The sequence below is a fragment of the Cyprinus carpio genome, chromosome A10 (genome assembly GCF_018340385.1).
Source record: "Cyprinus carpio isolate SPL01 chromosome A10, ASM1834038v1, whole genome shotgun sequence".
NCBI classification, from domain to species: domain Eukaryota; kingdom Metazoa; phylum Chordata; class Actinopteri; order Cypriniformes; family Cyprinidae; genus Cyprinus; species Cyprinus carpio.
In genome coordinates, this window is record NC_056581.1 from 2,836,336 (window position 1) to 2,959,203 (window position 122,868).

The 122,868-nt window shown below is 41.7% G+C and overlaps 3 protein-coding genes across 6 annotated transcripts; 2 read left to right on the forward strand and 1 right to left on the reverse strand.

Annotated features, from left to right (window-relative positions):
- Positions 1–48,830: 48,830 nt before the first annotated feature.
- LOC109066976 (lamin-B1-like) lies at positions 48,831–64,611 on the forward strand. Of its 3 annotated transcripts, none has more exons than XM_042764738.1 (12): positions 48,831–48,929; positions 49,166–49,527; positions 50,941–51,097; positions 54,031–54,156; positions 57,819–57,989; positions 58,118–58,243; positions 58,863–59,083; positions 59,158–59,383; positions 63,129–63,233; positions 63,369–63,488; positions 63,575–63,682; positions 63,756–64,611. In XM_042764738.1, the coding sequence occupies exons 2-12, from the start codon at positions 49,178–49,180 to the stop codon at positions 63,795–63,797; spliced, it is 1,752 nt and encodes a 583-aa protein (XP_042620672.1). In that variant the 5' UTR covers positions 48,831–48,929; positions 49,166–49,177; the 3' UTR covers positions 63,798–64,611. The 3 variants fall into 3 exon arrangements, with proteins under 3 accessions (XP_042620672.1, XP_042620671.1, XP_042620673.1); XM_042764737.1 differs by having other exon boundaries at positions 48,901–49,036; XM_042764739.1 differs by having other exon boundaries at positions 48,914–48,934.
- Positions 64,612–65,484: 873 nt separating this feature from the next.
- Positions 65,485–66,597, reverse strand: ca10h5orf63 (chromosome A10 C5orf63 homolog). The gene is made up of 4 exons (XM_042764742.1): positions 66,507–66,597; positions 66,105–66,175; positions 65,743–65,799; positions 65,485–65,655 (listed from the first exon to the last, which is right to left on the reverse strand). Exons 1-4 carry the CDS (start codon positions 66,592–66,594, stop codon positions 65,485–65,487), a joined length of 387 nt encoding a protein of 128 aa, XP_042620676.1. The 5' UTR covers positions 66,595–66,597.
- A 1,136-nt stretch (positions 66,598–67,733) lies between these two features.
- LOC109057367 (multiple epidermal growth factor-like domains protein 10) lies at positions 67,734–117,254 on the forward strand. 2 transcript variants are annotated; one of them, XM_042764729.1, is made up of 25 exons: positions 67,734–68,169; positions 72,499–72,623; positions 79,756–79,857; positions 79,990–80,090; positions 80,525–80,617; positions 92,829–93,075; positions 93,157–93,277; positions 93,413–93,549; positions 103,352–103,564; positions 105,712–105,886; positions 105,980–106,100; positions 106,222–106,385; positions 107,056–107,158; positions 109,779–109,925; positions 110,024–110,158; positions 110,364–110,492; positions 112,194–112,322; positions 112,420–112,548; positions 112,640–112,768; positions 112,945–113,172; positions 113,298–113,413; positions 113,756–113,879; positions 114,100–114,144; positions 114,411–114,617; positions 116,099–117,254. In XM_042764729.1, exons 2-25 carry the CDS (start codon positions 72,517–72,519, stop codon positions 116,278–116,280), a joined length of 3,384 nt encoding a protein of 1,127 aa, XP_042620663.1. In that variant the 5' UTR covers positions 67,734–68,169; positions 72,499–72,516; the 3' UTR covers positions 116,281–117,254. The 2 variants fall into 2 exon arrangements, with proteins under 2 accessions (XP_042620663.1, XP_042620662.1); XM_042764728.1 differs by having other exon boundaries at positions 72,505–72,623.
- Positions 117,255–122,868: the final 5,614 nt, after the last annotated feature.

Here is a 122,868-nt window from a genome sequence, read left to right on the forward strand (position 1 = left end):
CAGTCTTTCAGGATGTAAGCGATGAAATTCATAGATGAGATTGGGGTCTAGAATATCCTCAGAATTTACCAAAGAGCGCTCCTCTGGACCGTACCCCTCCCAGTCGACCAGATACTGTAGGATTCTTCCCCGACATCTGGAATCGAGTAACTCTTGGACTTGGTAAGCCTCCTCGCCCTCTATGGTGATGGGTTGAGGGGCCTGTGCACGGGACCCCCCCTCTCCCTCGTCTCTGGGACCAGCAGCGGGCTTGAGCAGGGATACATGAAGTGTGGGAGAAATACGGTATGTGTTAGGAAGTGCCAAACGGAAAGAAACTGGGGTTATTTGTCAAGTGATTTGGTGTAAGGGAAACAGGTCAATTTAGCTCAAAGGGAATCATTTAAGATTTTAAAGGGAATTTGAACAGAATCACTGTTTCACGGCTGATCACTGAAACGGCCAGCGATTCACTGAACCAGCCGTTTAACATCAAATCTGCGCTGGATATTAATATCCAAAGTATGAAAACACTATTAATTAGCACAGTAACAAGATCGGCAGTTTAAGACATTAACTTGTGACCACAAAACACAAGATACTTCTCTTTTCAATATGAATAAGGCTTTATTAGATAAATCTAAGACATATAAACTAATCTAACACATAAGCACACGCACATTCACACAAGTTGCAGGAAGATAGAAAGTTAGGAAAGAATGAGTTTAAGAGGATGAAAATGTGAAATCCAAAGTTTACAGCAATACGTGAAATTGCATAGACATGAACAACCATTAATCACTTAATTAACCCTTGCACTAAGTTTCTCAATGAGGTTAAAATTATATTAGATAACACCAGTACAGATGTGAGTCTGGAGGTTACTTACGTTGCCTGTTTAACGGGGTTCCCTTTGTTGTCGCTGAAAAGGGGGTTTCCCGAGGTTGCTAATTGGCTGGAAGTTCAGTAGTCGTTGAAGTGACGTCTTGGGAAGCCCGTGGTTGGGCGTAGACTGAAGATGCGGAGTTGTGGGCTGGCTGAAGTTGAACGGGCACTCGAGGTCAGACTCGGAGACACGGCGTTACAAAACTTAACTCAGAACACGAACTCTCAAACGGAAAAGAAAAGAAACTAAAGTAAAAGAACAGAAGTAAAGTTTGACGAGACTAGGTGGTGTTTCTTCTCATCGTGGCTAAGTAGCAGCAGGCGTGCAGGCCGAAGCACGCTGGAACGGCGCTCGAAGAACGCTAAAAGTGATGACAAAGCATGACTAAAAGCTAAAGCTAAAAGCAGGCTAAAAGCCGGCATGACTGATAGCAAAAGCTAAACGAAAGCTCAAAGCTAAAAGCAAAATTTGATGGTGTCATGAGTATTTAAACTGGCATTTTGGCCACACCTCAAATGTTGTCTTGACCAATTAGATATTGTCTCTTCTCGTGGTGTTGCATTGTTTGTCCCACCCATTCATAAATCATATGTTATCTTATCAAGCACGTGGTCCGAATTTTCCTCGCTCTTGCAGGGTATAATTTGGACATGATTCCTATAACAAGAATATGATACATTTGGCAAATAACTGATGGTCAGAAACCTTTCAAGCAAGAAGATTCGAACACACACATACTAAACATGAATATGATCCCTTAAGCTATTTTTTGAGTTATTTAAAAAGACATACACAATAAGTGATTAGAAACATTAAAATCAAATGTGTGGGTTCATGTATGATATGGATTTGAGCAATGGACTGATATCCATTTAGAAGTCTTTTTGGAGTTCATTTTGGTGCATATATGCATTGGAAGGCATTCTCTGTGCCATTCTGGGGAGTAAGGATACGTCCTGTGAAGACCAGAGGGGTTAACAGGTCTCCTTAGGAATTTCAGTCTGGTTCTACTAGGTGGGGGGAAGTCAATCCAACGATCTTGTTTACTCTCATGGCTTTACATGTGAGGGTCAGACTGTCCATCTCTTCGATTACTTGCCCCAAATAAGACAATCTCTTCTTCAAATTGAAATTGTCAATAATTGTTCTAATGGTGTTAATGTTGAAAGCTGTTCTGTGAAAGAGTTGGTTATCAGACTGTGGTGCTGGGAGTTGATTTACAACATCCTGCCTTTCTGTGGAATTCGGCTCATGTTTCAACCAGGCTCCCGATCAAATCTTTAATTTCTCTGGTTCACGCTACATTGGAATGGACCCACGTACCTTGGACTCAGTTTGCAGCAAGGAAGCCGGAGACGGAGATCCCGTGTTGATAGCCACACCCATTGACCCGGCTGGTAGTTGGGACCGGGGCGCCTTCGGCGGTCCGCTTGCTCCTTTTGCCTTCGAACAGCGTGTTGAAGGTGAACATGAGCCCGATTCCAAACCTCTTCACTTCGTGCCATCCAATCGTTCACAGCCGGTACGTCCGTTGGATCCCCTGACCATGGGAACATCGGTGGTTGGAACCCCAGTACACACTTAAAGGGAGTCAGACCAGTTGAGGGTTTGAGAAGGGAGTTTTGCGCATATTCTGCCCATAGTAAGTATCGAGCCCAATCGTCCTGATTCTGGTTGCAGTAGGTCCTGAGGAAGCGGTTCAGTTCTTGATTGAGCCTCTCTACTTGTCCGTTTGCCTGGGGATGATAACCAGAGGTGAGGCTGACATTGACATTCAGAGCTTTGAAGAAGGCTTACCATAATTGAGAGGTGAATTGAGGTCCTCGGTCTGACACAATGTCTTCGGGTAAGCCATACAATCGAAAGACCCAATTGCAGAGGTGTTCTGCAGTCTGAAGAGCTTTGGGTAGTTTGGGTGGTGGAATGAGTCTACAAGCCTTGGAGAATCGATCTATGATGGTAAGTATGGTAGTGTGGCCCTGGGAATTGGGAAGATCCGGAATAAAGTCTATTGCAATGTGAGACCATGGTCGTTGTGGAATGGGGAGTGGTTGAAGGAGACCGGCAGGAGATTGTTTGGACGATTTGTTAGTGATACAGTTATTGCATTGCTGTATGTAGTTGGTTGTGTCCTTGTGCAGTGATTCCCACCAGAAGCGGTTCTCCAGCTGATTAATGGTGGCTGTGATACCTGGGTGACCGGAAGATGGATGGCAGTGAACTTGACTGATGACCTGATCACGAAGATATTCAGGGACGAAGATTCTGTCGACTGGGCAGGCCACTGGGGTCTCGTTCTGCTCCCTGTATTGTTGGAGCAAAGTCATGATGTCCCATTGAATGGGGGCAACTACTACATGAAACGGCAGAATGGGTTCTGGATCTACTGGAATATCCTCCTCCTCAAATTGACGTGAAAGAGCATCCGCCTTGGTGTTCTTGGAGCCGGGTCGATAAGTTACTGAGAAGTCGAATCGAGTGAAGAACAGGGACCATCTAGCTTGACGAGGATTAAGGCGTTTGGCGGTGCGTAAGTATTCCAGATTCTTGTGATCCGTTAGTACTGTAAACGGGTGCATGGCTCCCTCTAGCCAGTGCCTCCACTCCTCGAATGCTGCCTTCATGGCAAGGAGTTCCCGGTCCCCGACACTGTAGTTGCGTTCCGCTGAGTTGAGCTTCCTAGAATAAAAGGCACAGGGATGAAGTTTCGCGGCGGGATCTGGACGTTGGGACAGGATAGCGCCGATACCTGTGTTAGATGCGTCAACCTCAACAAATGAAGGGTAATGAAGGGTCAGGGTGGCAGAGGATGGGCGCGTTGCTGAATCGTTGCTTCAGGGTCTGAAATGCTTGGTGAGTGGATTCTGACCATTGTAGTTGGTGAGCTCCTTTCTTGACCATTGAGGTAAGTGGGGCGACAACCGTACTGAAGTTCCTAATGAATATCCTGTAGAAGTTAGCGAATCCTAGAAATCGCTGTAATTCCTTGAGGGTTGTTGGTTCCGGCCAGTTAAGAACGGCGTTGACCTTCTTCTCGTCCATGGCCACCCCTCCAGGACTGATTATGTACCCTAGGAATGTGGTGGAGGTCGTGTGGAATTCACATTTCTCCGCCTTGGCGTATAACTGGTACTTAATGAGGCGTTGAAGAACTGCTCGGACGTGTTGTACATGTTCGGGAAGTGTGTTTGAGTAGATCAGTATATCATCAATGTACACGATCACAGATATGTTCAGCATGTCTCTGAAGACCTCGTTAATAAACGACTGAAACACAGATGGACTATTGACCAGTCCGAACAGCATCGCAAGATATTCATAGTGTCCAGTGGTGGTGGAGAAGGCGGTCTTCCATTCATATCCCTCCCTAATGCGAATGAGATTGTATGCGCACCTCAGATCCAGTTTGGTGTAGTACTGGGCAGTGCGAAGCTGTTCGAGGGCTGAAGGAACCAACGGAAGTGGGTATCTGAATTTCACCGTCATCTCGTTTAGTCCACGATAATCGATGCAAGGACGAAGACCACCATCCTTCTTTTTCACGAAGAAGAACCCGGATGAAGCAGGGGATGTGGATGGTCTGATGAAACCCTTCTGGAGTTCTTCCTTAATATAATCCTTCATGGCTTCGGACTCAGGTTGAGGACAATGGAAAGATGCGACCCTTTGGGGGAGAATGCCCTGGCAGAAGATCGATGGCACAGTCATATTTACGGTGAGGAGGTAAGATGTTGGCTTGTTCCTTACTGAAGGCCTCCATAAGATCAGCATATTCCTCTGGCAGATCAGGAATGGACTCTTGTGCTGGAGCGAGTGACACGGAACAGACAGGAATAGGTTTGACCAGAGAAAGACAGTTCTGTTGACAATAATTGCTCCACTTCACAACTTGACCCTCTCTCCAGGAAATCCGAGGGTTATGCAGACGTAGCCAGGGTAATCCAAGAATCACGGGTGTGTGAGATGTGGGGAGAATGTAGAATTGAATCCTCTCCTTGTGAAGTAAACCAGCCGCCATCAAGATTTTGCGAGTGAGGTGAGTAATGGATCCAGAACCCAGTGGTCGACCATCTATTGTCTCCACTGAGAGAGAGGTAGAGCATGGAATCAGTTGAATGTTATACCTCTTAGCGAACTCCTCAGAAATGAAATTGCCAGCATCCCCAGAATCGAGTAAAGCAGGGGTAATAACTTGTCTGTCATTTATCCATAATTCAACGGGAATGCTTACACACTGGGTATCACACATGGAAGTGAGAGGAGTACTCACCGAGGGTTGTGAGGACGTAGATGCACGAGTGGGGCAGTTGTTACGTTGATGGCCAGGTAATCCACAATACATGCATAGCCTGTTAGAGATACGTCGATCTCTCTCCTCCATAGACAGGTGGTACGTGTTGATCTGCATGGGCTCAGTAGGTTCATGAGATGGCAAGAAGACTGGGTGATCAGAGCGACAAGAACTGGATCGTCGGGCACGTTGCAGATTGTCAATGGAGATGGTCAGTTCGATGAAGCTATTAAGATCTCTGCCCTCGTCTCTGCATGCTAGCTCAGCTTGAAGATCATAATTCAGACCCTTGCGGAAGAGTACTTTTAATGTGTCGCTTACCCAGTTAGTTTGTGCCGCCAGACTGCGAAATCGTAGGGCATAATCAGCCGCCGTCATTCTGCCTTGCGATAACTCCAATAAGCGATCTCCAGCTCCCTTTCCCTCCTTAGGATGATCGAATACTGCCCTGAACTGTTGTAGGAAATCCTGAAAGGAGGTGAATGCAGATCCATCGGAGCCCCATACCGCAGTAATCCATTCCAGTGCTTTCTCAGTCAGCAGTGAACAAACAAAGGCGATCCTCCCAGTATCAGTTGTATACAGCGTGGGTTGCTGTTCAACAAACAGGGAGTATTGTAATAGAAATCCCTTACACTTGCTGGCGTCACCGTTGTATCTCTCCGGGAAAGCGAGACAGGGATTAACCTGGGACAGCCTCCCTGCAGCGTGGGTAATGGCGGACGCTTCCGGCGTTGGTGTGGCTGCATATGGATCCAACTCGACATGGGATCCATATGCAGGCTTTATTGCAGAGACTCGTAGTCGTACAGGCAATGGTCAATACCAGCAATATCAACAACATAGGAAGAACAGAGAATCAAAATCCAGTAACAAGCAAGGGTCGGTAGGTAGGCAGCAAAGGTACAGAAAGGATATCAAACGGGATCGGCAACAGGAAATCAAACACGGGTAATAGCGCTCAGAAATGACAGACACAGCAAATCAAGACTTCGCGTTGAGCTGTAGTGATAGTCCAGCTTATATACAAGTCCTGATGATGAGCACCTGTGACGGTGATCAGAGTCCAAGGACGGGGCTTGTGGGAAATGTAGTGTAGTCAGTGTAGATGAATGAGTGGATGCGTGTGTGTCAGTATTCAGGTGAGGGTGTCGTCTCCGTGACAATACTACTGGTTAGTTCATTCTTAATTGTCTTTTGGTATCTCCATACTAATATATGCATGACTCTGCATTTATGTATTTACCCCACTGGCAAGAGTTTGGCACCACCTGAATGACAATGTGTAGCACATTTGAAAGTGTGGCAAGCAGTAAACACACAATTTCTATTGCAGTTACTTTATGACCATATGAATGACTCAAACTATATGCTATGTGCTTACTGACTTCCTCTTTAACCAGGTCATCCATGACCCTGCACACTTTGTAGGTGAGATGATTTTATTTATTTATTTATTACCCTTTATTTTACCAGGTGATGTCCCATTGAGATATTCAAATCTCTTTTACAAGGGAGCCCTGGGGCAACAATTACACAAGTTACACAGAATCACAAAAACAGACTCAACAAACAAAATAGATTTACAATACATGTTAAACAATTTAAAATAACATAAAAGGGTTATTAAAAACATGTGCATTGTTCAAATTTGGAACATTTAAGTAATTGTTTAAAATGTTCAACTGGACTATAAAAACAGAAAGCTTCAAAACTTTTTGGAGCAAATTCCAACACCAAGGAGCAGCATAACTAAAAGCAGTCTTACCAAATTCAGTTGTTATACGTGAGGTATTTAGAAGCAGAATGTTAACGGAGCGGAGATTGTAAATGGAATGATTCCAGGTCAACAGATTGTTAAGATAGCTGGTGTCACGGAGACGAACCCCGTGATTCCCGCTACTGGCCAGCAGAGGGCTCCATCTCCTGAATATTGACTCTCACGCACCCACACTCACTTAAACTGATTCACAACTACAATACCCATCATCCCCGTGCCTCGGACTCTGATAATCACACAGGTGCAGCTTATTTGTACGGCTATTTAAGCTGCACAACTCCATCAGTCTAACGCGAAGTCTTGTTTTGCTCCGGCTGACATTTCCAAGCGTTATTTCCCGTGTTTGATTTCCTGTTTACCAGTTCTGTTTGTTTGCCGTCTCTTGAACCATTGCTGCCCGCCTCTTGACCTTGGATTGTTTATTGGACTCTGAATATTGCCTGCTACCCCGATCTATTGCCTATGTTTGACGACGATTCTGGTTACCTCTACTGTTGTGTTTGCTGGTACTGATCCCTGCCTGTACGACCACGAGTTGTTCAATAAAGCTTGCAAGATGGATTCCCCGTCTGGTGATGACTTATTACAGAAGACCTCGCCACAACCGGATCCAGCGGCTTACGATCATCTGTGTGCTACAGTGGCCGCCCAGGCAAGTCAAATCGCTGCTAACCAGCATCAATTGAATCATTTGACTTCAATCACTGAGGAACTGGTAAAGGCTGTTCAAAACCTCCACAGCACTGCCGTGCCGTCACCACCACCGGCAGCGGCCACCATTGCCCACGCGGCAGGAACGCCAGCGCAAGTTAATCCACGACTGGCTTACCCGGAGAAATTTGACGGGGACTCTACCAAGTGTAAGGGCTTCCTACTGCAATGCTCGCTGTTCATCGAGCAACAACCCACCCTTTACACCACTGATGCTGGTAAGATCGCCCTCGTTTGCTCATTATTAACGGGAAGAGCTTTGGAATGGATAACGGTTGTATGGCGCGAGGATGGAACAGCGTTCACCACTTTCACTGACTTTCTGGTGCGATTCCGTGAGGTGTTTGATCACCCCCGAGAGGGGAAAGGAGCAGGTGAGCGTCTGCTGGAATTATCGCAGGGAGGATTAACAGCAGCGGAATATGCCATGAACTTTCGTACACTGGCTGCTCAAACGTCATGGGTGAGTGACACGCTGAAAGTATTGTTTCGCAAGGGGCTTAATCACAAACTGCAAACCGAACTCGCTTGCCGTGATGAGGGGAGAACTCTGAGTGATCTCATTTCGCTAACCATCACCATTGATAACCTACAACGCTCTCGCCGTGTCAGCGCTCAACGCCTCTTCCCCGTTACGACAACCCGATCCGCAGAAACTACAGAACCCATGCAGATCAACTCCTATCATCTGACGGCTGAGGAACGTCACCGCCGCATGTCTAACCGACTCTGTCTCTACTGTGGCGCTCCGGGACATCAACGAATTACTTGCCCGTCACGTCGCTCTTCTTGTACTCCTAAATCGGTGAGTGCATCGTTTAACTGTGTCTCAGTCCCTCTGGTAATCAAGACTAACAACGTTCGTGTGGCTACCACTGCTCTACTTGACTCAGGAGCAGCTGGGAATTTTATCTCTGAAGAATTTGCCAAAAGGAATAACATTTCTCTAATTTCATGTACAAATTCTCTGTCTGTAACCACAATAGATGGACGCCCTTTGGGGTCTGGATTGATTACTCACCGCACTCAAGAACTGCAAATGTTAACCGGTCTGCTACATCAAGAAACCATTCAATTCTACGTGCTCCCTGTATCTAACACTCCTGTTATTTTGGGCTTGCCCTGGCTCCGACTGCATGACCCTCAGGTGTCGTGGAGAGAGGGACAAATTCTTAGATGGAGCACCCAGTGTCAGAAATCATGCCTTCCGACCATCTCTCCCATGACTGTGCAAGTCGGTCAAGTTAGACTCGGACTCCACCAGCATTCCCAATCTGCCCAAGGAGTATCACGATCTCGCCACCGCCTTCAGCAAGGTACAAGCAAACACATTACCACCAAACCGCAGTCACGATTGTGCCATTGATCTAATTCCAGGCTCATCACCACCCCGGGGACGAGTATTTCCATTATCATTACCCGAGTCAGAAGCTATGGCCAAGTACATCGAGGAGGAGTTGGAGAAGGGGTTCATACGTCCGTCCACCTCTCCTGCTTCAGCTGGCTTCTTCTTTGTCCGTAAGAAGGATGGAGGTTTGCGCCCTTGCATCGATTATCGTGGACTCAACGAGATAACAGTAAAGTTTCACTATCCACTTCCACTGGTGCCCTCTGCATTAGAACAGCTACGAACTGCACAATACTACACCAAATTGGATTTGCGCTGCGCATACAACCTCAAACGAACAATTCACTGGGACGAGTGGAAAACAGCTTTCTCAACCACCAATGGGCACTACGAATACCGGGTGATGCCGTTCGGACTGGTCAATAGTCCTTCGGTTTTCCAATCCTTTGTCAATGACATCTTCAGAGACATGCTAAATAGGACTGTTATCATATACATTGACGATATCTTGATCTATTCAGAGACCCTGGAGGAACATATCCAACATGTGAGAGCCGTGCTGCAGCGACTCATTGAACACCAACTCTATGCCAAGGCGGATAAGTGTGAATTCCATACCACCTCCACCACCTTCCTGGGGTACGTCATCAGTCCAGAGGGGGTCGCCATGGATGAGAGCAAAGTCAATGCCGTTCTCAAATGGTCCGAACCCAAAACACTAAAGGAACTCCAACGCTTTCTGGGGTTTGCTAATTTCTACCGCCGTTTCATCAGAAACTTCAGCTCTGTGGTCAGTCCCCTCACATCAATGGTCAAAAAAGGAACCCATCGGCTACACTGGTCAGAGGCTGCTCTCCAAGCATTCCAAGAACTAAAGAAACGGTTTGTGACTGCACCCATACTCCACCATCCTGACCCATCTCTTCAGTTTCTCGTCGAAGTGGACGCCTCCAACACTGGTATCGGGGCTATTCTCTCTCAACGCCAGAGTTCTACCGCTAAACTCCACCCATGTGCCTTTTACTCCCGCAAACTCAATGCTGCTGAAAGTAACTACGACGTAGGAGACCGTGAACTCCTCGCTATGAAGGCGGCCTTCGAGGAGTGGAGACACTGGCTGGAGGGGGCCAACTTTCCTTTCACTGTACTAACAGATCATAAGAACCTTGAGTATTTGCGCTCAGCCAAGCGCCTCAATCCACGGCAGGCAAGATGGTCATTGTTTTTCTCCCGATTCGACTTCTCAGTTACCTACCGTCCGGGCTCCAAGAACACAAAGGCAGATGCGCTATCCCGTATTCACGAAGATGAACAGATCTCCTCCGAACCTGAATCTATACTCCCCCTCAAGGTAATCATTGCACCCGTACAATGGGACATCATGACACTTATCCAACAACACAACTCTCAACATGCACCTCCAACAACTTGTCCTCCTGATAGGGTTTACGTACCACCCACTCTACGCGATCAAATACTCAACCACACGCACTGTTTGCCCGCATCCGGTCATCCAGGTATCACGGCTACCATTCATCTGCTTCAGAACCGGTTCTGGTGGGAATCATTACCCAAAGACACCATAGCCTTCATCCAACAATGCCAAACCTGTAATGTGCACAAGACTCCCCGCCAATTGCCAGCCGGATTACTCCAACCACTCCCCATCCCACAACGACCTTGGTCCCACCTGGCAATAGACTTTATCACTGATCTACCTGTCTCTCAAGGTAACACTGTTGTTCTTACTGTGATTGATCGATTCTCCAAAGCCTGTCGCCTTATTCCTCTACCCAAACTGCCTACTGCTCTGCAAACTGCCGAACTACTCTGTAACTGGATCTTCCGTCTCTACGGACTACCGGAAGATATAGTCTCCGATAGAGGTCCTCAATTCACATCCCGTCTCTGGAAAGCCTTCTTCCAAGCCCTCGATGTAAACGTAAGCCTGACCTCCGGTTACCACCCTCAATCCAACGGTCAGGTCGAAAGACTCAATCAGGAACTCACCCGGTTCCTGAGATCATATTGTAGTTCCAACCAAGAAGATTGGGCATGGTACCTCCTTTGGGCTGAGTACGCACAGAACTCTCTGGTCAAGCCAGCTACTGGTATAACTCCCTTTAAGTGCATCCTAGGCTATCAGCCTCCCATGTTTCCCTGGTCTGGGGAACCCACCGACGTACCCGCCGTCACGGACTGGTTGCAACGCAGTGAGGAGACTTGGAACCAAGCTCACGTACATCTTCAACGAGCCATCCGCCATCAAAGGGAACATGCTGACCACCGTCGGCGTCCTGGGCCTGTATACCAACCCGGACAATACGTGTGGCTCTCTACCCGAGATCTCCGTCTCCGACTACCCTGCAAGAAGTTAAGTCCAAGGTACGTGGGTCCATTCAAGATTACACATCAGATCACTCCTGTTTCATTCCATCTTGCATTACCTGACACCTATCGCATCTCTCCCACTTTTCATGTATCTCTGCTCAAGCCCGCTGTGGCCCCTGGAGAGGAGGGAGAGGGGAGGTCCCGTGAGCAGAGTCCCCAGCCCGTCCAGATTGAGACTGAGGAAACTTACCAGGTGCGAGAACTTCTTAACTCCAGGCGTCGTGGACGCATCCTGCAGTATCTGGTCGACTGGGAGGGGTACGGTCCGGAGGAACAATCCTGGGTCAATGCTGACAACATACTAGACCCCAACCTCATCACTGAGTTCCATCGGTTACATCCGGAGAGACCGGCCCCTCGACCACGCGGTAGACCCCAACGTCGTCTACCATCTCGCGCCAGGAGTAGCTCGCAGGGAGGGGGCTCTGTCACGGAGACGAACCCCGTGATTCCCGCTACTGGCCAGCAGAGGGCTCCATCTCCTGAATATTGACTCTCACGCACCCACACTCACTTAAACTGATTCACAACTACAATACCCATCATCCCCGTGCCTCGGACTCTGATCATCACACAGGTGCAGCTTATTTGTACGGCTATTTAAGCTGCACAACTCCATCAGTCTAACGCGAAGTCTTGTTTTGCTCCGGCTGACATTTCCAAGCGTTATTTCCCGTGTTTGATTTCCTGTTTACCAGTTCTGTTTGTTTGCCGTCTCTTGAACCATTGCTGCCCGCCTCTTGACCTTGGATTGTTTATTGGACTCTGAATATTGCCTGCTACCCCGATCTATTGCCTATGTTTGACGACGATTCTGGTTACCTCTACTGTTGTGTTTGTTGGTACTGATCCCTGCCTGTACGACCACGAGTTGTTCAATAAAGCTTGCAAGATGGATTCCCCATCTGGTGATGACTTATTACAGCTGGGTAGATCACCGCTAATAGCTTTGTAAATAAAAATATGCCAGTGGAACCATCTATGCAGACCTAAGGAGCTAAAACCAGTTACCTCATAAAGTTGACAGTGATGTGTGCGTGACTTGGCATTAATAATGAACCGTAATGCACCATGGTAAACTGTGTCAAGTGTATGCAGCGTAGTAGAGGCAGCATGCATATAAATAACATCCCCATAGTCAAAGACTGGTAAGAAAGTGGCACTGATCAATTTTCTCCTAGCTTGGAGAGTAAAACAGGATTTATTCCTAAAATAAAAGCCAAGCTTTACTCTCAGCTTTCTCACTAATTTATCAATATGAACTTTGAAGGTTAACTTTTCATCAATCCACAGACCAAGATATTTATAAGATGAAACATTTTCAACACACTTCCCATCCAGTGTGGAAATGGTGGTTGATGAGGGTACTGTGCGAGACTTTGTGAACTGCATCACCTTAGTTTTACCAGCGTTTAATACCAGTCTAAGTTCAATGAAGGTGGCCTGTAATAAATTAAAAGACTGCTATAATGCTGTAATTGATAAGCTTGAGCTAGGGTGGGGGCAGAACAATATAGTACTGTGTCGTCTGCATAGAGGTGTATTTTGCCATTATCTGCTACAGAGGCAATGGTGTTTATGTAGATGGTAAATAGGACCAGACCAAGGATAGACCCTTGAGGGACACCTCACCGGACCCCCAGTGAGGCAGAAATATGCCCATCGACAGCTACAGTTTGAGGTCTGTTGGCAAGATAGTTTCTGAACCAATCAACTGCCTTAGTGCCCAGGCCAATGTCCCGGAGCCTCTTAAACAAGATACAGTGATCGACTGTTTCGAAAGCCTTTGACAAGTCGATGAACAGGGCAGCAAAGCTCATCTTATTGTGAAGGTCACAAATGATGTCATCAAGCACCTTGACAACTGCAGCAATAGTGCAATGCTTAGCCCTAAATCCTGATTTTACCGGGCTAAGTATGTTATGGTTTTGCAAGAAGCCCTTAAGTTGGGTGTTTACTAGAGACTCTAGGACCTTTGCAAGTACAGACAATTTAGAAATAGGGCGGTAATTATCGAGAATGGAGGGGTCCCCCCCTTTCAGCAGGGGCAGCACATGTACTGATTTCCAAACATCTGGTAAGTCGTTTGAAGACCGGGACAAATTAAAAATGTATGTGATAGGTTCCACTATGATATGTGCAGATAGTTTCAGTAAAGCAGGGTCTAGGCCATCAGGACCATAGACATATAAATAGCTAGACGCCTCATTGGCCGCTCGACCGCACGTCAACGTCGCCGCCATATTGGAGCGGGCAACTCTCCATACTCTCATATTGGGACAGAGGAAAACATACCTGACTCGTCGGCAGCTTGGGCATCTACAAACCATCGCACAATAATAAAAACAGATCTCAGGGTATTATCTTTCACAGGTAAGACTCAACAGGTGTTTCTGGATGTTTTTTGGTCATTTTTAACTTTATGTTGACGGCTTAATTAGCCACCAATGTCAGACTATTAACAGCTAGCGATATCGCTATTAGCTGTGAAAGCTGAGACTTTATAAGAAATCAAAGTTTAAATGAACTCTTATTAAGTTTTAACTTATATTGTATTTTATATCATAAACTAAATTGTGTTATAAGCACAAGATGTACAGTGAGCACTTTGACAAATCTCAGACTGCCAGGATTAGTGAAGGAGCTAAAGCATGTCTCTTTAATTTCACTAACGTTATTTATTTATAATCACTTGATAATAATGATTTCATAGCTTATCATAAAACTGTGAACTGATTATATATATATTTTCTTTTCTTTTTTCTTTTCTTTTTGTTTATTATTATTATTATTTTTAGTCAATTGCAAACAGGACAAGGAAAGCTGAAGAAAGCTGTTCTCTGCATTTCCAAGAGACAAGGCTATACTTCCACAGCCCAAGGTTGTATTTGTAATAACCCAGAATACCCCTGAAGGAATGGCCAGAATGACCCTGGTCATATTCAAACCTCTTCTCTCTCGCTCTCCCCAGAATAGACTTCCAGGAGCATTTTTCTTTTTATCTTTGTAAGGGTAATTTTTATAACAATTATAATTATTTTTTTCAACTATTTAGAGGTGGATGTTGCACACTGGTGGAGGACGAGGAGATTCCCCCTTCTATGTAAAGCGCTATATAAATGTAAGGAATTATTAATTATTATTATTTAAATATAACCAGTTTCTTCAGTCAATCTCAATACTATAGACTGCATTTAAAATGATTCACACAGGCTGTTTAATGCTGATCATGTACTGTGTGTGTATTTACACAAAAACTACATCATGTAAATAGCCTGGAAATCAAAAATACAGGAACTCATTAGTGAGTCAAGCTGCAATATCATGACAAAATTATTGTTTATTATTGCCCTTGATGTTGTAATAATGATTATTAATTTTCTGGTCTGTGTTAAATATAACTATACTTTGATATTTTGTTGTACAATGTAAACTGCACACACTCACACCCCAAACATTCCTATGTATTAACATATATGGAAAAATGAACGACTGTTTCAAAATTTGTGTTTTTTGCATAGGTGTGTGTAATTTGCATTGTAGAGCAAAATGTCAAACATTGTCAAGCTGTTTACATTATTTTACTCATTAATTTAATAAAATATAGGAAAATCTTGAGGGAAGCAGTGTAGAATTAGTCTTTATGAGTCAGGTTTTGTCATCACAACTAAACCACCATTTTGTATTTTATATATATATATATATATATATATATATGTGTGTGTGTGTGTGTGTGTGTGTGTGTGTGTGTACATATTATACTTAAGGAGCTCATTAATTAAACACAATTTGGAATTCACGTCCACAATTTTTTGTGTTGTCTTAATTTGTTTTATAATTTTTACACAAATATTATTATACAACTACATTTCACGATTATTTATTTTACTTTATAATTTACTATTAATTTATTCAGTTTTGTCTATTCTGTATTATTCCACCCTTGATATTACATATTCTTCTTGCTATTATTCATCTATTGTAATTCATTTATTTATTATGGTATTATACATACATGTACATGTGCTATTATAAATCTATTATATCACTTATGTTATTGTACTGTTCTACTCGCCTTTTATATTATTCATTTTACTACGAGTTGTACAACATATATTTTTTATATTGCATATCACTTTTACTATATTTTTACTGTGTATAATATAATATATAATAATTTTCAGTGTATAATATTTTACCACTGTAACTAAGTTTTACTGGATCCATAAAGGCTTATCAGTTATATTTGTTATTGTTTGTTGTGGAGTTTATCTGTATAGAGTGCTATCAAAATAAAAAGCAAACTACCAGTGTATTACTTTTTGATTTGTTTTTGCAGGTTGTATTCAATTTTCTCAATGATGGTAAATTATTAGTTTTTAAAGATGTTGTGGCGAGGTGAGGAACTACACGACAACCGATGGACAGAGAAAATCCCCGAAGGGTGGATTTATTGATACTTTGTGCTCTGAGTGTAGACAGTGCTCTCCGTAGTGCTCCAACTCCCTCGTGCTCTCTGGGTCTTGAGTGGTGGATCCCGTGCGGTGCTCTCCTGGTGGGGGCTGACGGTCACACGCTGCTCTCTGTGACAGAGGAGGAAAGAGTTAGGCTCTGTGTCGGGAGACATTGCTCACCATACTGCTTTCCTCCCCGGCTGAAGTAGACGCCTCTTCATGAGCTGCAGGTGCGGCCGCTCAGCCCGTGACGAGCTAGTGCCGGTGATTCCCCTGTGTTGCCAGGGCGACGCTGACGAGCGCTCGGGACACACGTCACACTCCCCCCCCCTAAGCGTCGACCTGCGCCTGCGGAACAATGGGGAGATATGGGGAGGGTGGGGAGTGGAGCCTGACAGACCTGCGAAAGCTGCCCCTATCCTGGAGAGGCCGTCCGCGTTGGCGTTGGCTGTCCCCGCCCGGTGTTGTACGGTGAAGTGGAAGTCCTGGAGCGCAAGGAACCACCGGGTCACCCTGGGATTGGTGTCCTTTGTGCGGGCCATCCACTGCAGTGGCGCATGATCTGTCAGCAGGGTGAACCGGCGGCCGAGGAGGTAATAGCGAAGCTCCAGGACTGCCCACTTGACAGCCAACGCTTCCTTCTCCACGGCGGCATACCGTTGTTCGGTCGGGGTCAGCTTCCGGCTAATATAGATCACCGGGTGTCCTCGCCGTCCTGGACCTGGGAGAGAACGGCTCCTAACCCGGTGTCTGAGGCGTCGGTTTGCACCAGAAAGGGGCAGGTGAAATCGGGGGCTCGCAGGACTGGCTCCGTGGTGAGGGCTGACTTCACCTGCTGGAATGCCTCTTCCGCTTCTGGACTCCAGGCTACCTTCTCGGGTTGCCCCTTCCTGGTCAGATCTGTCAGGGAAGAGGCTAAGGAGGAGAAGTTAGGGATAAAACACCGGTAGTATCCCGCCAACCCCAAAAAGGCTCTTACCTGGGTCTTGGTAGTGGGCCGCGGTGCCGAGAGGATAGCTGTCACCTTATTTTCCTGGGGCCGGATGAGGCCGCGACCCACGCAGAAGCCCAGGTACTTGGCTTTGGAGAGAGCCAGGTGACATTTCCGGGGTTGGCGGTGAGCCCCGCCCGGCGGAGTTCCAGCAGCACCCTCCGGAGCCGCTCTAAATGTTCCCCCCCAGGTCTCGGAATGGATGACCACGTCGTCGTCGATGTAGGCCGCGGCGTAGGCCATATGGGGCCTCAGCAGGACATCCATGAGCCTCTGGAAGGTGGCGGGTGCCCCGTGCAGGCCGAAGGGAAAGACCCGGTATTGCCAGTGGCCACTGGGGGTTGAGAAGGCTGTCTTGGGCTTGGCATCCTTAGACAAAGGGACTTGCCAATAACCTTTGGTGAGGTCGAGAGTCGATATGAACCGGGCCCTTCCCAGTCTATCCAGGAGCTCATCGACTCGGGGCATGGGGTAGCCATCAAACTCCGAGACCTCATTTAGGCGGCGGAAGTCGTTGCAGAACCGGAGGGTGCCGTCGGGCTTCGGGACCATTACGATGGGGCTGGACCAGGGACTCCGCGAGGGCTAAATTACCCCCAACTTCAACATCTCCTGTACCTCTGTCTCGATTGCGTGTCGCCGAGCCTCCGGGACACGATAGGGCCGCTGCCGGACGATAACTCCTGGCGGTGTTCGGACTTCGTGCTGGATGACGGTCGTCCGCCCTGGCAGGGGGGAGAACACATCCAAGAACTGACCGACCAGGTGCTGCAGTTCCGTCTTCTGGGCCGCGGAGAGATTGGGATCCATGTCTACCACCACGGGAGAGGGGGTGGCGAGGGCCGAGAGCTGGGGTCTGGTCCCCACCCAGCGCTTCAACAGATTTATATGATAGAGCTGCTCCTCTTTTCGGCGACCTGGTTGGCGCACTTTATAGGTGACGGGTCCTACCCGTTCGGTGACCGTGTATGGGCCCTGCCAGCGTGCCAGGAATTTGCAGGCGGAGGTGGGGACCAGAACCATGACGTGGTCTCCCGGCTGGAACTCCCGTGGTTGGGCGGCCCGATTGAAGAGGCGCTGCTGGTCTCGCTGGGCCTTGGACAGGTGCTCCCGGACCAATGGCATGACCCTGTCGATCCGCTCTCTCATGGCCTTGATGTGCTCGAGGGTGGTCCGACCTACCGCAGGCTGATGCTCCCAGGCTTCCCGGGCGACATCTAGAAGCCCTCGGGGTTGGCGGCCGAAGAGGAGCTCGAAGGGCATGAAGCCGGTGGAAGCCTGGGGCACCTCCCGGATCCCGAACAGCACATACGGGATCATTTGGTCCCAGTCGCGTTGGTCCTCGGCCACGACTCGTCGCAGCATTTGCTTAAGGGTCTTGTTAAACCGTTCCACGAGCCCATCAGTTTGTGGATGGTACACGCTGGTCCGGATCTGCCGGACTTTGAGGAGCTTGCAGAGGTCAGCCATGATCCGGGGACATGAAAGGAGTGCCCTGGTCGGTCAAGATCTCCGCTGGTAGGCCAACCCGACTACTCAGTAGGAAGAGCTCCTGTGCGATGTTCTTTGCGGTGGCCTTGCGGAGGGGAATGGCCTCTGGGTAGCGGGTGGCATAATCCACGATAACTAGGATGTGTTCATGCCCCCGGGCGGACTTCGGCAGCGGCCCCACCAGGTCCATCCCGATGCGCTCGAAGGGCACTTCTATGATAGGCAGCGGGATCAGCGGGCTGGGGGGAGGAGTATGTGGCGATGTCCGTTGGCACGTCGGGCAAGCTTGGCAGTACCGCTTGACATCCCCCTCCAGTCCTGGCCAGTGGAAGCGATCCCGGATCCGTTGCGCGGTGTTTTGAGCGCCGAGGTGGCCAGCCATCGGGTGGGCATGGGCGAGTTCCAACACCGTTTGGACTTTGCTTCGCGGTACCACCAGCAACGTCTTTTCCTCCCCCCTTCGCTGCGCGACACAGTAAAGCAGGCCGTTTTGGACAACGAAATGGGGAGTGGGGTGGGGAGCCGGTTGTAAATCCTCTCCTTCCGCCACCCGCACTTGAGACCAGCAATGCTTGAGGCGTTCGTCCCCCCCGCTGCTCGTTGGCGAGTGTTCCCCCCTCCCGCTATCTGCTGGAAGACATCAAAGAACAGGTTAGAGTTTTGGGAGGGGGACTCACCTCCTCGCGGGCTGTCCGATGTCAGCAGCGCGGGGCGTCGTCGAGGGCGCCTTGCTGATCTCCGGCGTCGGCGGTCCCCGGCCCGGCTAGCAGGCTGTGTGCTGGAGGTGAGGAGCTGATCAAACCCCGGCCAATCCCGGCCGAGGAGAACGGGTACCGGTAGGTCCTTTAAGATTCCCACTTCGACGGGCCAGGAACCAGGTGTCGCGGTGATGGTCACTCGCCGTGCGGGTACATGCCTGGTATCCCCGTGCACGCACGTTATCGCCAGCCGGGCTCTGGAACCTGTTCTGGGCGGAAGGACAGTTGGTTGTATCAGGCTTACCCCGCTGCCCGAGTCGAGGAGGGCGATGAACGGCCGGCCATTGATATGCACCTCGGCTCGTGGTGCCTCCGGCGGCGGGTTGTGCACTGAACAGCCTGCTAGCCATATCCGTCCTGGGGAGCGCGGCGGCTGCTCGGTGGGCATCGGTTCGTCCTGGGGGCCGGGAACCGCAGGCCTGCTCACGGGTCGCTGGGTGCCCTCCGGCGAGCGTCGCTCCTGGACCACCCTTCGGGGAAAAGGCGGCGCTCGCTCCCCTACACCCCGTGGTTGGGCGGCCCCCGCCAGCTCAATGGCCTCCACGAGCTCGTCGAGATCGGTGGGATTCCTCATGCCAGCCGCCTGCCTCAACGCGCGGGGGAGGGCGCGGAGGAGTCGGTCGATCACCACACGCTCAGCTACCTTGTGTGCGGAGGGACCCCCCTGTCAACAGCCAATGGTGGGCCAACCGGGTTAGTTCTGCCGCTTGGGCGCGAGCGGGCTGTCGAGCTCGATATGCCCAGTCATGGAACTGCTGCGCCGCACAGATTGGGGAGAGGCCTACTCGGCTCAGGATTTCCTTTTTCACCTCTTTATAGTCCCGGCTTCTCTCCGCCGTCATGGTGAAATACGTCCGCTGCGCTTCCCCGGTCAGCAGCGGCGCGAGAAGTCTGGCCCACTCGTCCTCTGGCCACGCCTCCCGGATCGCGGTGGCCTCAAACATTTGCATGTACATCTCCACATCGTCGTGCGCCGTCATTCGCGGCATCAGCTGTACGGCTTGGACACGGGGGTCAGGCAGCGGCCTGCGGTGGGCGGCGGTGCGGAGGGCGGCGAGCTCGCGTTCGGCGTCTCCTTGACGTGAGGCCATGTGCTCCATTATTTGCTGCTGGCGGATGCTCACCTCGGTGAGGTGTTTAAGCAGCTCTTCCATGCCGGGGGGGAGGAGCGGCCGCCTGTGGAAACAGAGCAGAGGGAACAAAAAACCAATGTCAACAAACAAAAAAAAAAGAAACAAAAATGGGTGACGGTGACTTCCTCAGGGGTCGGTTGTCGGTGTTCACCTCACACTATGCCCGCATTCTCCACCAGTGTGGCGCGGTGAGGAACTACACGACAACCGATGGACAGAGAAAATCCCTGAAGGGTGGATTTATTGATACTTTGTGCTCTGAGTGTAGACAGTGCTCTCCGTAGTGCTCCAACTCCCTCGTGCTCTCTGGGTCTTGAGTGGTGGATCCCGTGCGGTGCTCTCCTGGTGGGGGCTGACGGTCACACGCTGCTCTCTGTGACAGAGGAGGAAAGAGTTAGGCTCAGTGTCGGGAGACATTGCTCACCATACTGCTTTCCTCCCCGGCTGAAGTAGACGCCTCTTCATGAGCTGCAGGTGCGGCCGCTCAGCCCGTGACGAGCTAGTGCCGGTGATTCCCCTGTGTTGCCAGGGCGACGCTGACGAGCGCTCGGGACACACGTCACAATGTATTATTTCGATTTTCTTCCAGTATTTCAAAGGGAATGAGCTGTGTTCTGACCTGAAGCACAATAAAAGCTCAAATGTTGGGGTTGAACACAGAGAAAGCAATAATAAACTTAATTTAATTTAATATACATTCAAATTACATTTACATGTCACAGTTATACTACATTAACATTAGAATTGTAAACCGAAAAAAATCAACGAAATCCACAAGTGAGAAGTGTGAGCGTTCACAATTTCTTACGAAAAATAATAATTTTCCAAACCTAACTAAATAACTGGAGGCAAAGTGATTTTTAACTGCATGTAGATCACAAACCTCTGAAATCGGTTGATAAATGTAAACGTTATCGTGATTTTTTCCAGAAAAAAACGCAGCTCCCCCGTTTACTTCCATTTATTTTTAAAGCAGTTTTGCCCTCACAAACATGGCGGACGCCCTTAAGCACCGCAGAAAAAGCTCAAAGCGGCCAATGAGGCGTCTAGGTATTTATATGTCTATGATCAGGACCGGCTGATTTCCTAGTGTCAATTTCCTTAAGAGCCTTAAGCACTGCAGATGAAGGAATGTGTTTAAAGTCAAATCCCTCACTGACATGCGAAACTGGTGAATTGTGATGGAGGGGTGAGACATGTCTGTGTAAGACTTCTTCAGGATATGATTGTTCAAATATGTCCCCTGCCTTAATGAAATTGTCATTGAAAGCATTAACAATATCATTTTTGTTTGAGATCTGTTGGGTGTCTTTAACTATATACTTAGGGAGAACAGAGTCACTGAGAGGTATTTCAAGGGATTTTACCGTTTTCCAAAATTTAGATGGGTTATTTAGGTTTGAGGACATTGATTTGAAGTAGAAGTCAGATTTGCACTTTCTTTAAAGAGAAGTGCACTTGTTCCTAAGATACCTATAGTTAGTCCAGTCAGATTGGAGGTTTGTGGTCTTTGCTAAGACACAAACTGCATTTCTCTCATGGATCAGCGAAGATAGTTCTTTGGAAAACCAGGGGTTATCACACCCTTTAATTCTATAGCATGTAAGGGGGGCATGTTTATCAGTTATCGATAGAAAAAGTGAATGAAAATGGTTCCATGCCACATTGATATCCGGTATAAGACTAATTCTAGAGAAATCACAGATGTTTAATTCATGTAAAAAGGCTTGTTCTAAAAACCTTTTAAAATTTCTTTTAATGAGGATGCGTGGCTTTGATTTAGGGAGCTTGGTGTCCCTAACACATGGAACGGTGCAATGGTCACTGATGTCGTTAGAGAATACCCCTATTCCTTTATATATCTGTGGAGTGTTAGTGAGTATTGGATCTATTAGGGTTGACTTATCTGGATATTTAGTATGGGTAGGGGAAACAAGCTGAGTAAGATTTAGCTCATAACAGATATTTTTCAGGCAGTCAGAATTAGCAGAGAGCCAGTCCCAATTCAAATCTCCCATAAGCACAATTTCCCGATCCCGCAATTCAACTAATACATCAGCCAGAAGGTTTAAGGCCTCCTTAACAGCAGAAGGAGGCTTATAGCAAGCAATAACAGTAAGGAGTGATGTGGAAGAAAAAGAAATATCAATAGACAAAAACTCAAACATTTTAGGACGGGAGATAGATTTAGTAATGAAAGCAGTGGATGTTCCTGGATTCCTGTGCTCACAGTATGAGCGACCTGAGAAATCAAACACAATTGCTAGCCATGTGTCCAGGTTCAACCGTCCAGGCTGTGAGGGAACAACTCTAACACATGGTGACCCAACACCCAGCTAAAGCCGCGTTTCTACCGCAGGAACGTTACCCAGGAACTAGGGACTTTGGGCTGGTACTCTGTGTGTTTCCACCGCAGGAACCAGGATCTAAATAAAGTTCCTTGGTAAAAAAAAAAAAAATAAACCCTCAGAGACTCCCTGCTCGCAAGGTAGTACTTTTTCAAAGGGCGGAACTTTCGGGGGCGGGACGGGACTTGGGCACTAAACACGCTGATTGGTTGAGTTCATGCAGCATTGTGATTTCAACCACCATTTATTCGGATAATTTTCAAAATATTACGGTTATTGTGTCATGAAATGTAGTTTTGAAAGTATTTCAGGCAAGAATGTAGTTGTTTAAAACTCAAATCTGCGGTTTATTTATAAAGACAGCGCCTTTTTAAAAATGTGTTTCGCTGATTTTGGAGATGATCGCTCCATGCTATCAGTGGGAGCTCAGTGCTCATGCATCCGCCGAGAGCAGTCTTAACTCGTCTAGACCTTCTGACATTTGCCGCTGGCTCTGATGTCTTCATTGTAATGTAGGCTGTATATATACACATTTCCCTGAACTAAGTACATTTCTGTGGCTATTATTAAATGAAAATAAAAGGAGGCAATGGTATTTGATATCCTATTTCGTCTTATTGGAAATATACAGCGAGGAAAATTGCAGTAGCCAAGTGAGCTGACTGATGTTATCAAGTACACTGCTGTTTGCAGAATTACCGGACTTGCATCGTAATTCCGAAACTACATCACACTCCCGAGTCAAACTTGTAAAGTCCAAACTACCGAGGATGCAAGTCTGAAATTTGCATACTTTGTATTGAGAAATGCGCACAGACCTATGTCACCAGACTATTTGCCTAATCTTCACGGTACTTTAGACCATGGTGGAAACACAGAACGCAACAGGTCTGGAGGGAAAATAGTTCCTGGGGAAAAAAGTTCCTGGTACAATTGTTCCAGGTAATTTCGGTGGACATGCGACATTACCCCACAATCCCTTTCCCAACCAGCTGTTTTCTGCCATTATGTAAGTCACCATCTCCACCGTACTAATCTTGCCTTTCTCAAAATTTTGTTATGTGGGTAATATATACAGTACATTAGGTATGTTGCAATAATTACATTATCAACTTATTGTGTAATATATATGGACATGATAGTCCAGATTTGACAGTAAGTTGTGACATACAAACATGTCATTACTAAAAAACTGCTTGACAGCTGTCCCAAATGTATATGAAATGTATTGAACTTGTATTGAATAAATGTGTACATTGTACATTACTAAACAAGTACAATATATAAAGACTTTTTAAATTTAAATGGGCAGTTTAAAGCCTGTGTACAGCCCATCTTCATCCGGGTACTCCTGTTGAATATGGAGCACAACATAAGAAGGTATGCTTTTCCAAGTATTCCCAGCACCAGGAAACAAAACATCTGTAGGCCAGGTAGCGAGCACGACTGTAATAAAAAAATTTTTTTTTCACAAAACCAGCCTTAATCTTTTTTTTCCTCTACTTTTTATTCAGGTCTAACAGATTGTGACCCCAGAAGATGACAGTTTGATTTATCAACCTGCAGTCTGCCTCAAATCATTCATGTATACATTAATAAACATCATTTAATAATTTGCTAGCATAAACAGTGTGATTTGGTTCTTGTGTCCTAAACCTTACCAGTTTTTTAAAGACAGGCATGCAATTTAATCAACACAAATGTGAATTCTGTGATTTTGTTGTATGTTATTTTTTTACAGCATAACTATAATATAGTTGGCTAAGTTAGGTCATGCTAGTTACATATCGTTAACTTGCATAACAGGGAGAGAGAAAAAAGAGGGACGAGGTTGATTATCGGGAAGCCGTCCTCTGAATTGGATTCTGGCTCTGGAGGCTCAAACATGTATGGTTTTGTAAATCCAATTAAGCTGCTAGGAGCATCCATTCAGGCTGTAGCAGCAGCGTTTGAGAGCAGAGGATACCACCCATTTTTTCAAGATTTTGATCACTTATTTTATTTACTTGGAGGATTTTTTCATCATTCAAATTTGGTTGAGTGGTAATAATAAATTTTTCTGTGGTGTGACAAACTCAGCACACATATTTAATATTGCCTTTACAGGGACTTCAAAGCATTCTTCTTTTATCAACACTTGAATATAAGTAGGTTTCATAAAAATATATAGTTTTGAGCAAAAAGGTGAGAAAATCAAATTTTTATCAAAAATTACATCTGGATAATATTCAGTACGATTATTAAGATATAAATCCAGTAAATCACTTCCATCAACACCTCCAAAGCTTGCACAGACATATACCACTTCCTGGATCAACATTTTACTCCGTAACATTATGCAGTTATGCATTATGATGATTGCATTCTTTTTCATATGTATCTGTTTACATGAGAGATCCCTCGTTTCTCCATCCTGTTCACGTGTGTTTTTGTTCGGGAGAATTTGTACTCGTTCAAAATATTTGTAATAGCACCCCAGAGTGTATAACTGTGAAAACACGAAAAGCCGTAAAAACTCATCTTTGCCGGCGATTGCTATAGTCCAAAAAGACGAGATAACTCATCAATGGCGGGGAAAGAGTTAAGCTTTATATTAATGCACCAGTTCAGCTAGAATCTGGAGGTTTAACTTTCATTTCCTTTGCTAAGTGATTTAATCCATGGATTAAATCGGTTGGGGGTTCCCTTCAGTGGCATTGTCCGCTGAAAGGGGGTCTCCCAAGGTTGCTGATTGGCTGGAGTTTCAGTAGTTATTCGAAGTGACGTGTTGGGGAGCCAATCGTTTGGTGTTGAAGTTTTGGTGGTGGTCACAGACAAGGTGGAACTCAGACACGGCTTTGCTGAAAAACTCAACTCAGAACACAAAACTCTCAACGCAAAAGAAAAGAAACTTAAGTAAAAGAAAGTAAGAACGAAAAGTGTGACGAGACTAGACGGCGTATCGCCTCATGGTAGAAGAGCACCTGGCATGTAAGCCAGAGCACGCTCAAAGAACGCTAAAACCTTATGGCAAAGGCAGCGGCAAAAAACAATGGCAAATAGCAGCATTTGTTGGTGTCCTGAGTTTTTAAACTTGGCTGTTGGAGACTTCCCAAATGGTGTCTTGACCAATTAGACATTGTCTTAGCTTTGTTATTGTTATAACATTGTGTTGCTATGTTTCTCCTCCCAATACATAAGTCAACATGTTATCTTATTAGTCACATGGTCCAAATTTTCCCGGTCTTGCAGGGTATCATTTAGACATGATTTCAATAACTACAATATTATACATTTTACAAAGTATTGATTGATATAAATGTTTTAAGGAAAGATTTTTAAACTCATATATACCAAACATGAGTATAAACCTATGAACTATTCAATAGTTATTCAAAAAGTCAGTGAGTGATTACAACATGATAGCCTAATGTGTGGGTTAACATACATGATATGGAGTTATGTATACTAATGATATTTGCTTATAAGTCCTTTAAACATTATTTTGGTGCATATATATGTGTAAAGGCGTTCTCTGTGCCGTTCTGTGAACATGAGGACTGGTTCTCAGGGCAGTCATGGCCTAATGGCTAGAGAGTCAGACTTGTAACCCGAAGGTTGCGGGTCTGAGTCTCAGGTCTGGCAGGGATTTGTAGGTGGGGAGTGAATGTACAGTGCTCTCTTCCACCCTCAATACCATGACTGAGGTGAGACCCTTAAGCAAGGCACCAAACCCCCAGCTGCTCCCTGGGTGCTGCAACAATATGGCTGCCCACTGCTCTGGGTGTTCCCAGTGTGTGTGTATTCACTACTCACTGCTGTGTGTGTGCACTTGGATGGGTTAATAATAAGTTATAATACTACTTACTTTTTAATACTTTTTTGTTTGTTTATTTTTGTTTTTTTGCTTACAAAACTATTTTTCTAAAAAAACACACTATGCAAATATGGCCATGAAAGAAAGTGTCGTGACGTGACATTTACAGTCAAAACCTGAAATATAAATTCTCACAGAATGTATTCATTACCAAGAACCATCTCTTTATGTTTTTCTAAATCCCTAGTAGAGTCCAGACATCAGTATCCATCTATGAACGTGTTTTATAGGATTTTTTGGCTTTGGGAAATACAGAGGTGTTATGGACTTGACAAAAAAAAAAAAAAAAAAAGACCAGACCAGAGTTTTTGGGAGACAATATATTTTGTAGACTTTCTGTGATTTACAATGGACAAACCAGAAGCAACACTATATGCAGAAATGACCATTCACAAAACATAAAATATCCATTTTATTTCAATTTTCTTTTTTGTGTTTCAGAGGAAAAAGCAATGTTAAGCATGTGATCTCTCCGTTACAGACCGTTCATTGAATTTATTTAATGCACATTAATGCCCCCTGCTGGCTGAGTTTAACTTTTGCGCTAGCTAACTTGTTGATGCTTGGGTGTAGAGGGCTGCATTGGGTTTGGGCTCCCGCGGGACCTGCAGGACCCAACGCAAATCTCGCGGGAGCGGGCGGGTTTAGCTTTGCTCCAGGCGGGTGTGGGCGGTCAGAAAATTTCACGGGAGACCTGCGGGGAACGGTGGTGTGCAGTAGAAATGGAGTCAACACAAGAAGTTGAGAAGAAAATTAGAGCTGCTATTTACTTGACAAAAGCAAAGCAAGGCAAGTCAGACATCTGGAAACAATTATCATTTGTCACTGGAAAAAAATCGTTTTATTTTGAGCATTCCTGCTAGCGCTTGTGAGGATAGATAGCGCTAGATACATATTATGTCGGAGCAGAATCTGAGCATCACACCGCTCTGCTTTGCTCACATGCTCAGCCGCCCAAGCGAGCGCTCCGTTAATATTACACTCGTGCTCGCCAAAACTAGTTCCCGCTCCGACATAAAATTTATCTAGTAGGCCTAATTGTTTATATAATTATTTATTTTCTTTTTTGCAATAGCCTTTTAATCAAGCTATTGTGAATCTGAAATCTGAGATTTAAAAAAAAAAAAAAAAAAAGCATTCTTTTTTGTTTTATTTATTTCGTTTTGTCTTTTTTTTTTTTGTTAAAATTATATCTAGCATTTTTTTTAAAGATCTCTGTTTATTTATTTAATGGTAAAGTTATTTACTAGTTAATCGTTTGGTGCATGTATGCAGTAGTAGGCCTAGCCTGCGTTTAAAAACTGAGCTGCAGTTAGTTGCGGTTTTGTTTTAACGGTTATTGTTTTTTAACGCTAATAAAAAAAAAATATATATCATAAAAAAATGTCATGTGTGGTGCTTTGGTTTATCATCGGTTACTTCATATTATTTAAATGCAATCATGTTTAAAATTGGTTATTCTGGATGTTAACTTGAACGAATATTTAGTCTGAGGACCTATTTGTGTACATTTTTCACAAGCTCTGAGATAAAGTCCGCAGGAGTGGACACAAACATTGCGGGTGCGGGCGGGCCTGGAACACACAGGTTGGGGGAGAGGGCGGGCCTGGTCATACATTCAGCGGGACCCAGCAGTTGGGTACATATCCACAAAGACGGTTATTAAACTTTGGCTTTCTCTTTAATCATGGCTTCAATGAGTGCTTAAAAAACGAACTTTCTGTTTCTTCGAAATCCCAGGTGGCTGCTCGGCCACAACAATTTGGTGACAAGGATGGCATTTTAAGGGAAAAGGGGGCTCAAAGTGAGTAGGACTTGAAGCCAGCGAAGATGGCGGTGTTTAGCATGGAATCGGGCCTGTGTTTCATAGAAGCTAGTGAGATCTTCATGGATTATGAAGAGCATATTGCACAGTTTGTGGAGACCAGCAGAGCTGAAGTAGACAAGTGACACACTGTTTTTCTGTCTGTGGTCGGTGCAAAGACCTTTTCATTGCTCACGGATTTACTGGCACCTAAAAGACCGTCAGAAACATCATTAGCCAACATTTTGAAGAGACTTCTATGTACCCAAGAAAAATGTCTTGAGTGAAAGATATAGTTTATAGAAAAAGTAATAAAAACACACAAATGCTGATGGTCTTTCGAGATTACCTTTGGGGTTGACAGGACCTATGTGTAATACAGAGTTCAACGTCTCATTTATTGATGCAATTCCGATAGATCAAAAAGACATAAAAACAGAAACCAATGAAGATGAGGTTCTAATGAAACTGAAGTCATTCACACTCAATGGTTGGCCAAAAAGAAGATGTGACGTGACGAGATCACAGTAGAGGCTGACTGTCTATTGTGGGGTTTTGAGTAATCGTACCATACTCGCTGAGACATCAACACTTAAAAGAACTCTATGAGTCAAATTTAGGAATGGTAAGAGTAAGGCAGTAGCCAGAAGCCATTTTTGATGGCCTAGATTGGATGAGAATATTGAAAATATGATCAGTCATTGCAAGGTATGTGCATTACATCAAAAGATGCCTAATACTGTACCTGTACATTCTTGGAAATGGCCTGAATATCTGTGGGAGAGAGTGCATGTTGATTTCTGTGAAAAGGGGAAGCATCAGTTTTTATTGGCCATTGATGCTTATTCACGCTGGCCCGAAACAGTGGTTCCCAAACCTTTTTTGCTGGGCCCCCCTTTTGTAGAGAAAAATATTTTTAAGGCAACCACAAGCCACCACCCACCCCCACACTTCCACACACACCCCCACCCAACCCCTTCTTCTTTTTTTTTCTTTTTTTTTTTTTTTTTTTTGGAAAGTATCTTATGCTCACCAAGGCTACATTTATTTATTAAAAGTACAGTAAACACTGTAATATTGTGAAATATTGTCCATTTAAATGATCAATTTGAATGTTTTAACATATAGGCTACTGTATTCCTATGATCAAAACTGAATTTTCAGCATCATTACTCTCTTTTATCATTACAGTCTTCAGTGTCACATGATCTTCAGAAATCATTCTAATATGCTTTGTTACTGAGTAACCATTTCTGATTAGTATCAATGTTGTAAACATTTGTGCTGCTTAATATTTTTGAGGACACTATTTTTGCACGATTCTCTTAGTTATGAATATTTGAAATTGTTCTTTGTGTCAGAGCACAGGAGTTCGTCAGAAATAGAATGGGCATCAGTTTATAGTGTCATGGATTTGTCCCGTCGCGCCACATCCACTACAAGAGAACATCACAGGCTTCTATTTGCTTTTGTCAAATCGTTCTATGTCTGGTGTAGACACTTAGAGCAGAACCATGCATGTTAATTTATATTTCTACATGACTCACTGAAATACAACTCTGATTAATCAATCGCACCATCTAGTGGTCTGTTATTAATACAATCATAACTGATAACAGAGCACTCCAGCGGGTACTGCGAGTCATGTTGAGGATATTTTGCACTCAATTATTTTCTGATCAGGCAAGTGGCCGCATGATAAGTGGGAAAATTATACAGTGTAGTCTTTACCACCATGCAGAGGTTTATTTTGCAAAAATAATTTGCTGACTGTACACTATTCCTCAATTTGGGAACCACTGGAGCAGGCGATTTGCGCTCTATTAATTTGGTCTGTTACGATGCTCTGTGTTTGATTACTAATGCCTGTGTAGTACAGCTAGCACACAGAGGACAAAAACTTTCAGCCTCAACTCTTTATCATCATTTGTGTTAAAATTTGCAAAGCGTACAAAATTTTACAAAACTATATAAATGCAAAATTTGAATTAATGAATATATAACGGTATCCACTGTATAGCAAAATCCATATCACGGAACATCATCATACCGGTAGTCACTTTCCTACTGGTACAGCGCCCACCCCTAACCTAAGGTCATTGCTTCAGATAATGGACCTCAGCTTGTGGCCAGGGAGTTTGAAATCTTTTTGGAAATGAATGGAGTAAAACATGTCAAATTGGCAGCATACCATCCTTCCCTTAAATGGTTTAGTGGAGAGACTGGTGCAAACCTTTAAACAGTCTTTGGAAAAAACAAAAAGAGTTGGACGTTACGCTTCAACATTGTATTGACAATTTTCTATTCAGTCACAGAAATGCTCCCTTAACTGTGACGGGGAACCAGATGTATCAAAAGAGTCTGTTCATACTCGACCCTGTCGGATAAAAAGAGTTCCACAAAGGTTAAACCTGTAAAATAATAATAATAATAATAATAATAATCTGCAACCTGAGAAAAGTGGACAAAAATTTTGTTGTTGCATGGACAATTGTTTTGTTTTGTTTTTCTGTTGTGTGATTTGTAAAATAAAATAAAAATTAAAAAAAAAAAATTTATTTGTTTTGGATGTTGTATTTTCAGGGGACGAATATGGTGTATTTAATGTTGAGAAACATATCAAAAGTATGTTTTTGGCATTATTGAGTTGTATGAATGCCGTATGGCATAGATTGTTCTTCAGAAAGATTTTAAGCATGACAATCTGTTATGTTTGTGTTAAACAGAGTAGAGCATTAGTGCCCCCTGCTGGCTGAGTTAAACTTTTGCGCTGGCTAACTTATTGATGGTTAGGTACATATCCACAAAGATGGTTATTAAACTTTGGTTTTATTTTAATCATGGCTTCAATGAGTGCTTAAAAAAAACACTCTTTCTGATTCTTCAAAATCCCAGGTAGCTGCTCAGCCACAACTAGAACCAGGAAGTATGATCATATTAGCCCGGTCCTGTCAACACTGCACTGGCTCCCTATCAAACATCGTATAGATTTTAAAATCTTGCTTATTACTTAAAAAGCCCTGAATGGTTTAGCACCTCAGTATTTGAACGAGCTCTTGTTACATTATAGTCCTCCACGTCTGTATTTGGCAAACAAAAAAAGAAAATTATTTTCCTTGAAACTAATTAGTAACGTATCTGCCATTAGCCCTTGACAGGCTCAGACTACAGATTATGGAGGGATATTTGAAACAGTAATAACAACAAAAGGTTACTCACTACAATAAGGTGCAAACACATGTAACATTTAGGATGCTTTTGATATCAAGTTTTGCTGGTTAGCTGTCCTTGACAGGGTACAAGATGACCTACAATCTAAAACATGAAATTTCTGAAATTGTTTTGTTCAAAACAAATCATGGTAAATACTAGGAAATGAATATAAAATAGGAAATATACAAAGACAGTTTATTACAGAAAACAAAAACATTAAAATGGTCCAATAACTGGTAACTTAATCAGGGTTCGTACAGATACGGCAACATAAAATTCCAGGACTTTCAAGGACTTGCACTCCTTTTTTGGTTCTCACTTATTAATCAATATTGCTATTATCTTTCAAATTATAATAAACAAACTAATAAAACAAAATAGTACAAATAAAGTGCAGCACATGCAAACAATGCAATGACTGTGGCAACTTTAACATTTGAAAGGATACTATGGCAAAGTTATCATTTTGCTTATTCAAACTGATTTTATTTTCATGGAATATGTTATTGACAAAGTATGAAAGCTATGTCATACACCTGGAAAATTATGAGCTTTATCACGCTCATAGACTCCAGGGGTATGACCAGTGGTGGAAAGAGTACTGAAAATTTGTACTTAAGTACAAGTACTGCTACTGCTGAAATAATACTCAATTACAAGTAAAAGTACTGGTGTCAAAACAGTACTTAAGTAAAATTACAAAGTACTCCTCTCAAAAACTACTCTTACTACTACTTACTTTTTAGCCAGCGATATTTAATTACCAAAAAATATTCTTATCAAAGATCTATGTGGATAATAGCTACTTGAAAAGTGAAAGTGAAAGTGACGTGACATTCAGCCAAGTATGGTGACCCATACTCAGAATTCGTGCTCTGCATTTAACCCATCCGAAGTACACACACACATCAGTGAACACACACACACACTGTGAACACACACCCGGAGCAGTGGGTGAACAAACCCTTTGAACTTTGAACAAAACCCACTTTTATCTTATTGACAAAGTACGTGAATTAGTGGTCATGATGCAGGAATTTCTAACTTCAGTACCTTGGTTGGATAGGAGTGGTTAAAGGGGTCCTATTATGCTCTTTCACAAAGTCTTGATTTCATTTTGGCAGGTGTACTAGAACATGCTCTCATGCTTGAAGGTTCGAAAAACGCATTATTTTTCACATAATTTACAATATTACAATACCTTTCTCCCCAGCCTGGCACAAACGGCTCTATTAGTTCTGCTCCGGTATAGTCAAAAAAACGTGTTGTGAATGGTTAGCTGTCCCAGTGCGTTGTGATTGGCGAACAGCTCAGACGGTGTTTCAGTACTTCCCGCCCCTTGCCAAAGCAGCATATTCCCTCTGCTCCGGTATAGTTAAGGATGGCATCAATATTGCCATATCAATTTGAGCCAGATTCAGACCCTGAGAATATTAAACAAGAGGATCGCGCAGAACCTTTGCACACACGGATACTGCAAGACATATTAGAGTGGTAACGTTATTGTTGTTTTTTGGCTAAATCCCATTTTAGACAGGATGTCAACAACCGCTTAAAAACAACTGCATTTCCTATGTACAGATAAGTGCAACGGTAATATGTATTACATCACAGAAACGACATTCAACTTATACTTTGAAACGTAAATAACACACAACAACAAATAAAGCAACACACTTACAGGCTGTGATGCAGATACAGCAGATTGTCCCGACAAAGTGGGAACTGCTCGGTCTTTTAGCAAAAGCCTTTTGGTGAAACCAGCACTGTACTCCCTCATGACTTCCCTCTGGGTCCTAACGCTCTGCTAGACGCCCCCCAAAACCAACAAACTGTGCTAATATACACACTCATGATGTCATGTAATACTGAAAAATTATAACCCTAACCTTTATCTCCATACTGAAATCTCAGACAGCCTGACAGTGATTCAGCTAAAATATTAGTGTCTGAGACACTGTGAGCACCGAGACTGTAGTGTGCTCAGCAAATTTTTAAACACTTAGCTTAAATATGTAATATTAATTAAATGGTGCTCATAAATGGCTGCTGAGATAGTGAAATGAGTAGAGGCTTGGACCCGGAAACAGCAGTCCTTACATCTTGACTTAACAAGAGGATTCTCCCAAGCCATCAAACTGACTTCATCAGAGCAAGAACTCCATTCCAGAGCTGGAAGCAACGGCAGACTGTTTTTTTTTTTTTACAAGTGTATTGAATGCATGGTTAAATTGTTCACTACAAGACTAGTACTGTGCACTAAAAAGCAAGTAGGGTTATTTTTGATTTCATGATGAACAATCATTTTCAATACCATTGGCAAAGCTACCACATACTGTATACTGCCATATAGATATTTTAATTTAAAAAAAATAATAATTGTCCATCCATTTTTTCAAGGCACTCATTATTTCAAGCTTTGAAATTGGTTTAATCCAAGTCTTCTAAAAAGACACATTCGCTTTATATGATGAACAGATTTTATATAGGCTTTTATTTACCTACATATAAATATTGATCAATAACCATTACAAAAATCTCAATCTTTACCATTTGCTCATTCTGTGAATTTGTGTCTTTAAAATAGGGTATCTTTGTTACAAACGCTTACAGCAAACAAGGAAGCTTGAATTCAAATTTGATTTCAAACTGAATTGAATTTACAAAAAAAAAAAAAAAAAAGACAAGTACACAGTCAGTAATAAAATTATAAAATAAATGACCTCAATTCAGTTTGAGGTATTTAAAATATGACAACACTGATTTTTATAAGAAGTGATTTAAGAGCCATATACAGTATGTTAGGCCTATTTATTTAGATAAATGAACATCAGATGGCTTTGACCTGTAGTGATGCAGTTAGACAGACTAGGATATATGTATAAATAAGACAAATATCCCATTCCAAAACATTTCTAGCATAAATTTACATTGTAAAGAAATTAAAGTTACATCTTTAATTGTTGAAAGACTTTCTGGTGCATTTCACTTACAACCAATAACATTTCTAGAAGGATTTTCATCGGTCAGGTGTGGATCTATTCTGAATGTTCGATAAATTTGACAAAATTTAATCTAGGAGCACAGAGAAATAATTTCTATTTTTAAAGCACGAAGAGATCACGACTGCACACAGTCTGTGCACAAGCAGTCCATTTGTATAAGATAGGCCTATTTGAGATCTCGCATCCAGTTTTCTGCAATTACATGACAGCGTTCTCATGTTACAATAAAGTGCTCGCCACATTTGCACGGGAATGATTAAAATTATGCGGAATACCTGCAATCCCACACAGACATTCAGACTGTAATTGACAGGAGACGGATGATTGTCAAACTCACCGTCGGAGAGGAAAGAGAGACCAGTGTTGGGGGTAATGCATTACAAGTAACGCGAGTTACGTAATCAGATTACTTTTTCAAGTAACTAGTAAAGTAACGCATTACTTTTTAATTTACAAGAAAATATCTGAGTTACTTTTTCAAAAAAGTAACGCCAGTTACTTTGTATTCCCATTTTTTGACTGACAAGCCTCCTGTTCCCATATTGGGAGAAATCGGAAGTATGGAGGCGTTGTGTGCGCTGTGTGAACATGATGTTACTGTAGTTCTAGACTAAATGTGAATGTGCATTAATTCATCCCACTCACAAAAAAACAAAAAAAAACAAAACAGATTTAGTATTCATCAAAATTAATCAAAACAGTGAAATGCAAACTCAGAATATCACGCAAACCTGCAATAACTAAATATATTAAATAACACAAATGTATCTATTCCCATTTTATTAACAGTGCCTTTGCTGCTGACCTTTAATGATCCAGTTCAACCATACTAATAATCAAAAATGACTTTAGATAAACTAACAATTGTGCTTCATTGTTTTTTTTTTATTGCTGAAGAGTGTTGAACCTTCTTCTCATGAGTTCTACTGTACAGACGTGAATTTACTTTTCCTTCAGCCTGAGGTTTATTCATTACACTTTTTGGTGTGAAAGGGCTTTTACATTTGCTATAAATAGAACTTCTTATATTAAAAACAATCAAGCCCTGCTCATATTTAAAAAGTAACGTGAAAGTAACGCAAAAAGTAATGTAACACATTACTTTCCATAAAAAGTAACTAAGTAACGTATTTAGTTACTTTTTTAGGGAGTAACGCAATATTGTAAGGCATTACTTTTAAAAGTAACTTTCCCCAACACTGAGAGAGACACAGATTGTATTGGCGTATATTCGGTAGATACTGTGGAAAATGAGTAATGGAACTGTGTCAGATATTTCAGTATCGGTATCAAAATATAGATATTTATGATAACACTACCATGTGGTTTGTTTCTCCAAGCTTTGAGTCCATAAATCACGCTGAGCTCGCTCAGTGTCTGATCAGCTCTTCACCTGCAGCGGCGCTGTTCCCGCTTCAGATCTCTGTTATTGGTCCTTTTACGATCGGATATTTTTATTGGCTGCTGAAGTGCCGCCAAAAGTTTGAATATCAATTCAAATTGTGGGCGTACTCAGTAACGAACTATGATTTAAAAGTAACGAAGTAGATTATTTTGCTTAATTTGTACTTAAGTACAAGTAAAAGTACAGCTTTAAAAATGTACAAGTACAAGTAGAAAAACTACTTAATTACAGTAACGTAGTTGTAATTCGTTACCTCTACCACTGCTGTTTTATTATTGTTGTGTGTAATACATGCAATACATTATGCCTCTGAAGCAACTTGTATGTTACAAACCTATAGAAATGAAACAAGTGTTGTTAACACCCGGACAGAAGCAGGATGGTCGTGATCTCACACAGCTCCGGCAGTGTGTGCACATCTACAGCCATTCATCCACATTTGAACCCAGAGGACAGTGAAACTGCTGTAAATACAGACTGATGAGAAAAAACAATCAAACAATCAATATACCAGACAATTAGATAGACAGACAGATAGATAGATAGATAGATAGATAGATAGATAGATAGATAGATAGATAGATAGCAGCAGAGCAAGCTCACTGTTTACAATGCTCAAATATTGGATGAAAGTCTGACATTTTCAATGCATCTCTGAGAGGAACTGAACTGATCTCACCTGTGTATAAAACCTGTTAAAAGAGTTCAATGATTCACTCACCCAAGAAGTAGAGTAGTATAGAAGATTATTAGCTCAAATCATGGTCCTTGTTGGTTCGTAAAATGCAAGTCATCAGGGACTGTGACTATGAAAGTCCAGAAAAATAGACACAAAAACACAAAATTAATTCCTGGGGCTCCTGACTATATCTTGTGAGGTCTTATGAAGTAAAATGATCACATTGTGTCAGAAACTGAATATTATTTGATACTACCTGTAATTCATTGGCATTCTTTCTCGTCTCTTAATTGAGAAAAAATAAACATTTGGCAAGCAGATTCAGCCCATTTGGGATCGGCCATGAAAGATCCTGATCTCTGCATCCCTAGGAACTGGTATTTATGCTAATTCTGATAGAAACTCTGCATGAGGCCTTTCATATCAAAACATTTGGCAACACTTTAGAATAAGGTTCCATTAGTTAAATTAAGCCAACCACATCAAAAAACATTTTTAGCTACATGTTTATTTAATGACACATCAGTGTCAGTTTTATCAGTGTTGTTTTACAAAAAATGAATAAAATCTAATGATAAAAAGAATAAAACTGGAGATGGACACCGGGAGGAGTGTATCTGAACTTACTGAAGAACATAGCCAGCATCTCTGACGGACAGCTGAAGGTGTGTCATCACTGATGGGTGTGGCTAGTCAAATATGAAGTGGCTGGCTTGTCATCAGCATGTCATCAACAGTCTGAAGAAGAACATTTGAAATAATCTGCATCCAACTGCAGAGCCAGCAGCCTCACAATGAAAATCAGGGCGGAGCTTATAGGCTTAATGAGATCAGTGCTGGGTGGGGTTAAGCATTTGTTGGGGCGGAGTTTAAGTTTAGTGGCTCTGCAGTATGACTCGATAGGCCTGCTCTCTGAAGCTGACACTAGCGTTTATGTACACGTTTGTCTCCTCCTCATTACATACAGATTTCAGAAATGTTTCTTTGCATGCTCTCTTCATGCAGGAGATCTTTCATGAGGAGAACCAGAAAGAATAAACCAACAAAAAGGCTGCCAAGAAGCGACGGAAGCAAATAGTATCAAAGAAGAGTAAGCTCAATCTCCAGGAATACAATGATGTCTCCCGAGAAACGTTTGTTAGTGACACTGAAGAGGTTCTGGGGTCCCTGGAGGAGGCCCCTGAGGGCCCGTCTGAGTCTGCGCTGGGCACAGAGGACAACCCTGTTATCTACAACTCAACCGACCTGGAGGTTTTCTAACACACGACTCTCTGAGTATGCATGTTGTTTCCTGCTTCACGGTCCTTTCTAGTTCTAGCCTAAGGCTGCGATTACACTTGGCATTAACATGCGACCTGTATCCGGATGCTGTCCACATACACATTGAAAAGACAAGTGTAAACGCACTTCTGATCAGAATGTTGTCTGATCACCATGTCCTGGGGCCTGTTCTTCATACGTTGCTAACTCAGTTAGCTGGATTTGACTGTTGATGACTTGGCATGATTTTGGATAGTTTGGTTCTTCGAAGCTCATCCCAGAGTTGCTGTCATAGCAACAGGTCCGTAAGCTTAAACCTGCTTGGGAGCAGGCTTATTTAATCTAAACAGGATTAGATTGCATCTTTTTAAGCAGAACTGATACTCAAAATACTGTATGTCCGCTGCCACTGCTACTTTATTACAAGAGCATCCTACTGATCCAGGAACAATAATTTAAAATAATCATTTAAAAATTTATTTAAAGATAATGTATTGTTGTGAAGTCCATATTAGCCTACTATAGACACAGCCAGTTTGACTGTTTGACTTATTCGTCATAAAATTATTACTTCATAATTGTATTCGAGTCTTACACACATGCTACTCAGATAATGTAGAGTTGTGTATTAATTTGAGTGATGACGGCTATTATGGGAGTGGCTTCATGGAGCGCAGGAGATGCAGATAACATGATCTTGATCTTGATCCTTAAGAAACTTTAATTAATGCTGTCACGTAATAAATCTGTCCAAATTAAATGACTAATTAATACATTGAAATAAAAATGTAAAGACTGTACAAATATTATAAATCGTGGTTCTAAATAATTGGGAATCAATAATAAAATAAAAACTGTGAACATTTCATTTATCTATTATAACATTAGTTTTATGTAGTTTTGTTCGCTTGGTTGTTTCCTTATAAAGTTCAGGGGTCTCTTTTATAAAACTCTCTGTAGATTTCATCCTAAAAGTGTACATGTGCACAAAATCTAGATTTTACGTATGCACAAGAATGCCAGAACCTGCACAAAAATCCAGTTATAAATCCCAGTCAGGGGAAGATTGTGCGTACGTGCATCTCCACCCCGACTCCTCCTCGAAATAGCCAAGTATGGAGCTTACAATGCCTATTTTACTATGCATAACCTCATCTGCATATCATTTTCATATTCCAATCACGTGACACCATATTTAACACCGTTAAAGGTACCAGACATTAAGGAAATATGAGATACAGACTATAAATGCCATTTGTGCCATACACAATTTTTATTGCTAAAAATCATCCAGTATCCTTGTTATGTTTTATCATAAGCCCCTTTCACACTGCGATTCCAGAAAGTACCCCTTTCACACTACCAGTGATTTCCCGGAAAATCTGCATGTGTTCACACACAACCTGTAAAGGTCCCGTAATGACACGTGACATCAGGATGTGACATGTAATGTGTGTGCACCGTTTAGCTACGGTTTCCGGTTTGAACAACATCTTTCCTGAAAACGGTTCGCAATGGTGTGCAACGGGGTTTGAGATGCGTTTTCTCTTGTTTGGTGGTTGTGTCAAACATGTCAGCCCAATCAGCAGCAACATGTCTATAAACCACACGGTATTAAAGAGACAGCTCTCACAATGTAATTAACATCAAAATAAATTCACGAGAGCAAGTATATTGTTTGCACGTTTATTTACATTAAAGGCAAAATAACTAAAATAATAAGAACACAAGTATAGATCTGAAGTATAGAACTTCTTTAAGTCTTTCTAAATATTATTTAGTAAATGCAATGTCTTCTGGGGTCTCATTTATAAACATTGTGTACACACAAAATGGGCATAGAAACACGCACACACAATTATCCACGAACATATCTTGATTTATAAAAAATAAAATTGACGTAAATATGTACGCACCGTATGGACATTCTAGACCATGCGTACAAACTCTTTTTCCTGGAGTGAGAAAAGTAATGAAGAAAACAACGATTTTAAACTTTGTTTTCATGTCGATATACACATTTACAGTAAATACTCCACTCACATTAACGGAGATAAACACTGAAATTACATAAATGGAGAGCGCAAATGGAGAAAAACTAACTTGGAAGCTTTTAGAATTGCGTGGAAAAACAGTATGTCCAGCTATAGACAGGCTCTAAAAACTGCCAGGGCCGAGCATATCCACAAACTCATAGAAAACAACCAAAACAATCCAAGGTTTTTATTTAGCACAGTGGCTAGATTAACAAATAACCAGACGCCACCCGATCTAAATATTCCCTCACAGTTAAATAGTAATGACTTTATGAATTTCTTCACTGATAAAATAGATAACATCAGAAATACAATAACAAATGTTGATTCTACAGCGTCTAATACTTTAGTTTTATCCATCGCACCCAAAGTTAAACTGCAGTGCTTTACAACTATAGGACAGAAAGAGCTAAATAAACTCATCACTGCATCTAAACCAACAACATGTTTATTAGATCCTGTACCCACTAAATTACTGAAAGAGTTGTTACCTGTAGCAGAAGAACCGCTTCTCAATATTATTAACTCGTCGTTATCTATAGGTCACGTCCCAAAACCATTCAAGCTGGCGGTTATTAAGCCTCTTATTAAGAAACCACAACTAGATCCTAGTGAACTGGCAAATTACAGACCCATTTCAAATCTTCCCTTTATGTCTAAAATTTTAGAAAAAGTTGTGTCTGCTCAATTGTGCTCCTACCTGCAAAAAAAAAAGATCTCTATGAAGAATTTCAGTCGGGTTTCAGGCCCCATCATAGCACAGAAACTGCACTTGTTAAAATTACAAATGACTTGCTTCTTGCTTCAGACCAAGGCTGCATCTCATTGCTAGTTTTACTTGATCTTAGTGCTGCGTTCGACACCATAGATCACGACATACTCATAGATAGATTACAAAACTATACAGGTATCCAAGGGCAGGCTTTAAGATGGTTTAGATCCTACCTGTGCGATCGCTACCACTTTGTTTATCTAAATGGGGAGTCATCTCATTTATCACCAGTAAAATATGGAGTGCAATTAGACGGATGTACTGTTACTTCCTCTACAGTTAAAAATCTGGATGTTATATTAGACAGCAACTTGTCTTTTGAAAATCACATTTCCCATGTTACAAAAACAGCATTCTTCCATCTTAGAAACATTGCCAAGCTACGAAACATGTTACCTGTTCCTGATGCAGAAAAGCTAGTTCATGCGTTCATGACCTCTAGACTGGACTATTGTAATGCACTGCTAGGTGTTTGTCCTGCATCCTCAATAAACAAGCTACAGGTAGTCCAACATGCAGCAGCTAGAGTCCTTACCAGATCAAGAAAATATGATCATATTACCCCAATACTACAGTCTCTGCACTGGCTACCTATTAATTTCCGTATCAGTTACAAAATATTATTACTTACTTATAAGGCCCTTAATGGCTTAGCTCCTGCGTACCTAACTAGTCTTCTACCACGCTACAAACCCATCACGCTCCCTAAGGTCACAAAACGCTGGACTTTTGATAGTACCTAGGATAGCAAAGTCCACTAAAGGAGGTAGAGAGCTTTTTCATATTTGGCTTCCAAATTCTGGAATAGCCTTCCTGATAATGTTCGGGGTTCAGACACAATCTCTCTGTTTAAATCTAGATTAAAACACACTTCTTTGGCCAAGCATTCAAATAATGCATCTCATAATTTGTGACTGCAGTTATATCTGATCAAATGCGCATTATTATTCTTTAGCTTGGGTTAAACTAATTAATTTTACTTGGCTGGAACAGCGGCTATGCTAATTATGTCTCTATTTGTTTCTCTGTTTCTGCTGGATTTACATCCCGTGGTAACTAGGATTTACACAAGCTCCAGTCTGGATCCAGAACACCTGAGAAGAGATGATGCCAACCCCTCAGAGGACCTCAGATGATGCTAACCCAGAGACAACATACAGAACTAACACATTTTGCTATAAGTTTGATTGCATAATTGCTGTTAATAGTGTAAATCGTCTGTTTGTTTACGTCTTTTATTGATTTTTCTGAACATTTCTGCCGTATGCACATGAACTGACAGTCACCACTGATAAGCTACTAATAAATATTGTAGAAACTTAATTTTCTTTAAAGTTGCTTTGTAATGATTTGTATCGTAAAAAGAGCTACACAAATATACTTGAATTGAATTGAATTGAACAGCAATTATGAACAAAAAAACTAAAATAACAGCAAAACTATAATAATTATAAAACAGTAAATGGAAAATAGAAAAAAAAAATAAGTGTTTTAAATATCATCCTAACTATATTTACATATTATCTGCATATTTACATACTAAGTGTAATTAGTGTTTGTTGCACGTCACAGATCACAACTGAGTGTCTCTTGCAAATTGGATGATTGCACTTTGTGCAAATGATGCTTGTTTTCACATCCCTCGGCAAGCACCATTGGCATCTTTTTCTTTTGGCTGAGTGACCAGCCGTGGAGGAAACTGCTTCCTCAGATTCCTGCACTTCCTGCACTGCGAGGAATGTGCTGCCTTGTTTTTATGAAAGGGGACACGAGCGCTCTTCCTAGCTCCTCCAGAAAATGCCTCCTCCTGTAGCTATCCCCCTGTCTCCAGGTCAGATTTATTTCCCTCCAGATGACAAAAGCATTGTAGGCCGAGACATCAATCATGTTAAAAAATACGGCCATGGGCCAGCGAGTCGTTTTCCTTCCACAGGTGTAGGTCGCAACAATCTGGAATATCACACACAAGCATACACAAATATTTAGTATTACCGCTGTCATCTAGTGACAGTTAAATTCACCTTACGTGCCATTTAGCTTAGAGTAGCAATTATTAAATATTATAATATACTATTTTATATACACACCGTTTTTTTTTTTTCTCCATTCTGTCACTGATGGAGTTTTGGTTCCTCTGGCTTGCTTAGTTGAGAACACTTCATTTACAGTGATATCGTCGACTTGATTGCAAATTATTGCACAGATACTATTTAAACTGAACTGAGCTGCATGATGACATCACTGAATTCCTATCCTAATTCCTAATTGTATAAAATACTTTTCTTATTTTAATTCCAATAATAATTGTTATCATTATCAGCAATAAAAAAATACAAAGTAGCAAATACCTTGTCAAAACTGTCCACTCCACTTTTGATCCTGTTGTAATATAATATCATCTCTGGTTTCCTGTCTTCTCGTTCACTCACTTCCTGATCTTTGTGAACAGTGCTCATGAGAAGGACGTTTTTATTTTTATTTTTCAGACAGTAGAACATGATGGTGTGTGTCTGTGTGTAGGCAAACAGAGATGAAAATTTGTCCCGGCCTCTTGGGTTTGTCAGTGCACTTGGCAGCTCTGGCTTGTTCTTTCGAACCTTTCCTACCATCCTTATTCTTTTCTACAGGAGCTCTGTGCCAGGAGCATAAGACGTAAAAAAATTGTCACATGTGGCAATATGCCCTTGAAGGTCATTCATCATTTTGAGGACTATTCTCTTGCTCAGGTTTTTCTCGTGCTGTGTTTTCCAGTGTACACCTGCATGTTGAAACAGTAGCTGGTCTTTGCATCACAGGCTGCCCAGATTTTAATTCCATATTTGGCAGGTTTTGATGGCATATATTGTTTGAAAGGGCACCGGCCCCTGAAACCGACAAGGCACTCATCAACAGTGATGTTGAGATCAGGACGGTACATGAACGGTACTCTTTCTACCCAGTGTTCCCAAATCTCTCGGATAGGTGCCAGCTTATCATTTCCCCTCCTTGCAGCTCTTGTCCTCTTGTCATCAAAGCGTAAAACCCTTGATAGCTGCTTGAAATTTTTCAGTGGCATGGTGGTTCGAAAGAATGCCCTCCCCATCTCACTATGCCATAAACTACATACAGCTTCATGATGAGATTTGAAAACCCAAGCATGAATCAGAAGGCCGATAAATGCTTGCATTTCAGTCCGATCAATATTGCACCATTCTTCAGCAAACACTCGCTGCCCCTCTAAATTCACCATTTCAACAAGCATTTTTTGAATGGAGCTCGGAAAAAATAGCTCAAAAGTTAAACTTATATCTTCAGCTCTGACACAGGCATACCTTGTGGGTCCAGGGGTATGTCTTCGGACCTCCTCTGCCCGCGCTCTCCCTTGTGTCTGTGGAGGAGGAATTGAACTCCACAGAATTTCTCTCTGAATCCTCATTCTCTGTTGCAAAGTTTGTGGCAGCCTCTGTAAAATCTTCCTCTTCAGAGGTTTCATCAAATGGCTCATCTGGCTCAGTGCTCTCTTCTTCACTAGAATGAAGTAAATACTCCAGGGTCTCCAGGGCAGTACATCTCTTTGCCATTGTGCTGAGTGAACTGTGGGCTGGGCTCAAAGTGGCAATATTTATACCCACGTTTTTGTTTTCATAAACAGATGCTGTGATTGGTGTTTTGTTTTTATAAGCAGGTGCTGCAATAGAGGTTGTTACTAGGGAACAATTCCATCCTTTGATCTTACTCTGTGTTTGTGTGTGTGTGTGTGTGTGTGAGAGAGAGACACACAGTTCTCAATGTTCTCTGTTACAGTCTTACCAGTCTCACATCTCTCTCTCTCTGTGTGTTTTTACATGTGTTCAAGACAGAGACGGTGTGTGGCTTTTGCATTTTGGATCCAATGTCTCCCCATTTTTTTGATTCATTGATTTTATTCCACATATTCTCAATTTTCCCTGTTACAGTCTCATATTTCTCTCTCTCTCTCTGTGTGTGTGTGTGTTTGTGTGTCTATTTTGCAATCTTGATGGCTTACAGTCTCATGCTTTCATGCTTTAATTGCTGTGTGCTTTTTTTCTTACTTTGTGGTTAAATAATTAATTTTATTTCACACATTTTCCAAAATCAGCTTTTACAACATTTGTGTGTGTGAATGTTTATGTGTGTATAAGTGTGTGTGTGAGTGTGTTTATCTGTTTTGCACTCTTGATGTTTTAGAGATTCACCCCTCACTGTTGAACTCGACAGATGGGGGTTGAGTTTGGGGTGGGTCAGAGGTAAGTTAAATACACATAAGTAAATATATAATATATAATTATTAATAAGAATTATTGTGATAATAATGAGACTTATTCATGTTTCTTTTTTCTTTATCTTTATTATAACAAATTTTATATTACATAAAAGAAAACAATGTGGTGCATGTGGAACATGTAACAAGAAATTTAATGTACTTGAAGTACATGGAAACACCTTCATGTTAAATACATGAGGTAAAGTAGGCTACTGCATGTATTCAACATGAAGGCGTTTCCTAGCGTTTCTTACATCCAGAATTATAATTATAAGTAGCAGACTTAGATAAAGTTTGAAATCGCGGGTGTGCCCCATTGTGCCTCCACAGCGTGATTGTGCCTTTGGGATTTATTGTTCTGCGTTACGTCGTTTTTCCCACGTGTCTGATACTGAAATCAGTGCGACATACTTTGCAAAAAGCGTGGGAATTGTCGATGCTGCTTCGTGATAAGAAATTAAATTACTCCGACCAGCTGTTGTTATATTTGCAGCTATATTAATTTTTTTTCGCCGTAGCAACACCTGAGCTTTCTAATGCCATTTTTAGTGACACTTGATTCAAATTCCCCCATCTACCTGCGCAGATATCAACTGCGCAACAGAGCTGTAGGTTGCCAGGTTGAGGTCACAAATGGGTTCAAAATTGTATGATGTAACTATTGTGTGAGTAGGATGCGTTTCATACAAGATCTGGCAACTGGACAACCTTGAAATAATGTATTGATGTGATTATTCATATAACGAGGTAGGGCCATACAAATTAAGGGAGTTTCCCGAGAGAAATAACAAAACGGGAGATGGGTGTGAAATACGGGAGACTCCCGGGAAAAACGGGAGTGTTGACAGGTATGCCTCGTAGCCATGAGAGGTGTGTCCATGTAGATGAGCAGATTTATTTGCTCATCTACATGGACACACCTCTCATGGCCTAACGTCGCACTTAACTTATCGCCTAACGGTGCTTATTTAACGCCTGTTGGCTTTATGAAAACAGCGGTTTAATATTAATACGGCAGTAAAAAAGCACGCGAATTCTGACCCATTTGGCTTTCGATATGCGGCAAGCTTTATGCACGCGCTTGAGCGCGGAATAGGCTATAAATGTCTATATATTAAAGGATGGTTTAATAGGTTATTATATTAATCAATTTAATATTAACATGGGACTAGTTGACTAGGAAAAAAATCTTAAAAAAAAAAAAAAAACACAGTAGCAAAAACGAAAATATTACCAGCACAAACAAACAAGATTATTTGGGGTAAATTTGGAGCATGTGGGGTGCTGAGTGACATCAGAAAATGACCACTAAACATTATTTTAATATCTTAAAAACCTAAGCAGCACAAACAAATGTTTTTACGCGGCACAAACCAGCACAAACAAACAAGACCACTTTCGTGAATTTGGGGCACGTATTGGGGCTGAGTGACGTCATCGCCTATAAATCAATGTCTAATATTTTAAAAACCAAAGCAGCACAAATTAAACTTTTACCGGCACAAACCAGCACAAATGAAGCACCACAAACGAGCCTATTTGGGGTGAATTTGGAGTATGTGGGGGCTGACTGACCTCAGAATGACCTATAAATATTATTTTAATATCTAAAAAACCAAAGCGGCACAAACTAAATGTTTACAGTACAAACGAAACACAAAGACTATTTTGCTGACGGTTTGCGTGGTGAGAGGTCTGAAACCAGAATGAAAACAGCTTATTACCAGCTGGACACGAACAGGTTCCCGCGGTCATGGAAAAACAGCTAGGAGGTATTTTACTAGTTGTCCAGCTGATAAAATGTTTACAGCTGGTGCGTTTCTTATTTAGCAGTTCCCAGTGTGCCACATTCATATTTCAGGATGATTTTTATCTTCTCGAAACGTCAGATGCATGCTAAGAGTTATGTTGGGGTAAAGAGCGCTCTCTCATTGATAATCTTACTGTCAAATGGGAACGAACAGTGAAGTGTAATGTTGTCTGTGAGCCCGTTCACACTGATGGGTCATTATTACTGACAGTGTGCCGTTATTAACGGCCCGTTAACAGTCCGCTCAGCGCGGTTTCTGCGGTTTGAATTTACTCTCAACCCGCCCCGTTGAGCGTCGGATGACGCGGCGGCATAGACGTTGGAACAGGGGGGGCGGGGAGGGCGGCCGCCCCCCCTCTCTTCCCCACCCCACCCCTCTAGGGGTCAGCCAGCTGTTTTTTTTCGTTGTTTTTGTTTTCCGTATATATATACAGAATCTGAATTAAAATGTGTTTGATTTAAGCCTACATTTCAAAATTTTGTGTCATAAAATTATATCGCGCATACAGCTCAACTAACGCGATCGTTATAAAGGTGTTTCAACAACAATACACTTCCACTTGCATGTATTTGACAATCGGAATATCAGATATTTCATGCCATAGCTAACACATTTGTGAATATTCTGAATAAAAAAGGAAAAATTACATAAAAGCAGATCATCATTCATTCGTTCATTTCAAGGGTACTATTTAATTACCATTTGTGCATTTCATTCATTGCGCCTTGACACCAGTTCAAAACTGAGTCCCAAAAGTCCGCGTAAGAAGCATAACACGTACAGACTCCATGTAGGCATATGATTCGCTCTTTTGTTGTTCTGTTTTCTTTCAGGATCAAAAATACAACAAATGAAAGCGTTTATCTGTATTTCCGACTGATGAGAACTATGCATATACATTCATAAATCAGTCGATTTTGTATTTTATTATGAGATATTTTATTCTAATTTGATCAGTGATTCAAGCACTGATGGACCAAAGAGCGCGCATTTCGACATTTGCAGTAAAAACTTTAAATATAAATTCTCAGAAAATGCATTTAATACCAATATATTGAAACGTCTGTTTATATACTCTATTAATAAAGGAGTCCAGACATTGGAAAAATATCAGTCCACATGCGTTTTATATTTAATATGAGGGAAATAGACATGCATGCATGCGTGACACAAAAAAATCTTTAACTTTTAGGTAGCAAAATATTTTTTAGTAATTCTGTCAATTACACTAAGGTTATTACATTGTCTGCTATATATTTGCTTCTTATTTATTAAATATGGGCAATTGATTGATAAAACATTCATCAAAATTAAGATACAATTTATACAAAACGAATATCTTTTAAAAAGAGTTTTCTATAAAACAAAACTTAATGAAGTCGTCAAAACATGTTTTACCAAAAACAGCGCCGTTGCTAGGAGGGCGCCAGCGCCTCTGCCTTTCAGCGCCTATATGCCTCGCGAGTGGATGATACCCCTGAAGACGCCTAGCAATGGTATACCTTTAGTGGTAGTATACCTTTAGTTAAGTTATACCTGAAGAGTCTTCGTAGCGCGCTAAGAGACAATGTTATCGCGAAACGCAGCCAAGGTATGATGCGTTTCATGCGTAATGGAGATTCCAAAGCGCTCTTCTTTGGTCAGAACCTTGGAGAGCGATCGCGGATAGGTCTGTCCTATGCACCGAAACTTTTAACAATGCAACAAAAAATATTTAAAGAGCATCAAGCTATTAAAATCTATATTATGTATACGCACAGATAATATAACAGTAATAAATAGCCTGTTATATACTATAACAGGCTATTTATTAGGTTAAGCAGTGATTGGATAACGTTTTTTTATTTTTTTTTTTATTTAACATTTTTAATTTAAGGACCACCCACAACTGGTTTGGCCCATCCAAAACTGGAATACTGGCGCCATGCCTGGGCCACACTGAGCTGTGCGTAACGCCCACAGACGTGAAGTGAACGAGACAGAGGCTGTCCTGTACTGTCTGAAATGGTTAACTCTGTGGCGATGCATGTGCAAAACAGATTTAACTAATCATAAAGTCAATCAGGATACATAACACAGCCTACTATAGGCCTACACTAACACCCCCCCCCAACCCCCAAAGAATCCCGCCCCCCCTCTCACAATATAGTTCCCACGTCCCTGCGCGGCGGCGTCTGATTGGGTGTCCGCGGTCACGTGTCCGTGTGGTTCTGATGAGCGGCCATATTAGTTCAGCTCATTCTTTCACGCGGACGGACTCCGAGTAAGGCTCGCACTCACACGCTCTTTAACTCATAGTTTACTGTGATACTGATATAGGACGCTGCAGTGTTTAAAGCAGCTCTGTTTCTATACTTTATCAGTCAGAAGGTAAATCGTTTTAGTCCTGTTCATAATCAGCAGCGTTGGTTGAGTTGATCAGATGTTTATGATTCGAGTCCTCGTTTGCTGGAGGAGCAGACGCTCGTGATTAACTCTGAATCTCTGTTTCTCTCTCAGTCGCGCTGCAGAATGGCGAGCACTCCGGCCGGCCAGCAGCCGGTGTCCCGCGGCGGCAGCACTCCCCTGAGCCCCGCGCGGATCTCCCGCATGCAGGAGAAGCAGGAGCTGCAGCATCTCAACGACCGGCTCGCCGCCTACATCGACAAGGTCCGCAGTCTGGAGTCCGAGAACAGCGTCCTGCAGCTGCAGATCAGCGAGCGAGAGGAGGTGCGGAGCCGCGAGCTCACCGGCCTCAAAGCGCTCTACGAGACCGAGCTGGCGGACGCGCGCACGGCGCTGGACGACACGGCGCGGGAGCGCGCACGCCTGCAGCTCGAGCTGGGCAAGATCAAGAGCGAGCACGAGCAGCTGCAGCACACGTGAGCCCCTCTCTATTAAAACCTCCTGAACTGTGTGAGAAAGAGACGCTTGAGCAGGGTTCTCCGCAGGCAGGCTGTGTCCAGATGTGTCTCCGGGTCTGATAGTGGTGTGTTTCTGCTGCATGTGATTAGTGTGATGGGCTCGCAGATGTTACTGAAGAAGGGATTTAAATGTCCTTTTCTGTGTTTTACACTTGGTGGAAATTTAGAAATTTGTGTGACTTATTTATTTTTGAATTTCTGCATGCAGGACCCCTCTTGATTTATAATAGTTAATGGAGCCCATGGAGAATTCTCTAACTTCTGTTCTGCTCATGAAGGTTTGTGCTGCTCTGATCCGGATGAATTCTGCTGTAGTTCAGCTCACGTCCAGTATTTTGAATTGGACTGCACTCCCACACACAGCAGCTTTAAGTGCACCCGCTCGTCCGTCAGTGGTGTGTGTGGATTGACAGGAGCAGTGGTTCACCGGTGTGTCTTTCAGCGCTTCTGACTGAAGCGTCTCTTCTGCGTGGAGCAGCTGGAGGATGTGCGTGTTCCCCAGCTGCTGCAGAGTCTCGTGTGAAGCAGCTCTTTGTTTCAGACGATCAGATGCATGTAACAACTGTTTGGTTTGCTGTTATAGTGTTGGTTGAGCTCTATCAGACCTTTAAGAGTCCGGATCTGGAGTGTTGTGAGCTGACTGCTCTCGGCAGTCTGAGACATTCCTCACATTCCTCAGATCCCGAGCTCACCTCCGGAGCAGAGCTCCACGCTTACACTGTGATCTGATCCTCACTGTATCAGAGTGACACCCGCTGCTGCTCGAGAGCCATTTGGAGCTGAGAGTAGTGTTAATGCTGACCCTGTCCTGACTCTGAACTCTCCATGAACACGTCTCAGATCATCGAGACAAAACACCGCCATGCTTCTAGAAGTGAAGTTCATTTCAGTCAATATTCAGTCGTTTTCTTGCCTTCGTAAATCCACCTCTTATTTTTAACATAGCATTTAGTGATCATGCTTGTATAATATGAAGAAAAATAATAAACCTATATAAAAGGGAGAAACTATCCAAACGGATACTTGTGTTTCCAGAGTCCTCTTTCCAAACAAATCCTCTTTGAAACTAGGGTTTTCCTTCGGTGTTTGTTTTAATAACTTGGCGCTTCATTAAAGCTTGTGTAAGTTGTGTTCTCAAGCTTCAGCACGAGACTGGATGTGTGTTTGAGCGGAGTGATGCTGACTGCCCCGTGATGCCATACATGCTCAGATTCACTGAAATGAGGATGCTGTATCTGCTTCCTTGTATTTTTCTGTTTGTTTCTGTGTTCATTCATCAAAATACAAGTAATGAGGATGGCACAGGTGTTTAGTGTAGTATGCACAGTTCTTCTCAGCGGGAAGCGTCTGATCATGCTCTCTCTGTCACAGCTATGCCAAGAAGGACGCTGAGCTCGGCAGCACTCAGGCCCGACTGAAAGAAGCTGAAGCCCTGCTGAACTCTAAAGAGGCGGCGCTGAACACTGCTGCGTCCGAGAGGAGGGCGCTGGAGAACACGCTGACTGACCTGCAGCTTCACGTCCAGGAGGTACACAAATAATGTGTGTGTAATCTGATCGTTAGCTCAGTCGCACTGAAAGCTTTCATGGAAGCACCTCAGCTGAGTCTAATGACATGTTAATTGGGCTGAAAGGGGAAAAAATAATCACGCAAACAAATGAAGCTGACTGTTTTACCGCTGACTTTACCACAAAAGCTCTCGGGTGAATAACTTTATTAGTCGAGGTGTTGTTCCTAAACTGAATGTGAATAAGTTCAGTCAACTCCGTATGCTCACGGTTAACACAAGACTTTCGTGCGTGCACTCAGTGGTAGAGCATTGCGTTAGCAGCGCAAAAGGTTGTGGGTTCGATTCCCAGGGAACACATGTTAGGTAAACAAATGTTAGCCTGAATGCACTGTAAGTCTCTTTGGATAAAAGCGTCTGCTAAATGTAAAATCACAGTAATCACTGCTTTATTTTATAACCATGCTTTAGAAGAAATCAGTATATGAATGATAGCCTCATCAATGTGACACCTGTGTGACGTAAACTAACTCCTCTCTGGAGCAGCTGATGTTCACAGCATGAGTTTCTGTGATTACTTGTGTACCCTGAAAGTTTTTGGGGCTGAAAGTTGAGGTTATCTGTAAACTAATCTGGGTATGTCCCATAACCTGCTCCCTGAACACACGACGGCTCTGTGTGAGCGCTGAAGTTCTGTGTGGACTACATGTAAATGAGAAGCATTCACATAAACATCCTTCAGAGTGTGAAATCGGCCTGGATTTATTCAGAGACTTTCCGGCTGATGAAAATGAGTGCATGTAAATAGTGTTGTCACGGTACCAAAAATTCAGTATTCTGTACCAATACCAGTGAAAAGTCACGGTTCTCCGTACCAAAGCAAAACACGCAAACATGCTAACTGAACATTATTTTTATTAATAACATTAAACAAAAATTAAATGTACAAAACCAATGCCCTTCTTTATACTTATTTAAAAAAATAAGTTTTTCCACAAGTAATGAAGGTATGAAAAAAGTAAACGGGTTTGACCCAGAAGTTTAGTCTTGGTTCTGCTGCCCCTGAAAGCCTCTGTGAACTGTCGTCTGTTTCAGGATCTTCTCAGTCTGCTGCTGTAAAAGGAGAATATAATGTACTTGTGTAAAGCAGTGGGCTGAGTCTGACCACATGCAACATTAGATCACTGACACCAGATAAAATATAACTTCACAGTAAATAACAAACATCTGCTCTTATAATACATTTAGATAAGATTACATTAAGTGTATATCAAATAGATGGAAACTATAGTATTAAACACCTTTACAATAAGATTTCATGACCTAACAATAAACCATAGTTATATGCTAATTATTCTACTTAATTTCAAAATTTAATAATACATAAATTAAGTTCAATATGTAACAATTATTTAATGCACAGTGAACAATCATGATCAAGTGTTTGTATTAAATAACATACACAAACATGAATGAGTATATTGTTCACTCACTGTACGATGTTACTAGAAAACATTGTCACTGTACAGTCAAGTCTATACAGGAGATAAAATTTGACTATTTAATCCAAACTGTGGATCTTATCCAATCTTCATATTTAATTTTAAAAGGCTTTTAAAACCTGCTAGATATATTCAGCCAAGAATTATAAAAACACCACATGTGAAGATTTCTGATGCGTCTCTGAGCAGAGGAGGTCCTGACACCACTGAGATGTTTACTGTACCGGTCTGATGATCAGAAATAGAGCATGTAGCTCACAGTCTCGGTCAGATGTGATGAAAGGTGGATCATGAGTTTAGCTTAGTGCAAGCTTATCATGTGTGATATAGGCTATAATGGACATGGCTATATGATTATGCGGACAGCATTTTTTAAAATTTATTCTATTATACAAATTACACCCTTTGCAAACAATGATACATATGAACTATGCGGGCAAAAAAACGAGGCAAACATACTATCACTCTTTTTGTCATTGTAGTTTCCAGTTCTGGAGTAACACTGAATAAAACTATAATATTTTTAGAACATAGTGTAACATGGGGTACTTTACCTGGTCGGTGGAGATGGTTTCCAAACGCCGGTTCCTCAGCGTAGTCCACAAATACAGCCACGGTGTTCACAGCACTGGGAACAGATCATTGCACTCATCAACCACATGGGGGACCCCTGAGCAAACACTACATGGTGCTGCTTTAATACCATAACCTCTGATTGTCTAAATTTAGCTGTTTACCGCTGGGAGATTGGATTTTCATATGATGACAGTATAACCAATTAGAGATGCACTGACTGCAGTTTTCTTGGCCGATTCCAATTTGTTTGTTCTTTGTAAGTTTGACCCACCAATACCAATTTTCCTTCTAAGCACTATAATTGACAGCATGTACAAACAAAAATCAAAAAAAAAAAAATTTGCTTATTAAAAGAAATGACCCATTATAGTTCCCCTAATCTGGGCTAAATTATAGATGTTCTCTCACTTAAACATCATAATAAAGTGCTCCGTGACTGGAAAGAGGCAGAATGAGTTGCTGTATGTAACACAACGGACGTCCGTTCCCACGGTTTCTAATTTTCTTAGGCTTTACACGTATTAGATTGCAAACTTTGTCTTCACTCACAGTGAAGAACTTCCCCAGCGACGTCATGTTTACATGCGCATGTGAGTGTAGGTGTGACGTCAAAACCTGTGGAGAATCACCTTATTCCAGCCCCTGGCTGGTTGATTGGTGCACCGCTATAAAAATCATGCAGCTTTGCTATATAGTATGTCACTTTATGCAAATATCAGCTCCTGATGGAGAAGTTAACTTGCCGCTGCTGTGAACTAACCTCAGCACCAAGTCTTTGGGTGATCTGGTGTATTAGATTCTAACACACACATGCGTGAGAACACGGTCTCATCCAGTGTATGTGTGTGTGTGTGTGTGTGTGTGTTTGTCCTTCAGCTGGAGGGAGGTCTGAGCTCGGCTAAGAAGCAGCTGTCAGACGAGACTCTGCTGCGCGTGGATCTGGAGAACCGCTGCCAGAGCCTCACGGAGGAGCTGGACTTCAGGAAGAACATGTTTGAGGAGGTCAGTCCCGTTCAGCTGCATCAAACCAAACTAATGCCTGAAAGACCATCTCATCTGCCCTTATTAGTGAGCATGTGGTTTGGAAGACAGGCTTCCTCAGTTCATACAACACACAAGACCAAAATCAACACAGGAACATTTAAGAAGCTAAATTATGATTTGATTTAACCCATAGACTAGAGCTGAACGATTAATTGAAATCGAACCGAAATCACGATTTGGCTCAATGCAATTTATTAAATCTCAAAGGCTTTGATTTTTAATGAAATGAATATCAGCACAGCGTCAGTAGTGAATAAATGCTGCTCATAACGTGCATCTGAAAAAGCAACACACCACAAACATCCTCAAACTTAATGAGAAGCGTTTGTAAAAGTTTTGTCCAACAAAAGAGCATTTAATAAGACTTTACTCCACAGCATCAGTCGAGTGTTTGAAATAACTTCATCTTCTGATCAGATGTGGCTTCTTATCTTAGAATGAGGCAGAAAATATGTTCTATTCTGTAATAAAGGCTATGCTGATTAGCGATGGATAATAAATATACGTTATGAAAATATCAAGATGGCTTGAACACACAAACCATATACTGGCGTGTGTTTGTCTGTTTAATCAGTGTAAGAGTTCGTCACAGCGATGGCTGGATGAGTTTGTCCACATCAGGGGTTTCCTGAGCATCATGAGTTCTGTTAATTCTGAGGCATGTGTGGAGTTTCTGCGTGATGAATAAAACACATTACATGATTAATGCTCAGTAATGCTGTCCATATAGGAAAAATAATACTTATCTCTACAGAAATTTAAAGTGAACAGATAATCCAAGTTTTTCTCCTGTGTGTAGTGTACAGAAGTTGCCCCCCCCATACACACACACACTCTGGATGCATAAAAGGCTCATATTTCCTATTAAAGCATGGATTTTATTTTTTTAAACATACTGAAAAGAGAGATTACGGTCAAAGATTTATCATCACATTATCGTATGATGTACAGTTATAGGCTGCCTGCGCGTTAACCCTGCAGTAGTTTTCTGTAAAAAAAAAAAAGTTAATACTAATTTTATATCTATTACATTATTTCTTTAATTTGTTTAAAAAAAATTTAATTGCAATTTGCAAAATTAATGAGAGAAATCACAATTAGATTTATTTATTTTTTTTCCCAAATGGAGCATCTCTGGCCCTGACCTAGTCTGGTGTAGCCACACCTTCAGACTGACGGGAGAAGGTCTGCCAGTCTTTGAATGGCCATGTGACTGACAGATAAAGTAACCAATCACGTTTCTGTTTGTGCCGCATCATGTTTAGGACCCCCCACGATAACAGACCATGTGTAAAACTCTTGGATGTATTTTAAAGATTCTATGCCGTGAACTAATTATTTCACATACTTCTGAAAATCCAGCTTTCTCGTTATCAGTTTCTTCCAGCATGAGGGGTTTGGCATCACGGCATCTTTGTTTCCATGTGTAACGTTAAAGAACGTGCCACACACGTCTCCTGGAAATCCTGTGTAATTCAACCAGTCCCATGCAGACTTTTAAACTCCAGAAGTGTTTCTACTTCTGTGTGCCGTATGCATCAGACGTTCAGCCAGAACATGCAAGCGGGAAAAAAGCTCTCCGATAGGTTTATTTCCGCAGGAGGCCTGAAACCTGTTACAGACTAACCTGTATGCATTTACACTGGTGCAATTTGTCACTCTAAACTACGCAAAAACCTGGTTGTGCCACTCGCTGTACTTAAAATCAAGCAACAGCAAAAGAAGAGTTTGTCCAATCAGAGCGCTGGGTTCATTCCCCTAATAGCAAGCGAGGATGACTGACAAATGCAGAAGGCCTATCATTAAAAACAGACCGCAACACGTCAGAACCCTAATCACAGTCTGACTGAGTTCTTGAGCGAGGCGAGCACAGTACAGTAGTCCTTGTTTTGTGTTTTATTTCTCTTTGAACTGGCTCCGTATGTATCTGTGAGTTCACGTGCTGAGATGAAGAAACGCCAATTTGAGAACGCAACACACGCCAAACATCCTCTGCTGTAATGAGAAGCGTTTCTAAACCTGCTGATGTTTTTACTCCACAACATCATCTGAGTGTTTAACTTCCTTTTGTCATCATCTGATGCACTGCTGTGCGGTAAGCATGCAGTTAAGTCCGTGTGGTGTAAATGCAGATATCTGATGCAGGTCACTTTCAGAATGTGTGAGGGGGGGTCATTGTAACCAGATACAGTAAAAAAAAAAAAAAAGCGTATTTTTACTATTTATTATTTATAGAAGCAATCCAATTAATAGTTGACATTATATGAATATGAATAGTTGAGGCCCAATACTATAGAAAAGCAATATGTTTTTCAGTTTGAGTGTTTTCAGCTTATTTTCATATAAAAATATATGGTATAAACATCATTCAAAGTAAATTGTGATGATCATAATAACCCCAATTACAATTTCAAGAGAATAATTGGCAACTATGATTTTTGTCATAATCGTGCAGCCCTAGTGTGAATATTCTAACAGCGTGTTACACTGGACTCCAAGCGAACTTTCCAAATCCACTTCCTGTTGCTGGTCTTGGAAGTCTTCAGTGGATGTGGTGGGAAGTCACAAACATGTGGAGTATGTCAGAAACAGGGAATCTGTTTACTTGTGTTTTACTGCATGCTACTCGACGTGTGTGTCCTGTGTAGACTATCACTGCGGAAAATGGCTTGATCATAAATAAATCAATAATAAAACATTATAAAAACAGAATGCCAATCATTAATATTCGGGAAAGATATAGTTATTTTGGGTGGGGTCTGTAAGGGACCTGGATAATAGATGAGGGGCACTGGCCCAGAAAATGTTGAACCGCTGTCATGAATCCAGATTAGGATCCCCACACGTTCTCTTGGATCAGAAATCTGTTTCACAGCGTAAACATTAACAAGTCTGGATTTAATATCTGAAGTCTTCCTGTACGATCTTGCAATTTACAAACATTTTGAAGTCATTTTTCTTTTTTTTTGGTCAATTACAATACTGCAACAACTATAATTATATTGATATAAATGGTTAAGTAAAATGAAAGCAGTGTACTTGCACCAGAGTACGTGATCTGAGTGACAGCACTTCCTCTTCCTCATTTACAGTGCACTCCGCTCAACAAAGAGCAAAGCAGTTCAGAAGAGCTCGAATCATGTTCACCTTCTGTATTTTGAGTAAACATCACTTAATCACTTTATTTCTGATAATACTAAATAATTTAGGCTGCTAATAGTCTGTTGATGGCATTTAATAGATGAGAGATTCTTAGACACTTAATTGCATTAAGTCCTCTGCACAAATTAGACCTGAGCTGCAGTCCAGAATTAACCCACGCCATGCTGGTGTCATCTGGCCAGAGGAGATCTTGACTGATTGCACAGACACTATTGGAAGAGAACCGAACTGGATGATGAATCACTGAATCATCAATGAACTGACTTTAGCTGGAAAATTACTCTGTTATTGCCTTCTTGCATTATTGAAAAACTATTTCCCTGCTTGACTCTGTAAAGCTGCTTTGACACGATCAGTATTGTATAAAGCGCTATAGAAATAAAGGTGACTGAGTGATGAGTTGTAGTGTATGAATGGCTCTAACGGCTCTGAGCCTGATGTCTGCATGTGATTGACAGGAGATCAAGGACACGCGGCGCAGACACGAGACCCGTCTGGTGGAGGTGGACTCGGGCCGTCAGATGGAGTACGAGTTCAAGCTGGCTGCGGCGCTGGCTGACATGAGACAGCAGCACGACGAGCAGGTCATGCTCTATAAGGACGAGATGGAGCAGACCTACATGGCCAAAGTGAGCGCGCACATTCACCACAGTGTTGACACATTCACACGTCTTGAGTTTCCTCCAGTGTTTGACTTCCTCTGAAAGCTTCTTCAGTTCCTCTTTGCATTTCTCTGAGACCTCTGAGTGTGTTTCAGCTGGAGAACGTGCGTCTGTCCTCCGAGATGAACAGCTCTTCAGCGAGTATGGCCCGCGAGGAGCTGCACGAGTCCATGCTGAGAGTCGAGAGTCTGGCCGCTCAGCTCGCTTCCCTGCAGAAAGAGGTGCGTGACTGTCCTTCAGCGGAGTACACCGCTGACTGACTTCCTGCTTTACATTGAGACGCATTCCTCCGCTATCAGAGACGCAAGTCAAGTTCCTCCTCAGTGTTGCTGCGACACTGTTTTCACTTCTTACAGAGTTTAAATTCCTTTCCTTCCAGTTGGTAATTCTCCATTTATATTTTAATCAGAAAAGTTGCTGATTGGCTACAGTATGGTTTTAGTTGAAAAATATTATGTTATGATAGGTTAATAGATTTTGAATGCATTATGAGGGTTAAACTCATTTGCTGTCGGAGCTTGAGTTCATCATTGTTTGCTTTCTCCTAAAATAACAGCATGTCTTTGTAAAGTCTCTTATACTGAAATTGCACGAGGGATTTAGTTCACCCAAAGCTTCACGTACCCTCATGTCGTTCCAAACCTATATGACTGATGATTTTTTTTTTTTCTCTGTTGAATATGAAGATATTTTAAAGACCGACGGAAACCAAAACCGAATGTTGATAGAAACTTTAATTTTTGGGTGGACTTTAGCTTGTAGTCATTGAGCACGATTATGGTGTAGTTCTGAGCAGTTAGATTTGATAACTGTGTGTTTTTCTGGTTTGTCTTTGGTCAGGCGCGTGCGTGGCAGGATCAGATCCGTGAGCTGGAAGCGGCTCTGAGCCGCGAGAAGGATTCGAGCCGCAGGTTACTGGCAGAGAAAGAGCGAGAGATCGCGGAGATCAGAGCCAAGATGCAGCAGCAGCTGGACGAGTACGAGCAGCTGCTGGACGTGAAGCTGGCGCTGGACATGGAGATCAACGCTTACAGGAAGCTGCTGGAGGGAGAGGAGGAGAGGTGAGGCTGGCTCTGTGTGTAGTGTGCTGTGTGGTTGGGGACTGGTGGTTTAACGGCTGTTCCGTCTCTGTCAGGCTGAAGCTGTCTCCCAGCCCCTCGTCTCGTGTGACGGTGTCCCGGGCTTCCTCCAGCCGCAGCGTTCGCACCACGCGAGGGAAGAGGAAGCGTGTGGACGTGGAGGAGTCCGAGGCCAGCAGCAGCATCAGCATCGCTCACTCTGCGTCTGCCACTGGGAGCGTCTGCATCGATGAGCTGGACGTGGACGGGAACTTCATCCGCTTGCACAACAACTCTGAGCAGGTGCGTGTCTGACCGCAGGCACACAAACTCGTCACAGTGTTCAGAACATGATCGTAGCACAGGCAGTGATCGTCAGGTTGATGGCTGTTATAAACCAGGGGTTTTCAGAGCTACCCTGCTCATTAGACTCAGCCGGCTCAGGTCATGTGCTCTAATGAGCTGGTGAGGTGAGTCAGGTGTGTTTGAGAGATGTGGACACCCCTGATCTAAACTTATGTGGGACATGCAGTCATACAGGTACACAGAAATATTCAGGAGCACAGAATCTGCTTCACCTGTCTCCACTGAAACTATTATATACAGATCTCCACAGTGAGGTAACTACACAACATTAACATTAAAAGAACAACATTAAACACATAAAAAAAAACTACACTTACATTATATATTTTTACCTCCAGAAAAAACAAAGAAACAAAACTATCCACTTTCTCCTATAATAAAAAACCTTAACACCAGTCATACTGTCATGTTTGTCTCCTCTTCTCGTCTATATCATTGACACCAGTCATACTGTCATGTTTGTCTCCTCTTCTCGTCTATATCAGTGTTTTAATCCGTCTTGTAGATGTCCTGGGAACTAGGGTTCACTTGAAGTGGGAACTAAACGTCTTTTTTAACTTGAGAACTATATACAGTCACAAAGAAGAGATTATTAGACGGAATCTGTGCCAATATCACAGACCATAACTATATCATAATCACTTCTCCAAATAATTTAATCCTGGCTAAAAATAATAGCATCCTGTAAATTAGGGGTGTGCCCGAAGACAAATACCTTTTTTTGGACAAACACCGATAATGGCTTCAAAACAGATAACCAGGGATCAGCACGATATTATACACAAACCTCTAGTCACTACACAAACTCAAACAGCTGCGTTGCCGTCTCTGCATGTCACACCTTTTTTTTTTGGCCTACACATTTGCCTTATCTTTTGCTGGTTTGAACATTTTGCTGGTTTGAACATTTAGTGAAGTAAAAAAAAAAGAGAGAGAATTGCTTAAAGAATTCTGCATAATGAAAATGTGCGTCTTGAATTAATTCGTCATCTTTATTTATATAGCGCTTTAAACAAAACATATCATCACAAAGCAAATTAAAAACAAAATAGCATCAAACAGTGTGTCAATAATGCAAAATTACAGTTAAAGTCAGTTCAACATTGAATTCAGTGATGTCATCATGCAGCTCAGTTCAGTTTAAATAGCATCTGTGCAATAATTTGCAATCAAGTCAACGATATTAAGTGTCCCCAACTAAGCAAGCCAGAGGCGACAGCGGCAAGGAACCAAAACTCCATCAGTGACAGAACGGAGAAAAAACCTTGGGAGAAACCAGGCTCAGTCGGGGGTCAGTTCTCCTCTGACCAGACGAAACCAGCAGTTCAATTCCAGGCTGCAGCAAAGTCAGATTGTGCAGAAGAATCATCTGTTTCCTGTGGTCTTGTCCCGGTGGTTGTCTGAGACAGCTCATCGACATCCGATCTGTCTCTGGGGCTCTAGTACTGGTCTCCGCTGTCTTTCAGGGCTGTAGAGGTCCTTTCTAGGTGCTGATCCACCATCTGGGCTGGATACATACTAGGTGTATATGACTTTCTTCCTTCAGACGAATCCAGTTGGAGTTGTATTAAAGTTGTCCTGGATACTCCGAGCTCTATCATTGCAGTCAGCGGTGTTACAGTTGAACCTCTAAAATTACTAACGAGTGTGTGAAGTGAATGAGCGTAAACTCTCTGAATGAAATGAGCGCATATCAAATAGCAGTGTTGCAGTTGCCTTTTTCCGTGCAGTTCTTGGAAATTACTTCTCTATTTCCAAACTGCATAGGAACCCTTACTGGTTAAGTAAAAATATGAATATGCAAATAGGAGCATTTTGATAAATTTATTTGCTATAATAGTTGTTTTTCACAGTTTGAAACACTAAGCGATTAGACATTTCAGTAAGCTGTACTGTATCTTATAAAATACCTTTTGATGTCCATTCATGATTTTGTACAGTAAAGAAAGATATGATGGATTCATGAGCCGCTTGAACTGAGGTGCTAACGTGATTGTTTTGGCACTCTTTAATGTATCATGAGCAGTGTTTATTGTTTGAATCTTATGAATTTGGCAGAGTTTTACTTTGTTTATTAAAAGGTCACGGAACACAAAGCTTATTGCGATTATTGGACAGCAAGTGCACTACAAATAATATAAGGCTCACGCATTAACAGAACACACATTCTTTTGATTGCACAGACACTATTTAAACTGAACTGAGCTGGATGATGACATCACTGAATTCAATGAACTGCCTTTAACTGAAGATTGAGTGTTGACTTGTCATTTTGCATTATTGACACAGTCTTAACATTAAATATAATATAAACATAGATAACAACACTTGACTTGAACACAGCAAATATAGATTAAAGATCTTGAAGCCATGTTAGTATGGATTATAAAGTTGAATTCTGAACGGTACTGTTAATGTCCACACAGCTGACCGCTTTACCTGTTGTAGTTTGTTCATTTTCAATCTCCCTCATGCTGCCACAACTGGAGCTGCTTTTAGCATTTGTGCCGTCAACGCTGGTGTTTGGCAGAAATGAGGACTGATTGAAAAGACTTTTTCGTTTCTTTTTTTTTTTTCACTAAAATTTGTGCATCTCCGTTTATTACGTTAACGTAACAAAAGATGTGATTGCAAAACAAGCTGTAAAAAAGGCATTACATGTAATTTTTCAAGCCATAACATGTCAATTTATATAGTCGCCAATGGCAATCTCACCAAAAATATCAGTCACAAATTAATATTTTTGTTTTAGTTGAAGGCCTGAGATCTGTGTGTTGTCTGCATAAAAATGGTAATTAAGGCAGAGTGATCTCAAAAGCTTCCTAAGTGGAAATAAATAGATATTAAGAAAGTAAAGGGCTTAAAATTGAACCCTGGGGGACCCCAGAATGAATGGCTACAATCTCAAATCTTGACCAAGGCCATTCTGTGCTGAGGAGATTCCAGAAACCGGATTGAAGGGGTTCAAATAGATTATTGCAGAACAAGATGATTATACAGATTAGAGGAAGATGTGAAATGGGATGAAATTTGTTGAAATTGCACAAATGTGCGTTTAGTCTTATGGGCGCTGGATTTACTGCAGCAGTGTTCAGTGCCATGATTATACTGCGGACAGCCAGACACAAGTCCAGATTTAAATCCGCTTGCAGAGAGAGGATCAAGTGTGTGAGGGGTGGCCTTCATACAGGATGCCTCCCTTTTAAGTGACTCGAGGTCAAGCGGAGAATTAGTGAGAGAAGTTCCAGAGAAACTGGAGACGGTGATGAACCGAGGACACCGATGCATCGAGGATTGAACAGAAGTGTTACACAACTGATGTGTAATCATGGTAAGGTGATGTCACATTAACCTCAGGCAGTCTATAGTATCACGTCTGGATTAGCCTTGATTATCAGCTGTAATCTGAAATAATAAAGAAGGTGCTGTCTCAGTTGATGCTCTGTAGCACACTGTGGTCCTGATGTTCAGGAATTGTTGCTTTAGCTGATTTAATAAGTGATTTCTTCAAGCAGTGAAAATCGCTGTGCACTTTAAATATCCGTCACAGTTTAAACTGCTTTGATGCGGCTGAGGTGTCGAGCGATGCTGATGCACAAAGCTGCGGTGGTGTTTTCTCTTTCTGTTCTATCATTCTGTTCTAGTAATTAGCTGAATGAAACTCTCTTCCCCTTGTTTTCAGGATCAACCCATGGCAGGATTTCAGCTGACTAGAACTATTGGGGATGTTTCTGCTACGTATAAATTCACTGCCAAATACGTGCTGAAGGCTGGACAGAAAGTAACGGTACAGATCCTCACAAACCCTTGTAGATTTGTGCAGTTGATTATGAATAAATCCCTGTGTCACCTGACTGGACATTAGTGGGGGAATATCAGCCTCTGCCATCCGCTCATCCGTAGTGTGTGTTGATTCTGTCAGATCTGGGCGTCTAATGCGGGCGTGAGCTCCAACCCTCCTGCTGACCTGATCTGGAAGAACCAGAGCTCGTGGGGCAGCGGCGAGAACATTAAAGTGCTTCTGCTGAGCCCAGGAGGAGAGGTGAGAGCTGATCGCTGTCAGAGCCTCTGAGCGTGGCCAGCAGAGGGCAGCATGGACTCTGTTCTGAAGTGTCCCTGTCCTTACAGGAGGTAGCGGTGAGGAGCACAGTATTCAAGACTGCAGTGGGAGAGGAAGATGAGGAGGAGGAAGAACAGGAAGCTGAAGTCATTGAGGAGCGTTTCTTTCACCAGCAGGTCTGATATCAAACATGCATCTGCTGTGTAAGTGTGTGAGAGCTTCTGCTCAGTGTTCTCTGTATGTCTGCAGGAGGATCCTCATACCGCCAAGAGAAGTTGTGCGGTCATGTGATCAACACTACAGCCAATCAGAGCCGGCAGCTGACCTCCATAAAGCTTCCTGTAGAGTGAAGTCCTCTTTTATTTTTATTATGCTTTTTAAAGTCTTTTTCACTTCAGTTTGTTTTCGAATTTTGTGAAAGGTTTATCAGCCTAAATTTAAAAACCAAATGTTTTTCTTTTCATGTGTGAGTTGTAACTGTGAGGACTCTTTTCTAGACACGTCCACGTCAGAATCTGTGACTAACCTTTTCTTTCTTTGAATCATGTTTATATTAATTTTATAAGATGTGATTTTAGGTCTCTTTTTATAGACAGTTTTATACTGGCTCATAGTTTTTAGTGAGTTTATTACAGACCGTAGACACATTTGCATGCTAGTTTGAACGATACTCAAGTTTGTGATTGTATTTAAAGCAGCTGTTAAAGTAATTCACTACATGATCACGGGGCCGGACGCATCTCTTCAGCGGCGCGTGATCGACGGCCAGAGGCTCGGCTCACCACATGATCCGCTCCGACAGCAGAGTTCAGGAGTACGTGAGGTGTAGACGGGTCTCAAACCGCTGTCATCATTCCTGCTGAAGAGATGCAGCTCTGGTCTGAAACACGTCTTTGAAACCTCAAGATTCAGTACTGTATTTTTTTTACAGATCCGATTGTCAGAGCTTAAATGTTTTGTATTGCTTTCGTCTATACTATCTAACCAACACTAGCCTTACACAGACGTTTAATTTTTAACCTTTTATTTTAAGAATTGTCACACGCATGCTTTTATTTTTCTGCAGCCTTTATATTTCAAATGATCAAATAAAGTGTTGACTGTATTTCCAGGGTGTTCTGGTTCATTGCTCAGTTTTACTACACCTGCTCAGCCTTGTTTCTGGTCATGAAAGCACAGCTCCTCGTTCAGTGGGATATGAACAGTGCTGGATCAGCTTCCTTCAGTGTTTGCTTTCTGGAGCAAAAGAGCTGCTTTATCTGAAAGACAGGCTCTGGTTAGTTGAGCGAGTGCCTCCACAGCACAGTGTATAAAACAGATAATAGTACAGAGGACATCTCTCATTTGGCCCTTAAAACAAGCAGATGTGAGCTGGGACAGCAGTGATTCTACAGCCGAGGACTGACCGTCAGATGTTCCTCTCTCATGTTTAATAGTTAATAACACCACATCAGTCATGTGGCTGATTACATCAACACAAGATCATAAAACCATCTCTCTATCAATCAGCTTCCAGTAACTGATGTACACTACACTCGAGAGCCTGCAGGGTTGTGCGTTCGTCAGAGGAAAATCCTGTGAAAGAGACGGAGCGGTCTAGTTCAGTCCCTCTGAGACACCGCAGTCACATGACAATCAACTGAATAATACTTCATATCGAAATCTATATTAATGAACACAAATACAGGTAATGACAACCGTCTGTGGTCTCCGCTGCACAGTTTAGCATTATTTACAACAAAACACAGAAACATTTGCCTTCAAAATCATTTATTGTGCTGCACTGTATAATGAGCTCCGTGCCGAGTCACCTTCCACCCATTCGTTTCCATGAGCACAAAGCATTTTAATTATCTTAAGCTGCAGGAGAGCCACATATTTAGCCTTCTGAAACAACATATTTAGCCAAAAGAAAGCGAACGCTGAAAAAAGAAAGAACACCCTCAAATCACCAGAAACTACGTCAGAGATCCACATTTTACTTATCCACTTCAGTGGCTTTATCCAGACTCCTTTCAAGCAGAGCCGAGTTCACGTGATGCATCATCAGAAACCGTCCGTTCAGATGAAAGACCGGGATGTGGTACCGGTATCTGTCGAACCAGACCCTGTTCTCCGGAAGACTGATGTCCACCTCCTGCAGCTCGAACTGAAACACACACACACACACACACACACATTAAACACACCTGGTCAGATGAGCACGAGGGGCGTGTGGGCGGCTGGACAGTCTTACCCTGTGTCTGTACGGCTCGAGCGCTGCTTTGGCTTCATCACACAGAGGGCAGGGCTCCTGAAAACAGCCAGAGCGGTGGAGAAATTAATCCCTTTGGCCCACAGCAGACTGACCGCCAGAACTGACCGTGGGCTTCATTCTACTGCAGTCTGTCACAGTGCGTGTTTACAGACACTACCCCTGCACTACACTGCCTCTCCTGACTGTTCCTGATTACTTGCTATGAGAGCTGACGTCATCAGCATGTCCTCTCTGCTGCTTGAAGAAGAGCTCTGATGCTGAGGATGCTTAGACAGAGGGGCTTTAAGAGTGTGTTGTAAGTCATTAAATCTCTTGTGTGCACAGGTGAGCGCGTGCTTTACCTTAGTGAAAAGTGTGAGCACGGGCCGCGGCGTCTGTCTGAGCGCGCGAGCAACGCTGGACAGCAACATGCCTGAAAGCACACCAGGAACATTACTACTGCAGCAGTTCCCCGTTATACAGATCATATTATCACTACTATTATAGAGACCAAACTGATTCCAATGATTCTCTATCAGTGCTTTTTCACTTCAGTGATGTGAAAGTCTGTATGCAGCACTGATGAACCCTAATGAGACCGCATCTCTCGAGCCCTAGTGAGCTGACTCCCGTGACCGCGCGCGCTCTGACTAACGTTAGCTGGTGAAGAAGCGCTGCGTGGCGAGTTCTGTGAATAAACACTGTCGTCACTCTCTGTAGTTATTTTAAATAAAAGACAAACTCGACTTTTTCAGAGCTCTTACCCGTGTTTATCACGCGACGGAAGCTGCTCACCGGAAGTAGGCGTGTCCCGGAGGAGCTTCCTACTGACTGCTTTCGATTTTTTTTCATATATATTTATTTACCTCGAAAATTGCAAATTTACAATAGAACAGCGGGAATAAAAAACATGACGATGAACGCTACGTGTAATAAATAAATACATACATAAAAGGAGCGACGCAATAGAATATGGGGCGAAAATAAAATCGTTTTACATTTAGTCATTTAGCAGATGCTTTTAATCCAAAGTGAATGGAAAACGAAATGGAAGCAATCAAAAACAACAAAAGAGCAATGATATATAAGTGCTATAACAAGTCTCAGTTAGCTTAAACGCAGTACACATAGCAAGGGCTTTTAAATAATATAATAAATAAAAAGAAAACCGATATAATAGAAAAAGAATAGAGCAAGCTAGTGTTACAGGTCTTTTTTGTTTTTGTTAATTATATAATAAATGAAAAGAAAACAAATAGAATACAACAATCTTTAAGAAAACAAACAATAGAGTGCAAGTCTAAAAGGGGCAAGTTTTTTTCTAAGAATAGAATTAGAACAGAGAGTGTTAGAGTTAGAGGGTCAAATAAAGATGGAAGAGCTGTGTTTTCAGCTGATTCTTGAAGATATCTAAGGACTCAGCTGCTGGGATTGAGTTGTGCAGGTCATTCCTCCAGGAGGAAACATTTAATGTAAAAGTCTGTGAAAGTGACTTTGTGCTTCTTTGGGATGAACAATCAAGCAATGTTCACTTGCAGAACACAAGCTTCTAGAGGCACAAGAGTCTGAAGTGATGAAGGTAAAGGGGAGCAGAGCCAGTGCTGGTTTTGTAGATAAACATTAATGCCTTGAATTTGATGTGAGCAGCTATTGGTAGCCAGTGTGAATTGATGAACAGAGGTTTAGTTTGAAAGATTAAACCTTATCAATTCTTCATCAGTTATATGTTTAAACAGGTCAGCTTGTGTTGCAAAGAATTCAGCATCATTCAGCTATTTCATTTATTTTAAGAATGACCCTTTCTCTCAGTTGTTATAGCTTATTTCTTATATGTGTGCCTACTAAGGCAGTATTATTTTGAAAAAAAAAAACATAAAGTAGACCCAGAGTATTATTATTATTATTATTATTATTATTATTATTGTGTTCAGGACAGGAATAATGATCGACACGAGCTCCAGATCTCACCAGACTGCTGAAAACACGCAGATTCGGGGTGGAGGTACTCAAAAAGAAATCGATCATATTTCTTCATTTGGAAAAGTCATATTCATTTGAATCAAGTAACACTGGTGGCATATTTAGGACTAGTCAGTTCAGTTTAACAGTTTAAATTGTGACGTGTCATAGCGAAATAAACATGAACAGGGTCATTCAAACAATAGATGCTCATCAGATCAAAGAGCAGGTGTAAACACAGTTGTTCTGTGAGTGACGCTTCATGCCACACAGAGCAGCGCCTCCTATTGGCTGCCTCCCCCTGACGTCACTGTGCGGTCGCGTCGCGTCTCGAGTGAGGAGCGCGAGCGCGTCGGTGCCCGTCACTCGGTTCTTTGCGCGCTTCTGTGAAACGATTTGAACGAAAGAGACGCTCATTTCAGCGGAGCCCATGTTTTTGGACCGAACGCAAACTTTTGATTAGAAGTGGTAAGTTTTACTATTATTTTTTTTGTGCATCACTTCGCATTATATACACTGCCCCAGGAATGAACTGTTTCTGCTAGAACTGTTCTGTGAACTATTCTGTGTGTGCACGGACTAAAGCGACACCTAGTTTCGTTTCATAATTCAAACACGTCTGACTGAATGTGAATATTTTAAAAATGCTGATAATTTTTCAGGTGTTGTAGTTTGGCTGATGTGTTAGTCTCTGCTGCTGGGAGTCTTGTGTGTGTGTGTGTGTGTGTGTGTGTGTGTGTGTGCGTGCGTGCGTGTGTGTGTGTGTGCGTGTGTGTGTGTGCAGGGGTCTTGTTGACCAGCTCTTACATGCAGCAGTGTATCTGTTACTGTATGATTATGATATTATGCGTCTGTTTGTTAAAGCGAGCGGTCTGATGCGCCATCTGCTTGCAATAAAAGCAGCATTATTCCCATCATAATTACAGGGTTTGTCACAGACCAGTGTTTCTGGGAGACAAAAATAAGTAGCTGAGAAAGTTCCCCATCTTTGGCGGATCTCGTGAAGCCATAGGCCTTGAGTTTGGCATCTTCTCTAAGAACAGATGCAGATGGGTTTGATTTGCTGTGTTTGTTCAGGACCGGTGTCTCGTGAGAAAGAGAGTGACTGTAGATGTGTGTGTTCCTGCTGAGAGGGACAGGAGTGTCTGGGTTGAGCTGAGAGTTGATTGACAGGGACACATGTGTGTGTTTATTGGCCAGTTCGAGAGAAAGGCGTCAGTGACCTACACGTTCCCAGCCCCCTCCGCTCTACCAAACATTGGTGATGAAAAGTGTGGATGCAGTTATTTTGGTTGCTAACCTCATTTAAAGGAGTTTCCCCTTCAGATGCTTCACAGTGTTCAAAGAAAGTCTAGCGTGATCGTCCCCCATCCAAAGACACTCCTGTGCACACTATGCAGACTACATAGGGCACATCTCCCTAGGGGCCGAAGGAAAGGTCTTTGCCTCTGCATCATGAATCAAACTGTGCAGTGCACACTGTGGGTTATGCCTTACATGCAACATATTGTTCACTGAATGATGGATCAAGTACTTCAGGTACACTGATAAAAAGAACAAACGAGTGCAGGATTTACTTTGAAACAAGTTCCACACAGAAATGACTCGTTTAGCAAAGAATTACAAAGAATCGGCAATGAACAACAACTTCAAAAACAGATTTCTAACAGTCAGCCTCTTCTCAAGAAGGGTGTTCATCACGTCTAGTAATGAACTGACATTCATACTCTTAGTGTTCATCCAGAGCAGAGACGAGTCTGAGAGGAATACAGCACCCGCATCTGTTCTGTAGGAATACTGTGGAGGAATGTCTTTTCCTCTCAGATGAAGGGTGTGGTGTTCTATCCCCCGGAGTGCTGGAGGGCAGCAGACCCCAGACTCACTGAAGTACTGAGCTCAGACCAGTGAAGCAGCTCTGAACACCTGTTCCCAGACTCTGTCACCAGCAGTCTCAGTCTCTGACCGCACACACCACAGTCTACTGCTGAGTGCTTCAGGTTATTGTGTTGGACTTGTGGGGTCAGATTTCAGACTCCAGAAGCTACATGTGAAGCGTGAGGGTCACAGCAGCACTGTTCATGCCAGCGCTCTCAGAGCAGCAGATCAAAACATAAAGCTCTGCAACACTGTCGCTGTTTTTCTGAACAAGTACTTTAGAAATTACTCTTTAGTACAGCTAAAGACACTAAGAAAATAGGGTTTAGTTCCCTAGTTATGTCATTAAAACAATGAGATGAGACGAGACGAAGCTCTTGAAAAGGTTTTATTTAATATGAGTTTAATTATGGACTATGATGAGAGTTAATGTACAGTAGGGTGAGTCTGGAGCTGTTAGGTACTGTACATACACAGTGCAGAGTTCTTTATAGTTCAGATAGACTGGATGTGATGAACACTGGGTCTGTGCTACATATTAGCGTTAGCTCTGATAGGCTGAGCTCGTGAGGTCAGGGATGCTCATGATGACGATCTGCACACAGAGAGAAGCTAAACGGCACCAGATCTGGTGTTCTTCATTTTAATTCTGCACAAGCTTTCCTTGTCATCGGCTGATGAGAGACAGACTTCAGAACAGAGATTCAGGGCTGTCATGAAGAGGATGAATCTAATCCTTCAAGGGCCAGGTGATGCTGAAGATCTGGAGTGTGTTAAAAAGACTATAACACACTGTACACTATACTCTCTTGTTGTATGGGTATTTCGTCAGTCAACATCAGAGTCTGACCATGCCTGAAGTGTCCCATTTCAACACCATTTTTTTCAGTTAGTGAAGTGCACTTTTTTCAGTGTGAATGTTCAGTGTGACACACTACACTACAAATGGCTTAAGAATGCAAACTGAGATGCACCTCATGAAATACACCATCAATAAAAAAAAGCACCTGCAAATAAGACTTCAGATCTGTGTTTTTGGAATAACGCTTGCTGTTGACAAGCAGTGCTGCTTAAAAAGCGTGCACGAGTCCTCAGTTGTTCTGTGTTCAGAGGAACAGAAACGCTGAATTACCTCAGACCCCCTCAAATTCAGCTTCAGAACATTAGCTGAGACATTAACAGATATAAAATTACATCTGCTCAACATTAGCTGAGAGAAACACACATCCGCTACCTTAGAGCTTCCCTCAACCGTCAATCTACAGGAAGAGACTCTCACCGGTCAGCCATGACACACTACACAGAGTTTAACACTGAATACACATGAAGCGTATGTTCTCTGAGAGACTGGTGTGTAGCTGAAACTCTCGGGACAGCTGAAGCTCTCTACAGAAGGAGAATGCTGTTCCTGCAGTGAAGAACAGCGTGTGTGGTCTGAAGGGTTTCCACACTTTCTCTGCTGTTTCACTCGCACTCATCGGTCTTCAGCACTCTCCATTACCGGCAGACAACCGTTTGGAATAATTAACATCTTTTTAAAGAAGTCTGTTCATTTTTTCAGAATACTTTGATGAACAGAAATTTCAGTGAACAGCATTTATTTGAAATAGAAATCTTTTATAACATTATAAATGATTTTACTGTCACTTTTAAACACATTAATGCATCCTTGATGAATTAAATATTAGGTAACACTTTATTTTAGGGTCTCTTATTTAGTTGCTTATTAGCATGCATATTACTAGAATATTAGCCATTTATTAATACTAATTTAGCACATATTAAGGCCTTATTCTACACCCCTAATCCTACCCAGTACCTAAACTTAACAAGTGCCTTACTAACTATTAATAAAAAGCAGCAAAAGTCATAGTTAATAGTGAATAAGTGTTCCCTATTCTAAAGTGTTACCAAATATTATTATGCCTCAAAATTGTTAATGGAAGTATATTACAGTTTCCACAAAAATATTGTGCAGCACAATTGTGTTCAACATTGATAATAATCAGAAATGTTTCTTGAGCAGCAAATCATCATATTAGAATGATTTCTGAAGATCATGTGACACTGAAGACTGGAGTAATGATGCTGAAAATACAGCTGCACATCACAGAAATACATTACACTTTAACAGAGATTCACACAGAAAACAGCTTGACCGGTAGTGAATATAGGGCCGTTTCCTCGTGATACAGCTGCGCCAGGCGTCTGTAGTGTGTCACAGACTCCCCTCCAGTTATCAGCGCTCAAACTTTGAGAGAGTTTCTAATGAAGATGCTGCTGGGCACCAAAAACATAAGAGTCAAACCCTCCCCTCTCTCAAACATACGAAACATGACAGCTGTCTGATCAGTCTGTGGATGAGATGTGGAGGCAGTGCTGGAGCAGGAGTGTCTCTGCAGGGTGCTAACAGAGCACTATCTGTGCCGGATCTCTCACACACCCTGAGTTTGTTGTGAAATTCAGAGTATGTCCATCTGGATGCATCCGGGGACTGGGCTGTGCACGAGTGACTGACTCGTACTGTTCTTGAAGCAGCCCTGTTGACCTGCGGCTGAGCATGTGAACTGTGATGTGACTTGATGAGAAGTTCACACACACACACACACACACACACACACACACCATGACTTTGACCTTTATATTTATGCTATAAAGAATAAATGATCCTGAGGATACCTGATGCCACTCCTGAGCGTTTGTGATCTGTTTTCTTGTCATTAGTGCTTGGTTACCACACTGAGTAAAGTGAAACCACTCTGCTGTATGAACTATTTATCTGAACATTTTAAGTCATTTCAGTTTGAACTTGATGTAGCGTTTTGATGAACACTACTGTATGTTATTATTTCTCATGTATGTGATGCATGAATATGATGATTACAGCTGAACATGAGTCGTGTGTGTGTGTTTTGTGTGAAGGTGAAGGTGTTTCCAGTAATGATGTCATCCTGTAGTCCTCTGCCATTGGCTGTCACATGCTGTTTGATTGCTTTGACATCATCACTCAACCTGGACGACCCTAATGTCTGCAGTCACTGGGAGAGGTGACACACACACACACACACACACTGTATTTATTCAATACAGTGGCTAAATTAATGAAAAATAAAGCATCAGCAAGTGTTGACATTTCTCAATGACTTTATGAACTACTTTACTTCTAAGATTGATACTATTAGAGATAAAATTGTAACCATGCAGCCGTCAGCTACAGTATCACATCAGACAGTGCACTATAGATCCCCTGAGGAACAGTTCCACTCATTCTCTACTATAGGAGAGGAAGAATTGTATAAACTAGTTAAATCATCTAAACCAACAACATGTATGTTAGACCCTATTCCATCTAAGCTCCTAAAAGAGGTGCTTCCAGAAGTCATAGATCCTCTTCTGACTATTATTAATTCCTCATTGTTATTAGGGTATGTCCCAAAACCTTCAAACTGGCTGTTATTAAGCCTCTCATCAAAAAACCACAACTTGACCCCAAAGAACTAGTTATTTACAGACCGATCTCGAATCTCCCTTTCCTGTCCAAGATACAAGAAAAGGTAGCATCCTCACAATTATATTCCTTCTTAGAGAAAAATGGCATCTGTGAGGAATTCCAGTCAGGATTTAGACCGTATCATAGTACTGAGACTGCTCTCCTTAGAGTTACAAATGACCTGCTCTTATCATCTGATCGTGGTTGTATCTCTCTATTAGTGCTGGGCAATATATATAAAAAAAAATATCACGATATTGTCAAAATTTTTACGATATTCGATATATATCTCGATATGTTTGCATTTGCATTTAAATAATAATAATAATAAAAAAAACATGATTTTCTATTGCCCATTTAAAAAAACAAAACAACAAAAACGATTTAGATTGAACAGCTAATTTAAGCAGTTAAACAAAAAACTCTAGACCAAGTGAACAATTACGAAACAAGCACATAAATAAAATAACACATGTATATGTAACTCAAGTAATTCAAAACAAAAACAAAAAAAACATTCTCCCAACTACACTAAATGAATACAACCAACAATTTAAGCTATGCAACTGGAGGAAATAATTAAACTGGGATAAGTATTTCATTTTTTTTTTTTTTTTTTTACAAGATTTTAGCTAAGAACACAAGTCTGTCAACTGTCTATGGTTTTAAGAGAAGCTCTGTGGCATGAAACTATGTTCCCACTGACACTACCTGGTGACCTCCAGTCATTTGTAATAATTGCGGAGGTTGTCTGTGATCTTAATCCCATGCGAATCAACCATGTCTGTAATTTGTAAAGTAAAAATTCCCCCGCAAAAGACCTACAATATTTTGCCAAACACCGAGGTTCTGTGATAATATTAGTCCCGTGTGAGTCAGAATCTCTGTGATTTGGCCAGGATTTGTCGGGTCGTATATAATTTTTCGAGGTTTTTGTTTCCTGTGCGTCTTTTTATCCATCTTTTGCGAAGAATGGAGCTGTGTTGGAGTGCTTATCCCGTGCGAATGCACCACACAAAATTCAGATGGGGGGGGGGTAATTTCAAAATCACTCAAGGTCCCAAGATAATACTAATAGGGCTTTAGATGGGGAGCTAGTTGCTGAAGCACATAGCTATTTCAAATATATATATATATATATATATATATATATATATATATATATAAATGAATACCAAAGACTTTTCCACTCTCTCTGTCTATATTATGAAAACTGGTAAATATAACAATGAAATTCCCTAATAGTAATTCCAGTAATAGTAATTCTCTATTCAAACATCAGCGGTCGAATGAGTGCATTTATTCAGTGATCACAATCACAAACAATACAGTCGAGATCTCATGACAGAACACAGACCGGCTGAACGATGCTTTCATTAGATCACTAAACTCCAGCTTGTTAGTGTTTACAGATCATCGTCGGCGGCGCTTCCACAATGAGGAGCATTTGCGTGCGCATGGTTGCCAGATTGCTTAAAATAAGCAAACACCAGGCAGAAAATGTATCTTTGTAACAGCGAAGCTCTGATTCGGGGATTTGAACTCTTGTTATCTGGCAACCGCTCTCATGAAAGCTGGCGTAGTAGAGGTGTGTAGAGCAGTCTGCAGTAACATGTTCCTTTTTTGGACGTTCGGCACGTTCTTTTGGGAAAGTATCCTTGAATTTGAGATATTCTATATTCACGATATTTTCAAATTTTACATCGTCTTTAAAATTATTCCGATATTATCCCTAATATTCAATATATCGCCCAGCCCTGCTCTCTATTAGTGCTATTGGATCTTAGTGCTGCGTTCGACACTATTGACCACACTATTCTTTTGCATAGACTAGAACACTTTATTGGCATTAATGGAAGTGCATTAGCATGGTTTAAATTGTACTTATATGACAGCCATCAATTCGTAGCAGTGAATGAAGAGGTATCATATCGATCACAAGTGCAGTATGGAATACCTCAAGGCTCAGTACTAGGGCCATTACTCTTCACGCTTTACATGTTACCCTTGGGAGATATCATCAGGAAACACGGTGTTAGCTTTCACTGTTATGCTGATGATACTCCAGCTCTATATTTCATCGCGGGCCCGGCGAAACATACCAATTTGAAAAACTAACGGAATGCATAGTCGATATAAAAAACTGGATGACAAGTAATTTCTTACTGATAAATTCTGAAAAAACAGAGGTGTTAATTATAGGGCCTAAAAGCTCTGCATGTAATGACCCAGAACGCTGTCTAAGCCTTGATGGCTGCTCTGTCAATTCTTCGTCATCAGTTAGGAACCTAGGTGTACTATTTGATAGCAATCTTTCCTTAGAAAGCCACGTTTCTAACATTTGTAAAACTGCATTTTTCCAACTCAAAAATATATCTAAATTACGACCTATGCTCTCAATGTCAAAATATGTTTTTGATAATCATATGATATATAAAAATAATTTGTGAAAAACATGGAAAAATATTTATAATGTTACTTATTGTCAGGTGAGGCAAGGGATGACCAGGGACTCGAAGATGCAGAGGTTAATCTGCTTTTTATTAGACTTCAAAAATAAACAAAAAGCACCCCCAAAACAAGCAGTGACAGGACAGAATGACTCAAGAATACACTCTCACCAACTGCATGTACACACGTTACATCGATGAAAAACACCAGCCACATGCTACACGGAATTTAGACAACATGAAAGCATGTGGAAATAAAGAAACTGGCTCTCGCACTGATGTTTGTGTTGTCCCTGTTTTCCATTTATAATCCAATAACACCTTATTCTGCTCCACAACAAACAAAGAAAACAATATCAAGCAAATAACAAAAAGAAAAAAACAAAAACTAAAATAAACAATAAACAACTTAAATGACAAAAATTAAGACTAACATCAGTGATAAACAACTTAAAAGTTAATTATGCAAACACTTATAGGTTAAGCATAAAAAAAAATATGCCATATAAATGCATAAATATACATAACTGACCTTGTGCTCCTTTTGAGCCGGGTAATAAAACAGCCAAAGACAAAAAAAAATAAAATTAAACCAGCAACTAAATTTCCTAAACTCACTTTGAAACTGCCTTTAACTCTCTATTTTAACTCCATGAACGCATGGTCACTGTGCATTTCCAGTGAGCTGGATTTCAGCACAAAAGTCTCTTCTTCATCCTCTTCTTCTTTTGGAATTTATGGTGGTTGGCAAGCCTGTTTTGGTGCATTTCCACCACTTACAGCGGAATGAGTGTGAACCATTGATGCAAAAGGAAGAGAAATAAAAAAATAACAATAAAAACTAAATTCCTCAATTAATCTTGTTTTCTTAAGATACTCTAATAATTCTGTTGTTACTGTTGGATTATTATTCAGTAGGTTCTTTAATGTTAATTAAATTGTTCCTATAGCCTTAACCTCTTCTTTCTTCAAATTAACCAGCACATTTGAGATTTGAGAAAAACATGTTTCTTGTAATCCACATTTGCTGCACAATCCTGTATTGTGTTAACCTTTTGAAAAAAATGACTGGTTCAGCGCTGTGTGCCAAATACAGAGTCGTGAAGTTATTGTGTAATCCCTTCTTTTGCCACAGATTTTTCTCATACTTCCTACTTCTTTATTTATTTCATATGAGTGTCTTCCCTTTTTTTCCCACAGATCTTGCCATTTATTCCTTAATGTCTTTTTAATTAACCTCTTCATTTCAGCTTTACCTAGAGGGACATTAACATTATTCATGAACTCTTTTAATCTTTTATTACATTTCCCACAATCCCACGTGAGCAGGAATCCACAAAAAGAAGACTTTTATTTCTAGATGTAGAATTCTATACAGGGTCTGAAGGGATTCTGTCGTTTCCTGTCTTGAGTCAGATTTACCATTTTTAAGGCTAATAAGGCTTGATAAAGAGTCAGAGCAAATAATAACTTAAGGCGATTTAACCTCTTCCATGCATTGAAGGGCCTGATGAAAAGCAACCAGTTCTGAGGAGTATACAGAGAAGAAATGAGATTTTACAATCCAGCAGTGGATTGACTACTGCTCCAGCTGTGTGGCCAGATTCAGGATCTTCGGAACCATCAGTATACAGTATATGTCTGAGTACAGTAATGATACTCTTGATCTGAATACTGTTTCAATAACAAATCCCTGATACTGAGATATCTTTAATACTTTTAGAGTTATAGGTAGGCAAACTTTACAGAAAAAAACAAGATCAATTTGTAGTTTTAACATTTAGTTTTTTTCCCAAAATGTTTTAATTCATGTTTTGAGCTTGCGCTTTTGATCTTGAAGTATGATTAGTAATATTTCAGACATTTTGGTATGCAGTGTAACCAATCAGTATTCTAGAAATGAGATCTTTCCTCTTACATTCAATCTCCTATGTCTATGTCATTTTGCAGGTTGTATTATAATTAGGGTTGGGAATCGGTGGAAATGTTCTGGTTCCGATTCCAGTTCCATTAAAATCATTAAGCAACTAATAAAAATAGTGTACACTAAATACATGGATTTGTGAGTACCTGTATTTTGCAGTTGCCCATGTGATCCAGTTTTAAACAAAATTAAAAGCAAAATTTGACAGTGTAGACTGCCCAAAATTAATTGAAAACATATAAAAATAACACAAAAAATCCAAAAATAATACAAAATAATATAAAAAATAATTATAAAATAAACTTATTACAAATATATATTGTTAACATAAATGTTCTTAACATACTGCACAGTACCATATAGAAATTAATTATATAAATAATATCTCTAATATATGCATATATGCTGTTTTCTGAATGTTTGCATACTGTATATGTTGTTTAAATAAACTTATATATGTATACATTAGACATATTGTTTACATATATGGCATTAACATACATTACCATTCAACAAAATCATCACATAAATATTTTTAATATAAGTATTTATACTAATTTTATTATGGGTATTTCACATACAACATAAAAATAAAATAAATCCATACATATATATAATAAATAATCGTGATGATGTATATATGTGTTAATAAATAAAATAAGGGTATTTCAAATATAGTAAAACCTATATCTTATTTAATCGTGATGATGTATATATGTGTTATTATATATATATATATATATAAATATAGTAAAACCTATATCTTATTTAATCGTGATGATGTATATATGTGTTATTAATAATATATATAATAAATATAATAAGGGTATTTCAAATATGGTAAAACCTATGTCTTATTAAATTGTGATGATATATATATATGCTATTAATAATATTGCCTTATGTGAAATCATACTGTATAAGACATCACTGCTCGGATATAGGGAATAATATGTACATATATTACATTTCTGCCCTGTCTGTTCTGTTAAAATCCTGATAAAGGCTGACAGCTGTTTCTCAGCATTTTGCAACAAGCACAAATAACTGCTTACTGTAGAGGATCTTGTCCTTTATAGTTTTTAATAGGCAAGTTTCTTTAGCTCAGAGGAGTAAACACAAGCTCTCTCTCTCTCTCTCTCTCACACACACACACACACACACACACACACACACACACACACACACACACAGTGTTAACAGGCAGGAGATGTCCGTGGCCAAATTAAGGAACAGCTCGGAAATCCATTAAAGCCGATTGAAAAGAACAAAGATGGAGTTTTCTTTCCCAGCTAGATTCACTTTCACTGGGTAATGTGCACGAACAGCTGTGCGCTGCGCAAGAGTTTCCTAAAGCAGAGAATGTGTGACCGTACAGCACAATGTGTCCAATATTTGTGTGCAAGATTTCCCAGCACATTCACAGCGTTCTGGGTGTTTCTCTGTACTCACACTGCTGCTGAGAGTAATAAATTATGAGTTACTGTAGCACTCACAACAGATTCAAATATGAACACTGCTTCCGCAGACATACATGACACGTCTGTCTTTACATCATTATAAAGCAATATTTGATCCAGCTGTTGCTGTTTATAATGATATTCCTCATTTACACGAGTAGTGCTCTTTTTAGTCATGAATGTGTCCTGCACATGAGCGGCTCTAAACACAGCCGACAGGCACAACTGTTCCCGAGAAACAAAAGAGCTTCTGTCACTGAGAGCCGTTTTACTGGAGGAGCGCGGGTTTATGAACATCTGAACGACGCCACACAAATACCCACAGACAGGTGTCTGGAGAAATAAAGAAGAGCTGGTTGCAACTAAACACTTTGCTTTTTTGATTTGTTTTCCACATGTATTGTGTAGCAGCAGTGGCCACACACAGTGAACATGTGACGCTCTGCTCAACTTCATGTTCATTCACAGATAACTGCACATAACTGCTGCTCTCATTAGCCATTAGTGCTGGAGTAATGGGACCACACAGCCTTTGTGTGTGTGTGTGTGTGTGTGTGTGTGTGTGTACTTGTGGTCCAGGTATTTCCTCCAAATTTCAGTCCTGGGTTGGGGGATAAAATCTAAAGTTTGTACAGTATGAAAGTTATCACATAGTTTTAATGTGTCTTCAAAAATAATCCATAATCCAATTTTTCTGAATATATTTTGTGACAGCCCTGCTGCATTCAGAATGTTTTGGGGTTAAAGAATGAATAAATATCATTGCACCTCACCAGTACGCTCACCCGTTCGATCAGATTTACTACACCAGCTGCGCAGAAGAGTCCTCATAAACCATGTGTGTGTGTTGTTCAGTTACTCAGTGACCGTGCAGGAGTCGTACGCTCACCCGTTCGATCAGATTTACTACACCAGCTGCGCAGACATCCTCAACTGGTTCAAATGCACTCAGCACAGGTGTGTGCGCTTTACAATGCTTTAAAAAAGTTTATTAAGGTGTCATGGAAGCCTTTTTTCATATTTTGTATCAAATTCAGTTATAATAGAATACTGAATAACCTGTACCCGGGGTTTTTCTGCTGTGTTTAGGGTGAGCTACAGAACGGCTTACCGCAGAGGAGAGAAGACCATGCACCGCCGCAAGTCCCAGTGCTGCCCGGGATTCTACCAGAGCAGAGACAGATGTGTTCGTGAGTGTTACTACTGCCGAACCCATCTCGAGAGACAGACAGACAGATCGATGTAGAAGTAGTGCAGCTCAAAGACACTTTCAGTGGGTGTGAAAGGCTCGTTTGTGTTTGACTGTAGTCACATTACTGTTCAGCTCAGGCAAACTTTATCTTTCTACTGTGATTCATGATATCTTCTCCTGACACACCCTCAAACGTTCTCAGCACTGAAGCTTATTTGATAAAACAATGTCCTGCCCAATCCGTCCACGGGTAAAACATATGCGACAGTCACTGGCAGACCTCAGATATCTGATGTTTAATGCAGAGTTGTGAAGAGCAGGATTCAGGGCCGCTGTGATTTCAGTGGATGGGTCTGTGTGTGTGTGTGTGTTTGCTGCTCTCTTTATTGAAGGCCTGAAATCTGAGCAGCCTCTCTCTCGTTTTCTCTGTAGCTCACTGTGCTGAGAAGTGTGTGCACGGCCGCTGCGTGGCCCCCAGCAGCTGTCAGTGTGAGCCGGGCTGGGGAGGGTCCGACTGCTCCAGCGGTGAGTCCTGCAGCTGTGCCCGTCTGTCTCTCTCTGTCCTCTAGTCTCTCGCCTCTTCAAGCATGAATCTATGACAGACCACATCCAGAATGTCATCTGAGCTTTCGCTGCTCTGAGTAGAAAATCATTTGGAGTAGATCCTCAACAATGAAGAATTTTTTTAGCCATGCACTTTTTCTGTTATGAACAAAGGAACACATGATGATAATTAGTGTTTGGACATTAGTTTATACACATACACAGGATTTTGTTGGCTTCTTCAGTGCATATCTTATATATCTCCCTCATCTCTCACACCTGATTCAACTCATCAGCACATTAGTAGAGACTGTAATAGCTGAACTGGGTGTGACTGATGAGGGAAACATGCAAAATGTGCAGTGCTGGGGCTCCTGGACAGGTTTGAGGAGCACTGCGTGAGTCCTCACGGATCAAAACAATCCTTTCCCACAGATCAGTCTTTAGAAAAAACATGGTTCCTTATACAACACTGTGTTTGTGTTTCGGGAGGAGCCTAATCATGGCAGGCATCCCACCGCCTCCCCTTCTCCTCCCCCATTTCCTTCATTTCTCCTTCACACCGTGCAGTCAAAGGGGGGTTGAGCCGTGGGTTCGAGCCTCCTTTGACGACAGCCAGCCAAGTTGGTTTACCATTATCTAGCAGGACTGAATGGGCAGGCGAACTCGTGGACTTTCAGTAAAAGTGTGTTTGCAAAGTTGTGACTGGTTCATAAAAGAGTCCACATTGAAATGTGAAACATAAAGAACAAATAATCCTGCCCTACTCACATGATCAGACACTTCATTGAAAGTAAGCAGCCATGCCAAGGTTAGAATCCTTCAGACAAGATCGAGTGTTTATCTGTGTCTGTGACTGATTTGTTCATCTCTATTAATTTATAGTGCAGTGACTTCTTATATGTCAAAAGTCTAAAATGCTGTGGTGGTTTAATATTCTTTATAATCTGATTTAATGTTGTTTAAGAGCCTACACTGTGTAGAAGTCATTACGTTAAGAGAAATCTAAAACGTAAACATTGTTACGTTTTTACAGCTATAGAAACATAAGATATTTACGAATGCTTTATATCATAAATATATTTAGTTACATATTTGCCATTTTATAGATCTAGTTTAGATCCCTTAAACCTCCCCCCAAAGCTAAAAATAACCAGTTTTCAACAGGTTGAAAATATACTGTGGCAATAATTGTTATTTTTGTTACAATATTAGATTAGATTAAACTTACAAGTACAAGAACAAAGCCAATGAAATGTAGTTAGCATCTAACCAGGAGTGCAAATAACAATATGTATATAACTATGAATGCTATATGTAACTCATCAGAAAGATGAGTGCAATCACACAGCAAACAGAATGAATATCAAGCAATGGTTAAACCGTTACACAAAACTGATTAGAAAAATATTTTTAAAAACATGATTTTGAAAACATAATGTCATCTATCAGAAATAAAATAGAACCAACCAATTAATTGAAATGAAATCAAAATGTATAAAATAAATCAGGACTGGTTAACATTTGTTCATATGTAGTAAATGATTTACATTTTAGATGCCGTCTATATGTCAATATTTTGATTTAGTATCTATGCAAACGTAATTAAATGTTTGTGTGTTGGAACAATGCTTTACATAAAATACTAATTCATAATAACACATATGCCATAAATTCTATCATAACTCCGGTTTAACTGTTCACTGTGGCTCTGACTGAAAGGATAATGGTATAGTGAGACAGGAGAACAAACACAAACCTCATCAGAGTCTCAGACTGCAGAATTTAATGTGAACATTAATAGAAATTAAAATTCTCTCTAAAGCATTACAACAAACAAATGGGAATATATCAGTTGTTGTTGCTGTTTTTTTTTTTCTAAAAGTGCACACTTTTGGACTTAAAGCCTTTATGGAGTTATTTAGTGCAGCCATGTGATTACAAATAAATAGAAGCAGACATGATCGAAGGAATATGTGTCCTCTTTTTTGTGAAATAATTTTAAATTCCAGAATAAATCGTGACTCATGCACTCCTGACTCAAATTTATATATTACTGTTACTATAACATTTTTACTGATCAGACAGTGGTCAGTATGTATGCTGGAGTCTCATATCTTTCAGCAAAGACCAAAAGAAGCAAACCAACAGCTGCTTCTGTCCTCTCGTGTTTATTCAGCTTCCTCTTGCTGGTGAAATGCTGTAGCTCTGTAGCATCGCTGTTGAAGAGTTATTGCTTGTGAAGTGGATGGACTTATTGAAGAGTTAACTGAAGTTATCATGTGCATTGTAAAGTTTAAAGTGGATGTCGTATCAAATGTCAGTAGAGCAGGAAGATTTTAAAAGAAGTTGTTCATTCATAAATCTGTAAGATCTGACCTTAACGCTGTAGAAATACAAACGGAAGCCGTGAACAGGGGCGGAGCTACATAAGTTCTGTAACAAATAAAGATTTGGTCAGAGTATAACAAGTTTGCATTAATAGTTAGAGTAATTGCTACTAACAGTAAACAGTAGATTATTTCAACCCTGATACAGTAGGTTTTGAATACATATAGGCCAAGGGTAGTTATCACATAGTTTTAATGTGTCTTCAAAAATAATCCATAATCCAATTTTTCTGAATATATTTTGTGACAGCCCTGCTGCATTCAGAATGTTTTGGGGTTAAAGAATGAATAAATATCATTGCACCTCACCATATTATTCATATATAGTCTTGTGCTTTGTACTAAGAGAAAAAAATCTGTAAAATGATTTACAAATGTCAAATGTAAAAATGATATGTGATTTTGTTCCATTAACAAAGTTGAAGGATTGAGCGTAACAAGTCGTCACCTGTATTTCTATAGCGCTTTATACAATACTGATCGTGTCAAAGCAGCTTTACAGAGTCAAACAGAAAAATAGTTTTTCAATAATGCAAGAAGACAATAACAGAGTCATTTTCCAGCTAAAGTCAGTTCATTGATGATTCAGTGATTCATCATCCAGTTCAGTTCTCTTCCAATAGTGTCTGTGCAATCAGTCAAGTGTCCCCAACTAAACAAGCCAAAGGAACCAAAACTCCAACAGTGACAGAAATGGAGAAAAAACCTTGGGAGAAACCAGGCTTAGTCGGGGGACCAGTTCTCCTCTGTTCAGATGAAACCAGCACGGTGTGGTTTAATTCCAGGCTGCAACACAGGTGCAGAGGACTCATCTGGTTCCCGTGGTTATTGTGCTGATGGTCTTCACAGGGGATCTGTCTCTGGGGCTCATCTAGTTGACATGGTCTCTGCTTACATTCAGGGCTGTAGAGGTGGTCTCTAGGTGCTGATCCACCATCTGATCTGGATACAGACTGGATCTGGTGGCTACGGTGTCCTCGGAATAAGAGAGAAACAGACTAATATGAGCGTAGATGCCATTCTTCTAACGATGTAACAAGTACATCAGGTGTTATGGAAAGTGTTCCCGGTTCCAGTTTACCTAATTAATGCAGCCTAAAAATCCTTTAACGGATTTGAATTATAGAAATGTGATAGTGTGTTATGTGTAAGCCAGGTTAAAGAGATGGGTTTAATCTAGATTTAAACTGCAAGAGTGTGTCTGCCTCCCGAACAATGTTAGGAAGGTTATTCCAGAGTTTGGGCGCTAAATAGGAAAAGGATCTGCTGCCCGCAGTTGACTTTGATATTCTGGGTATTATCAAATTGCCAGAGTTTTGAGAACGGAGCGGACGTGGAGGACTATAATGTAACAAGAGCTAATTCAAATACTGAGGTGCTAAACCATTCAGGGCTTTATAAGTAATAAGCAAGATTTTAAAATCTATATGATGTTTGATAGGGAGCCAGTGCAGTGTTGACAGGACCGGGCTAATATGATCATACTTCCTGGTTCTAGTAAGAACTACCTGCTTGAGTTTGTTTACTAAGCGTGCAGAACAACCACCCAATAAAGCATTACAAAAATCTAACCTTGAGGCCATAAACGCATAGAGTAACATTTCTGCATTTGACATTGAGAGCATAGGTCGTAATTTAGATATATTTTTAAGATGGAAAAATGCAGTTTAACAAATGCTAGAAACGTGGCTTTCTAATGAAAAATTGCTATCAAATAGTACACCTAGGTTCCTAACTGATGATGAAGAATTGATAGAGCAGCCATCAAGTCTTAGACAGTGTTCTAGGTTATTACATGCAGAGCTTTTAGGTCCTATAATTATCACCTCTGTTTTTTCAGAATTTAGCAGTAAGAAATTACTCATTATCCAGTTTTTTATATCGACTATGCATTCCATTAGTTTTTCTAATTTGTAGGTTTCATTGGGCCACAAAGAAATATAGAGCTGAGTATCATCAGCATAACAGTGAAAGCTAACACCGTGTTTCCTGATGATATCTCCCAAGGGTAACATGTAAAGCGGTAAGAGTAACGGCCCTAGTACTGAGCCTTGAGGTACTCCATACTGAACTTGTGATCGATATGATACCTAGTCATCTTTATTTATATAGCGCTTTAAACAAAAAAGATTGCGTCAAAGCAACTTAACAACATTAATTAGGAAAACAGTGTCAATAATTCAAAATGACAGTTAAAGGCAGTTCCTCATTGAATTCAGTGATGTCATCATGCAGCTCAGTTCAGTTTAAATAGTATCTGTGCAATAATTTGCAATCAAGTCAACGATATCGCTGTAAATGAAGTGTCCCCAACTAAGCAAGCCAGAGGCGACAGCGGCAAGGAACCAAAACTCCATCAGTGACAGAATGGAGAAAGAACCTTGTGAGAAACCAGGCTCAGTCGGGGTGCCAGTTCTCCTCTGACCAGATGAAACCAGCAGTTCAATTCCAGGCTGCAGCAAAGTCAGATTGTGCAGAAGAATCATCTGTTTCCTGTGGTCTTGTCCCGGTGGTTGTCTGAGACAAGGTCTTTACAGGGGATCTGTCTCTGGGGCTCTAGTCCTGGTCTCCGCTGTCTTTCAGGGCTGTAGAGGTCCTTTCTAGGTGCTGATCCACCATCTGGGCTGGATACATACTGGATGCGGGGGACTGCAGTGACCCTCTGACCTGGATACAGACTGGATCTGGTGGCTACGGTGTCCTCGGAATAAGAGAGAAACAGACTAATATGAGCGTAGATGCCATTCTTCTAACGATGTAGCAAGTACATCGGGTGTTATGGGAAGTGTTCCAGGTTCCTGTTTACCTAATTAATGCAGCCTAAAAATCCTTTAACGGATTTGGATAATAGAAGTGTATTAGTATGTTATGTGTAAACCAGGTTAAAGAGATGGGTCTTTAATCTAGATTTAAACTGCAAGAGTGTGTCTGCCTCCCGAACAATGTTAGGAAGGTTATTCCAGAGTTTAGGCGCTAAATAGGAGAAGGATCTGCCGCCCGCAGTTGACTTTGATATTCTAGGTATTATCAAATTGCCAGAGTTTTGAGAACACAGCGGACGTGGAGGACTATAATGTAACAAGAGCTCGTTCAAATACTGAGGTGCTAAACCATTCAGGGCTTTATAAGTAATAAGCAAGATTTTAAAATCTATACGATGTTTGATAGGGAGCCAGTGCAGTGTTGACAGAACCGGGCTAATATGATCATACTTCCTGGTTCTAGTAAGAACTCTAGCTGCTGCATTTTGGACTAACTGGAGTTTGTTTACTAAGCGTGCAGAACAACCACCCAATAGAGCATTACAATAGTCTAACCTTGAGGTCATAAACGCATGGATTAAGCATTTCTGCATTTGACATTGAGAGCATAGGCCGTAATTTAGATATATTTTTGAGATGGAAAAATGCAGTTTTACAAATGCTAGAAAAGTGGCTTTCTAAGGAAGGGTTGCTATCAAATAGCACACCTAGCTTCCTAACTGATGACGAAGAATTGGCAGAGCAGCCATCAAGGCTTAGACAACGTTCTAGGTCATTACATGCAGAGCTTTTAGGCCCTATAATTAACACCTCTGTTTTTTCAGAATTTAGCAGTAAGAAATTACTTGTCATCCAGTTTTTTATATCGACTATGCATTCCGTTAGTTTTTCAAATTGGTATGTTTCGCCGGGCCACGAAGAAATATACTGAGCTGAGTATCATCAGCATAACAGTGAAAGCTAACACCGTGTTTCCTGATGATATCTCCCAAGGGTAACATGTAAAGCGTGAAGAGTAACGGCCCTAGTACTGAGCCTTGATGTACTCCATACTGCACTTGTGATCGAAATGATACCTCTTCATTCACTGCTACGAATTGATGGCGGTCATATAAGTACGATTTAAACCATGCTAATGCACTTCCATTAATGCCAACAAAGTGTTTTAATCTATGCAAAAGAATAGTGTGGTCAATAGTGTCGAAAGCAGCACTAAGATACAATAGCACTAATAGAGAGATACAACCACGATCAGAAGATAAGAGCAGGTCATTTGTAACTCTAAGGAGAGCAGTCTCAGTACTATGATACGGTCTAAATCCTGACTGGAAATCCTCACAGATGCCATTTTTCTCTAAGAAGGAATATCATTGTGAGAATACTACCTTTTCTAGTATCTTGGACAGAAAAGGGAGATTCGAGATCGGTCTATAATTAACTAGTTCTTTGGGGTCAAGTTGTGGTTTTTTGATGAGAGGCTTAATAACAGCCAGTTTGAAGGTTTTGGGGACATACCCTAATAACAATGAGGAATTAATAATAGTCAGAAGAGGATCTATGAGTTCTGGAAGCACCTCCTTTAGGAGCTTAGATGGAATAGGGTCTAACATACATGTTGTTGGTTTAGATGATTTAACAAGTTTATACAATTCTTCCTCTCCTATAGTAGAGAATGAGTGGAACTGTTCCTCAGAGGATCTATAGTGAACTGTCAACTATACCTCTTCATTCACTGCTACGAATTGATGATGGTCAGAAGTACGATTTGAACCATGCCAAAACACGTTCTCTTATTCCAACATAATTTCCTAGTCTGTTCAAAAGAATGTTGTGGTCAGTAGTGTCAAACACAGTACTAAGATCCAGTAATACTAATAGAGAAATACAACCACGATCAGATGATAAGAGCAGGTCATTTGTGACTGATGAGAGCAGTCTCAGTACTATGATACGGTCTAAATCAGTGGTCGGCAACAGGCCGCCCGCAGGCCAAAACTGACCCGCCAACAATAATATCTGGCCCGCGGCCGCAGGCAGATTATTTTGATAGCATCTGGTTCTGAAATAGATATGTCATGACAGCAACAGTTACTCACAATCAGAGTATGTGAGTAGAGTGTAGCGGTGTGATTTTGAATGGAGTGAGGAGCGGAATTTTTTTGAAAGTCAGCGCTTCGTGCTCTTCACTTGCACCAAGAGTGCACCACCACGCCAATGAGCCATCATATAACTGCATATTTAGCAAGAATTCACATGTTAAACATATTTAGCTAGCTTGCTAGAGACAGATTACTCAAATCAGAAAGAATGTGAAGGCTATGATTATGGTGATGGACATGAGCGGGAAGTTATAGTTCTCAAGGAATTTGTTTGTTCCTTCTAGATAGCCTGGATGATTTAAACAAGTACTATAACATGCAATCGCTCTCTCAATAATGTATTAAAAAAATTAACTTAATCTGTATCTGATTTTGAATGAGCAGAAATATGTAAAAAATGCATCGATCCGTAGGTAAAATAACCGTAGGTTAATAAAATTGAGTTATTTTCATCACAAAAAAAATTTACACCGCAAAAAGCAGCAATTATACCTTTTAATGCTGACAACCATGTTATAAGCTTGTCATGTGGTAGGAAAAAAGTTTGCACACTAGTGTTCCAATAAGCCACGTTTAAACTCTCATTATTTGATTTATTTTATTTTTTAATATGTTATGAACAGAACAGTGATATTTCAAACATACTGAAATACTTTAGCTGCAGAGTGAAGGGTGAAGGAGGAGCGGTGTTTCTGATTTCAGTGAGCGAGGAGTGGAGCTGAAGCAGAGTGATTATTAAGTGCTCGGAGCGCGGAGGGAAATTGTTGATGCTTCACTCCGCTCACCTACTCTGCTGGACACCGCCACACAAATGTGGTTTATTGTTAATGACTGTCCTCCCACAGAATCTAACACAGAAAGCTCACTACCAGTTACAAAAGACACAAAAGGTAACAGAAGGTTACAAAAGGTAACAGTCTGTCACAGACAATTCTAGGTGCATTTTTCATCTTTTTTTTATTATCCTCTGACTATGTTCTGGGCCGCCAACTAGAGGCGAATTTGTTTTTTGGCCTGATGCCAAACTTACTTGCCGACCCCTGGTCTAAATCCTGACTGGAAATTCTCAGAGATACTATTTCTCTCTTAGAAGGAACATAGCTGAGAGGATACTGCAAGCACAATGTAAATGTAAACATAATAAAATACTTATAAAGACTGTTATAGAAACGTACCTATGTTTTAGCCTTGAAGTCAAAAGACTTTTGTAACATCACTCTCTTGAATGTGATATCAGAAATCCATGTATTACATGTAGAGGAGGAAACGTCATGATACAGGAAACGCATCATGAATCAGATCACACAAATCAACTCCTATTGCAATGAAAATCAATTATTACAAACTTTTTGCATTACATACTAAACATAGTTCAGTGGTAAGTAAGTTAAGGGATCTTGAATGATCTGGATGTGTTATCAGGAGTCTGGACGTTCAGCTCTTGTTGTTATGTCTGAGTCTCTGAACACGCTCGGCTGCTCAGCATTAGTTTACCACTGCTTTTCTTAGTCCTGGTTTTATTATAGTGGATTATGAAGAAGGATTTGGCAGCATGGTTGCAGTCAGCTGTGATACGACTTTAATTTGTCTGAAGACTCATTGTATCTGGCCTTTCCGGGCCACAAGATGACAACAAAACACCCTGCACTGAATTAAGGCTGAAGGAAGAAAGGCCTTTTCTTCATCAAAACAAAGAGAAGGCACTGATTGGCCAGAAACACAGGAAATGACCTCAGGGCAGAGCTCATGTGATGCCAGATGTAGGCCGGTGCAGCACAATAACACAACATGCTCAAATACATGTCTTTCATTCAGATTCATATATATATATATATATATATATATATATATATATATATATATGCCATATATTGTGTGTGTGTGTGTGTGTGTTTGTGTGTGTCATGACATGTACATGCCATATATATGTCATATATATGTGTCAAAAATTAGTTAAATACCCAGCACTACCGTTTTAAATGATCTGTTCCTATGCAGTTATTCTTTAGCTTGCAGAAATTCTGACCATAATGAATGTACACATCAACCGAAACAATATGTATTGTGAAAAGTGTAATGCAAATAAATGTGACTTGACCCTGTTTGTTGATTAGAGGGACACTGGTCTGAATCGTGTGGAGGCTGGAGCTCAGAGCATCTGCTGTGATGGTTTGAGTTTCAGTCTCTGATGAAGCCCACAGTGACACACTTACATCTTCACAGCTAATTCTGTGCTGCTCTTTATGTGTGGATTGGTGTGAAAGTGTCTTAAGTGATTTATGTTGTAAAATGAGGGTGAGCGTCTGTATGAGAGAGTACTGAATGCACAGACACTTTGATGCTTCTATATCTAGGCAGTGATGTTCTCATTGTCTCATCATCTCAATCAAAATCAGACACTAGGAGACATCACCTGAATACTGTGCTCTGTGTGCTGTGGTGTTTTTGATGCTCATCTGCTGAAAGCATGCTTCAAACACCTGTGATCCTGAAGTATTTGAGACATTCGGTTAAAGCATAAAGGTTTTTACATTCCAGCAAATGAAAGGAATTTTTCATGGACTTTCGACTGCTGTGAAGCGTGAGCTGGTAATGGATGAGCGGCACAGAGGATACTAAACAGAGTGAATATGGACAGCCTTCATGTCTGCTCAGTGAACCGGGTCACGTTTTAACTCTAATTAGCCTGAAGAAACATTATGGAGGTTTCAATGAGGTCATGTGGAAGACATTCAGAAGCACAGTATGACCTAAAGAAGTTAAACACTGATATATTCACGTCAAAGTCTCAGAGATGATTGATTACTGTTTGTCTTATTTGAACTCAAGCTCCGTGGTGAATTAGGGTGGTGTGAGACACCGAAGCTCTGATCAAATCAGTACAAAACAGTACAAATATTGTCTCAGAATACCCTCAAAATACTCTGGACATGACACTGGTTTTCCACGGTCTTGAAAAGGCCTGGAAGTAATAGGGATTTTCCAGCCCTGATGGTAAATTCTATCTTAAAACTCATAGTACAGTGAGATAGTTTGAAGCACACAAGTCCTGTACTTCCTGAACCCTGATAATACACCATCATACATCTAATACATAACACACAATCATACACCAGAAACAATGGGTGTACAATATACTTATGTGTCAGGGATCTGGAAAGAGAACCCAATCGCAGAGTGAGTGAGGTGAGTGAATCAACAGCAGGAACAGAGATGAGGCAGCTAGGGAAGAGCGCTGGCAGATGAGCTGCAGAGAAAGCAGCTAGACCGGGCAGATGGGGAAGACCAAGCAAGACACCATAAAGCTGAGTTCAGATACTTGATGACCGCAGACTCTGAAGCAGACCAGGTGCCAGGACGAAGAAACCAGCCGGCAGGAACTCTAACAAAACCAGTCAGGACAAAGCTCCACAAGAACACAAATCTAAAAGAACTGATAAAAACTAAAGTAAAAAAGGGAATAATTACTAATTAAACTAACACCAATAACTAAAAAAAAAAAATTATATATACATATATATATATATATATATATACATATATATATATATATATATATATATGTGTGTGTGTGTGTGTGTGTGTGTGTGTGTGTGTGTGTGTGTAAGGGAAACAGTCAATTTAGCTCAAAGGGAATCATTTACACAAGATACTTCTCTTTTCAATATAAATAAGGCTTTATTAGATAAATCTAAGACATATAAACTAATCTAACACATAAGCACACGCACTCACACATTCACACAAGTTGCAGGAAGATAGAAAGTTAGGAAAGAATGAGTTTAAGAGAATGAAAATGTGAAATCCCAAGTTTACAGCAATACGTGAAATTGCATAGACATGAACAACCATCAGTCACTTAATTAACACTCGCATTGAGTTCCTCAATGAGGTTAAAATTATATTAGATAACACCAGTACAGATGTGAGTCTGGAGGTACGTTACTTGTGATGCCTGTGTAACGGGGTTCCCTTTGTTGTCGCTGAAAGGGGGTTTCCCGAGGTTGCTGATTGGCTGGAAGTTCAGTAGTCGTTGAAGTGACGTCTTGGGAAGCCCGTGGTTGGGCGTTGGCTGAAGATGCGGAGTTGTGGGCTGGCTGAAGTTGAACGGGCACTCGAGGTCAGACTCTGAGACACGGCGTTACAAAACTTCACTCAGAACACGAAACTCTCAAACGGAAAAGAAAAACTAAAGTAAAAGAACAGAAGTAAAGTTTGACGAGACTAGGTGGTGTTTCTTCTCATCGTGGCTAAGTAGCAGCAGGCGTGCAGGCCGAAGCACGCTGGAACCGCGCTCAGAGAATGTCAAAAGTGATGACTAAAGGCATGGCTAAGAGCAAAAGCTAAAGCCAAAACTAAAAGCAAAATTTGATGAGTCCCTTTTTATGTGCATTATGTGTCTGTTTTTGAGAGACTTGAGTTAAGAGTTGCTCTGCCACATTCCTGAGCGCCGTAAACCTAGTGTCATCAGATAGTGTATCAGAGGCCTGTTCTGCCCTTTTTGAGGTGATAGTTGCATTTTGGGGGAAGGATCCATAAACCCTTTGGTTAGATGAGGAGGTGTTAGATATTATTTGTTAAATATAACAAATAGTTGTGTGTCTGATTGGTCCAAACGCTACACAACAGTAAATGATATAAATACATTTCAGTAAGTCAGTTGTTAAGTTAGTAAGTTAATCGTTTAAAATGTATTTAGTTTACTATAAACAATTGTTTTATGTATTTTTACTGATTATTTTCTACAAATTTCTACATTCAAATTTCAAAGATTCAAAAATCCCCCTCTTTGTTTTTAACAAATCTCATCCTGGCTACACTGATGTTACCAGGATACAAAATCACAGCCGAACTCTCGTGGTTTTCATTGCTTTATTTTCCACACTGCAGGATTTACTGTGTCTGGTATGGAAGTGAAATGCAGCTTTGTGTGTTTGTGCAGCATGTGACGGTGATCACTGGGGTCCGCACTGCAGCAGCCGCTGTCAGTGTCAGAACGAGGCGCTGTGTAACCCCATCACCGGAGCCTGCCTCTGTGCGCCCGGGTACCGCGGCTGGCGCTGCGAGGATCTCTGCGAGCGCTCCACCTACGGACACGGCTGCCAGCAGAGGTGCTTGTGCCAGAACAACGCCACGTGCCACCACGTCACCGGAGAGTGCGTTTGCAGCCCTGGATACACGGGAGCGTTGTAAGTTGACCTGCACGCTGCATGCGCTCAGAGACAGCAGTGTGTGAGAGTCTGAAGCCTGTGTTTGGTGTCTGCGTGCAGCTGCGAGGACCTGTGCCCTCCAGGGAAACATGGGCGGCAGTGTGAAGAGCGCTGTCCCTGTCAGAACGGCGGCGTGTGTCATCATGTGACTGGAGAATGCTCCTGCCCGGCCGGCTGGATGGTACGCCGGTGTAAAACCAAAGTCTAGAAGTGATAAATATTTCAGATTCATCATGTTTGGGCATTGGCAGTGTTGTTTTATTACTTGGATTTGTTTTAAAACGTTGTGACAGTAGTGTGTTGGTGTTGTTTTCAGGGAATGGTGTGTGGACAGCCGTGTCCGGCGGGACGCTTCGGGAAGAACTGCTCACAGGAGTGTCAGTGCCATAATGGAGGAAGCTGTTCTCCGTCCACTGGTCAGTGCGTGTGTAGCGCAGGATACACAGGAGAGAGGTCAGTACACGCACTGTAGGACAGCACACTTTACGTAACACCTTGCAGCATGGGAATGTGTGAATGGTGATTGCAAAAATGATCACAAGCAACTTAAAAGTAGCCAACAGACCTTATTCAGGGTAGATGCTATACTTATCAGCACAGAGGGTCAGCTTAGAAGGGCAGTGAAGAGGTGAGACTGCAGGACCTGACACTATTAGTCCCAGAGCTGAGCTTCAGTGCTGGAGACCCTCTCAGTGCTCTGGACAACATCATGTCTGTCTGCAGAGCAGTGACCTCTCACATCATGAAGAGCATAGAGAAGCTGAAGGCCAGGCTGACCAGGAAAGCTGCTGCAGTCATTGGGATTGACCTGCACCCTGTAGGCTGCGTGAAGAGGAGAATGACCGCCAAACTACTGCCCGTCATGGTCAACGCATACAAACTTATGAAAATGTTTTCACATCTTAAGACTTCAGACGTTTGATGAGACTACAAGCACAAAGCTCTCTGATGAACTCAAATGCTGGTTAGTCTGAGATGCATCATCTACAGCGCTGCATATTTCCTGTATTGCTGGGGAGGTTTCAGGAACAATTTGAAAACCCTTGGTATGGACCAGGAGTTTTCAAAGAGCAGAGTAGGGCTGATGTCAATCAATAGATATTATACTGTATTGTTTACATTGTGGTATATAAATGTATCCATTGCTTATAATTATTAAAGTTACTTCATGAGTTCGCACTTACATATAATCAGATAAAGCAAAGAGTGTGTGTATTTGGCGTGCTGTTCGAGGGGAAGGCTCTGAGCTCAGGATTTAATCTGAACCCAAAGTACTTCCTCTGCATCCTTATCTGGGACAGATATAACTGAGAGAGAGGAGATGGGGTGGTGGGGGGATGCTAAAAAACTTTTGTGGGATAGGGGTGAGTTGGCTGTATATATATACCTCCTGTCATGCTAATTAAGTTGATTATCTGAATCTGTCCATCCAGTGGTATAACTGGTTGATTATCTGAACATCCTCCTCCCAAACTTTGTTAAAGGGGTCATATGATGTGATTTCAAGTTTTCCTTTCTCTTTGGAGTGTTAAAATCTCTTGGTGAATAAAGAAGATCTGTAAAGCTGCAAAGACTAAAGTCTCAAATCCAAAGAGATATTCTTTACCAAAGTTAAGACTCGTCCACACCCCCCTGAAACGCCTTGTTTAAACACGCCCCCACACGTCTACATCACTATGTGGGAAGATTTGCATAATGCCGCCCAAATGTTCACACAAAGAAAGAAGGCGTAACCTTTGATTCTCGTTGCTGCCGCCGGCGCCATGTCGTGGAGTCGCTTTTTCATTGTGAAAGCGAAAATATTTTGTTTGTCCTTCCAAAAGAGGACACAACTAGAAATCAGTGGTTAAGTTGTATGGAGGACTGGGATAGAAGACTACAATGCCGGCTGTTCTGACTCTCAGTCTGTAAGTACGTTTACATGTGTAAAGGATTTGTCACTGATGATTCAGACATGAGACAACACCAGTGTAGAGTAGCGGTTCTCAGTTCCAGTCCTCGCACCCCCTGCTCTGTACATTTTGCATGTTTCTCTTGTGGCTACAGACGTTTGCTGTATTCGAACATAAGTTCCCTGCAAAGTGGACATCACAGGATATTCCGCCATGATTCCAGTTCAAAGCGAACGTATATGTTCCATTCAAAGTGCACTGAAGTGTGGAAGACGTGATTTTAAATTGTATTTATTAGAGCCCGACCGATATATTGTTTAGCCAATATTATCGGTTGATATGAGCCTGTCGCTGATATATTGGTATCGGTGAATATACCACCGATATTAACTTTTTTTTCAGAGTATATAATGCAGATTAAATGCTTCTGAATGGTGTAATAACTTTGTTTGTCCAGTAGAGCTTGCTCCATTGTTTGCTACTGGAGACTCAGGTCAGTGTAGTGTAGAGATGCGCGGATGAGCTCAAACTTCAACCGAGTCCACTGCTTCAAATTATCCACCCGCCACCAACCCACACCTATATTTAATCGTAACATTACAATGATTCTAATTCTTAGTTTTGCATGATGATATGATGAATGGATGGCTCATTTTTAACAGCAGATTCAGTAGCATTAGACTACAGCTGATCTGCACATCATGCGGCGCACTAAAGCCTTTGTTAAGGCCACCAGAGCTGATCATGGCCACTCAGTCAATGTTGGTGTTAATACATGCCGCGCCACAGCCAAGAACTCAGGCTTATTATTATTATTACATCGGTCACATCACATCGCACAGCGCAACAAAATACAATAGAATTCTATTTAGATGTTGTCTACACTGGATGCAGTAAACTGATGACTCGTTCTATTTATGACGTGTGGACTCAAAGTTCAAATGATTTTCAATGGTCGCTTTGTCACTTCCTGTTGCGGCACAGACACGGTGTCAGCATAGTTCCTCAGTACAGTCAGTGACGTAGCAGATTGAAAAGTTAGTATCTTTCTGCAGTCCAAAAGACAGCAGTGCGGTGGTGGCTCGAGTCTGTTGAATGATTTAACGCTTCGTTGTCACCTAGTTGGAGAGACTCAGTGCCAAGTAAACAAACAACAATGTCCCCGTCTTTAACCCTCACAATGAGCTTATCATATTCGTTTGCTACATTAGTAGGGCTGTATGATTTCCGCAATGCAGAAAACATGGACGGAATCGCAGAATCCAGTCATAAAAACAGAAATTTACTGTACAACGTGGAATTTCATGGAATTTATCTAATTTTTAATGAATAAATAAAAAACAGGTCAGTACATATATATATATAGAGAGAGAGAGAGAGAGAGAGAGAGAGAGAGACTGTGTCTGTGAACAGGCTATTAAACTGCAAAAAGACAAATGTTCTACATGATCATTTGATTACCAGAAAATACACAACACAGAGTTTGTGGGGGAAAAAAAAAAATTATTATTATTTATTCATTTTAGATGTTTACATTTGGAAAAGCAATTCTTCCATAATAAACACCCCCCTGTTGGTTTGGCAGTAGCTTGATCGCCCTACACAGTTACCTTGTTTAATCTCAAAACAAAATTTATATATTTCTTTTAATATTTTTATAAAGTTATTTATAAGTGAAGTGAAGTTTACTGTAAAGTGCACTGATGTCAGACTCATTCTGAATAATAAGGTTTATTGTTAAATTGTTAAATACCCTGCCTCCACTACATAGGCCTATGTTTGTCACATCATTATAAGTGTTTGAACACTATTTGAGTTATCATTGTGAAAAATGTGTATGTATATATATTCTGTTTATGTAGGCTATATACTGTAATCTATATACAGTACCAGTGAAAAGTTGGGAAGTGTGTCCAAACTTTTGACTATACTGTACTATGATATAGCCTACACGTTAAGAATATCGGCCGGTATATCGGTATCGGTTTTTTACTCCCTAATATCAAAAAAACCCACAAAAAAACCCACAACTACCTACTCAAATATGTATATGATGTCACACTATTATGTCACACTTGTCTGTGTGTGAAGATGTTTGCAGCGCAAATCCGTGAATGAATGTTCCGAAGTGAGGTAAACTTCTCCCTGCTTAGGGAGTAGGGAGCAGTGAACACTGTGTAGGGAGCATGTCAGTGGGAACACAGTTCATGCACGAAGCTCTCGCTGATTATCTGAATCAGGTGTGTTAACAAAGAGAGACGTGAAAAACATACAAAACATACAGACCCGAGGACTCAAAATGACAGCAACTGATAAACACTAGAGAATAGCAGAACTAGCTGTTTGTTGTGTCTCCGATCACAAATGCAGACATGGTTTTATGTTTACGCGGCACGATACAACACAATGTGTAAAAACACAGTATAAGTCATTATAATCAGTAATTATGTCCCCACTGGATGCAGCAAATGCCTTGTTTGTAATGGGTTTTATTGTTTTTGTCTTGTCTCGCCGGTGTTCTGACCAGGATACGCATCACAGTATGGTGAGGGGCGTAACATTTCCGTCACACGCTTGAGATATTCGGCCAATCACAAAGCACTGGATAGCTGGCCAATCAGAGTACACCTCGCTTTTCAGACCGATGAGCTTTGTAAAAAACAGCGCATTTCAGAAAGGCGGGGCATAGTGGAGAAACAATAAATGATGTTTTATTAACAAGGTTCGGAAGGAGAGCCTCAGATACTTAGCCTAATTAACACAGATGGAGCGCACTCAAGTTAATCAACACTGTTGTATAAATACAGCTGTCTTACCTCTATTCATTGACGGTTTATCAGTATCCCTCCTCCACCCCATCTCCTCACTTCGAGTTCATATTACACTTGTACGGTGGGTACTCTAGGTTCTGGCTATTCCCGAGCTCGGAGCCCTTCCCAGGACAGCATGGCCAAATATGCATTACCATACTTCAGCTAATTATGTTAGCGTGAACTCGTGAATGTACAGGATGTGTACACCAAATACACAAAATGATGTTCTTTTAGCAACATCATATGACCCCTTTCATAAAACATCATACATTAAAAGTGATAATGAAACATTGGTGAAAGTGAAAACAGTTAGCAGAAGTGATATACAACAAACCATGCAAGAGAATGAAACTGAATATTCATATCGCATGTAGCATCTGGACCAATCAGACACACCATTTTAAATTTGATTTAACAAATCATTTATTCATTAGATCAACAAATGATCACAGACCCCTCAGCCAATAAACATACTAGGTGCCAGGATGTCTGCGAATGACTCCAGACCCCTGGTTACCATGGCAAGCACTTCAGAACTACAGAGGAGAGTTGATTTTCCTAATGTCACTGCAGGCAGTGTCACAACAGCATTTACTCATAAACATATAGATGTAGAATAAGTCAATAGAACCATTTCTCCTGGTGCTTCATCCAGCAGCAGCAGAATGCACAGCTGTAATTACAGTATGAGCGATTGAGCAGCATGTATTTAAACTGCAGAAATAGAAACGCAAGTGCATTTTTATGACTTAATAAGAGCTTTGGCTTCACCAGACGTCACTGTTACCTCCGGTTTACCCTGATTTCACCACACCCTACCGGCTGGAAAATAATCGCTTAACAGCCACAGGGAGGAGCCCACCAGTGTGTGTGTGTGTGTGTGTGTGTGTGTGTGTGTGTGTGTGTGTGTGTGTGTGTGTGTGTGTGTGTGTTTAAGAGTTGACGAGAGTGAGTCTCGGTATGCAGGAGGATATTTGTGGGATGCTGAACAGAAAGTAGGCTCTGAATCAGTGTCTCTCTCATGCACTGCTGCTGGTTCAGGTTGAGTTCCCTCTATCACTGCATTCAGCTCCACAGGGACTGACAGAAGCTTCATTGTGAGCTCAGTCCATACGATAAAGACACAGACAACACAAAGCAGCTGTTAATGTGCATTCTTAACATAGTTTTAATGCTGCTTATGTGAAGAATGACGAATCCCATTTTACAAGAGAAGCACACATTTCTACAAGAATACATCAGTTTAAATGTTCTCCAATCATATTTTTATGACATTAATTGATATTATTGATATTCCATTTTTTTTTTTCAACACTTTCCCACATCACACAATCATTCAGTTCTCTCTGCATCTGGGAGCATTCAGAGAGTAATGTGCAGGTTTGTGATAAATGTTTGGGAAGATTCATAATCACTGAACAGAGATATCTGACATTAGAGGGATTTAGTGAGATTTTCTTGAATTTATGTCACAAACTGTGTTTGTCACAGTGTTTTCAGCATTTGAAATGTAGCAAAAGGAAATGATTAAATATGTTTTAATATGATCTTCAATAAGTACTTTGTGCTATGATAATTTCTAGCTAAGGCTGTTACTCGTTAGTCATATTTGTCACTGATCTACAAGGATTGACACATGTTTTGAAAGGCACAAATGGTAGGGTAAGATGGGGTATGATGCCCCCCATCCACCTTCATTTTTCTCTTGACCATAAATGGCACAGAATCTCATCTCAACACTTTGGATGAATGGCTATGTTATTTTTAATTTTGTTTAATTCATATTTTTTATTCTACTTGAGGCCCAGCAGTGGGATTGATGTTATGGGAACACATCTGCATGAGCTGTGTCTATAGCACATATCTAAATGCAATAATCTAATTGGCTGGGCGTATGGACGTCATGATGTAGCCTAGCATGTCATAAGAAGTCCATAAGAAGATGTCAGAAATGCACTCCAAACAGACTGAATTATGTCTGAAGATGACTCACAGGCATTGCCAGTTACACACGTAACCTAGGACTTTCCCTTTCAAGTGGAACTCAATGCTGCTATGGGAACTACAGTTGTAACGTCACCATGTTCAAGGCAATCAAGCCTGCCCACAAGGCTGTGTATAAGCACAGACACTTGTTGAATGCAGACTGTAATCGGATTTCCTCTGAAGGACTCCTGGGGGAAATTTCACATCCAGACTGTAGAATCGGACAAATTTGTGTAGAGAGGACCATCCTGCCAAAGCACAAACATCCTATAAGGGAGCACCCCTAGCAAGGGCAAATCTACAAATCTACGTCACTGTGTGGGAAGATTTGCATAACACCGCCCAAATGTATACGCAAAGAAAGAAGGTATACTTTTATTCTCACTGTAGTATTGTTGCCGCCGCCATGTCGTGGAAATGCTGTGTGTTTCGTTGCGAAAGCCAAACTACTTTGTTTGGCCTTCCAAAAGAGGACACAACTAGAAACCAGTGGTAAATCAAGTTTTATTTACAGCATTGTTCCAGAAGAGTACAACCCAAATATTCGAGTGTGTGCAGTGCATTTTACAGAGGAAAGTTTCCTGAACCTGGTAAGGGGCGTAACATATCCGTCACACACTTGCGGTATTCGGCCAATCACAACGAACTGAATAGCTGACCAATCAGAGCACACCTCTCTTTTCAGAACGATGAGCACTGTTATACACTCGGGGGAGCTGTTACACATTTCCTGAATGAGTCCACAATCTCCCGATCAAAAACACTGACTAGGAAGACACAGAAATGAGCGATCTCATATGTGAACAGATGCATATGAAAACCATGTGATCATCAAAAATAAACAGCATATAAATGAAAACTGCCTAATGTTACCGAGTGAAATGTTGATCCTGGAAGTGGTAAAGGACTGTGAAGTTTTGGGGGTGTTGATGGAAGCGAACTAAATATGATCCAGATGTAGTCTTTGATAAAAATGTGATTTTCTCAGCTTTTTCTCAGATCAGAATGTTGTTTTTTTGATTAAACTTACCTACATTCAAGTGTTGATAAAAAAAGAATGCTTGAAGCTTTTTTTTTAATGTAGAGGCTCTGTTCTTTATTTTGGTATATTGCATGTTTAGATATGGAGGCCATGAAAATTTTGTGAAAATGATAAAAAATGCTGGCAACTTTTTTTCAAAAGTGCTGTTGGGGAAAGAGTTAAGAGCTGAAAGGATATACGCCGCTGGCCTGAGTGGTGGACATAGACCCTCAAAGCACGGACTGAACATAGCAGGTGAAGGCTCACTTACTCTAGCATCTCATGAGGCGAAAAGAAAGCCTGCAGTGTGACTGACTTAGGAGCCGCAGAAGCCACCTTTGGGATGTAGTCTGGTATTCTTTTAAGTAATGCTAGCAACAGAGCCACTTTAAGACATTCAGCATGCAAGGGCTCAAAAGGTGTTTCAGTTAGGACTCCTAGGACCAAGGCTAGGTCCCAAGAGGAAACTACAGGCTGTCTCAACACAGATACTCTGTCCAAAGGTATGTGGATAGCAGAAATACCAGCTACTTAGACCTTTAAAGTAGCTGAAGCTAGCCCTGCTGAGAAACGTTCACGAAGGACCTCCGGAACTGGACCAAGTGGGCAATTAACTGGGTTCAACTCATGCTGTCTACACCATTTCAGGGCATACAACTTTCTAGTAGAAGGAGCTGTAGAGTTGAGGACTGTCTCATTGTCCTCGGCCAAAAGACCAGAATCTGAGAGTTGGTACCCCTCAGAATCCAGACCCAAATCTTCCAGATCTCTGGGTGGGGCTGAAATATTGTGCCCTGCACTTGAGAAAGAAGATCTCTCCAGATCAGGATCTTCCAGGAGATGCCATCTAGGCCCCAACCTATGAGTGAAGCATCCATTGTAAAAGACTGCGACGGCAACATGCTCCTAATGCTCGGCACCTGTTGAGGAACACTGGCTTCTTCCAATGTAGTAGGAAAGGAAAGGAAAGGAAAGGAAAGGAAAAGATGTGACGTGGTGTCCCATACTTGGAATTTGTGCTCTGCATTTAACCCATCCAAGTGCACACACACACACACACACACCATGAACGCACACCCAGAGCAGTGGGCAGCCCGGGGAGCAGTTGGGGGTTCGGTGCCTTGCTCAAGGGTCTCATCTCAGCGTGGTATTGAAGGTGGAAGAGAGCGCTGGTTATTCACTCCCCCACCTACAAATCCTGCCGGACCTAAGACTCGAACCCACGACCTTTGGGTTACAGAAAACAACACACAACTTAACAAAATACTCTTAATCCACAATAAGAAAAAAAATCCTCTTCAGCCAGAATTGAAGTAGTCTCATGTTGAACAAGACCCAAGGGAATAACATTGGCTGCTGCTGCCATGAGACCTAAAAGCCTCTGAATTTCTAATACAGAGAGCTCCTGACCTAGCCTGAAGTTTTTGATAGTGCTTAGAATCAAAGACACACATTGTGTCTGCATCTTGGTCGAATCCCACACTAACCCCCAGAAAAGTGGTTCTCTGATTTAAAGAAAGTACCCTTTTTTGAGGGGTTCAGTCTGAGTCCCAGACCTGCAGGTTTTTCTCCATGAGGACGCAGATGAGGGAGAGAGATGGCCCGCGGGTGTCTCGTCTCTGCTTTGCCTCATACCCCTGATCATGCATACCAACCACTGCTGAGTACATTGATGCTGTTTGTGCACATAAGCAAGCAGAGTACCTCGGTGTGAAGTTCAGGAAAGAACAGGAGATGGCTGCAGGGAGACTGCACTTGTGCTGCTGTGAGGAAGCGATCATGGAGTTTTGAGAGCATAACCACTTGCCTCTCTTTGGGCAAATCTAATCTTAGTCTGGCCACTACACAAGAGACAAACTCAAGCAACTCCTCACAGGTGGCAGACTGGGAAAGCTGCTCAGCAGAAGCACCCTCCTGCTTACCTACATCCAACCCCCCAGGATCAGATGCAGAAACCGTGAGTTCCTCGTCCTGATCTGAAGAATTCACACAGGAGTTCTTTTGTAGATGACACATGCTCAACAAACACGACTTCTGAAGACAAATAAACTGTTTGGCATGCATTTCTGGTGTCTGTTTATGGACTTGATGCTACACCACGTCATGTCATCTGTATGTCCAGCCAATCATATTTGCATGTTTAGACACATTGTTCAGACACCGGCTCACGCAAAAGCTTTCCCATAGCATCAATGTCATGACACAGTGTTGAGTTCCACTCGAAAGGGAACAAAGAATCGGAGAACTAAAATTACGAACATTTAATTCCCAAACGTACTGTGGCAGGATTAAAATAATAATGTGCTACTTTTGGTTAAGTAACAATAGATCTGAAGGCTGTAAGCACATGTTTAGGATTGGAGAAGACAGTTTAAAATTACTAATTAAAAACACTTACTGCTTAAGAAAACACTGTATACCGACAGTGACCTTATACATCGTGTCAATCTTTAAAGCTTTCCTGAATCAGAAGCTCATGAGATTGTTCAGCATCTTCAAGACCACTGCACTGATCTGTGATTGAAATGTGTGTGTGTGGGCAGGTGCCAGGATCAGTGTCCGGTGGGCTCGTACGGTGTGGGCTGCAGACAGGCGTGTAGCTGTGTGAACGGTGCCCAGTGCTATCATGTGAGCGGAGAGTGTCTGTGTGAGCCGGGATACACGGGCGAGAGCTGCGAGGAGCGCGTCTGTCCGGAGGGCCTGTACGGTCTCAAGTGTGACAGGAAGTGCCCGTGTCACGCCAGTAACACACGCAGGTAAGACAAACACTGCACGTGTGCTTCAGCTTCTTCTCTTAATGCAGTGATACATGGCACAGGCTCAGGCTCACTGACGGGAATCACAAAGTCTGTTTTCTGTCTGGTGGCTCTGTCTGTGCAGCTGAGAAAATACCAGAAATAAGCTTCATCAAATAGCTGGTGAGTTGAGGAGGATCAGGCAGGACATCTGAGGTCTGTGGCCTGTTACACAAAGCTAGTTCAACAAACTCTATAGTGCCATTATAATGTAATCTTTGAGTTTAGAGTTGACAAATCCAAACAAATGCAGCGGGGCTGAGATCAGGTTCAGCGGGTTCACGCTGCTCTCTAATCATTCTCTGTCAACTCAGGGCTTGATCAAGAGTTCATCAACCTTTCTTTATTTAGGGACAACTCACACCATGAATGGCAAAACAAACAACAACAGCAGCAAGCACAAGAATACTAATAATGATACATTTACAAATAAAACATAATAAAATTAAATTAAAAATAATTAATAGCACAAATAAAGAACTATATACATAGGGTTGTTTAATTATTTCAAGAGTTTATGCTTAAACTGAAAGAGTGACATCAGCAGCAAGCAGCCAATCACGTGTAACATGGAGAGACTCGGCACAATTCACTTCTGTGCTGAAGTTCATTATGAAAGATATCATGGATTTAAATGGAATTACAAGACAAGAAAAAACACTGCTCCCAGTTTAAGAAGGCAGCTTGAAAGTACATATCTGACTAAATTAATGCAAGTGAATCAAATCAGTTTATTTAAGTTATAAAGGTTCTTAAAGCTTTATATATTCTAAAGCTTGTATTTATATGTATGTATATATATTTATTTGAATTAAAAGCTGAATATTATTTGTCAAAATATAATTGCTTTATGTAATGCATTAAAGATATAATATATAAAATTCATATAAAATAAATGTAATAAATAATTAGCAGCAAAAGCTGGGCAGTTCTTTCACTGTGAACTGCTTTAATTTGTCAGTTTGCTTTAAAATGTCAGTTTTTGTCCGTTTTGATTTGCAGACTCTTAACCAGAATAAAAGGGAAAAATAGAGTTTTGAGCAGAGTTTGATCAAACTTACCTCAGTAGCCACTGAAACAGGCTTGCTGTAACAGACTGCTGAGGTTGTGTGTGTGTGTGTGTGTGTGTGTGTGTGTGTGTGTGTGTGTGTGCTGTTGTTATTTTTTGAAGTGGTTGTGTGTTTAGACACACACACACACACACAGTTGCTCATTGTTTAGCTCAGACAGACGTGCACAGCTGACAAACCACACGCGTCACATGTGATGCAGCTGCTTAAACGGCTCTTTCCAGCTGCTCTGTCCACAGGTACTGGACAATATAGACTCATTACATCTGACACTTCATAGTCATCAACCCCAGCCCCTGTCGAGGGACTTTACTGACAGCTAGCAAAGAATGAAGAAACCTCATCTCAAATATAAAGAAATCAGAGGCTGTCAACGGAACAATATGATCTGATATTAATGTACTGAAAGCACTTCCAGTCTCATTTTAACTGTGCTTAAAGCTGTAAGAAGCCCAGTGTTAGTAATGAGATGACATCAAGAGGCTCAGATACAGCTCAAGATCTTATATTCATGGTTTTGTGCTTTAAACTGAACACACTTCATCTGGATATGAGCTTCTATATTTGAAGGCAAATTCAGTCATGATCGTGAGTCAGAATCATAAGGAGGTTGACTGTGATGGATTTGTAATTTCCTCACAGACTGCAGTATTTACTCTGTTCACTTGATTCTTGTGAAGACTGGATTTTTGTAAAGATGAAGCCATATGTGAAAGTTTAAAAAGCAACTAGAACTGTACTTGGCAGCAAGTTTTTGACACAAATAATCACAATGTAATTTTTGGCCATATTACACAGCCTTAAAAAAGTAAGTTTTTTTTTTTTTAAATAAAGACAATAAACATTTTAAACTGACTACAAATTCATGCATGTCATGTTACCATTAATAGACATCAAAAGTGAACGTGTGACTGCTGAATGACTGAGATATGAGATATGAAGGAGATCTTTGTGCTGGTTGTGAGATGGCTGTGTTAGTGAGCGCAGCAGCTGCTGGTGGATGTGTTCTCCAGTCACAGATGTGTGTGTGTCTCTCAGCTGTCAGCCCGTGTCGGGGGAGTGCTCGTGCAGACCGGGCTGGTCGGGCTTGTACTGTAACGAGACGTGTGCTCCTGGTTTATACGGCGAGGCGTGTCAGGAGGTCTGTCGCTGTCAGAACGGAGCCGACTGCCACAGCGTGAGCGGGGAGTGTGTCTGCGCGCCCGGATTCAAGGTACATCTTCATAAAGATGGTGTGTCTTGTCTCTTTCTGTGTGTGTGTGTGTGTGTGTTGGAGTCAAACACTAACGCTTGACAGCGATCGCAGGGCTCAGATTGCTCCGTTCCCTGTCCCGCCGGCACCTACGGCATCAACTGCAGCTCAGTGTGCTCGTGTCAGAACGCAGCCGCTTGCTCCCCCATCGACGGATCCTGCTCCTGTCAAGCAGGTAATCCACCAGAGCACAGCTCAGACCCAGCACTGTCAAAGGCAGAGTTCACCCCAAAATCTTGTGTCCATCTCCAGAACACAAATAAAGATGTTTTAATGAAATCTTGTGGTTGTTTCAGGGTGGCACGGGGTGGACTGCTCCATTAACTGCCCCAGCGGCTGGTGGGGTCTGGGCTGTAACCTGACGTGTGTGTGTGGGAACGGAGGCGCGTGCAGCGCTCTGGACGGGAGGTGCACCTGTGCTCCGGGCTGGAGAGGACACAGATGTGATCAACACTGTCAGGTCAGCTCATCACTAACATCAGAAACACTTCTTCAGAGAAATATCAAACTTATACCATCTGAGCATGATACTGAACTCATTTCCACTTTCAAAGCCTGCTGTCAACATGTTTAACCTCTTCTGTTTCTTCTTATATGGACTTTCCATTTTTCTGGCGTTCTCAGAATCGGAAGTCGTCATAGTTGGGTTCACTTCTATAGTGGTGAATGGAAACGCCAACAAATATAATTTTGCATTCCCATTTGCTCTAATAGCAAAAGAAAAAAAATCCTCAATAAAGTTTCTACAATTACCACAAAGGAGAAAAAAATATTGAGAAAGATGTCAGATTTGCCATCTCTCTTTCAGCCGTTGTATTTTAAACAGCAGCATTAACTAATTTTCTGAAATGTCATTTTGAGGTAATACTTTCAAGGCATAATGTTATAGCTATACATTGTTTATTTAAATAAAAAAAGTGCTCATTTATTTCTCAATCATTTCCATATTTTTGACTTTCACTCACAAGGCATCACAACTGTAACCCGGGATCATAATCTTTAGCTCAGCCATGCCAGAGATCTCGAGTGAATTACTTTAAAGTGTGTTCTCATATTCAGTTCATTAAAACGTTCACTGTGCAAAAGCAGTACTTGTGTTGTAAGAAGTGTCCCCGTCTGGGCTGATGCAGGATGGGACGTATGGCCTGGACTGTCGCGAGCGCTGTGACTGCAGTCATGCAGACGGGTGTCACCCCTCGACTGGACACTGCCGCTGTCTGGCCGGATGGACAGGTACACCCGCTGACACTGGATATAATGAGACTGACACTTTAAAAAGCTGTTTTCATCTCTGGCTTAAAGTAGCAGGACTGTAACAGCTAAAGCCTCTGCGGGACCTCTCCAGTTTTTAGGTGGTTGTTTTTAAACTGTGTGTGTACCCAATCCTACCCAGCCTTACTGTCCATCCATCCATCGCATTCTCCCACAACCACTTGTCCTACGTAAGGTCGTGGAGTGTGAAAAACAGCTTTAATCACCATTTAAAAATGTATTTTTTTCTTAATAATTTTTTCATGTGGTTAAGTTCATATGATTAACAGCAATAACCTGCTAAAGGGATAGTTGAAAATGAATCATTTACTCTCTCTCTCAGGTTAATCCAAACCTGTATGAGTTTCTTTCTTCTGCTGAACAAAAAAGAAGAGATTTTGAAGAATGTTGGTAACCAAACAGTTTCCAACATTGATATAGTACCCCCCCCCCCCCCCCCCCATAATTTGGAAGTCAATGGGGAACAGCAATTGTTTGGTTACCAACATTCTTCAAAATCTCTTCTTTTGTAAAACACTCATACCGGTTTGGAGCTTGAGGGTGAGTAAATGATGACAGAATTTTCATTTTGTGATGAACTATCCCTAAGTGTATCAGCAGTAGGTCATGGGGCCACACCTGACAATGAGTTGTGTGTGTAGATCTGTTATTTATGTTTTTCCTTTCAGCATGTAATGAGCTCACAAGCAGTGCATGTACTCTCCCACACATTCCTCAGGCTTGTGCTGGACACCGGCAGCATACTGATGCTCTCAGCGGCGTTTCCTCAGGGCTGCTGTACTAGAATGATCTCCAGCGTTCTCGCAGAGCCTAGCAACACACACTCGCTCTCAAAAGAGCTTTTGTCCATGTTCTGGCAGCACAGAGCCACTTCAGCACAGTGCTGCACACAGACTGAGCTCTAGACTCACAGGAAGAGACCATTGTCCTGACGGTCACTGGGTTATGACCTGTTCACACCAACAATGATAACAACAACAATAACTATATTAGCACACCAACACACAATATTGCTCGGTTTATTATAAACACGCGCTGCGCTTACATCTTCTGCCACTTTCAGTGATCAAACTCTTTAAAGCCAGATGGTTTTTGATTTGCTTAAAAAAGCTACCTCATTCTAGTCAATCCCGTAGTCTGAGGGTTCGCTGAGGACAGCATGCCAAATTCATTACCTATCATTTATCAAGAATGGATGGGCAGGTGAACTCATGAACATCTAATAGTTCTCAATACAAAACATTGCATTCTGTAAGAGAAGTGAAGTTGGTAACACTTTACTAAAAACCCTATGTTTAATGCATTTTAAAGGTATTCATAATGTACATTGTAATGCATTATATCTTTTCATATATGGTCATATTATGTGGTTATATGGTCATATTTGCGCATCAGGATCCTAGGAGCACTGTTCTGAATATATTGCAATTTCTGTAAGCATTTGCCAGGAATCCTGATGAGGACCGCGTTACAGTAGTCCAGCCTAGATGAGACAAAAGCATGGAAAAGCTTTTCCGCACCTGCTAGAGTGAGTATAGGACAAAATCTAGCGATATTCCTCAGACAGAGACAGGAATTATTGCACAGATGTTTAACATGAGCCCCAAAGGTCAGATGAGAGTCCATTCTAAGTTGGTAACTGATGTTAACAGTGGAATATTCTGGCCAGAAAAAGTAATGCTGGAAATAACGGATGTATGGACCTGGTGTGAGGTGCCTACTAAAATGGCTTCAGTCTTTGAGCTGTTAAGCTGCAGGAAGTTTTGACTTAACCACACCTATATCTCCTCCAGACAAATGGTCAAGGTGGAAGATGACAGGGCAGCAGAAGTGGATAAATTGTTCTTAAGGTAAAGTTTAGTGTCATCAGCATAGCAATGGAATGATATTCAATTCTGGCTGATGACATGACCGAGGTGGAGCATGTAGAGAATAAACAGGATGGGGCAGAGCACTGAGCCTTGAGGGACACCACAGGTGACGTTGTGTGTCAAGGATTTAGCCTCTCCCAAGGCGACATACTCTGTTCTCCCAGTGAGGTAGGATGAAAACCAGTTATAGACAGAGTCAGAGAGACGAACTGTATTGCGTAGACGATGCTGAAGAATGTTGTGATCCACAGTTTCGAACGCTGCAGTCAAGTCCAGAAAGATGAGAAGAGATGGAGAACCAGCATCAGCTGCCATCAGCAGGCTGTTTGTGACCGTAACCAGAGCTGTTTCCGTGCTGTGGCTAGAGTGGAAACCAGACCGGAATTTCTCTAACAGGTTGTTTTGTTTTAAATGGACCAGAAGTTGTGCAGCAACTACTTTTTCCAGCACTTTAGAAAGAAATGGAAGGTTAGAGATGAATAGATAATCATCATGATGTATTATAACTGTGGTGACAGTTATTCAAGAGATCATAAATGCATTAAATTGTGCATTACAAGGCATAAATAATGCATTATATATAGAGGCTTTATGTAAAGTGTTACCGTGAAGTTTTGTGAAGCAATAATTGAGAAATGTTTTTTTTTTCTGTGACTCTAAGTAATGTGTTTTTGTGAGGGTCAGTGTGTATGTATGTATGTTTCTCACAGGCATTCACTGTGACAGTGTGTGTGCTGAGGGCCGCTGGGGGCCAAACTGCTCTCTGTCCTGTAACTGTAAGAATGGAGCGTCGTGTTCACCGGACGAGGGTGCGTGTGAGTGTGCACCTGGATTCAGAGGAACCACCTGCCAGCGCAGTGAGTGCTCAAACACACCGCATGCGTGTCTGTCCCGCAACGACCTGTCTGTTTTCTCATCAGCTCTGTTCTCCTCATCTTTTCCCACGTGCTCCTAGTCTGTTCTCCGGGTTTCTTTGGCCACCGCTGTAGCCAGGCCTGTCCGCACTGCGTCCACAGCAGTGGCCCTTGTCACCATGTGACCGGCCAGTGTGACTGTCTGCCCGGGTTCAAAGGGGCACTCTGCAACGAAGGCAAGAAAGGCCCCTCTCACTTACTACTACAGTACAACTGTCAGATAGTCTGACTTACATGGGGAGTGTGTCTCCTCCACGCCATTTCTTCTTTCAGTTCTTTTTGTAATGTTTTCCATTTCCATTGTCCAGTATCTGGACTGCGGTCATGTCACAAATGGTGGTGTTGATGTGCTGCTCTGTCTGTCTGTCTGTCTGTCTGCAGTGTGTCCCAGTGGCAGGTTCGGTAAGAACTGTGCGTGGAGCTGCACCTGCACTAATAATGGCACATGTAACCCCATCGATGGCTCGTGTCAGTGTTACCCCGGCTGGATCGGCAGTGACTGCTCACAGCGTCAGTATTCTGTGCAATCACACTAAAAACACTAAACACTCTGTCAGATTCAGGCTTACACACTGAATGAGATGTCAGTCTCATTGTAAAATACAGACTCACTCCTTTATAGTAGTTTGCTGGGTTTAGGTTGAATCTTCTAAAAAAATGTCCTAAATAATGTTCTTCAGAAATCAGAACACTGATGCTGTTGTGTTAGAGCTTCGCATTTTGATTTGCATCATTTGCAGCATTTTGTTTCCACCCCAAAGGCTTGACTTCAGCTCATCTCGTCACACGACAAAACTATTTCTTCAGGTTTCTGATCATCAGGTGACTTTGGCCTTTCTCTTTGTGTCTGCAGAGATTGTGGCTGTTTAGGCACTTTCTTTCATGTCACACAGTTCTGCAGCTGTCAGGCTGGAATCTTTGGGTCAGGAGGGTTTGGTAGGGCATCCTGATGTCCTCAGAAGTTTTTTTCCTCTTTGAACAAATTAATCAAGTCAAGTCACTCTTATTTATATAGTGCTTTATACAATACAGATTGTCAAAGCAGCTTTACAGTGTTAAACAGAAAAATTATGTGTCAATAATGGAAAGAAAATTGAATTCTGCTGTAGAGCGGCTCTAAAAAGAGTACAATAGCAAACTGTCAATTTTTAAGTTAAAGTACTAGTCATCCAGTCATCCAACTATGCATTCCGTTAGTTTTGTGAATTGGTATGTTTCGTCGGGCCATGAAGAAATATAGAGCTGAGTATCATCAGTATAACAGTGAAAGCTAACACCATGTTTCCTGAATATATCTCCCAAGAGAAAAATTTAAAGCATGAAAAGCAATGGTCCTAGTACTGAGCCTTGCGGTATTCCATTCTGCACTTGTTATCTATATGTTACCTCTTCATTAATTGCTACGAATTGATGATGTTCAGATTTGTACGATTTGAACCATGACAGTGCAATTCCACTAATGCCAACATAATTTTGTTATCTACTCAAAAGGATTTTGTGGCCGATAGTGTCAAATGCAGCACTAAGATCCAGTAATACTAATAGAGAAATACAACCACGATCAGATGATAAGAGCAGGTCATTTTTAACTCTGATAAGAGCAGTCTCAGTACTATGATACGGTGTAAATCCTGACTTAAATCCTCACAATCTGTAATTTATAGCAGATGTTGGCTCTCCAGCATTGTCTGATGTGATGTGATATGATTTTGTAGTTTGACCATCACAGATGTTTACTGATGTGTCTCATGAAGTAGCACTTATCAAATACATTGTTTCGTGTTTTTTTGTGTAGTATTATACTCCTGAATAATATATAGCATATAACTGCTGGGTTGTTGTAAGTATACAAAATGTTACTTTCTACATCTGGACAGAACAATCCCATGCAGTTCCTTTAATTGGCTCAACTGATGTAGATCTTCTCCTGTAAGTGGATGATCCATATAAAGACATAGTCAGTGAAAGTTTATCTCTTAGGAGCATTAGTTTGTTTTACCCATGACTTTGGGTTAATCATGCCCTCCATGGTTTGACCTCATTGAGTGTCTGTGGTATCTAGTGCCCCCTGCTGATCATACAGAGAAACATTAATGAAACGCACATGATCTGCTGATGTTTTATACACAATACCTGTCAAAAGTTTGTAATAATTATGTTTTTTTATGTTTTTGAAACATATGTGTGAAATGTATGTGTGTTCACCTGTAGCATGTCCTCCGGGTCAGTGGGGTCCCAACTGCGTCCACACCTGTTACTGTCACAACGGGGCGTTCTGCAGCGCTTATGACGGCGAGTGTAAGTGTACAGCCGGCTGGACGGGGCTGTACTGCACACAACGTGAGTACAACTCTACCGCATCCAATCTGAAACTAAAGCTCTGTGTGCTCATGATCAATCGTGACAGTTCCCGTCATTGTGCTGCTGTGTCCTGCAGGCTGTCCACTAGGTTTCTACGGTAAGGACTGTGTTCAGGCGTGTCAGTGTGAGAACGGCGCAGACTGCAATCATATCTCCGGTCAGTGCACGTGCCGCACCGGCTTCATGGGACGCCACTGTGAACAGAGTGAGTATGAAAGCGTGGAGCAGCTACTTTGATGTTTTCAAGCACACGCTCGAGTCTGCATCTGATCCTCGGTTACTCCACTGGCTTCCAGAATGTCCCTCGGGTACATACGGATACGGCTGTCGGCAGATGTGCGACTGTCTCAATAACTCCACCTGTGATCACATGACTGGCACCTGCTACTGTAACCCCGGCTGGAAAGGCACACGCTGTGACCAAGGTAACATTACATTAACACTTTCCATTATTAAATAGGGGGAATCTGGGATGTTTTAGAATAGCAAAATAATCTTGACGCTTCACAGCTACACTGATCCTCTGGTTCAGTCACATGGACACACAGTGAGGTTTGCTGCTCTTTGACTGTGTGCCTCTGATGTTTCCTGTCTTTCTCAGCCGGTGTGATCATTGTAGGGAATCTCAACAGCTTGACGAGCGCTGCTGTGCCTGTGGACTCGTATCAGATCAGTGTGATCGCAGGAATCATCGTTCTGGTGCTCCTTGTTCTCATCCTCCTCCTCCTCTTCATCATTTACCGCAAGAAACAGAAAGGCAAAGAATCCACGATGCCTGCGGTCACGTTCACACCTACCATGAGGGCCAACACCGATTACGCCATCGCAGGTCAGCATCACCATGATATTGACATAATGACTTGTCTGTTCATTCTTATGATTTCCTGTGTAATTCTTATCAAGGTCACGTGTGTGTGTGTGTGTGTGTGTGTGTGATGTGTTTCCTGTTTGTAGAGCCGCTCCCGCAGACTGACGTCCTTCCCAACAGTAACTATTTCTCCAACCCCAGCTACCACACGCTGACCCAGTGCAGCAGCCCACCTCACGTCAATAACCTGCCCTTTGGAAAGGTGCTACTCTACTAACAGACAGCTCTGGGAATAAAAGACTAATATTCTGGACTGCTTAAAAGATGCTACTGCTGAATAGAGCTTTTCCACTGATTCCCTTGCCTTGTGTTGTTAGAAGCATTTTTTGAGTCATTTTTGAGTAAAACAAGGTGTGTCATTTAGTACAAAATGTACACAAAAAAAGAATGCTCAAGAATCCAAAACCGCCATTCTAAAAAAAGCCCATTGCAAGCTGAACTAACCCATGGTTTCAGGAGCAGAAGGCGACCAGAACTGAGGAATTATGTGGAATGCTGTAGAAAGACACTTGCTATAATTGTTGATTTTTCTTCTGCCTGACAGCCGAAGAACAATCGGTTGTTTGTGAACCTGAAGAACGCTGAGCCGAGGAAACAACTTTCCCTGCTGGATCACACAGGAACTCTACCAGCCGACTGGAAACAAGGAGGATCCTTAAATGAGCTCGGTGTGACATCCAACAACCATGACCACAATATTTGACACGATAATGTTCAGTAGCACATAACAGATGCAGCCAAACATGTTTCCTGACCGCCTCTGTGCAAACACTAGTCATTTCAGACACAGCGGCAGCGTCTTCAGCAGCATGTGTAGCATGTCCAGCTGTAAGTTGTGTCATCAAGAGGAGTGCATTAGTTTGACTTCTGTCTTTATTCTCTCATCAGGAGCTTATGGAGTTGACATGCGTTACATGGGAAAGTCACTTCGAGGTAAATGATTGTTTAGCAAACAAGAGTCTTGAAAATTTTATAATTTACTATCCAGACAGGTATCTTTTCTTCTGTGGAACACAAAAGACAATATTTTTAAAAGTGTCTCAGGGATTTTTCCATGCAATGAAAGTCAGTGGTGTCGGATGTGGCTTGAACCCTGGGATGCTCCTGGGAATAAGTTGTTTTGTGTTGTGAAGTTTGGATCATGAGGGTGAGTAAATGCCTTCTTCACACAGTATGATGATTTGACTCTCTGTCTGTAGATCTGGTGAAGAGCGTGCCCTATCACGCCAGCTCCAGCTCTCTCAACAGCTCAGAGAACCCCTACGCCACCATCAAAGACCCTCCTCTGCTGCTGACCAAGAGCTCCGAGTGCGGCTATGTGGAGATGAAGTCTCCCGCTCACAGAGACGCGCTGTACACTGAGATACACGCCTCCAGCCCTGCCAACAAAAACGTCTATGAAGTTGGTAAGAAAAACACAAATCCAGTAACAGCAGTGAGCCAACTCCATTACTTGAGTGAAAGTACAGATACTGCTGGTCAAACATTACTCCATTACAAGTCAGAGTTTTTACTTAAGTCAAAGTACAGAAGTACTTGCTTTTAAGAGGACTTAAGTACCAAAAGTAAATTCCCTTTTAATGTAATTTCACAGTTTTATTATTACATACAATAATACATTATGCCTCTGAAGCAACCTGTATGCTACAAACCTATAGAAATGAAACAAGTGTTGTTAACACCCGGACAGAAGCAGGATGGTCGTGATCTCACACAGCTCCGGCAGTGTGTGCACATCTACAGCCATTCATCCACATTTGAACCCAGAGGACAGTGAAACTGCTGTAAATACAGACTGATGAGAAAAAACAATCAAATCAAGCATAGCTGAATAACTTTACAACAACACAAATCCTACAACATAACCACACACCACCTACACAACAACCACACAAAACTAGAGGGATCATGACTTTCACAGCTGCTACACAGTAACCACTCTCTACTTCCAGGACCTTGATAGAAATGTAGTGGAGTTAAAGTCATCAGTTTCCAGAAAAAAGAACTCAAGTAAAGTGCAGATACTCAAAGACTGAATGTACTTAGTTACTGTCCACCTGCGTATGAACAGACTGATGTCTCCAGTAACTGTGTGCTCGGACGGAATGTTTCCCTACAAACCAGTTCCGCGGCTGGGAGAGGATGAGAGAGCAGTACCTTATAATCGAGGCTGTCTTATCCATCAGCCCTCACCCTGCTCTGTTTTTCACAGACACTTCAGATGAGGACAGACTCACCAGAGAAAGCTGTTTGACAATGACACTTTTCCTCTGAAAGATCTGAGCAGACAGTCTCTTACTACAGGAAACCTTCCCATCATGTATTAGCAGGTGCTCAGTGAGCCCTGCATCAGTCAGCGACACACTACAGTCATCTCGAGAAACAGCCCTTCCCTCAGCACGTCAAACACAGCACACTTTTGCTAATATTCTTTTGACTCACACCACAGAGCAAAGCTGTACACTTTAGGATCTTAATGTCACTCAATACGTTCCACTATTTACTCATTTTTCCTGTTAACATGAACAAATGATTTGGAGCCATTATTGGCTTGTCATGTTAAAGTCTTGCATTACTGAAAGCTGTTGTTTAACACGATTTTGCCTTGATTCAAGTAAGAGCAGCGGATCCTAGCGAATGCTCCAGCGGTCTCAGGCCGATCAGCACTATTATACAATTACTTTATCAGCCATAATCTTTTCTAACAGTCTTCATTGCTGATTTTTGGCTTCGCTGTGCTTGAAGACATGACTTTCCTGCAGAACAGGAACTGCTGTGTTTTTCTGTCATTTTTTGGTATTTATAAATAATTAGAAAGATAGAAGTATGTAACCCATGTACCGTGCACATTATGTAACCGGTTGAACCTGTATTCTTCCCTATCCAGAGCCGACCATCAGTTCTGTCCACACACTCTCTAACAACAACTGCAACGGGCCATTTTGTCAAGATCCATATGACCTGCCAAAGAACAGCCACATCCCGTGTCATTATGACCTGCTGCCCACCAGAGACAGCAGCCCCTCGCCCCTCGAGGACACGGACACACACTTCACTAACGGACCATGAACCTCTGCACTTCCACAGCATTCCCTGAACGCTGTCCGTGTTGACCTTGGGTTCTCACAGTAGACAGAGTCCTGTGGAGTGTTTCAGCCGAGCTGCAAACATCTGTAATCTTTATAAACCAATCATTCCATTCATTAATAACATTTCACACAAATACAGGACAATCCTTTATGTTTCTGATCAAATATGTCAGATTATTCCCAGTGGCAGTTTTCCATTTTCTCATTATGATATTTAGGGTGTTAGCACTGTTTATTGAGACTGGACTATCAGCTCGGAATTGTTTTTTTTTCGTCCGAAAGCATTTCAGGTTTACCAAAGGTTGATGTTCCTAATGAAGCACCGTTTGTGTTGTATTTATATCAACAGCGCCCATTAAGTTTAGTTTACAGTTATAAGTTTTAACATGTGCCTTTTGATTTCAGTCCTATAAAACGTGAACACTGAAACGAAGGGCAGATACTTTAGTGTGTAGTACTTAGTAAGTAGTTTTTAGTAAGCTAAAGCTGGACTTTTGCGAAGAAAGACAAATCTTTAAGATGATGTGCTGGGGTCAGTTTGGTAGGAATGCATCTTTGGAGTCTTCAGGACGTGCGATGAGTCTTAAAGCACTCTGAGCCTGGACTTTAATTGTATAAAACTGTACATAGTACCAGTTCTTTTATGAACTGCATTTATTTCCTTTAAAAGTGTAACATACTCCTAAATTCCTCTGTAACTTGACCAATGTTGTGTAAAGCAGGACATGCAGTGAAGACTGACTTTTCTGACTGGACCTCAGTGTACGGTTTTCCTTTATTTTATTGGTTTGTTTGTTACTGTACTAAATATGCCACACAAAGAAATGATCAATAATATTGATTTCAAAAACAACTGAGTGTGTATGAGTGTGTGCTGTATGTATCTTAAAACTGTACCTTTGTTTTGCTTTTCTCCAGATATGTTTTTTAATAAATGCACAAAGTGTAATAGGGTCTACATGGTGTGATTTATCCCTGCCCACTTATAGACAATCTATTTTCTTTTATAGTTCTACTCTACAGACACTTTCCTTCACATATACTTTGAATGTATTATTTTACATTTTTAGCAGAAATATCCTATATATGCAAATATGATCAAAAATGAAAGTTGACATGTTTAGGTGAGCTTTAGTCATTTCTGTAAATGTCATCAGAATAGATTCATATTAAAGAAATGCTCAAACCATTCATCCAGATATTTCATTATGGTGGGCTTTATTCAGTGTCACCGAGTCTATTTTCACTCCACCATCATAACAGAGTGTGTGTATGACATCAGAGTCTGCTGAATATTCTCTCTGAGGCAGAAACAAAAAACTAAACTCCACAATTCACAAAACTCACTCACAAATAAACAGGAGCGGGACTCAGAGGCTCTGCTCTTTTAAATAATGCTGTTAAAATCTTTCGCTTGCTTGGAAAAGGTCATATTCACAAGTCTAAAGTTACAGCTTCTAAACCAGATTTGATTGTATTTTGCTCTGAATTAAAAAGTTTTGCTGATTCCTTGTGTAAATTAAACAGAAAAAAAACATCAGATTTTAAATAAGATTATTTAGTCACTTGTAAATAGAGATTCAAGGGATTTTAAATGGTATTTCCCCATCCCACCACTTTAGTCAAATGAAATGTAAAACATTTTATTTTCTTTATTTTTATTATTTGTTAAGGTTGATTTTATTGTATTTTATTTATTTATTTTAATTTTGATGTCTTCTTTGTTTATACTTAAATCCCCCGTTATATATGTATATGTTGATTGTTTTTACTAACTGTTAAATTCAATTGTTACTTGAAAAAAGTTACAAATATTACTTGCAAAATGTTAAAGGGGTCATATGATGCTGCTAAAAAGAGAATTATTTTGTGTATTTGGTGTAATGAAATGTGTTTATGTGGTTTAAGGTTCAAAAAACATTATTTTCCACATACTGTACATTATTGTACTCTATGCCCCGCCTTCTGAAACGCATTGATTATACAAAGCTCATCGTTCTGAAAAGAGAGGTGTGCTGTGATTGGCCAGCTATCCAGTGTGTTGTGATTGGCCGAATACTCAAGCGTATGATGGAAATGTTAAGCCCCTTAACATACTGTGATACGTGTCCCACTCTTATACTGTGTTTTTATGCTTTGTGTTGCATATCGTGCCGCGTAAACATAAAACCATGTCTGCATTTGTGATCGGAGAAACAACAAACAACAAGCGCTACTCTACACTGCTCAAAACTCACGTTTGAATCATCAGTGGCAAGTCCTTTACATATGTTAGCCTACTTACATACCATCAGACAGAAGCGCCAGACTGTCCTAGCAAAGAGTGAGGAACAGGCCACGGCTATAACGAGGAACGGCCGGCGGACTCAACGAAGGAGCAGCCACATGTGATGACCCCGGGCTGGACTCTGCTTTGTCCACGCTGAAAGCCGATCCGGTGATCCACAGTGCAAAGTTGATGTATTTCCTCAGCGACCAGCACGGATCAGCTCCAGGCATGACAAAGCAGATATCGTCCTCTTTTGGAAGGCCAAACAAAGTAGTTTTGCTTTCACAGTGAAACACACAGCGTCTATACGACATGATGGTGGTGGCAACAACAATACTACAACGAGAATAAAAGGTACGCCTTCTTTGCGTGAACATCTGTGCGGCGTTATGCAAATCTTCCCACATAGGGATGTAGAGATGTGGGGCGTGTTAGAACGAGTCGTTTCAGGGGGGCTTGGACGAGTCTTAACTTTTATAAAGAATATCTCTTTGGATTTGAGACTTTAGTCTTTGCAACTTTACAGATCTTCTTTATGCACCAAGAGCTTGTAACACTCCAAAGAGAAAGGAAAATTTAAAATCGCATCATATGACTCTAAAAAAGGTCTATAAGAAACTAAAACTGCCAGTAGGTGGCAGTAAATGTCTTAATGAGTCATTACTGATTACAGATTACACGATGAAAACTGAAGTCAGTAACGTAATAGACTGACGGCTGACATAGTAAAAGAAATGGACACAGTGACCCCGTTGGATTCAACGGAGACAAGTGAAGTCAATTAGAAGCACGCACTTCCTGGGGGTCGAGCGTACTGCGCAGATTCAAACTCAGCTTGATGACATAAATGTCACGTGAGCAACCTGTCTGACAATTGTAAGTCTTCTAATCGCTGTGCCAAGAGAAATCTGAATCACCCACCGAATCTTGCAGACGTTGAATAATTTTGTCCCGTGTCTTTTATGGACTCTCTATGGGCTTCTCCCTTGACTTCATGCCTCCACGTCCCCTCGATAGCCTCATAGACAGTAAAAGATTGCCTGCGAGCTTCTCCTCCTGTCCATATAGTAATTTCTCTACTGTGCGACAGAGAGTCGCAGGTTATGATGCAATCGTTAGCCTATTTTTACAAAAACTGCTTCTATGGGGCCATAACGTAAGATACAAGGTAATGGGGCCTTTTATACATTTTCGTGTTTCTTTAGAAATAAATAATGGACAAATGGAGTCTTTAAACGCCTCAGATGTAAAGTTATTCGCTGTCAAAGTGACGCCAAAATGAATGGGAGTCAATGGAATGCTAACAGCAGGTGGGGGTCCGCTAGCAGATGACCTCAGAACTCACATCATCATCTCCAGAATGAGTGTGTCTCATGCGACAGACGACCTCAGGACTTCACGTCATCATCTCCAGAACAAGTGTCTCATGCGACAGACGACCTAAGAACTCACGTCATCATCTCCAGAATGAGTGTGTTTCTCATGCGACAGACGCCCTGAGAACTCACGTCATCATCTCCAGAACGAGTGTCTCATGCGACAGACGACCCAAGAACTCACGTCATCATCTCCAGAATGAGTGTGTTTCTCATGCGACAGACGACCTCAGAACTTCACGTCATCATCTCCAGAATGAGTGTGTTTCTCATGCGACAGACGCCCTCAGAACTCACGTCATCATCTCCAGAATGAGTGTGTTTCTCATGCGACAGACAACCTCAGAACTTCACGTCATCATCTCCAGAATGAGTGTGTTTCTCATGCGACAGACGCCCTCAGAACTCACGTCATCATCTCCAGAATGAGTGTTTCTCATGCGACAGACGCCCTCAGAACTCACGTCATCATCTCCAGAATGAGTGTGTTTCTCATGCGACAGACGACCTAAGAACTCACGTCGTCATCTCCAGAATGAGTGTGTGTCTCATGCGACAGAGGACCTCAGAACTCACGTCATCATCTCCAGAATGAGTGTTTCTCATGCGACAGACGACCTAAGAACTCACGTCATCATCTCCAGAATGAGTGTGTTTCTCATGCGACAGACACCCTCAGAACTCACGTCATCATCTCCAGAACGAGTGTCTCATGCGACAGAAGACCTAAGAACTCACGTCATCATCTCCAGAATGAGTGTGTTTCTCATGCGACAGACGACCTCAGAACTCACGTCATCATCTCCAGAACGAGTGTCTCATGCGACAGACAACCTAAGAACTCACGTCATCATCTCCAGAATGAGTGTGTTTCTCCAGAATGAGGTCGTCTCTCATTCGACAGACGACCTCAGAACTCACGTCATCATCTCCAGAATGAGTGTCTTATGCGACAGACGACCTAAGAACTCACGTCATCATCTCCAGAATGAGTGTGTTTCTCATGCGACAGACGACCTCAGAACTTCACGTCATCATCTCCAGAATGAGTGTGTTTCTCATGCGACAGACGACCTCAGAACTTCACGTCATCATCTCCAGAATGAGTGTGTTTCTCATGCGACAGACGCCCTCAGAACTCACGTCATCATCTCCAGAATGAGTGTGTTTCTCATGCGACAGACGCCCTCAGAACTCACGTCATCATCTCCAGAATGAGTGTGGTTCTCATGCGACAGACGCCCTCAGAACTCACGTCATCATCTCCAGAATGAGTGTGTTTCTCATGCGACAGACGCCCTCAGAACTCACGTCATCATCTCCAGAATGAGTGTTTCTCATGCGACAGACGCCCTCAGAACTCACGTCATCATCTCCAGAATGAGTGTGTTTCTCATGCGACAGACGACCTCAGAACTCAAGTCATCATCTCCAGAATGAGTGTGTTTCTCATGTGACAGACGACCTCAGAACTTCACGTCATCATCTCCAGAATGAGTGTGTTTCTCATGCGACAGACGACCTCAGAACTCACGTCATCATCTCCAGAATGAGTGTGTTTCTCATGCGACAGACGACCTCAGAACTCAAGTCATCATCTCCAGAATGAGTGTGTTTCTCATGCGACAGACGACCTCAGAACTCACGTCATCATCTCCAGAATGAGTGTGTTTCTCATGCGACAGACGCCCTCAGAACTCACGTCATCATCTCCAGAATGAGTGTGTTTCTCATGCGACAGACGCCCTCAGAACTCACGTCATCATCTCCAGAATGAGTGTGTTTCTCATGCGACAGACGCCCTCAGAACTCACGTCATCATCTCCAGAATGAGTGTGTGTCTCATGCGACAGACGACCTAAGAACTCACGTCATCATCTCCAGAATGAGTGTGTTTCTCATGCGACAGACGCCCTCAGAACTCACGTCATCATCTCCAGAATGAGTGTGTTTCTCATGCGACAGACGCCCTCTCAGAACTCACGTCATCATCTCCAGAATGAGTGTATGTCTCATGCGACAGACGACCTAAGAACTCACGTCATCATCTCCAGAATGAGTTTGTGTCTCATGCGACAGACGACCTCAGAACTCACGTCATCATCTCCAGAATGAGTTTGTGTCTCATGCGACAGACGACTTCAGAACTCACATCATCATCTCCAGAATGAGTTCATTTCTCCAGAATGAGGTCGTCTCTCATTCGACAGACGACCTCAGAACTCACGTCATCATCTCCAGAACGAGTGTCTCATGCGACAGACAACCTAAGAACTCACGTCATCATCTCCAGAATGAGTGTGTTTCTCATGCGACAGACGACCTCAGAACTTGACGTCATCATCTCCAGAATGAGTGTGTTTCTCATGCGACAGACGACCTCAGAACTTCACGTCATCATCTCCAGAATGAGTGTGTTTCTCATGCGACAGACGCCCTCAGAACTCACGTCATCATCTCCAGAATGAGTGTGTTTCTCATGCGACAGACGCCCTCAGAACTCACGTCATCATCTCCAGAATGAGTGTTTCTCATGCGACAGACGCCCTCAGAACTCACGTCATCATCTCCAGAATGAGTGTGTTTCTCATGCGACAGACGCCCTCAGAACTTCACGTCATCATCTCCAGAATGAGTGTGTGTCTCATGCGACAGACGACCTTAGAACTCACGTCATCATCTCCAGAATGAGTGTGTTTCTCATGCGACAGACGACCTCAGAACTCAAGTCATCATCTCCAGAATGAGTGTGTGTCTCATGCGACAGACGACCTAAGAACTCACGTCATCATCTCCAGAATGAGTGTGTTTCTCATGCGACGGACGCCCTCAGAACTCACGTCATCATCTCCAGAATGAGTGTGTTTCTCATGCGACAGACGCCCTCAGAACTCACGTCATCATCTCCAGAATGAGTGTATGT

What these genes read in the sequence shown, in the direction of transcription:
- LOC109057367 (XM_042764729.1), top strand. Translation starts at nt 72,517, where the DNA reads ATGATGTCATCCTGTAGTCCTCTGCCATTGGCTGTCACATGCTGTTTG. An exon ending in GAGCAGAGACAGATGTGTTC is followed by an intron (nt 80,091 to 80,524) that starts GTGAGTGTTACT and finishes TTTTCTCTGTAG; the next exon opens with CTCACTGTGCTGAGAAGTGT. An exon ending in GCAGGATACACAGGAGAGAG is followed by an intron (nt 93,550 to 103,351) that starts GTCAGTACACGC and finishes GTGTGTGGGCAG; the next exon opens with GTGCCAGGATCAGTGTCCGG.
- LOC109066976 (XM_042764738.1), top strand. Translation starts at nt 49,178, where the DNA reads ATGGCGAGCACTCCGGCCGGCCAGCAGCCGGTGTCCCGCGGCGGCAGC. An exon ending in TCGCTTCCCTGCAGAAAGAG is followed by an intron (nt 58,244 to 58,862) that starts GTGCGTGACTGT and finishes GTCTTTGGTCAG; the next exon opens with GCGCGTGCGTGGCAGGATCA. An exon ending in TGCACAACAACTCTGAGCAG is followed by an intron (nt 59,384 to 63,128) that starts GTGCGTGTCTGA and finishes CCTTGTTTTCAG; the next exon opens with GATCAACCCATGGCAGGATT.
- ca10h5orf63 (XM_042764742.1), bottom strand. Translation starts at nt 66,594, where the DNA reads ATGAAAAAAAATCGAAAGCAGTCAGTAGGAAGCTCCTCCGGGACACGC. An exon ending in CCGTCGCGTGATAAACACGG is followed by an intron (nt 66,176 to 66,506) that starts GTAAGAGCTCTG and finishes GTGTGCTTTCAG; the next exon opens with GCATGTTGCTGTCCAGCGTT. An exon ending in TCGAGCCGTACAGACACAGG is followed by an intron (nt 65,656 to 65,742) that starts GTAAGACTGTCC and finishes TGTGTGTTTCAG; the next exon opens with TTCGAGCTGCAGGAGGTGGA.